General features: G+C 36.7%; 1 protein-coding gene across 1 annotated transcript; it reads left to right on the top strand.

The window, feature by feature from the left end:
- Window positions 1-29,008: 29,008 nt before the first annotated feature.
- ZPLD1 (zona pellucida like domain containing 1) lies at window positions 29,009-115,115 on the top strand (the record flags this gene model as incomplete). Its single annotated transcript, XM_082654711.1, has 11 exons — window positions 29,009-29,064; window positions 76,017-76,130; window positions 91,843-92,063; window positions 95,381-95,562; window positions 96,974-97,046; window positions 101,441-101,538; window positions 104,207-104,287; window positions 107,757-107,928; window positions 108,987-109,095; window positions 114,498-114,527; window positions 114,940-115,115. Exons 1-11 carry the CDS (start codon window positions 29,028-29,030, stop codon window positions 115,113-115,115), a joined length of 1,293 nt encoding a protein of 430 aa, XP_082510837.1. The 5' UTR covers window positions 29,009-29,027.
- Between the last annotated feature and the right edge of the window lie 29,064 nt (window positions 115,116-144,179).

Here is a 144,179-nt window from a genome sequence, read left to right as displayed (position 1 = left end):
CAAAACACAGAAATATAATAAAATTTAAATCAGAACTATCAAATTACAAGTAATAAAAAAGAGGGTAAAACAATTAGGCTAAAGAAATGCCTAATGTTATTTACTGTGATTAATTGTAGTACTTAGTTCTCAGATTCTTGAAGGATGAGGTAGCAAGATAAACACAGTAGGTTATATTATAGTCAATATTTGAGAAAAGAAAATAGAACTCACCAAGTTTTTCTGTACTAGTGTTTTTAATATTAAGTATCTTTACTCATTCTATATCTCAGATTTCATTAAAATTTTAATTAAAATTTAATTGCAAATTCAATAGAGAAGAGGGAGCCTCGTCAAAGAATGGATGGACATTTCTCTGCTATAGGTATCGTCATCTCTTTATTAACAAATAAAGGTAATCTTGCTAGAACACTCTTGTAAGATTTGAACTGAAGATTATTCTATTGTATAAATAGTGGAAAAAGAAAATCTGACTAAATGGAGGACTAGTGCGATAATGGCTGCTACATGTTTTCTTTCAGTTCTATGAATTCCGGGGGATGGATTGGTGTTTTCTTGCCTCAATTTCTTCTTTAGTCACTGAATACATGTAGACCTTTTCCAGAAGTCCCTGAAATTGTCCAGTTGTTTCCTCATTGATCCAATGCCAATGTTCTATCAATACTTCTTCTCCCCCACCATCTCACACGTATCTCTCTCCCCAAAGTCCATTGTTCTCATTGGTTAAGAAGTCTTCCTCATTTGAAAAAAGTGTGAAGACTTTTGATTTTTTAAAGCACTCATCACTTTATACTATTATTATTAAATTTTTATACTTTTAATATAAAGGAGAGGTGTAATGTTTCCAAATTCCTGGCAGATATTACTCTGGGATTTGCCAATGAGAAATTGGAATTCTTTGGAATTACACAAATCATAAATGATTCTTAAAATATTTCCAGCATTCTTCATGGTATTTATGGGTATGTAAGTAAATTATTACAAATATAAATAAAATAATAAATTTAGTAGCATTTTCAAAAAACTGTAGCCATAGTGCATATTCAAACACTCATAAACACCAGTGAAGAAAACTAGGTTATCTTGAAATAGCTTAATGCTCTTAATCCTAGTAAAGTTAATGTCACTCACTGTACAGGATTATGTGCCAAAGTAGCTAATGTAAGGACTTATTTTATTTCCTAAACTTGTTATTTCTTAGGACATTATTCATAGGATTTGTTTAAATTTGTTTAAATTATACTATGCATGTAAATTGATTATTTTATTTGCAAGCATGATTTACTGTTAGTAGAAACAAGGATATGAACACACACTTAGAACTTGGTCATAGGCACAAACAATATTGCCTATCAGATCAGGAAATTTCTCTCCTGCTCCTCTTCAGTTCCCAGAAATGTTGACCTCAACTTCTGAATCTCCTGTCATTGTTTCCTGCTACCACTCTCTCAATTAGATTTCTTTGAACCAAGTTGTCTCTTGGTTGATTGTTGTGTTTTAATTCTTACAAGAGAATTATTATACCTTTTCCCATTTTCTCCATTTCTCAACTGAGTTTTTTCATGATCCCAGAGAAACATATAAATTACTCTAGAAATGCTGGGAGGGGATTCCTTATGGAAACACTACAAAATAAACCCTCTTTTTAGGGTAGTGATTTTCAACCTTGGTGGCACTTTAAATTCACTTGGATGCTATTTTAGAAATACACGTGCCTGGGTGGTGGATCCCAGGAAGTTGATTTAATAAAGAATATTTTAAAAAATCCTATTGATTTTGTTGTGTAGCCTAATTTTAGAACTCTCCTCAAGGAACTACCCAATGAGTTACTCCTCATTCTATAATTTAAGGATACACTTATAAGTATTTTTCATTCTTTCATTGTAGGTAAATTCATTTTTATAATCTCTGAAATAGTTTGTAAAATTCTTGAAGAAAAATATACTTACTGTTGGAAACTTATTTTTGATCAGCAATTTCAGAACCTTGAAGGTTTATTATTACATTTTGGAAGTTGTAAGTATTTAATTGATCTTATTTTTTAGTTATTAAAGAAATACATAGGTTTATTTAAAAATAAAGTTATGCAGAATTACTTGTAATGGAAACAAGACTTACTTATTCCATCTCCCTCTCCAGAAGCATCCATTTTTAATTTTTCAGCTGTTTGTCCCAGTTGTCATCTTAGCATTTCTAAATAATATGATTATGCTGATATTTCTTAATAAATTATTTTTTTTGACATCTTCTATTTATTTTCTGCCATGATAGCAAAAATTTAATCATTTATTCTCCCCCAGTATTTCCTCCATCCTTCTGTTAAATTACATTATTATTTTTCAATCTTATGCTGGCTACTTTTCTAATTTTAATTTATGTATTTCTGTCATGTTTTCTTCCACATTACCTATGAGCTGTATCTCTTGACTCATCACTATAAGATGAGGATATTAGCACCCATGCCCTTCTCTTCAGCTCTCCCACATCTCCCAACTTGTCATTTTTACTTTTGCATCATCAAAGTTGATGAAAACATATTTCATTTTATAACATATATTTTCTGTTTGCCTACAGATTAGTTTTAAAATTTGATAGCTAATATACATTTTCATGTTATTCTGACTATATAAGAATAGTAAGTGGAAGCGCCAATCAGTATTTTGTACATCAAAATGCTCTGCTCCCATTTCTTCGTTGTTTTCTTTTGTATTTTGTCATCATAAAAAAAAAAAAATTAAGACCCCAAATCTTACCCTTGTCTTAGGGTTTGGCAGTCCCATTTGGAAAATGTTTATATTTGATATCCTTTCTCAGACACCACTACCCTCAATCAGTAGCTGCTCTAAAAATCTTGATTAAATCTTGACTCAAAACTGTAATCTTGGAACTTCCATCTAGGTTAAGAATTATTTTCTCTCATATTTTGAAGGCATTAGTATATCACTTTCTAGCATGTAGTATTGATGATAAGTCTTCTGCTGGTAATTGTCTTTTATTTGTAGGTAAATTTTAATCCCCGCTGAAGCATTTTGAATTTTCTCTTTTTCCAAAGAGAACTCCAAAATTTCACAGCAAAGTGTCTAGATGTGTCTATTTTTTGATTTAGTATGTTGAGCACTTACTCTGCTCTTTCAATCCTGAGATCATGTCCCTTAGTTCTGAGAAATTCTCACCCATTTTTCCTTTGATGTTTTTCTTGTCTCTGTCCTCTCTGGTCTGAGCATCTGAATTCTAGTTGATTAGATGTTGGACTTCTTGGATGATGCATTGATATACTCTTGATATCTTTTATATTTTCTCATTTTTCTGTCTTGATATCTTTTATATTTTCTCATTTTTCTGTCTTCTTTTACTAGTTTTTTGGTAATATTTAATTTTTTAAATCTTTCAATTATTTCTATTAAGTTTTAAAGCTATTATTATTTTTAATTTCAAGAGATATTTTTGGATTACCCCCTCAACAGTAATCTATCTGTCTGTCTACCTACCTACCTATTATCTTTATTTCTATATGTATTGATTTATTTTTGAGGATTTTATTTCCACTTTTTTAATATTCTTTTCTACTCCCTGAATTATGTCCATTTCCTCTAGAATAACATTTTTCTGTTTAACATGAGTTTCTCTATTTCATGTTGCAGGTTTGTCTCAAAGATCTCATTATGCTTTGCTGCCTAATCATATTAAAAATAAAACCATAAAACCACATCATAATTCAGTACACAGTTGGGGCCTTTGATAGGTTTATTTTAGAGCAGTTGGGCAGATATGTGACTGTTACAGCTGTTTGAAAATGTCAGAAATTAAGAGACATTTTTTCTGGGGCTCAGGAAATCCTTTAGAGAAGAGACTTGATATTTTTGTCCAAGCAGTAGATATCTGGGTGCCAGATGTAAATAAAGAGAGGTGGGAAAGGGCGTGAACTAAGGTGGTGGAGTAGAAGGACGTGCTCTCACTCCCTCTTGTGAGCACACCAGAATAGCAACTAGCTGTTGGACAATCTTCGAAAGGAAGACACTGGAACTCACCAAAAAAGATACCCCACAATCCAAAGACAAAGGAGAAGCCACAATGAGATTGTAGGAGGGACACAATCACAATAAAATCAAATCCCATAACTGCTGGGTGGGTGACTCACAGACTGGAGAACGCTTATACCACAGAAGTCCACCCAATGGAGTGAAGGTTGTGAGCCCCACATCAGGCTTCCCAACATGGGGGTCTGGCAACAGGAGGAGGAATTCCTAGAGAATCAGACTTTGAAGGCTAGTGGGATTTGATTGCAGGACCTTGACAGGACTGGGGGAAACAGAGACGCCACTCTTGGAGGGCACACACAAAGTAGTGTGCGCATCGGGACCCAGGGGAAGGAGCAGTGACCCCAGTGGAGACTGAACCAGACCTACCTGCTAGTGTTGGAGGGTCTCCTGCAGAGGCGGGGGTGGCTCTCTTTCACCGTGGGGACAAGGACACTGGCAGCAGAAGTTCTGGGAAGTACTCCTTGGCATGAACCCTCCCAGAGTCAGCCATTAGCCCCACCAAAGAGCCCAGGTAGGCTCCAGTGTTGGGTTGCCTCAGGCCAAACAACCAACATGAAGGGAACCCAGCCCCACCCATCAACAGTCAAGTGGATTAAAGTTTTACTGAACTCTGCCCACCAGAGCAACAGTCAGCTCTACCCACCACCAGTCCCTCCCATCAAGCCTCTTAGATAGCCTCATCCACCAGAGGGCAGACAGCAGAAGCAAGAAGAACTACAATCCTGCAGCCTGTGAAACAAAAACCATATTCACAGAAAGATAGAGAAGATGAAAAGGCAGAGGGCTATGTACCAGATGAAGGAACAAGATAAAACCCCAGAAAAACAACTAAATGTAGTGGAGATAGGCAACCTTCCAGAAAAAGAATTCAGAATAATGATAGTGAAAATGATCCAGGACCTCGGAAAAAGAATGGAAGCAAAGATCGAGAAGATGCAAGAAATGTTTAACAAAGACCTAGAAGAATTAAAGAACAAACAAACAGAGATGAACAATACAATAACTGAAATGAAAACTACACTGGAAGGATCAATAGCAGAATAACGGATTCCGAGGCAAAAGAACGGATAAGTGACCTGGAAGACACAATGGTGGAATTCACTGCCGCGGAACAGAATAAAGAAAAAAGAATGAAAAGAAATGAAGACAGCCTAAGAGACCTCTGGGACAACATTAAACGCAACAACATTCACATTATAGGGGTCCCAGAAGGAGACGAGAGAGAGAAAGGACCAGAGAAGATATTTTTTTTTCTTTTTTTTTTTTGGCGGTACGCGGGCCTCTCACTGCTGTGACGCCTCCTGCCATGGAGCACAGGCTCCTGATGCTCAGGCCCAGCGGCAATGACTCACGGGCCCAGCCACTCCGCTGGCATGTGGGATCCTCCTGGACCAGGGCATGAACCCACATCCCCTGCATCAGCAGGTGGACTCCCAACCACTGCGCCACCAGGGAAGCCCCAGAGAAAATATTTGAAGAGATTATAGTCAAAAACTTCCCTAACATGGGGAAGCAAATAGCCACCCAAGTCCAGGAAGCACAGCTAGTCCCATACAGGGTAAAGAGAAGGAGAAACACGCCGATTACTATTTGCCAATAGTAATCAAATTGGCAAAAATTAAAGACAAAGAAAAATTATTGAAAGCAGTAAGGGAAAAATGAAAAATAATATACAAGGGAACTCCCATAAGGTTAACAGCTGATTTCTCAGCAGAAACTCTACAAGCCAGAAGGGAGTGGCATGATACACTTAAAGTGATGAAAGGGAAGAAACTACAACCAAGATTACTCTACCTGGCAAGGATCTCATTCAGATTAGATGGAGAAATCAAAAGCTTTCCAGACAAGCAAAAGCTAAGAGAATTCAGAACCACCAAACCAGCTCTACAACAAATGCTAAAGGAACTTCTCTAAGTGGGAAACACAAGAGAAGAAAAGGACCTACAAAAACAAACCCAAAACAATTAATAAAATGGTCATAGGAACATACATATCAATAATTACATTAAACGTGAATGGATTAAATGCTCCAACCAAAAGACACAGGATTGCTGAATGGGTACAAAAACAAGACCCATATATATGCTGTCTACAAGAGACCCACTTCAGACTGAGGGACACATACAGACAGAAAGTGAGGGGATGGAAAAAGATATTCCATGCAAATGGAAATCAGAAGAAAGCTGGAGTAGCTATACTCATATCAGATACAATAGACTTTAAAATAAAGAATGTTACAAGAGACATGGAAGGACACTACATAATGATCAAGGGATCAATCCAAGAAGAAGATATAACAATTATAAATATGTATGCACCCAACTTAGGATCACCTCAATACCTAAGGCAACTGCTAACAGCTGTAAAAGAGGAAAACGACAGTAACACAATAATAGGTGGGGACTTTAACACCTCACTTACACCAATGGACAGTCATCCAGAATGAAAATAAATAAGGAAACAGAAGCTTTAAATGACACAATAGACTAGATAGAATTAATTGATATTTATAGGACATTCCATCCAAAAACAGCAGATTACACTTTCTTCTCAAGTGCACACAGAACATTCTCCAGGATAGATCACATCTTGGGTCACAAATGAAGCCTCAATAAATTTAAGAAAATTGAAATCATATGAAGCATCTTTTCGGACCACAATGCTCTGAGATTAGAAATGAATTACAGGGAAAAAAATGTAAAAAACACAAACACTTGGAGGATAAACAATACGTTACTAAATAACCAAGAGATCACTAAAGAAATCAAAGAGGAAATCAAAAAATACTTAGACACAAATGACAATGAAAACACGACGATCCAAAACCTATGAGATGCAGCAAAAGCAGTTCTAAGAGGGAAGTTTATAGCTATACAAGCCTACCTCAAGAAACAAGAAAAATCTCAAACAATCTAAACTTACACCTAAAGGAACTGGGGAAAGAAGAACAAACAAAATCCAAAGTTAGCAAAAGGAAAGAAATCATAAAGATCAGAGCAGAAATAAATAGAAACAAAGAAAACAATAGCAAAGATCAATAAAACTAAATGCTATTTCTTTGAGAAGATAAACAAAATAGATAAACCATTAGCCACTCATCAAGAAAAAGAGGGAGAGGACTCAAATCAGTAGAATTAGAAATGAAAAAGGAGAAGTTACAGCAGACACTGCAGAAATACAAAGCATCCTAAGAGACTACTACAAGCAACTCTATGCCAATAAAATGGACAACCTGGAAGAAATGGACAAATTCTTAGAAAGGTATAACCTTCCAAGACTGAACCAGGAAGAAATAGAAAATATGAAAAGACCAATCACAAGGAATGAAATTGGAACTGTGATTAAAAATCTTCCAACAGGGCTTCCCTGGTGGGGCAGTGGTTGAGAGTCTGCCTGCTGATGCAGGGGACACGGGTTCATACCCTGGTCTGGGAAGATCTCACGTGTCACAGAGCGGCTGGGCCTGTGAGCCATGGCCGATGAGCCTGCGTGTCCGGAGCCTGTGCTCCACAACGGAGAGGCCACAACAGTGACAGGCCCGCGTACTGCCAAAAAAAAAAAAAAAAGAAAACAACAACAAAAAAATACAAATAAAAATCTTCCAAAAAACAAAAACCCTGGACCAGATGGCTTCACAGGTGAATTCTATCAAACATTTAGAGAAGAGCTAACACTCATCCTTCTCAAACTCTTCCAAAAAACTGCAGAGGAAGGAACACTCTAAAATTCATTCTTTGAGGTCACCATCACCCTGATACCAAAACCAGACAAAGATAGTACAAAAAAAGAAAATTACAGACTAATATCACTGATGAATATAGATGCAAAAATCCTCAACAAAATACTAGCAAACAGAATCCAACAATACATTAAAAGGATCAAACACCATGATCAAGTGGGATTTATCCCAGGAATGCAAGGATTCTTCAATATATGCAAATCAATCAATGTGATACACCATATTAACAAATTGAAGAATAAAAACCATATGATCATCTCAATAGATGCAGAAAAAGCTTTTGACAAAATTCAACAACATTTTATGATAAAACTCTCCAGAAAGTGGGCATAGAGGGAACCTACCTCAACATAACAAAGGCCATGTATGAAAAACCCACAGCAAATATCATCCTCAATGGTAAAAAACTAAAGCATTTCCTCTAAGATCAGGAATGAGACAAGGATGTCCATGCTCACCACTATTATTCAACATTGTTTTGGAAGTCCTAGCGTTGGCAATCAGAGAAGTAAAAGAAATAAAAGGAATACAAATTGGAAAAGAAGAACTAAAACTGTCAGTATTTGCAGATGACACGATACTATACATAGAGAATCCTAAGAATGCCACCAGAAAACTACTGGAGCTAATCAATGAATTTGGTAAAGTTGCAGGATACAAAATTAATGCACAGAAGTGTCCTGTATTTCTATACACTAATGATGAAAAATCTGAAAGAGAAATTATGGAAACACTCCCATTTACCATTGCAACAAAAAGAATTAAAATACCTGAGAATAAACCTACCTAGGGAAACAAAAGACCTGTATGCAGAAAACTCTAAGACACTGATGAAAGAAATTAAAGATGATACCAACAGATGGAGAGATATAACATGTTTTTGGATTGGAAGAATCAACATTGTGAAAATGACTCTACTACCTAAAGCATTCTACAGATTCATGCAATCCCTATCAAATTACCAATGGCATTTTTTATAGAACTAGAACATATCATCTTAAAATTGTATGGAGACACAAAAGACCCCGAATAGCCAAAGCAGTCTTGAGGGAAAAAAACGGAGCTGGAGGAATCAGACTCCCTGACTTCAGACAATACTATAAAGCTACAGTAATCAAGACAATATGGTACTGGCACAAAAACAGAAACATAGATCAATGAAACAAGATAGAAAGCCCAGAGATAAACCCATGCACCTATGGTCAACTAATCTATGACAAAGGAGGCAATGATATACAATGGAGAAAAGACAGCCTCTTCAATAAGTGGTGCTGGGAAAACTGGACAGCTACATGTAAAATAATGAAATTAGAACACTCCCTAACACCATACACAAAAATAAACTCAAAATGGATTAGAGACCTAAATGTAAGACCGTACACTGTAAAACTCTTAGGGAAAACATAGGGGGAACACTCTTTGACATAAATCACAGCAAGATCTTTTTTGATCCACCTCCGAGAGTAATGGAAACAAAAATAAACAAATGGGACCTAATGAAACTTAAAAGCTTTTGCACATCAAAGGAAACCATAAACAAGACAAAAAGACAACCCTCAGAATGGAAGAAATATTTGCCAGTGAATCAGCAGACAAAGGATTAATGTCCAAAATATATAAACAGCTCATGCAGCTTAATATTAAAGAAACAAACAACCCAATCCAAAAATGGGCAGAAGACCTAAATAGACATTTCTCCAAAGAAGACATACAGATGTCCAAGAAGCACATGAAAAGCTGCTCAACGTCACTAATTATTAGAGAAATGCAAATCAAAACTATAATGAGGTATCACCTCACACCAGTTAGAATGGGCATCATCAGAAAATCTACAAACAACAAATGCTGGAGACGGTGTGTAGAAAAGGGAACCTTCTTGCACTGTTGGTGGGATTGAAAATTGATACAGCCACTATGGAGAACAGTATGGAGGTTCCTTAAATAACTAAAAATAGAATTACCATATGATCCAGCAATCCCACTACTGGGCATATACCCAGAGAAAACCATAATTCAAAAAGAGACATGTACCACAATGTCCATTGCAGCTCTATTTACAATAGACAGGACATGGAAGCAACCTAAGTGTCCATTGACAGATGAATGGATAAAGAATATGTGGCACATATATACAATGGAATATTACTCAGCCATAAAAAGGAACGAAATTGGTTCATTTGTTGAGACGTGGATGGATCTAGAGACTGTCATCCAGAGTGAAGTAAGTCAGAAAGAGAAAAACAAATATTGTATAATAACACATGTATATGGAACCTAGAAAAATGGTATAGATGAACTGGTTTGCAGGGCAGAAGTTGAGACACAGATGTAGAGAACAAACGTATGGACACCAAGCAGGGAAAGCGGCGGGGCGGTGGGGGTTGTGGTGTGATCAGTTGGGCAATTGGGATTGACATGTATACACTGATGCATATAAAACTGATGACTTATAAGAACCTGCTGTATAAAAAATAAATAAAATAGAATTCAAAAAAAACAAAAACAAAAAGCCACCCGTCAGAGACAACAAAATGTCCCGTGATACAGATAGTTCAGTAAATTATGTATTTGCATTACAAATGATGTTCTAGAACAGTATACAATTTCTTAAGAGATTATAGGATAGGAAAGATATTCAGGAGAAATAGTGAAGTAAAAAATTCATATTACTGGGGCTTCCTTGGTGGCGCAGTGGTTAAGAATCCGCCTGCCAATGCAGGGGACACAGTTCGAGCCCTGGTCCGGGAAGATCCCACATGCCGCAGTGCAACTAAGCCTGTGAGCCACAACTACTGAGCCCATGCGCCACAACTACTCAAGCCCACGTGCCTAGAGCCCGTGCTCCGCAACGAGAAGCCACCACAATGAGAAGCCCGCGCAGTGCAACGAAGAGTAGCCCCCGCTCGTCGCAACTAGCGAAAGCCCATGCACAGCAACGAAGACCCGATGCAGCCAAAAGTAAAGAAATAAATTTATTTTAAAAATTCATATTATTAAATAATATATATGATCCTATATTTGTGAAAAAGTATATACATACACATGTATGCATAGAGAAAAGGACTCAACTCTGATGTTCACAGTGCCTATCTTTGCATGGCAGGGAGGAGACTATAAATATCCCTTTTAAGGAAATAAACAATATTTTGCTTATCTATGTTCTTTAATTTTGTTTTGAATTGCAATTTTAAAACTATAATAAACTTTTTAAAGGAAAAAAAAGAGAGAGAGGTGGGAGCTTGACTTTTAATTAATGTTACTATTTTAAACCCCAAGATTTACCCTTGTCGTGGGGTTTGAAAATTCTAATGTCTACCCTCTGTTGTCTCTCTTTTCAAGCCTACTTCCCTAGGCAGTGACTTCTTTTTCCTACGTCATCATTTTTGTTTCACTTCCTTCCCTTTGTAATTCTTTCCTTGCGGACACAGGCTGCCCACCCAAATGCCTGTATGGATCAGGCAGGTAATTAAATAAATGAAGAAGACTGGTCCTTGAAAATGGACTTGATGTGCCCTGGAATGGAGATATTGCCACTATTCAGTTTCAGTAATTATGCTTTATTTCTTTACAATTAATTTAGTGAATTTTTCAGAGGCAAAAATGATATACACATATGGTTGGCCTGTCATCTTGACTCAGGGGTCCTCTTAGGTACTAAAATCGAAAAGAAATGTATTATTTCTTGTTAGGGGGGCTTTAGGTCCTATTACTTTCCATCAGAGTCCTCTAAACTACCTTAAATAAATATAGGTTCTAGGTTAAACCATGTCCTTGCCATGTACAACCAACCTCAAGCCACATCAAAACTCAAACATTGTATTTCCTATTAAAAAAATTTCAATGTAGGAGGCTCTGAATAATCTAAAAGACAGTAATTTTATTTTGATTTTATAGGACATGGCAGCATGCTTCATGTTTCTTTCTCATTTGGACCCTAGGTATAAATTTAGGGTTGAATATTGAGACATAACTCAGGGAGAGTGATTCTGCTTGGGTCTAGGTTAACGTGGTTCATTTATATAGCTTTCTGGTTCCATAACTTGATCCAAAGATAAGACTGAGTTTAATATGTAACCTGAGAATCAGATAGATGGCATATTCTTTGGTGGTGGTCATTTTTGATATCATTTCTCTTGCCAGGCCTTTAGATAATGCAACTGAAAGTTAATGATTGTATCCTCAGATGAGATCTTGAATGTCATGGTTTTCTGATGTTGATTGAAGAAAGAATTATTGAGAATTATTTGTATTATGTGATGATGGTAGGGTTAATAGCATATTGGACATTGAAAAATGTAAATGTAATTTGGACTTGAGGAAGGCCTCTGTAGGAATGCTTATAAACCAGGCCCAAAGTGATATATAATTTGTCACACCCTCCTTGTTATATTGGCAAGTTTATCAGTTCTCAGAGTTAATGCTGAAAGGTGGCAGGATATGCCAACCCAAAATATGACTGTAGGAGTTCAAGACATGCCACCCCCATGCTTTCCCTGAATTCCCCTTATTTGCTTAAAGACAAATGCTCTGAAAGGAACTCAATTGTCATCAATCCCATCCTGAGGTGGGGGTGAATTTCATCATTCAAGGAGGATTGACTCATCACAGAAGAGGAGACTAGAGGTTGACACCACACCCAAACTTTGTCACAAACCATTGTACCTCTAATCTGTTTTTCTAAGGGCCCATTCATCTTTCCTAAAAATCAATGACCCTTCAGAGGCTTACATCTCTCCTCCCCTCCCCATATTAAGATGGGTATTTAAGCCTAAATTCATAGCCACCTCTAGAAGTTATTTATTTTTACCCCCAAGGGTTCTTCTACGTATTCATGAGCTACACATGTTAATAAACTTGTTTTTCTCTTGTTAGAGGGGCCCCAGTGAGAACTTAGAAGGGTAGTAGAAAAATTATTTTTCTTCCCCTGAAATGCCGAGGCATGACTTGATGGAGGTGGTGAATTAGGTCCCAAAAGTCTCCATGAGACTTTCCCAAGCTACCCCAAATAAATATACAATCTATTTTAAAACCCTGTGTTTTCCCACAAAGATAATTTTAAGCTCTAGCAATAAACATACAATATAAGAACAGTGTGCTTTCTGTTCTAAGTAGCTTCAAAGTAGGTTCCCAGCTTCTACCCCCCCCCAACCTGATTTCTGCCTTAAGTCCCTCCTATTTAGGAAATTTGTTAGCACTAACATATTATCAATGGAAAAATTATAATAGCGTACAACCACAATTTATATGCATATGTGTACTCACAATCTGCTGAGAATAGGGCATATGTGTTTTAAAATCCATAAAAACATGTCTTGAGAGTTTCAATTGAGTTAAGTCTGGCTTGTTCAGATATTTAGAGTAAACAACAGGTTTTTAAGGTGTTTGGATTCCCCTGACAATTCACCATGATGTAGATGTCTCCATTAAGCCTGTCAGCTCCCCCTTGAGCAAGAGAAAATCAAGTCAAAGCTCAACAGACATGAAGAGCATGGTTTGCTGCTATGGGTCTTCACGATGGATATAGATTTCTAAACAGTCAATGAAGTCGTGGTGTTGTAAATTGATTGCTGAGATGGGCAGTGGTGTACCCCAGAGCTGTTGTTTTCCTTGCCACACACTGCTTTACTGGTCACTCATAGCCATGTGTTTAGATCAGTATCCCAATATGTAAGAGATTATTGGACTGCTGCAAAGTGAAACAATGTAAAGGTTGGTTTAAGCTGCTAAAATTGAAAAGCATCTCAAATAATAAACATGTAAGTCCAGTGATATCCTGGACTCCCAAGTAAAAATGTCAGAAAGGGACCCCTTGTCCTTTTTAAGTTGCAGATTAAGTAAATTTTTAGTCTCCTTGGGAAACTGTCCAGAAGGGGAAAGGATCCATTTAACACATGCTTCACTTTTGATATGCTGATCTCTCTTGACTTCCTTAACTCATTTCACACAAGCCAGAGAGCTGAACTTCCACGATTTTTGTTGTGTGCATGTGAAAGAAGCTTATGGCCTCTACTTTCCAAACTTAAATCCTGCAACTAACTACGTTAGACTTGCAGAAAGTTTTATGAAATACTTCAAAGTCTTCTCTAATCTTGACTATAAAGGTGTATTTAATTTACTTAACTCTGTCTAAGCCTGCTTCACACTAGAAGCAAGGAGAGGAAACTTAATATGCAGGTGCCAAAGAACAAGCATATCTTTTTGAAAAATTTGCTTGGGTACTGTGAGACTGTACATTCCAAAAAGGGCCACAACAGTGTCTCCTGTCCCACATTCCCTTCTTTGATGGTCCTCCTACCGGGAGATGGGTGTTTATGTTCCTTCCCCTTGACTCTGTTGTGACTACAACAGAGATGATGCAGTGAAGCTAGTTGTAAAAAGTGATACAGTTTTGCTTAGTTCCCTTGGGACACTCCGTCTTAGAACATAGTCATTGGGCTAGAGGTAATTCAAGCAACTCCATGGAGAAACCCACTGGAAAGGAATTAATAACCTGAAACTTCTCACCAGCCCTGAGTGAGCCATTGTGGAAGTTGATGCTCCAGTTCAGCTGAGCACCCCCAGCTCACTGTCGTGTGGTGTGGTGCAGTGGCTGTCCCTGCTGAGCTGGGTACAAATTGCAGATGTGTGAGCAACATAAATGATCGCCATTGTATTTTTGAATTTGGGAGTGTTGTTAGGCAGCAAAGCATCGCTGTAGCAGGGAATTATACTTAACCTTGTGGGGACCTAAATTTGTCAGTGTTCCTTTCCTCGGTAACAGGGGTTGGCAAACTTTGGTCTGCAGACTAAATCATGGCCCATAGCTAAGCATAGTTTCTACATTTTTAAAGTGTTATCGAAAAGAAAAATCCAAAACAAACAAGCAAACAAAAACACCAAGAATGGGTGACAGAGACTATATGTGGCCTGCAAAGACTAAAACATTTACTGTTTGACTCTTGACAGAAAAAGTTTGATGACCTCTGCTGTATAACAATCCACCTTCTTTCAGGTACTTAGTGTGAATTAGTACCACTGGTTTTGTGCTGGAAGAAAACTTGGCAACATTAGTAACTCTCAGAAACCTTTCTCTAAGGAGCCTGCCATAGCCTTCTTCCCACAGCGAAGTTAAACTTCAAAAGCAGTTGCACATTTTCTTGAGTGTCCTCGTGCAAATGTGTTGATTTTCCTATTAAGATACAATAGGCCATAGTTCAGGAAAATATATTTGGGGTGTGATACACCTCAGAATTGTAAATCATTGAGCAAGTTTTAGAAAACATTTGCTGGAAATCTGGAAATAGACATACTACGCTCTTCTCTCTCCTTTCAAACACATACATCTGTTACATCTATAACTTCTTATCTGAGGTTGAAATAATATGAATTTGAGGGGAAGGATATTTGTATTCATTTGTATTTGTATTATATATTATGATTGAATACTGGAACTAAAGGTTCCTAAGACCAAAATTGAACTAGAAAATGTGAACACATAATACCAAAAATTTTAGCATTTCTTCTTAGGTGACTGAATTGATAAATTAAGACACCATGGCAAAGTCAACTACCAGCCCAGACTTATACTAAGCAGCTGTGCTGTTCCATGGGCTCAAGGTGCTAGTGAAATCATAGGATCTGGCCAAACAATAATTTGCTCATAGTTGCTCTTACATTAGTCATTTTCATCACACCTCCAATTTTATATTCAATGACTGCTGATATCCAAACGTTTATCAATGTACTATGAAGAATAAGAGTATTTTAGTGTAATAGTATTTGGCTTTAGACAGGACAATAATGTAAGTTTGGGATTTTGAAATCTGCTTACCTTCTCCAGTGAATTGCGGCTAGTGGGTGGGGAGCTGTCTGGGAAAAAGTAGATGTGGCAGAAATCTTTCTTACCTGACACATAAGGAGGTGGATTCATACCCACACATCGTATTTGTTCTGTGGATTTTTTTTTTTTTTGATAAAATTACTTACTGTGTTTGAAAGCTATAGATTTGAGTTGGTAAAAATTTTAATTAGAAATATCTTTGCCATTTAAACTACCATCACTTTGCCATTTGCCAGTGAAATGTGTCAATACAAAATCATGAATATCAAAGAAATGATTTTCACAATTAGCATACTTTTAAGTACTGGCTCACTCTTTTCTTTACCAGGAGTCTCAGGGATTTTTAGACAGAACAACGTAATGCAGGTCTTATAAGACTGCAGTTAAGCCCTTGATAGGTTGGAAATTGCTGTGGAGCTTTAATTTTTGAAATATGTTTTCAACGAAAGATAAAATAGATGTGATGACATAAAGAAGCAAAACAAATAACAACCTTTCAAAAAGATTCAACGTAATTGTTACAAAGTGACAAACCTTTTAGAACCACTCTTATACATTTCAGCAAGAATTGTGTTGTTTTGCATTACAGTTTTTATAGAGCTTCTGTAATAGTGGTTCATAAAATGTGTGCAGAAATTATCTACGGAGGTTGGAGGTAGAAAAGACCTGCTAGAGCATCTATTTCATTTACAAGCCATCAATAACTAATGTAGGACACACAGTAATGCAACACTAAGGTTATACATTTAAACACAGAAGTCAGGAAATGCAAAAAATCAAGGATCTCATAATAACATCAAATACCCACAGTGCACAGAGAAAATGTTTTTGATTGCTAATTATACTGTTAAGTGTTATACCTTAAAATGAAGCACATGAAATATAAACAGGCTAATGTTCCCTTGAGATACTTAAGTTACATTTCCTGGCTTTTATGTTTAAATTGGAAACTTTAAAATTTCATTGACATAGATTTTTATTTTTCATTTCCTTCCTTTATTTTTGAAGAAGATAAAAAAAAAAGTTGTCCATTGATCACCAATGTCGTTAACAGTGCTGAGTTACGCTCAGCCTCCATAGAGCTTTCTGACCTGATTTTAAAATTAGACTGGTAAGATTAACCAAAATCATGGCCACAGTCCTCAGGATGTGGTCTTCCAGGTTTCTGAGCATGGGTCTGATGTTGTGGTTGGACCCTTTCATTTAAACATGGAGCTGCCTTCCCTAAATAAATAGACTCTGTGTCGTGTTTGTAGATTTCTAAATTTTTACAAAGTACAATTTGAAAGGAATATGGGGTATTTATATGTCCACATCTGATAAATATTGATTTGAGGAAGCCTTTTTAAGAGGATAGAGGCTCCCTTTCAAAACACTACTCTAAATAAGGATAATTAAAAGGAAGAGGATAGGTAAAGATCTATCCATGCAGAACACAGCAGTAGAAAAAATACCTGGGCTGTGAGATCGGAAATGGAATATAAACTTCAATTAGCGAATCGATCATGGTAAAGACATCGATGGGGTAAAGAAAAGAAGGACTTAGGAAGTAGGTGACAACCTTAATTTATTCTCTACTGTTTATGGTGTAAAGTCCAAATGCCTAACACCATAAACAAAGTCTCCCCAATTTACCTCCAGCTTACCTTTTGTGTTAGGCAGAGTCACGGACCCCCAAGATGTCCATGTCCTAATCTCCAGAACCCGTGGCTATGTTACTGTACATAGCAAAAGAAATTTTGCAGATGTGGTTAAGGATCTTGAGATGGGGGGATTATTCTGGAATATCTGATGTGGTTAAGGATCTTGAGATAGGGTGATTACTCTGGAATATCTGAGTGGGCCCAATGTAATCATGTGAGTCCTTACAAGGGACAGAGGGAGGCAGGAGAGTCAGAGAAGGAGACACACAGTAGAAGCAGAGGTTGGAGTTATGCAGTTGCTGGCTTTGAAGATGGAAAATGGCCATAGGCCCAGGAATGCAGGTGGCCTCTAGAGGCTGGAAAATCAAGGAATGGATTCTGAGTCTCCAGAAGGAGGGCAGCCCTGCTGATACATTGATTTTAGCCCCATAAGAACCATTTGGTCTTCTGACCTTCAAAATTATAAGACAATAAATTTGTGTTGTTTTTAAGCAACCAGTTCTGTGATAATTTGTTACAACAGCAATAAGGAAATTAATACACCTCTATATACTCATAACAATAACATCATATTACTTTGTCTCAAACATGCCATCTATTGTAAGACAAAACTAATTTCATAAGAGACTTGGAGGTGTGTACAAAACACAAACATTTGTTTTATGTGTTAATTGCTTATCTTAATCAATGCAATATAAAATATTATCTTTTTAAATATGACAATCAAGTTTGAGCCCAAGTTTTCCTTACTCAGAATCTAAAGATTCTTCTGATTTTTCTTTAGGCTATTAGAAATTGTATAGTTTGATTTTGACATGTTGCTTTTCATAACCCACACTCACAATTTCTTTAGAGATAGACATTGTCATTTTGAGGTGTTCTGTTTGCATTTGCTTCTTGTTAATTCATAGATCCTTTTTTTCTTTAATTGAATGATATGTTGTTGGAAGTTTAATAGCTTCTCTTGAAAACCTAGTAGGAACATTTTTCAGGCAGATGTTGGTGCCCCAGAGATAGTCCTCATGATGTATGAATCAGCCATGCTATACTTCACTGCCTTTAAAAGTCTTATGATTTATTCTCGAACACTGGCAATGTCTTCTGTCTCTAATTGCATTACCTGAATGTGACAGACAATCTTCTGCATACTCAAGCTGCCTCATAGTGTAATCTTTTTTGAAGACATTTAAGTGACAATTAGAGATACATATTTCAGTGAAAATTCAATTGCATGTAACACTACCAGTGCAAGAACTCAAATGAGTTAATGAACAAACACCTTTTAGGCAGGCTAGTTTCCTATACTCAGGACAAAACAATTGGGTTGCATCTTACTCCTCTGCTTTTCAGCTGAGAAGATTATTTTATATTGATTATTTGATACATCTTGATTTTTAAAGGCATCAAACAAAAAACTTGCCCTTTTGGGATCCAGGAAGTATGGTAATAATATGAATAGCTAACACAACACAGTCCAGATGAGGAAAATGAGGCTGGGATAAGATATATAACTTCCCCAAGATCACAGAGTTAGCAGGTAGCAGAGGTAGCACTTACATAGAGTGTGCTCTCTCTCTCTCTCTCTAAAGCCTAGGCTTTTAGCCACTGCACCCCTCACCCCCTCTCCTGTTCTCACAAGTTAGTTTATTACTAAACTTCTTGGTGATTCATCAACATGTGGTCTTCTTTCCAGCCTCTGTGTGGTTGGGTACATGGTCTCTAATTCTCCACCTGGCAACTTCTCTGAGCAGAGTGGTTAAGGAAATGTGTCCTAGGCTTAAGTGACTAGAGTTCTGCCCCCACCACTTACTAACTAGGCCTCAGCAGCCTCGTTCCTAAAACACAGATTACTTAGTTTATGTCTCATAGTTTTGCAGTGAGGATTAAGTGAAATAATACAGATAAAGTATTTAGCAACAATGCCAGGGACATAAGATATTATACTTAGAAGGATAAGAGGAAGAAAATAAGAATGATACATATGTTACTTTCTTTCCAACAACTTCTACCATTTCTCATAGCATAAAATTCTTATCCCCTTCAATTCAATGATAGTCAGGAAGCACATTTTGACCATTGGCTTTGTGCTAGTTTTACTATCATCAAAGGAATCAGTGGTGCTACAAGAAGTGTAAAGATGCTTGTAATGGGGAGAGCTTCCATGTGGTGTCAAAGAACAACAGAGTCAGACACTAGTTAAAGGTGGTAAAGGCAGAGTTTATTCCTTATTTTCACAATAGGGGAAAAGAGACTTCAGTGTGGGACTGAGCTCAATTCCTAATACAATAAGGACAAATGAGGATTTACAGCCAAAGAGCAGAGTGAGCAGGGTCAGTAGGGGGAAAATTACTAAGAGGAGACATCAAGGGTTGTGGGATTCTTGCTAAACCAATTTAATAAGATTCTTGCTGAAGACAAGGTGATCACATATCAAAATGAGAGATAAGAACATGATCAGATATGAAGAGTGATCAGATATCAAGGATACAGGAATGACTTATCAGAGTTCTTGCTAAAACTGGGTTTAGCAGGGACGGACATGGAAGGCCAAGTCAAGGCCATGTCAGGAAAAAGGCTCAGAGAAGCCTAACTAAATTTTGGTCAAGGAGAGAGTCTTTGTCAGGGGCAATCAATGGCCAGCTGTGAGGTAAGACCCTCTTTTCCTCTCAATATTCTCTTTCCTCTTCCTGCTTTAGTTAATGTAATATTTGTTGGCAGACTTTTATGGGGTAGACTTATATAAGGCCCTTTCTTTGCAAGTAGTGCTTGCAGAAGGAGGGTTGACAGGAGACTCTCCAATCAGTGTGACAATCAGAGTGTCATCTTGTCCTGATGCTCAAAAATAATTTAGGAACCTCCCTCAATTATAACTTGGAAGTGAGTAGGTGAGCTCTGATGAAGTATTTTAAGGATTAGAAGTCTCAAAATTTGAAGAGCAGGGATATTTGGTCTTTGTTATGTGGGCCCCTCTATTCTATACCAAAAGGTACGTTTCTAGGTCTGGGGCAACACAGTTGCAAGGAGCCCATGTGAGTTACTGCTCCTTATTGCTGGGTGAATCTAGAAGATGACATTATCTACTACGTATTCTGGATACTACATCACTCACAGTTGCCTGATCTGAATAGGCACTGGATCTCAATGAAATTATAACAGTTTTTTTTTTAACTGAAGAATCTTAAATGACTTTATGTTTTGTTTTTACAGGGTAGGCTGTCCCTTTCACTAAACAGCAAGGCTTTTAAATTCTCACATTTACTGATTACAACACTTCCTCTGAGGTATTTGTAAAAACCTTTACTTGTTCCAAAGATATGGTAAACTAAATGATAATATCTCTTTAGAAGCATCTTCTGCCTGGTTGACTTAATGTTGATGGATCACTTTTACCTTAGAAATAAATGTGTATGTGAATGCACACACACATGCTACATAGACACATATACATGTAGATCCAGCAGGAGCAAAGAGGAATAGTTTGGTGCCGTTTAAATAAAAGCTTTGATTTTAGAAGAAAATTGGAAATTAGAGACAAATCTCAAAGAAGGGAAAAATTTTATAAACGTGGGAGAAACCACTATTTTTGCTGTTCTCTGATCTTTGGTATATTATTTATCTAGTAGGTTGCAGCAAACTGTAATATTTGAAAAAGGTCAGATTCACGTACCATATTTGAATAATGTAGGCAGCAGGGGTCTAGAGAATTATCATACTTAGACGAGGAAGTGTGATTTTCCAGCCTGGACTCATTTCTGCCCCTGATTTGTTGTTTGACCTGAAGTGAGTCATTCTCTTCTTTGTCTGTCAATGGTGATAATGAGATCTCTTTTTTCTCTAATATAGATGTTGTGAAGAATGCAATAATCTGCTAACTGACCTTTCCCCTTTATATACTATCTCCTGAAACTACCTACATACTGCCTTCTGAAAACACTGCTTTGCACCCGATCCCCCTGTTCAAAAATCCCTATATCTTCTCCATGGTATGATATCCAAAGTCCTCCCCATTTTAATCCCAAGCAATTGCTGACCATCTTCAATGTGCTAGACATTGTACTGTGCACTTTTAATAATAACCCTTAGTCTTCAGACCACTGTGAGCATAGCTATTAATGCTCATACCCTTTTAAATATAAAGAAAATCTTCAACAGCACAAGTTTGAAGACTGGCCTGTCGGATTCTTGGTTTTTGCTCTTTCCACATGCATATTCATGCTGTTGCTACTTAGGTCTTACCTTTACACGCACACACACACACACACACACACATACACACACACACAATATTTTCTTTAGAACTTTATGTCCCACCCGCTTTCATAAAGGATGCAACGTGGGACAATAAAATTCAGGTGTATAACAACACCATTGCATTAGAAATAAAGAAAACAAGAACTATGTAAAGGAGGAGGAAACAGGCATTTTATCTCCGGAATGTATCCCCAAACCATTTACTTACTACGGTTGTACTGCCACCAATACAAGCTTCTTGCATGGCTGCAGCAGTGGCCACCTACCTTTAGATTCCTACTCCACTGTAGCCTATACCTTTCAAGTTCTATACAGAGGGTACAGTGACTATTTTAAAACATAAACCATGGCATCTGCTTAAAATATTCTACTGGTTCCCATTATATTTAGGATACAATGTCATGACCTCTCTACCATGATCTTCAGGGCTATATATGATCCATTTCACACTCAGATCTCAATCTTCAATTCTTTCCCTTCCTCATCCACTTTTCTTCAATCATTGATGACCTTCTTAGAACAGTACATCCTGCCCCAGGTTGTTTTGCTTTTGTTGTTACCCAACCGTCGTATGTTCTAACCCTAGCTCTTCATGTGAATAGTCCCTTCTCATCATTCAGATATTAGCTCCTAGTTTGCTAGTTCTAGGTCAGTATATGTAAACATACACCATCCTTTTTGTTAATGGCTGCATGGTATTTATCATACGGATGCAACTTGATTCAGTTAACCTTTCTTCTACCAGTAGGCATTCAGGTTCTGCCCAGTGTTTTCCAACTACAAAAAAGAAAATACCTCTGCAATATGAATGACTACATATGCATATCAACATACTCGAAGGAGATTATTTATAAAAATAATTGCATGAATTGGAATTACTAGATCAAAAATTATGGAATGATTATTTTGATAAATTTTGCCAGGACAGAGAGTTTGATTTTATTTAATTTTATTTTGTTCAGCTTTATTGAGGTAAAATTGACAAATAAAAACTGTGTGTATTTAAGGTGTACTACATGATGATTTGATATATGCATACAGTGTGAAATAATTATCTCAATCAAGTTAATTAACAAATCCATCACCTCACATATTTACTGTTTTTTTTGGTTTGAATGTGGAAGATCTATTCTGTTAGCAAATTTCAAGCATACAATATAGTATTATTAATACTATATTAATAGTCATCATAGTCATCACACTGTATATTAGATCCCCAGAACTTATTCATCTTATAAGTGAAGGTTTGTACCTTTGACTAACATCTCCCCATTTTTCCCACTCAGCCCTTGGTAACTACTGTTCTACTCAGAGAGTTTAATTTTAAAGCATAATTTAGTGAATTTTTAAAGACTAAGCTAAGGTACTCATAATGTGTAGCTTTATGAAGCTCTAACTTGATCCAAGGATAGAGCTTAGAAAGCCTTCAGGATTGGTTGGTTTAAATGATTTTCCTAGATGTGCACTTTCCTTAGCAGGTCTCTAGATATGAATTATTTCCTGAACACTGCCTCCTGTATTCCTTGTTACTAACTAAAGGATGAGCCAGAGCCTTAGTGGTACGGAATAAAAGCAAGAGTTGACCTCCTGCTATGCACACTGGAAAGCCTGAGCTGTATATTTGCCTGGATGGAGGGTCCCAAGCTTCTCTATGGGGATGAGCCAGGAGTCTCCATTTACTGAACACCCATCCTCTGCCTTCTGCATGTTCAGAAGGGCTAGCACTGAGGTTGCCTCCTCATGTTTCTTCTGACTACACTAAAAAAAAGCAGTCTTTCCTTTTTCTTCACTCCTTCCACACTTACTGGCTACACCATTTACTTGGTCCTAAAAATATACTATACCTTATAGTTTATTATTTATCCCTTTTATATGTCTTCCTTCTCTCACTTGGGTTATGTGGTGCTCAAGGGCAGCCTCTCTTATTTCCAAATCTCATTCAGCAACTCACTCATTCTAATACAAAAAGCAAGAATGATTATTTTACTGACTGTCCACACAGCTGAAAGGATCTGTGCCTCTCTGCACTCTTCAAACCAGTATCCCTTTGGCCTATGATCATCCAGCAGGAGGCTACTTACCCTTAGCAGGAGCTGATCTCAGGTGTGGAATATTTTCCTTCGATATGAATCTCATACCAGGATGAACCTTGACCTTGGCTTCATTAGCTGTTTTCTAACCAACTGAACCCATGACTAAACATTTTTAGGGCAAAATTTCCATTATGGCTCATTGTTAAGCTGACTGTAAGGGGAAAACAAGCTATATAGCCTTGGAGCAAAAAAACATCAAAAAGTTGCCAGTAAGAGAAAATTGGGGTTATATGGTACACTTCCTCAGTACACTTCCTCCGTAATGAGCGATGAAGTGATCCATTTATATATGATCCATATATATATATATATATATATATATATATATATATCTCAAAAGACTGCTGAAATTAAATTTCTAGATGCAGTCATTATTGATGTTTTCATATCCTGGCACAGTAGCATTTGACAAGCCTGCACAAATTTTTGCTTTTGCTGCTGCAAAGCTAACAGTTTCAACAGTGCATACACTGCTAGGAAGATTTTGTTCTGATTTTTTCTGGAAGCTTTGCATATTATGGACACTCAGTCCGTATGATTGACAGGTTGTTTCCACGAGATACCTTAAAAGGCTGCAGGTACTACTTTTGGCCTGTTCCTAGGAAGAGAGCATTGACTGTATCCAGTGCTCTTTGAAATGAGGGATTAGTTGTCTAGGTACCATGAGCCACAACATTACCAAAATTAGTTGATTTTGTGTAAATTTTAATTTATTAAGCTGGGCATTTGATATTGGTAATCATTGTCTTGTTACTCTTTGTTATGAAAAGATAGTCATTGTGTAGAAGGCTTAGCACAGTTGATGTAGCCCCTTGTTATGAGTGGTTAGAATTATTTGAGTTTTCATGCTGTTGCTACTCAGTATTTGACATGCAAGCTGTAGTAAAGGGGTGATTTAGACTCCACAAACCTTTTTGTCTCATTTTAGGTTTTGAAGTTTAGACCTTTTGAAACCACTTTTATCCAAAGTCAAACTTAAGAAACTAAGGTTATCTCTATAATAAATATATTGTTAGCAAAGGCAATTTTTTTCCTAGACATTGACTGCTTCACTTAGCAGCTCTTAAACCAATAGTCCTTTTTAGGATTAAAGACTATTACATGTAATTTTTTAAAACCTCAGTATATTGTGGCATTTCTTGGCCCACAATAACTCCATAAATGCTTTCAGATGAACTTAATTTTTAAAATCTTTACAAATGCTTTGCTTCTGCTTAAGTATTTTACTGCTTTTCTTTACTTCTGTCTTTGAGGTCCATTATAAAATTCTTTTAATTGTTTAAATATCTCTTCTACCATTTATTCATTCAATTCACATTTATTGAGCACTAACCCTTTCTTATGTAATATGAAAACATGCCTGCTGATAAAGCAGTTTCATCTTTGCTTGGGATGGTACCAACGTTTGAACATCAAGTAAACAGTTTTATAAAGACCAGTATTTGCATATTAATATGTCAAATACGATGCTGTGTAACGGTACAAAAACTGAGTATTCCTAATCAGGGGATGTTGGAGAGAGTAGAATAAATAAAGGCTATGTGAGTAGTCGGGGGACTTTGCTAAGTCTATATGTGGTATAAAGAAATACAACACTGCAGATTGAAAAAACTCTGACAATGCAGAATTGGTCATTTAGTATCCCTCACTTCCCGAGGCAATAGACTATTTGGTGATTATGAACAAGCTTCTTTAATGCCCATCTTTATTCAAGCAAAGACTCAGAATTTAAAAAATTGTCTCAAGCTATTTCCTTCAGGTTGGATTGTGTGAAGCTGTTGTCTTCATCCCGCATTGATAAATGTCAAACATGTGAGTGTATTTTAATCACGATCCTCATATTGCTAAAAGTTGTGGCTGTGAGTTGGTGATAAAATTGAGACAATTAACATTTTTAACCTTTTATTATGGGAAATTTCAAACACACACATAATAAATGGAATAGTGTAATGAGCCCCTCTGTGTCCATCACCCAGCTTAAAATATTATCAATATTCAGCCATTCTTGTTTTATCTTTGCTTCCACCGACTCACCAGCCCTACGCAATTATTATTTGTAGTATTTTTTTTTTTTTTGCCGTATGCGGATCTCTCACTGTTGTGGCCTCTCCCGTTGCGGAGCACAGGCTCCGGACGCGCAGGCTCAGCGGCCATGGCTCACGGGCCCAGCCGCTCTGCGGCATGTGGGATCTTCCCGGACTGGGGCACGAACCCGTGTCCCCTGCATCGACAGGCAGACTCTCAACCACTGCGCCACCAGGGAAGCCCTATTGGTAGTATTTGAAATTCTTTTTTGTGAGATATAATTTAAAGACATTGAAATGCACAAATCTTAGCTGTACAATTTTCACAAATAAGTACACCCTTGTAACTCCACTTATACCATGATCAGCAGTGGGATTTGTATTTGTTATTGTAGCTGCTATAAATTCTGTATGTATTCATATGCAAGAGAGGGAAATGGTCCTTCAGTCTTCTCCCTGATGCTCAGACCTGGCAGTGGGATCTTATACATGGGCTTAGAGGACATTAGATGAATGAGCTTTTGCTTCTAAGCTAAAAGCTTTTTAATATCTTTTACATTATAGGTTCTGACATATCCTCCCCTTGTGCCTCTTCAAGGTACAAGGAAGAGGAGATAGCTATCATGAACTGGAGGTGGGAGAAGCAGAAGAAGGATCTCCAAGTCCCATGTTAATCTTCAGGATTTTTCCTTTGTTTGGAAACTGACTGAAATTAAAGCCAAGTGATCTGTCTCAGGCTTTTACCTAAGTGAGAAAATATTTGCGTTTTCTTTGATCCTTTGTTTTTGATCCTTAGTAGCTTTACCCTACCCTTGGATTTTTCTAACCTCTTAATGAATCAGGAAATTGATAAAATTCTAATTTATCCTGGTATGTCTTAGCTGTGGTTGTTGAAGTGACATCAATGTGGTTGAGAGGCAGGTGAGACATAGAAGAATATCTGGGGCATATTAGAGGTGATAAGCAGTCGTGTGGCTTGAAAAAGTTCTACTCTGTCTGTCTTTCCTCCTTCTGACTTTGTTTGGCTCAACCAGTTCAAAATACAATCAATACTGATGAATAAGCCCTTAATTCTATACATTGGAGATGCATGCAATATTTTTTCTTCTGCTGGAATTGGAAATTACAAACCAACACAGAAATATTTTAAAAATGAAGTCAGAATTCTTCACTTGTTGCCAAAAGATAGTTGCTTATTCATAGCCAGTGGCTATTTGCAAGGCTGATCATTATAATTCTGCACAAAACTGCCTGTATTCCTGTGTCACTCTTGAATAATCAAACAGAGTTTCAATAAGGGTGCTCCCCATTTACAAGGTTAATTCCTCTAATAATGATGTCTACATTCTCACACACATTTCAGAGCTGAGAATTTATTGCATAGGACACAAATTCATTGGCTATGCAGTGTAAATAACCTTATTAAGAATGCAGTGAGAGGATATACATTACTGTTCCGTTCGGTAGGAAGGTTAAACACAACAAGAAATTGAGACATTTACCGCTAAGTAGTCCAACTGATTTATTTTACTGTGCCTTTTTCATTTTGAGCCTTTTGAAGCACAGGCTGCCTGAGTACTCTGCCCTCATGCAGGCCTTCAGTTAGAAATTCTAAATTCTAGAGGGTGTGGGAACTGTCCCGGAGAACAAAGCTAGAGACTTTGTGTTAACCAAAGTTAGAATTGAGATAATGTTTCAGGTAAGGGTGAGTTGATAGTAAACCTGCTTTTTGTGCTGCAGGGGTTTTTGTTAGGATTTGATATAACATGATGGAGAATTTCTCCCTGCCGCTATCAACAACACTCAGCTGATCTAGATCCAAGCAGTGACACAGCTCTAAGTAGAGACCAGAGCCAAGGCAGCGCACGATATACTAACCCTTCAGCTGTCTCCTATATAAGGTCTATATTTCCATTTCAACTAGAAATGCTGTGATAGAAGAAAGTTGTTCTCTACTTTTCTGCCTAGAGACAGCACCCAGTATAATAGTGTGCCAGTAGGAAGAACTCCTCCAGCCAAGTGGTCTTCTGAGACACGAGATCACATTTTATATAACAGAAGGTACCATGTCAAAGCTGTAATAGTCTCAGAGCCCTTCCCTCAAGGGCCACTTAGCTTTAGCCATATATACTTTTCTTAGTGCTTCAAACAACAAAATATTTTTAGGTATTTTTAGGAAGTTATCAGTGTCTTTCAAGCTAGTAACACTTGCTATAATAATTATTTACCTGAAAATGATAATGATTATAGATTACTATTTTCTGTATAACAAACATTGTAACTGGAGTTGACTTATGAGAAAAGCACTTAGTATTATGGTGATCCCCAAATAAGTATCATACTTATTTACCCTATAATCTGTATAAACTGTACATTTCTCTAAATAAATAGCTTACTGAGACCTACTCATTTGGCTTATTCTCTGGCTTGCAGGGAGAGGATGGAGTACATCTCTCTCTTTTACCCAGCTCCTCAAGATTTTTGGCTTCCCTGATCCTATTCACACTTGTCCAATGATCAAGATGGTCTCTCAGTTTTCATTGTTAGAAATCTCTTCCTCATGGAAGCAGAATTTTACTTTAGTTACTTAAATGTTTAAGTTAAATCAGATAGCCTTGTTGCCAACTCTCCGTTCAGTTGAAAGTTTGCCTATAATTTATAGTTGGCCCTCCTTATATGTGGTTTGGTTCCCCGTAACCAAGATCCCACAGATCCATTGTGTAGTATTTACTATCAAAAATAAATCTGTGTATAAGTGGACCTGAGCTGTTCAACCTATGTTGTTCAAGGGTCAACTGTAATATGATTCACCTTATATGGATTTTGTGGTGCTGAGTTCTGTTCTAAACTTTTACTTGTCTGCCCCATCAGTGTGACAGGACATCTGTTCCCAATTCTGAATACTTTTTTAAAAGCCTGAACTGTTGGTGAAATAAAATTTCTCTTTTTTTTGCCTTGTTCAGCTTCTTTAAAAGAGGCCTGGGCTGGGGGTGAGAAGGTGTGGGTTCCATTCCTGCCCTGGCACTAACTAGCCCGATGGTAACATTGGGTGCTTAGTCCCAGTGGGCCTCAGTTTTCTCTTTGTCAAATGAAGGGGTTGGGCTAATAATTTTTGATTCCTCCTAGCTCTAAGTTTCTCTACTCCACACGTTTTTTTTTAAATTATTTTAATCCTCATTAATTATACAATACTCATTAATGATGATCAACTGTCCCATTACGTTAAAAATACTAGAACTGAGTCCTAGAAATGTAAGCCTGTGAAGGGATCTGACAAAAATGCCTGGGTTTCTTAACATCATGGCTTGCTTTTATAATAAACATGATCGGGGTGCAGCCGTGGAGTTGTACACCATGAATCTCCCTGCAAGAAAGAACTTGTAGTTAGACCACCACCTCCAGCAGCAGGACCTCAGGAATGCTCTCAGTGTTTGATATGAGGTCAGTCTTCCCAGGTGATCCTCTGTACACTACATGAGAGTACTCTCCAAAGGGCCGTCTTTGCTCTGGAGCTCCCCATCAGGTTACCAAAGACGTTTTCAGGTTTGTAGCACTCTGAGGCTTTCTGTGCCCATTTCTGCTCTCTCCCTCCTTCCCTTTCCTTAGTGTCAGATCTTTGTTGTTCCTGAAAGCTTTTCCTGCTCACTTCTGCTGCTTCCGCTTTTGTTTTTCACAGGCACTGCCCACCCCTTACCCCTCAAGCCCAGTGGACCTCTTGCTCTCCTCACTTCATCTCAGCACCTCCTCCCAGAGGACCTGAACTGACAGATCAGGGATCCATGCCACATTAGAGGTAAAAACAGATATACTGAAAGATACATTTTCAGGTTTATTTAAAAAAGGCCTTTTTGGTTTTGTTTGTTATTTTGTTTTCTATTGATTTACAGTATTGTGTTAGTTTCAGGGGTGCAGCAAAGTGATTTGTATATATATATATATTTAGATTCTTTTCCATTATAGGTTATTATAAGATATTGAATATAGTTCCCTGTGCTATACAGTAGGTCCTCGTTGTTTATCTGTTATATATATAGTAGTGTATACCTGTTAATCCTATACTCCTAATTTATACACATCCCCCACATTTCCCCTTTGGTAACTAAAAGTTTGTTTTCCATGTCTGTGAATCTGTTTCTGTTTTATCAATAAATTAATTTGTATTATTTTTTAGATTCCACATATAAGTGATATCATATAATACTTGTCTTTCTCTGTCTGACTTACTTCACTTAGTACGTATTCTCTGGTTCCATCCATGTTACTGCAAATGGCATTATTTCATTCTTTTTATGGCTACATAATATTCCATTATATATATGTACCACATCTTCTTTATCAGTCATTTGTTGATGGACATTTAGGTTGCTTCCATGTCTTGGCTATTGTAAATAGTGCTGTAATGAACATTGGGGTGCATGTATCTTTTCAAATTAGAGTTCATCTTTTCTGGATATATGCCCAAAAGTGGGATTGCTGGATCATATGGTAGCTCTATTTTTAGTGAAAAGGGTCTTTGGTTACATTTCTTCTTTCCTTTCTATTTTCTTTCATGGAATTAAATACTTTTGAAACTGGTTAGGACTTAGAGAATGTAATTTCAACTTTTTGACTTTTGACAGATAAAGAATGAGAGAGATATGAAGTGAGTTGTCCATGAAGTGAGTTGTCCAAGGTCATAGCTGGACTAATTAATAAAATGACATTTTAGACCCTGTTTCATTGAAGAGGTATCAAGACAGATGAAGTGTCTCTAACCCCTCAGACCCGGCCTCTTACACTTATAGTTTATTGTAACTCATGCAGTTGTTCGAATGCACATCCCAGCTTGACCAATGACTGACAGTGTGGTCCTCCTTGGTGGTGTCTTTCATAGTCAGAAATAAGGGCCTTACATGGGGGAGAAGATAATTTGAGTCATGAGGCTATTTTTTCTAAGCTGCTTTTCAGCCTGGATGTGACTTAAGTCATAGAGGTCTCTGAAACCCCACATTCCTGCACTGTTAGTGACCAGAAAAGAAGATTGACATTTGAATGGGGTTTCAGAGGAGTTGTGGAAATTTGCGACATAGTAATTGGGAAGATAAATTTCTGTAGCAAGAGCAATATGAACTCATGAGGGTAAGTGGGTACAGAGCAATGGCAAACAGAAAAGCTCAGGGTTCTCTGCCAAGACCACATCAGCACAGAGTCCTGAAAGCAGCCAGGCTGGGCTGTAGATGGTAGAAATAGATGAGGCAGATTAAGTCAGAGCCAGGGCCTGGACAGGGAGATGGTGTAACTACATCTGCCTTAGGAGGAGCCAGGTGTATGAGCCTGTGACTAGGGCAGTTACAGAAGGCCCAATGCTTAGGATTTAACACAATGTGGTCATCATAAAATTATTAACAATTTTGCTTTAAATTTGTATTTTATAGTCAAAATCATCCCAGTGGGATGATGGAGCATGCACGGGGATCTTGGAGCCTCTACTCACACATGGTCTTGCCTCCTGTCAGCTCCCTATGTCCCCACCTCCCCTGGTTGGGTGTCTAGTAACCCACTCCCTTACTTCTACCCGGTGACTTCTGCTGCCCTCTGTTCCCTGTGGGGACTTAGGGATGGATGTGGAGAGGACACTTGTGAGGGTCTATACTTGTCCTGCTGGTATCCTCACTCCCAAGGGAGCAGAATGTTGAAAGCAAATGGAAATCACCATGACAGGGTGAGAGACTGCAGAACAGAAAAAGCTTTTTTTCCTTTCTTTTGAATAAGGAGTCCACATTTTTGCTTTGCACTGAGCCTGCAAATTATGTATCGAACCCTTGCCTCAGGCTTTCAAAAACATCTTTCATTATAAGGGTTACAAATTAATAACAGCATCACCCTTTCCATATTGCTTTATATACTGTATAGTATATAAAGTATATAGTATAATTATAAAGTATAACTATACACATAATATAGTGATATTTAGGGTATCACTATTTTTCCAAGTCTTATTTCTCAGTTTTGTAGATTCAGGAACTTGATTTTATTTTTCTCTGTAGGTAGAAACCTCTGGAAGACTGATCCATGTCTACCGAACTATAAGAGCCCTATAAATTAATCTGTTTTGAATTGCTAAGTGGTTGGAAATAGTGATATTGGGGTATCAGTGAATTTTCTTGTCAGAAGATATATTTATTTGGGAAATCTGATGGTATAAAAAACTCAGACAAAAATTATTTAGATGGAAGAGGAGCTTCAAGATGGTGGAAGAGTAAGACATGGAGATCACCTTCCTCCCCACAAATACATCAGAAATACATCTACATGTGGAACAACTCCTACAGAACACCTACGGAACACTGGCAGAAGACCTCAGACCTCCCGAAAGGCTCATGGTGCTCCAGCAAGGTGTCAGGGCTGTGCCTCTGAGGTGGGAGAGCCAAGTTCAGGACACTGGTCCAACAGAGACCTCCCAGCTCCACGTAATATCATACGGCAAAAATCTCCCAGAGATCTCCATCTCAGTGCCAAGACCCAGCTTCACTCAACGACCAGCAAGCTACAGTGCTGGACACCCTATGCCAAACAACTAGCAAGACAGGAACACAACACCACCCATTAGCAGAGAGGCTGCCTAAAATCATAATAAGGTCACAGACACCCCAAAACACACCACCAGAGGTGGACCTGCCCACCAGAAAGACAAGATCCAGCCTCATCCACCAAAACACAGGCACTAGTCCCCTCCACCAGGAAGCCTACACAACCCACTGAACCAAACTTAGCCACTGGGGGTAGACACCAAAAACAGCGGGAACTACAAATCTAAAGCCTGCAAAAAGGAGACCCCAAACACAGTAAGTTAAGCAAGATGAGAAGACAAAGAAACACACAGAAGATGAAGGAGGAAAGTAAAAACCCACCAGACCTAACAAATGAAGAGGAAGTAGGCAGTCTACGTGAAAAAGAATTCAGAATAATGATAGTAAAGATGATCCAAAATCTTGGAAATAGAATGGAGAAAATATAAGAAACGTTTAACAAGGACCTAGAAGAACTAAAGAGCAAACAAACAATGATGAACAACACAATAAATGAAATTAAAAATTCTCTAGAAGGGATCAATAACAGAATAACTGAGGCAGAAGAACGGATAAGTGACCTGGAAGATAAAACAGTAGAAATAACTACTGCAGAGTAGAATAAAGAGAAAAGAATGAAAAGAATTGAGGAGAGTCTCAGAGACCTCTGGGACAATATTAAACAAACCAACATTCGAATTATAGGGGTCCCAGAAGAAGAAGAGAAAAAGACAGGGACTGAGAAAATATTTGAAGAGATTATAGTTGAAAACTTCCCTAATATGGGAAAGGAAGTAGTTAATCAAGTCCAGGAAGCACAGAGAGTCCCATACAGGATAAATTCAAGGAGAAACACGCCAAGACACATATTAATCAAACTATCAGAAATTAAATACAAAGAAAATATATTAAAAGCAGCAAGGGAAAAACAACAAATAACATACAAGGGAATCTCCATAAGGTTAACAGCTGATCTTTCACCAGAAACTCTGCAAGCTAGAAGGGAGTGACAGGACATATTTAAAGTAAGGAAAGGGAAAAAACTACAAGCAAGATTACTCTGTCCAGCAAGGATCTCATTCAGATTCGATGGAGAAATTAAAAACTTTACGGCCAAGCAAAAGCTAAGAGAATTCAGCACAACCAAACCACCTTTACAACAAATGCTAAAGGAACTTCTCTAGGCAGGAAACACAAGATAAGGAAAAAACCTACAATAACAAACCCAAAACAATTAAGAAAACAGTAATAGGAACATTCATATTGATAATTACCTTAAATGTAAATGGATTAAATGCTCCAACCAAAAGACATAGACTGGCTGAATGGATACAAAAACAAGACCCGTATATATGCTGTCTCCAAGAGACCCACTTCAGACCTAGGGACACATACAGACGGAAAGTGAGGGGATGGAAAAAGATATTCCAAGAAAATGGAAATCAAAAGAAAGATGCAGTAGCATTTCTCATATCAGACAAAATAGACTTTAAAATAAGGACTATTAAAAGAGACAAAGAAGGACACTACATAATGATCAAGGGATCGATCCAAGAAGAAGATATAACAATTGTAAATATTTATGCACGCAACATAGGAGCATCCCAGTACATAAGGCAAATACTAACAGCCATAAAAGGGGAAATTGACAGTAACACAATCATAGTAGGGGACTTTAACACCCCACTTTCACCAGTGGCCGGATCATCCAAAATGAAAATAAATAAGGAAACACAAGGTTTAAATGATACATTAAACAAGACGGACTTAATTGATATTTATAGGACATTCCACCCCAAAACGACAGAATACAGTTTCTTCTCACGTGCTCATCGAACATTCTCCAAGATAGATCATATCATGGGTCACAAATCAAGCCTTGGTAAATTTAAGAAAATTGAAATTGTATCAGGTATCTTTGCTGACCACAGCGCTATGAAACTAGATATCAATTACAGGAAAAAAATCTGTAAAAAATACAAACACATGAAGAATAAACAATACACTACTTAATAACCAAGAGATCACTGAAGAAATCAAAGATGAAATCAAAAAATACCTAGAAACAAATGACAATGAGAACACAATGAGCCAAAACCTATGGGATGCAGAAAAAGCAGTTCTAAGAGGGAAGTTTATAAAAATAAAATAAAATCCTACCTTAAGAAACAAGAAATATCTCAAATAAACAATCTAACCTTACACCTAAAGCAATTAGAGAAAGAAGAACAAAAAAAACCCCAAATTTCACAGAAAGAAAGAAATCATAAAGATATCAGAAATAAATGAAAAACAAATGAAGGAAACAATAGCAAAGATCAGTAAAACTAAAAGCTGGTTCTTTGAGAAGATAAACATAATTGATAAAACATTAGCCAGACACATCAAGGAAAAAAAGGGAGAAGACTCAAATCAACAGAATTAGAAATGAAAAACAGGAGGAGGAACAAAGATGGCGGAAGAGAAGGATGTGTTCTCACTGCCTCTTGCAAGAACACCAGAATCACAACTAGCTGCTAGACAATCATCGAAAGGAAGACACTGGAACTCACCAAAAAAGATACCCCACATCCAAAGACAAAGGAGAAGCCACAATGAGATGGTAGGAGGGGCACAATCACAATAAAATCAAATCCCATAACTGCTGGATGGGTGACTCACAGACTGGAGAACGCTTATACCACAGAAGTCCACCCAATGGAGTGAAGGTTGTGAGCCCCACATCAGGCTTCCCAACATGGGGGTCCAGCAATGGGAGGAGGAATTCCTAGAGAATCAGTCTTTGAAGGCTAGTGAGATTTGATTGCAGGACTTTGACAGGACTGGGGGAAGCAGAGACTCCACTCTTGGAGGGCACACACAAAGTATTGTGTGCATCAGGACCCAGGGGAAGGAGCAGTGACCCCAGGGGAGACTGAACCAGACCTACCTACTAGTGTTGGAGGGTCTCCTGCAAGGCGGGGGGTGGCTCTCTTTCACTGTGGGGACAAGGACACTGGCAGCAGAAGTTCTGAGAAGTACTCCTTGGCATGAACCCTCCCAGAATCAGCCATTAGCCCCACCAAAGAGCCCAGGTAGGCTCCAGTGTTGGGTTGCCTCAGGCCAAACAACCAACATGGAGTGAACCCAGCCCCACCCATCACAGTCAAGTGAGTTAAAGTTTTACTGAGTTCTGCCCACCAGAGCAACAGTCAGCTCCACCCACCACCAGTCCCTCCCATCAAACCTCCTAGATAGCCTCATCCACCAGAGGGCAGACAGCAGAAGCAAGAAGAACTACAATCCTGCAGCCTGTGGAACAAAAACCACATTCACAGAAAGATAGACAAGATGAAAAGGCAGAGGGCTATATACCAGATGAACAAGATAAAACCCCAGAAAAACAACTAAATGAAGTGTAGATAGGCAACCTTCCAGAAAAAGAATTCAGAATAATGATAGTGAAGATGATCCAGGACCTCGGAAAAAGAATGGAGGCAAAGATCGAGAAGATGCAAGAAATGTTTAACAAAGACCCAAAAGAATTAAAGAACAAACAAACAAGAGATGAACAATACAATAACTGAAATGAAAACTGCACTAGAAGGAATCAATAGCAGAATAACGGATTCTGAGGCAGAAGAACGGATAAGTGACCTGGAAGACAGAATGGTGGAATTCACTGCCGCAGAACAGAATAAAGAAAAAAGAATGAAAAGAAATGAAAACAGTCTAAGTAACCTCTGGGACAATATTAAATGCAACAACATTCGCATTATAGGGGTCCCAGAAGGAGACGAGAGAGAGAAAGGACCAGAGGAAATATTTGAAGAGGTTATAGTCAAAAACTTCCCTAACATGGGAAAGGATATAGCCACCCAAGTCCAGGAAGCGCAGCAAGTCCCATACAGGATAAACCCAAGGAGAAACACGGCAAGACACATAGTAATCAAACTAGCAAAAATTAAAGACAAAGAAAAATTATTGAAAGCAGCAAGGGAAAAACCACAAATAACATACAAGGGAACTCCGATAAGGTGAACAGCTGATTTCTCAGCAGAAACTCTACAAGCCAGAAGGTAGTGGCATGATACACTTAAAGTGATAAAAGGGAAGAACCTACAACCAAGATTACTCTACCTGGCAAGGATCTCATTCAGATTCGATGGAGAAATCAAAAGCTTTACAGACAAGCAAAAGCTAAGAGAATTCAGCACCAGCAAACCAGCTCTACAACAAATGCTAAAGGAACTACTACTCTAAGTGGGAAACACAAGGGAAGAAAAGGACCTATAAAAACAAATCCAAAACAATTAAGAAAATGATCATAGGAACATACATATCAATAATTACCTTAAACATGAATGGATTAAAGGCTCCAACCAAAAGACACAGGATTGGGCTTCCCTGGTGGCGCAGTGATAGAGGGTCCGCCTGCTGGTGCAGGGGACACGGGTTCGTGCCCTGGTCTGGGGGGGATCCTGCATGCTGCGGAGCGGCTGGGCCCGTGGGCCATGGCCGCTGGGCCTGCGCGTCCGGAGCCTGTGCTCCACAGGGGGAGAGGCCGCGGCGGTGGGAGGCCCGCGTACCGCAAAAAAAAAAAAAAAAAAAAAAAAGACACAAGATTGCTGAATGGATACAAAAACAAGACCCGTATATATGCTGTGTACAAGAGACCCACTTCAGACCTAGGTACACATACAGACTGAAAGTCAGGGGATGGAAAAAGATATTCCATGCAAATGGAAATCAAAAGAAAGCTGGAGTAGCTATACTCATATCAGATAAAATAGATTTTAAAATAAGGAATGTTACAAGAGACAAGGAAGGACACTACATAATGATCAAGGGATCAATCTACGAAGAAGATATAACAATTATAAATATGTATGCACCCAACTTAGGATCACCTCAATACCTAAGGCGACTGCTAACAGCTGTAAAAGAGGAAATTGACAGTAACACAATAATAGTGGGGGATTTTAACACCTCACTTACACCAATGGACAGATCATCCCGAAGGAAAATAAATAAGGAAACAGAAGCTTTAAATGACACAATAGACCAGATAGATTTAATTGATATTTATAGGACATTCCATCCAAAAACAGCAGATTACACTTTCTTCTCAAGTGCGCACGGACATTCTCCAGGATAGATCATATCTTGGGTCAGAAATCAAGCCTCAGTAAATTTAAGAAAATTGAAATCATATGAAGCATCTTTTCAGACCACAGCACTATGAGATTAGAAATGAATTACAGGGAAAAAAACGTAAAAAACACAAACACTTGGAGGAATTACAATATGTTACTAAATAACCAAGACATCACTGAAGAAATCTAAGATGAAATCAAAAAATACCAAGAGCCAAATGACAATGAAAACACAATGATCCAAAACCTATGAGATGCAGCAAAAGCAGTTCTAAGAGGGAAGTTTATAGGTATACAAGCCTACCTCAAGGAACAAGAAAAATCGCAAGTAAACAGTCTAGCATTACACCTAAAGCAACTAGAGAAAGTAGAACAAACAAAACCGAAAGTTAGCAGAAAAGAAGAAATCATAAAGATCAGAGCAGAAATAAATGAAATAGAAACAAAGAAAACAATTGCAAAAATCAATAAAACTAAAAGCTATTTCTTTGAGAAGGTAAGCAAAATGGATAAACCATTAGCCAGACTCATCAAGAAAAAGAGGGAGAGGACTCAAATCAATAAAATTAGAAATGAAAAAGGAGAAGTTACAACAGACACCACAGGAATACAAAGCAACCTAAGAGACTAGTACAAGCAACTCTATGCCAATAAAATGGACAACCTGGAAGAAATGGACAAATTCTTAGAAAGGTATAACCTTCCAAGACTGAACCAGGAAGAAACAGAAAATATGAACAGATCAATCACAAGTAATGAAATTGAAACTTGATTAAAAATCTTCCAACAAACAAAAACCATGGACCAGATGGCTTCACAGGTGAATTCTATCAAACATTTAGAGAAGAGCTAACACCCATCCTTCTCAAACTCTTCCAAAAAATTTCAGAGGAAGTAACACTCCCAAATTCATTCTATGAGGTCATCATCACCCTGATACCAAAACCAGACAAAGATACTACAAAAAAAGAAAATTACAGACCAATATCACTGATGAACATAGATGCAAAAATCCTCAACAAAATACTAGCAAACAGAATCCAACAACACATTAAAAGGACGATACACCATGATTAAGTGGGATTTATCCCAGGGATGCAAGGATTCTTCAATATACGCAAATCAATCAATGTGATACACCATATTAACAAATTGAAGAATAAAAACCATATGATCATCTCAATAGTTGCAGAAAAACTTTTGACAAAATTCAACACTGATTTATGATAACTCTTCAGAAAGTGGGCATAGAGGGAACCAACCTCCACATAATCAAGGCCATATACCACAAACCCACAGAAAACATGATTCTCAATGGTGAAAAACTGAGAGCATTTCCTCTAAGATCAGAAACGAGACAAGGATGTCCATGCTCACCACTATTATTCAACATAGTTTTGGAAGTCCTAGCCATGGCAATCAGAGAAGAAAAAGAAATAAAAGGAATCCAAATTGGAAAAGAAGAATTAAAACTGTCACTGTTTGCAGATGATACTATACATAGAGAATCCTAAAAATGCTACCAGAAAACTACTAGAGCTAATCAATGAATTTGGTAAAGTTGCAGGATACAAAATTAATGTACAGAAATCTCTTGCATTCCTATACACTAATGATGAAAAATGTGAAAGAGAAATTAAGGAAACACTCCCATTTACCATTGCAACAAAAAGAATAAAATACCTGGGAATAAACCTACTTAGGGAAACAAAAGACCTGTATGCAGAAAACTATAAGACACTGATGAAAGAAATTTAAAGATGATACCAACAGATATACCATGTTCTTGGATTGGAAGAATCAACATTGTGAAAACGACTATAGTACCCTAAGCAATCTAAAGATTCAATGCAATCCCTATCAAATTACCAATGGCATTTTTTACAGAACTAGAACAAATCATCTTCAAATTTGTATGGAGACACAAAAGACCCCGAATAGCCAAAGCAGTCTTGAGGGAAAAAAACGGAGCTGGAGGAATCAGACTCCCTGACTTCAGATTATACTACAAAGCTACAGTAATCAAGACAATATGGTACTGGCACAAAAACAGAAACATAGATCAATGGAACAAGATAGAACGCCCAGAGATAAACCCGTGCACCTATGGTCAACTAATCTATGACTAGGACGCAAAGATATACAATGGAGAAAAGACAGTCTGTTCAGTAAGTGGTGCTGGGAAAACTGGACAGCTACGTGTAAAAGAATGAAATTAGAGCACTCCCTAACACCATACACAAAAATAAACTCAAAATGGATTTGAGACCTAAATGTAAGACCAGACAGTATAAAGCTCTTAGAGGAAAACATAGGCAGAACCCTCTATGACATAAATCCACAGCAAGATCCTTTTGGACCCAACTTATAGAGAAATGGAAATAAAAACAAAAATAAACAAATAGGACCTAATGAAACTTCAAAACCTTTTCAAAGCAAAGGAAACCATTACCAAGATGAAAAGACAACCCTCAGATTTGGAGAAAATATTTGCATATGAAGCAACTGACAAAGGATTAATCTCCAAAATTTACAAGCAGCTCATGCAGCTCAACATCAAAAAACAAACAACCCAATCCAGAAATGGGCAGAAGACCGAAACAGACATTTCTCCAAAGAAGATATACAGATTGCCAACAAACATATGAAAGAATGCTCAACATTGTTAGTTATTAGAGAAATGTAAATCAAAACTACAATGTGATATCATCTCACGCCGGTCAGAATGGCCATCATCAAAAAATCTAGAAACAATAAATGCTGGAGAGGGTGTGGAGAAAAGGGAACCCTCATACACTGTTGGTGGGAATGTAAATTGATACAGCCACTATGGAGAACAGTATGGAGGTTCCTTAAGAAACAAAAAATAGAACTACCATATGACCCAGCAATCCCACTACTGGGCATATACCCTGAGAAAACCATAATTCAAAAAGAGTCATGTACCACAATGTTCATTGCAGCTCTATTTACAATAGCAGGACATGGAAGCAACCTAAGTATCCATCGACAGATGAATGGATAAAGAAGTTGTGGCACACATATACAAAGGAATATTACTTAGCCTTTAAAAGAAACAAAATTGAGTTATTTGTAGTGAGGCAGATGGACCTAGAGTCCGTCATACAGAGTGAAGTAAGTCAGAAAGAGAAAAACAAATACTGTATGCTAACACATATGTATGGAATCTAAAAAAAAAAAAAAAAAGGTCCTGAAGAACCTAGGGGCAAAACGGGAATAAAGATGCAGACCTCCTAGAGAATGGACTTGAGGACACGGAGAGGGGGAAGGGTAAACTAGGAGAAAGTGGGAGAGTGGTAGTGTATATATGGGCATATATTCACTATGAAATGTAAAATAGGTAGCTACTGTTAAACAGTCACTTAGCACAGGGAGATCAGCTTGGTGCTTTGTGACCAGCTAGAAGGGTGGGATAGGGAGGGTGGGAGGGAGGGAGATGCAAGAGGGAAGAGATATGGGGATATATGCATATGTATAACTGATTCATTTTGTTATAAAGCAGAAACTAACACACCATTGTAAAGCAATAGTAATCCAATAAAAATGGTAAAAAAAATTATTTAGATGATCTTTGGAAACAGTGTTAATAGATTGGCATGCACCCTGCTTTACTATAGCAATATACCTACTGAGAAGGCTAGAGGCTCATGCCTGCCAATCAGAATGCCCTGTTCTATGGAGTATGCTAGAGACACAACTACACAGCATTTAATTTTTAACTCTTGTTTACCCAGATTTTACCCTTCTCAAAGCATTGGGTGTTGCAAACTTACAGTTTATCTTCTATCAGTTTATCATTACAGTTTATCTTCTATTAATTTATCCTCCCAATAGGATTTGAGTCTGTACACCCTTATTCACAGTAGCAACACATTTGTATATAATTATTTAGATTGGCTACCTCTCTAAAGAGTTGATCAAATGTGGTGTTTATGGTAAGCTTAGATTTCAGAAGTTTACATTACACTTACTTTCTCCTCAAATTCTAGGTAATTTCAACTGACTTGTTATGGTAAAATTTTAAAAATACCTACTACATTCAGCAGTTCTTAAAGAAGAAATTATTTTTACTATAACCCATAGTTTAAAATGTTAAGAGAATACCTAATTAATTCTAGCCATTCTTGAATCCACCAGTATAATTCAGAGCCCATTTTTTTCTTTGAGTGAAATCTTCAAGAATTACATTTGTCAAATATTTGTGCTGTCAATATGTTTGTTTTGTTTATGCAATGAGATGATCAGCTTGAACAAATTGTACAAGTGTTATCAGAAGTAAGAGCTCAGTATCAGTTCCATCAAAATGAAAATAATTGTTTTCTGAAGATCTCTTTCAATATTCAAGTGGATAATGCTTAGTAAGTCTACCCTGCAGGTTCTGCCAAATGTATTTTGGGAGTAACTCATCTGGAAATGCCATTAAGGTGGAGTCCTCCTCAAATTTAAATTGTTGTCAGCACTCGTGTGATAGAGATTGAGAGTTACTAAAGTACACTCTTTTAAATTTTCCAGTTAACTTATGATGCAGAACTCTGAGGAATTAATTCTGTTTTAGTTCAGAGCCTTGGGAAGGGCTAAAGCTGCTTTTTGAGAGAAGGCTGGGTTTTCATCTCAACTGCTGTGCAGCTGGGCAAGAATACAGATAACTTATTCAATATTTATATAAAATATAAATTATTCAATATTTATATAAACATAAATCTCATTAACTACACAGCCAGTAGTTAAGTCGTAAGGAAATCAGTTCGTTAAAAAAAAAAACCCAAAATGTCTTCACTTCAGACATTTATAGAAACCTCAGTTTTCAAAAGATGTTACATATACTATGCTTTAGCAGGTCATCCGAGATAAACAATTATTTTTCTAAAATTTTTAATCTCCCCTCTGCTGTAACCCAAATCAGTAGAAAGCTACACAATCCAGTACTCCAAAAGGTTGTCATTTCAGTGATATTTTTTTCATTTCATTGACTGATTCATTTATTCATTCCATTAATACTTGTTGATCTCCTACTAGGAGCTCTTTCAGGCATGAGTTGTAAACCTAACAAAGACTCTGAACTTGTGCACCATCTTGAGTGATGTGGATACCCAGTACTGGATGACAGGAACTATAAAAGAATAAAGGAGAGATTAGGTTTTTTGTACTATATTTATTAATATTACCCTGAATGCCACCATGAGGTTTCTGGAGCAGAGAAGATTTATCACTACTTATTTATAGTAAATAATAATGTGTTGTTTCCCTTGTGCTACAACGTCCTCCCTCCAGGGCAGAGCAGTAAGAGCCAGATGTTACTCTACACATACTGGGTCTGAATTGTAGGTGAGTAAGCCCTCCTCTTCCCCCAAAAGAAAATGAATCTGGACATTGATATAGGAGAGAGGGGCAGCTGTTTTCCTTCCTCTTTTGAGAGAGCTTCCTTGGAAAAGTAATGGAGAGAATACTGAGTCCTCACTTTTTGAAATGTCTCCATGGTCCTGGGTCTCAACTCCCCTTGAAATGTAAACACATACCTCTGGGAAGTAAATCTCTCTGGAGTTCTTATTATTTATTCCATCATAAATTACCTTCTAAGGGTTGCATTTTAGCTCAGGTTCGAAGTTTCAGTAAAATTTTCTCAGAAAGCCCTACTGTGCAGAAACAAAAATATTTTCTCAACAGCCCCACAAGAAGGCTATGGGATAGAGCGTTTGATGAGTTCCTTTAGATTGAGTTGTCAGCTGTGACCTCTCTGAGGAAGTGATCTGAGCTGAGATCTAAAAGGCAAGAAGGAGTCGGCTGTGTGAACATCTGTGGAAATGAAACATCTGGCATAAAGATCTTAAGGTGAGAATGAGCTTGGAATGTTTCATTAACCAAAAGAAAGCCACTGTGGTTGGAATATAATGAAGAGAATGAACAGATATATATTCAGAGCAGTAGAGAGTAGCCAGATCATACTAGGCTTCATAGAATGTGTAAAGGATTTGGATTTAATTATAAATATAATAGGAAGCTATGGGAGCGTTTTTGAGCAAGGAGGATGCAGGGAAAACCATGAGGAAGATACTACAATAGTCTAAGTGAAAACAAGAAGAGTTTTGGATTATTTGTTAGTAGTAGATATAGAGAGGTGGGAATTGTACTTATTCAGTCATTTATTACTTCCCCATTTATCAAATGTATTGGGTGCCTACTATGTGCTATGTAGACATGTGTAAAGTTCAAGGGACATCATTGATTGAAAGATTGACATGATTTCTGTCTTCCTGAAATTTATGATGCAGAGAGAGGCAGAAAATACTGTGTTTGGGATTGTAGGAGATGACATGGAAACAAGGAGGAGCATCTAAACCAGAGTGGGGCAAGGACACATAAAGGAAGTCTGAGTGTTAAGGTTGTGTTCAGCTGTGTCACAGAAAGTCAGTTGATGTGCTTATTTTATTCTTCTATTTTGCTTTATTTTTCATGTAACATTGAGTCTGGAGGCAGACAGTAATCCAGGGTTGTTGTTATGGTGACATGACAGCATAACAACAACCTTAGTGTTGTTGTTATGCTGTCACCCTTAGTGCAAGGCCGTTCTCCTCATATTTACAAAAAATGCTATGGCCCTTCTAGATATCACTTTTCAATCTAGGAAGAGAGACAGGGAAAAGATAAAGGGCAAAAGATACATTGACTAGGTTTGCTCAGTCTGTTAGGGAGACAACGCTCTGAAAAGCCCAACCCTTAACTGTCACGCATACCTCTTTGTCCAGAAGTAGTCACATGCCCATCTGCAGATTCATGGGAGCGTGGAAAGCTAAGTATTTTTAAATAGAAACATTACCCACTAAATTAATTTGTATTCATTTAGAAAGGAAGGTGTAATGAATTGATATTTGAGGGCAATTAAAAATGTCAGGCACAGGGATGATTTCTATGACTTGAAAGAAAGAAAAATTCTAAGAAGACCATTGAGACACTTACAGAAAAGAAAAAATTCCTGTCATTTAACCTTTTCTTTTCAATGCTAATTTTTTAAAAGAGCCGTGATAAGAAGCAGTATAAAAAAGAATGTCTGTGTTCTTCATTTTCTGTGAAGTTTCTATTGAAGATAGTATTCATATTTTAGTTAATGCTCCTTTATAGACTCTTGAACTAAATCCCTCTTTCGCTGTTTGACTCTTGTCCTTTACCGTTTTTTATAATAGCATGATTATAAAGCAGATATTATTTATATCCACATCTCTTACTTATAATATCCCTTAAATCAATTTAGAAATAGGTAGAAACCACTTACTTCAGCCATGACTGAAAAAAAAAAATAAACAAATGCAATAATATAGTGAGCTTGGGAAAAATGCATTTGATCCTTAAGAGATTTTCTTAACTAAATATCTAGTACAATGGACTTTGGAGTTAGTCTCCAGTAAACAGAATACATGGCTTTTGACAAAAAGAGACCCACATATATCACTGGCCAGAATATTACCCTTGTAATATAGAAATTATACAAAATAAAATTAATTTAAAAACATTGTAAATTATCAAAAGTATTAATTTGATCCCTTAATTTCAGACTATATGGAGTATTTGTTTCCTGACCCTTCTGAATCTTTATAGCTTGCATTTCTTAAAACTGAAGGAAGGCATACCTCCCTGACAAGCAGGAAAATTACTTAGGATGAGTATCAGTAAATAACCCTTGCCCATGGGATTTCCATGTATTGATGAAGTAGTGATTATAAACTGACTCTACCAAAGTTGTTTATTCCAGCAATGCCACTTCTTGATTTCAAGGTGAGAGCTCAACTGTGGGTCCAGATAGACAAATAAACAAAATTAATTTTCACAAATAACCTTCCATGATCATGTGATTCAAATGTGGATATTTGGTGGTCTCATGCCTCAGAGAACACAGGAGATGTTGGACAATGCTTAGGACAAAAATCACTACCAAGATGGCACTAGGCAAGGTTTATACAAGCCTAACACCATTGATTGGACATTGTACAAATTATTCTTGGGAACTCATTACATCTGTATAAAACTCATTTTCCAGATTACTGCTTATATTCTTAAAGGCAATCATTTTAGTGTTTAATTTCATGTTTGATAATTTGGAGAGTTCCCCATTTACTGTGCATTTTGTTTCCTTTTTCATCTTGATTGTACATTGATTTGATTGAACATTAGTATGTGGAACCATTCCTGCAATCTGGCTTTTGGCATTTATAGACTGGACATTTATCATTGCCTTACCACTATGAAGACATGTTATATTCAGATAATGAATAGATATTTGCTCAGAGAGGAGTTGAGAATCAGTATTGGGCAAATACAGGCATTTCTTTACTTTGTCTTTATGTTACCATACAGATTATTATTAAAATTACAATCATTTTCATCTCACATTCTTCAGTTAAACCTGAAACTCAGAATATTACAGAAGAATTCTTTTCAAAAAATAAAGAGGTGATCAAAAATGTATATGTGCCTTTAATGCAATAGATTGCTAAGTACTCCAATATTTCATCTGCACACTCACAAAATATTACCTCACTCACTCAGTTTCTAAAGCCTGTTAGGCTCCTGATGGTACAAATGGAGTGAACTTTCAGCAACCTAACACTGGGCTTCAGAAATGGTGAAATCAGGAAGCCACTTAGAGTTTAATCTCCTGTCTATTAAGAATTCTTTTGGAGAAACATAAGAGTCGCGGTTTGGCACCTACAAGTGCATAGGAAACCTGTTGAGTGGAAACTGGCCCAGGTACCTAAGTCCTGAATGGATTCCTTGTTCATGAAAGGCTTGCTACACATGCTTATGTTCTGAAAGAGCGTGGGGGGGGTGTGGGAAGAGTGGTCAGATGGGAATACCAATAGATTTCTGTGACATTTCAAAACGTAATAACGTTCACCTTCCAAAATATTTATTTGGCAAAAAGAAAATTATTTGACCTAATCATTGTTTATATAAAGGTTAACACATGTTTTAGGAAATAATTTTTAAAGGACACCAGATCCTAAGAAAGAACTGTGTTTGCGAACACTCTTTCAGTGTCCTTAATACACCCATCTATTTTCTTGTGAGAAAGGAACACACTGGGTTCAGATAACACAAGGTGGTTGCAAAAGTTTGTTTTACATAGACTATTTAACTATAGGATGAAAAAATGGGAGCTGGAGGCAAATTGGATTCTACTTCTCCAAAGCTGAGAGAATAGAAAAGAAAGCCTTTGCCCAGCAGAATTAGCAGATGGTCTAAATCTCCTTGGGGTACATGGGCTCAATTTAATATTGATTTAAGATTTCTCATTCAAAGGGTTTAGCCTCTCCTGAGAATTTAATAAGCTAGGTAAGAATAAACTGTGTCATTCAATTTGAGCATTATAATTTGTCTAGTATGATTCAAAAGGGTTATTAAGGTAGCTTTTTACGCTTGGGAAAAACAATAGCAACAAGGTGTTCAGCAGTCACATTAGCTATGGCTGGTGTAGACCACTTCCTTAGAAAGTCAGATCTTAGATTCATCTGACTTCAAAAACTAGCCTTGATGAAGCAAGCATGATTCTATCGCATGATTCTATCCTCTGTATTTGAGATAAATCTGAGCAGACAGTGAATACATGGGAGCCCAGAGGCAAACCTCCAAAAGAATCATTCAGCCAAGAATAATGAGTTGACTATAATAAGATAAAGTTTATTGTGAATAAATATAAATTCCTTCATTTCGAGTGCAGACAAATAAAAACTTTTGAGAAAAAATCTGTAAATATATAAGATAGGGGAGATGGAATTTAGCAGCAACATGTATAAAATTAGCCTACTGTATTAGGGCTCTCCAAAGAAAAGAACCAACGGTATAATATATTCTTTCTCTCTCTCTCCCTCTGTCTCTAAATATATATATATTTTACATATATATTTACTGTTGGCTGTATGGAGAGGGCTTAGAAGGTAAAACATTTAAAAGGTTTCTTTAAAATGATGATGGAGAAAAATTGATTAATATTTTTCCATTTATGAAGCTCAGGGAGTGAATACTTTTCCATATACATTGTAATTTCATCCATAATTGATATGTTTCTGTAGGTCAAAACCATAGATTAGAAAAACTAGAAACTGTTAATTTTGTTCTTTATTTCTTATCCTCTGTTTTGTTAGGATAAAGCCACAAAATACCTTCCTGAATGTATCAAAAAAGTAACTATGATGTTATGACTTTGAAATGATTATAATAAAACTAACATCAAGACGGTACCTTTGGACGTACCATTTTTCCCCTTCACGATATGGTACTTTTTATATGATAAAAATATATACGTGAAACTGTGATGTTGGGCCTCATGGACATTCAGTATTATGTATAAATGGACATAGGAAATTCACTCTGTGACTCAGGAAAATGCCACTACTGGCTAATTGAGCAGTACTGTCTAAAAGAACAAGATTTTAACAGGAAACTGTCTCATTTTTTTCTAGTAAGAAAATACCATTGACTATTACGACTTCTAGACAACGTGGCAAACTAGTAGCTCAAAGATTTAATCCAGTCCAAATATGTGCAAATGATTTTAAAACATGAGACAGCACATAAAATGTGGGTAGTTTCAAATGATCTACTCTTTCCTTGAAAAATTGGAATGTCTGGCAATGTTGAGTAATGTATTCCTGCATGGCAAAAGTCTCCTGAAAGAGTGTAGCCATTGCTTCGTGCCCTGGAATTGGATACAGTTCCAGCTTCTCACCCAATGTGCCCATGTGCCCCTTCACCAGGTAGTTTGCATCACTCATTTACATTACCTTCCAGCCCTTGTAGTCCTTGAAGTTTGTTTACTGTCTTAGAAAAGAGGTGATGCTCAATTTAACTAAAGAGTTCAGAACAAACTCCCACCATCCTCGAATGTGTGTTGAAACGATTGCAGTAGCCTACGTTTCTAGCTTAGAAATTTCTTAGAATCCTTGGTTTTAAAAAGAATGGGCCCATTTTATTATGACAATAGTGATATGATTAGAACAATTTTTCCTACCATTATCTAGTTTGTGGCTTTCAACATAGATTTGCTGGAAATACAAACCACAGTTTCAGTGCTTTTATTGGCAAATTGGGCTGTATTGGTGAACTGATACAGTAATTGCAGTTTTATAGCCACCAGCACTCCAATTTACAATTATTTTAAATTTAATGCTTTTGATTAGGCATTTCCAGAAATGAGTGTGCCTAAGTAATCTAAGAAACAAGGAAATGCCTTATATATCTAGGATGATTTAAAAGTTTTCTTAAAGTTATTCAATACCAGATACCTAATAAAGCTAGTTCCTGGAATTGATCATCTATAAATAAATAACTACCAAGAAACTGTAGTACTATAAATACTGTAATAACCATGAATTCTTCATTGAAAACATCTAGAATATGTTAGTACATTGTATATAAGAAGAATCTCTAAAAATACCTGAAAAAACAAACAGAGGTTTAAGTATCCTGAGACATATGAGCAACAATATACCAGTATTTCCACTGATGGTCTTAAAGTAATAAATTCAACATTCCTCTAATAACATTTTCCCCTTTTGTGGTACAATAATACATTCAATACAATAAAATTTTAGTGTAGCCTGTAGCTGCTTGCTAACTTATCAACCAACAATTTATGCTGATCAAGAAGCAAGGCTAATTTATTTGGCTTTTAGACTCTTGAGATTAGAAATATTTGGTTAAATTACTTGTTGAATTGGGAAATCGATTGCACTTATGCGTAAAGCTTGTTTGGGTCCTCTTTCAAGTATGGCTGAATCTGTATGTATAATTGGTCTACAGTGCTGCATGGCCTGAAATCCCATTAGGACATAGAGCCAATTTCTTTGTGTATAAGAATACATGGGGGGACTTCCCTGGTGGCACAGTGGTTGAGAGTCTGCCTGCCGATGCAGGGGACACGGGTTCGAGCCCCGGTCTGGGAAGATCCCACATGCCACGGAGCGGCTGGGCCCATGAGCCATGGCCGCTGAGCCTGCGCGTCTGGAGCCTGTGCTCCGCAACGGGAGAGGCCACAGCAGTGAGAGGCCCGCGTACCGCAAAAAAAAAAAAAGAATACACGGGCTACAACTGGTTTTGTTAGTGCCTGAAAAAACTATAACACTTCTACAATGTAGGTCTGCAGTAGGAAACCTGTTAGGGTGCATCTATGAGATGCCTACATGCCAACTGAAAATGAAAAGTAAAGTAAATTTGTTGGGGAGAATCTCTGATGTCAAAAACTATTTTCTGGGGACTTTCCTCGTGGGCCAGTGGTAAAGAATCCTCCTTACAATGCAGGGGAAGCAGCTTTGATCCCTGGTCAGGGAGCTAAAATCCCACATGCCATGGGACAACTAGGCCCACGCGCCACAACTGCTGAGCTCACGCGCCTCAACTAGAGAGACCCTGTGCTGCAAACTACAGAGCCTACACGCTTTGGAGCCCACGTGCCACAGCTAGAGAGAAGCCCACGCACTACAATGAGGAGCCCGCATGCCTCAACAAAGATCCTGAATGCTGCAACTAAGACCCAATGAAGCCATAAATAAATAAATAAATAAAATAAATAATAATTAAATCTTAAAAAAAGATAGTTTCTGGCTGCTGGATTAACTGATTATATCAAAGTTTAAAAATCGACATATATATATATATATATATATATATATATTTATGAGATCCTTTATATATTGAGCTCAGGTCCATCTTAAAAAGAACTCTGAAAATGAGACTAAACATTTGGGTGATACAAACTTTATCAAGCACAGAGGTTTAGAGCTACAAAATTCTTATATTTATTTTATAATACCATTCTTTATTGTGAAGCTAAAACTTTGCTTTAATAGAAAATTATGCTAAAACTAGTCTTATTTGCCTTTTCCTTTAACTTTGAAAAAAACATATTTATATCCCCACTTTCAAATACATTTTCTGTAATTTGTCACTGTTTTTCTTCATTCATTCATTTATTCAAAATATATTATCGAGTGCCTCTTATGGGCCAGGCTTTCTCCTGAGTACTAGGGAAGCATTAGGGAACAAGAAGAACCTACAGTGGGGATTACATTCAGGTATGTGTCTGGAGGGAGAAGACATAAATAAGTTAAGTTATGTAGTATGTTAGAAAATAAGTGCTATAAAACTGGATAAGATGGAATCATTCAGGACGCAGTTGTACATAGTGAAGTGAAGAGGGCAAAGACTGAGCCCTGGAAGCAGTTCCGTCACTGAGAGATAACTGTGAGACTACAGTGGAAATCAACCTTTATCCCTTCCCCAATACACAGAGTGCTGGCGAATGTCAACTTCATCATTCTAGGTTTGACTCTAATAATAAAAAGTCAAAAATCTCACCTTCATGTCCCACACCAGAAAGATACTTTTATTAAATGACAGAAAAACCTAACTCTCCTGTAAGCAAGGTCCTAAAATACCGACTTATTAACTATGCTCTATTATTGCTCCATGTGACAAGGAGGGCTTTTTACTTTCATTTTCTAGCTGGAGGAATTCAGTCATTGAGGTTTTAGTTATATGATTTTTAAAGGAAGTTGGGAGTGAGCCATCTAGTTTGAGAAAACAGAAGTCAGGGTGCCTTCCTAGTCTAAATTCAGTCTTTTTTAGGTACTAAAGGGCACTGGTCACTTTTTCTGATTATGAAACATCCTTTTCTGGACAGGATGACTGTCAGATTTCCACTTCTGATGCTATCAGATACTGATGAATATTTTATGGGGCTAAATTATTCTCTGATACAAGCATATGTTGCATATACAACTAATCACTATTCAACCAATTCACACAGCCTATAAGACAAGAAATCCTCTTAATAAAGGGGCTCAGAGTTTTCAAATAGCTGATACAATTTTCCCTTGGAAGTTTGTGGAATTGCTGTTCACTACATTTTTAAAGCAAAGTAGTAACTAATACTGTCAGCTGCTTTATCTCAACTATTTTATGTTTTCCTTGCGAAAGCCTCTAATGGAATTTCTCTCTTTTTAGCTAACCAACTTGTAGGGTATGTGTGTAATGGTATTCAATATTTATGAAATGTTCATTTTCTCATAGGATAGAAACTGCTAATTTTTTTATGTAAATGACAGAATTTATTAATTGCTACTTGAAGCTGTTGCATTTTTATTTAACTTTTAAAATGGTGGAGAACATGGCAGAGATGTGTTCAAAGTAAAACCTGAAACATCGCTTGAAAACATCTCACTCAAAAACTTCATTATGGAGTAAAACAGCCTCTGGAGAATGATGCTGCAGTTCTGTCAGCATAATTAAGAAGGCCTAAAAAGAAGTTTCCTAGAATTGTTTTTATGTTTTTAATCAAGAAAATACAAAGAGTTTTATATTGATGGTATTCAAAAAGTTGGTAGGTTCATGTATCTCATATTTACTCAGGAGGAGAATGGTATTATAACTATGCTTGTTTATGGAATTGACACTTCCCTGAAAAACATGAACCTGAATTTGTCTGGTGTAGAAAGCACCAAACTCCCTTTCAATACTAAACAGGAGATAAAATGCAATGTGAATAGCCTCTGTCTATTATTTTTTAGTAGTTATATTAGCTTTAAATTCACTTACCATTTAGGGAAAGAGTTTGGTTCAGGGGATTTACCAGAAATCTTAAAAGGCTGAACTCTTGGATTTTAATCTCAGTTCACAGTAGCCATAGGCAACTTGCCTCTATCACAGAAGCAATTGAGAACTTAAATGTTGTTAAAGTACCCTAAGCCAATTGAATAAAATGAAATTTTATAAAGGTATCAGCTAGTGGTATTACTGATAAAATAATGTCCTTTTTCAGGTAGCAATTATTATTAAACAGCTGATGAAGTAACATAAATCTATACAATGGGCTCCAAGCTTCCCCACAGTCATCCCTAAGCACAGTAGTGCATGAAGTGCATGAAGCAAAGCTTTACTGTGGTCAGAGTATCTCAAAAACCTTTCCCTGTGGCACCCAAATCCCAGCTTCCCACTTTTCTTCTCAATGAGAAATGATAATAGCTTTGGGGGTGGAATGCTTAGATGACATCCAAACCCATTCCAAGGCTCCAAAGCCTGGTGGAAGTCTCTAAACAAAAGCAGAGATTGTGAAGCAGGTTCAGTGTCTAGCTCATTCTTCACAATTGGGTCCTGTTAGGTTTTTCGCATTGATGGCTTCTTAGTCATTATTATCCCAATCAAACTAGTTTTCACGATGATATTCCATATCCCATTTTCATCGCTACATGAAATGTAGTATTGAAAAGACCAGGCATCTTTCATGAAGCACAACAGGACATTGATAACCATGCAGATTAATTCCCAATCCAATCTCAGGCCTTGTTTCTTACTTTATGATTTTTTTCTAGACCAGCAGGCTGACGATGGCTCGCTTCACACATACCACTCAAGACTTCTGTACAGTGTAAAATAGAAGATCAAAAGCAGGTAGGAAAAAAAAAAAAGAGTAAGGGAATGAAATGAAAATTGAAAGAGATGTAGTTGGAAGGAAACAAAAGTCTATAAAAGATGAGCTCAAGTTTCATGTTGGTGATGATTAATCTTGCAAAAACTTCTGGGACCTGTGGAAGCATTTGCTTGTCTAAAATCCAGCTTTTTTTTTTAGACTTCTCATAATGAGCAACTCACCTCCCATTTGAAGGATCAAATCTTTTCTGAAAAAGTGTGGTAAGGCCAACATTCAGTCACATGCGGCAGAGCCGGGCACATGGAGGACAGCTGACTCCACAGAACCAGGGACTTGGGTAAGTGCCCAGCACTGAAGCCACCTAATGTGACTACAAATGCTCCCTTTTTAGTAAGCATGGAAAATTCATTTTAATTTAATAACGTGTTTGCGACATAAGGCAGCCTCCAGTAAAACTTTTCTGGTGGTACGGTTCCAGTGATGGGTAACGGTTGGGCTGGCAATTAAATGTAGCAAAAGAAAGTGAAAAACATCTTCCCATATTTGGAAACAGAAAGGTGGAAACAAAATTTTATTTTGTGAATTGTAGTCCCATCTGAAATATTTTGATTAGATTTGGAGAAAGAACTGACTCTTTTGGCGGTTTCTTCAATTCTAAGCATAGAGCTTGAGGTCAAATGTTGTACAGGCTTGCCACAGCATTGTATTCCAGACTCCAGTCCCATCCACGGTCTGTCACCAGTCAGCTTTAGCCCACAAATATTCCATTAATGGAAGCAAACAGGCATTTATATTTGAGATTTCTTATCAGGGTTCTACCATACCAGAAAAGCTGGCTGAATATGGCATCATCTCTAATTACAGAGATTATATGATAATTAAAGATAATTATGATCTATTTTTCTTTTAAATGAAAATTATTTTAATGATGAGCCTAGTATTGTTTGAATTGACATGGAATCTCACACAACTTGGGAGAAGTCATCCATGACTTAGAGGAAACGTTGTGATTTCCATTTCTTGGGTGATCTCTAAGGCTCCTTCTTTCCAAGATTGCCTTTGGTAAAACCAGTTGTTTGTGGTGTTAAGAAAAAGACCTCACTTCTTAGGTTCATGTGTTGGAGATAATAATCTTTTTGGTTCTCAGGAGTGTGACATTATTTATTTTGCTGCTCTAAATTGGCTTCTTATAATTTGTTTTAGGGGCCAAAGAAAAACAATTCTAAACTGTCAGTTTAAATAAATTTGGTAGTAACAACAAAGGAGTTGAATTCAGTTAAAAACCTAATATTTCTTTTAATACATAATAGAAAATATCTCTTTATTATTTTATTTTTCAGTTACTAGCTTTCTTCTGAGGCACATATTAGAACTACTATTTGAACCATTGCTCCTACTTATTTTTAAATGTCCCTAAATGAATTTTGATTTTTCTTCACTGATTATTATAATGCTTAGCAAAATATAAAAACCTAGAAATATGCTCTATGTCCATTCATTTTAGAGATTTTCAGAAATATCCTCAAAATAAAATATAGTTATTGTTATTAATAGTCACATAATATACTATCGAAATCATGCAAAATATTAAATCTACATTCCTTTCAAGACTTTTAAAGCTTTTTTCCCCTCTTTAAAAGAAGGCCTATAGTAATGTGCAGAGGCAATAAAAAGTTGAATTTTTCTGCTAGGAAATCTTATTTTAAAGGTAACGTTTGAACCATGAGCAGATGCTCAGAATATTATCTATTTAGTTAAGGCATCAAACAGAATTACTGACAATTCATGTTTTTGTAGCTTTTTCAAAAGCTTGAATAGTATTAAGTTCACTAGTAGAGAATGATAATCTTTTGTATCATTTTAACACCTATTAGCAATGTTTGCTTGTAAGGAATTCAATTTTTTGGTTCGTTTACCAAATTCGTGGGCTTTTTTTTTTTTCCTGTATTTAAGATGGAATGTAAACTGGGTTAAGACTATAAATTAAACTTGATCTGGTTTTCTGTGTTTTGTCTTCATTACAAAATGGTATAGCTAGGAGCCAGGCATAACAGCTTTACTAAGATATGATAAAGTAGACATTAGGCTGAGTTTTACAGATTCAGAGTCATTGATGATTGTTATTAGATGTCTAATTTGATTTCAACTGGGGAATTATAGGAATTCCAAACTCTCAAGACTTTAATGGTGAGGTGAAGAAAGGAACACCTCAAAAAAGTAAATGATCAATTCAACTAGTTCAATAGTACTTTTCCAAATATTTTAAGAGTATCATAGTATTTTATTGCTAATAACCAATGGCCTTTACCAAGGTTTATAGAAAAATATATTATTGAGAAAATGATATTGGCTGAAAGAAATCCCCTCAGAAATGGACTGTGTCCTATTCACCAGATTTACATGTGTGTGTGTGTGTGATAGTCATATACTAATTGTTTAAAGCAGGGTCTGCAAACTTCTCTGTAAAGGGCAGATAGTAAATATTTCAGTTTTTTTGGATCTCTGTAATGACTACTCCTATTTGCCATTGTAGCTCAAAAGTGACCTTAGAAAAATACGTGCACAAGTGAGTGTGGCTATGTTTCAATAGCATTTCATTTGTAGACACTGGAATTTTTTTGGTTTATTTTTTGGTTTTTAGTTTTGGTTTTGGTTTTCTTTGGCCACGCCTCACAGTGGCTTGCAAGATCTTAGTTCCCTGACCAGGGTTTGAACCTGTACCCCCTGCAGTGGAAACACAGAGTCCTAACCACTGGACCACCAGGGAATTCCTGACACTGGAATTTTAAAATTTTATATAATTTTGGCTTTTCATGAAATGTTATTCTTCTTTTGACTTTTTGCAACCATTAAAAAAATGTGAAAACTGCTTTTGCTCATGATCCATACAAAAATAGGTGATAGGTAGAATTCAGCCTGTAGACCATAGTTTACTGAGCCCTGGTTTAAAGTATTAGTTTTCTAGAACTTGCAGTGGGTTATATGTACTAGTATCTCAAAAAATATAAAAAGCAGAATTATATACTTGGATATTTACGGATTTTTTTAAAGTGACCAAAAATCATTTAGAATATAGAGAGCCAAACTTTGAAGAAGAAAAAAAGCAGTTGCTAAGCCTCAAGAACAATGACGTTAAAGATAGATTAATATGACGTTTTGTTATTTCTGTTGCTGTGAGCGTGAAAAATTCAGATGCTGAATACACAAGATATTTTTAGTTGGTTAAAAGGAACTGAGACCAAATGAAAACGTCAGTGGCTTTATTTGCAAAGTTAAGATTCTCTATAAAATAAGGTTGACTTTAAACTTTCAATAACATTATAGTCATTTAATATGAAATGACTATATATACATATATGATGTATGAAATTACATCATTAGAGAAAATAAGAAAAATAAGAAAATAAGAAAATAAGAATGAAGACCACTTATTGTCAAATTGTTAGAATTTAAAATACAGTATTTGTTCAAATATGCTTATCTGATAAATAGCCAGAGTTCATATAACCACACTGTCTCTTTCTGAACACACCATCATTAATGAAAATCTTTTGTACATTACATGAATTGTACTTTCAAATTAAATAATTTATCTCTAGGTAAGATATATTATGGAATTGGAAAGAATTCATGGCTAACTTTTCTTTCTATTTTAAATGTAATTAATAATAATTTGGATATAAGAAGTTAAAATAATTGATAGCTTTTAAAATAATCTTTTAGAGATTTTAAATCATTATCCATAGAATATATACATTTGAAAAACTTATGTGTATTTGTGTATTATGCATATTTGGGCTCACATATTTGAATTCTGGCACAGCAATTCTATTTAGGAACTTCTTTAGAATAAGTATTTAAAATTAAAGTAATGTATTTCTGGCTTCTAAAATTCCTTGCTTTATCAATTCTATCATAGAAATGTGTTCCATCAATGTTACTGGAGTGAAAGTAGACTTAGGAAGGGACTATTTTTAACTTTGATGGGGTTTAGTTTGTAAAAATTTTAAAAATTGAAAATATTATTTACAGGGCATAAAAATACTCCCTGAACGTTTTTTAAAAAGTGAAGTAATTAATTAAAGCTATTCAGAGAACGTAAAAATACTAGCTGAGCATTTTTTAAAAAACAGAATCACTTAACCAACTATATTCAAGCAATTTTTACTCCGAGAGTTTTATATACCTAGATATAATTTCAAGTCAAGTTCTAGACCCCAAATCTCATTTTTGTTTGTATTAAAACCACATAAAAATCAATACAAATGATTTCTAGTGATGGGTGGATGGATTTGAGGATTTTAAGTGATGTTTTGATGATATTGAAAATTTTAATTTCAATAGTGATGTAATCCTTAAAAAAAAAACAAAGCATTATCATGATCAGGATAGATGTCTATATGCTTGATCTTCTACATTTTGATAGTGTGTTAGTATCCCTTTTGTAACAAGATAGTCATTCCTTTAACAAAAATATCTTGAGAATCTACAGTGGACCTGGCACTATGCTAAGTCCTAAATACAAAGGTGAAAATAACATTCTTGCTTTCATGAAACTTACAGGTTATTAGGGGAGAACAAAGATGCACATCTTAGTCAACTGGGGTGGTTTTGACTGCAGGAGACATTTGGCAGTATCTGGAGATAGGAAGTGGTCATGACTTGAGGCAGAGTTCTTCTGGCACATAGTGGGTAGAAGCCAAGGATGCTATTAAACATCTTACAATGCTGTTAAAATATCCTACAGCAGGGCTTCCCTGGTGGCGCAGTGGTTGAGAGTCTGCCTGCTAATGCAGGGAACACAGATTTGTGCCCCGGTCCGGGAAGATGCCACGTGCCGTGGAGCGGCTGGGCCCGTGAGCCATGGCTGCTGAGCCTGCGTGTCCGGAGCCTGTGCTCCACAATGGGAGAGGCCACAAGAGTGGGAGGCCCGTGTAGCGCAAAAAAAAAAAAAAAAAAAAATCCTACAGCAAAGAATTTATCCAGTCTAAAATGTCAGTAGTGCTGACTTTGATAAACCTTGATCTAAGTGTAAAACATTTTTAGGACTGTTATTATAGAATGATGCACAGACTCTGGTGGTAACACAGAAGAGTCAGTGGTCAATTTAATATCTCAACAAACAAGAACAGTTGTCTTGATAGAGGAATATTTTCAAAGAAGAGCTGTGCTTGAGCTGATTCTTGAAAGGCTGAATGGAGAGATGTTCCTGTAGGGAGAGGGTGGAGTTGGAAAGAAGAGCTTTCCAGACAAAGTCAGTAAAGTGAGCAAAGGCATGGATGTGTAAAATAACTTCTTATCTTTGGGAACTATACAAAGTATAGTGTGTAGGTTGGGGGTGGGAGTTTGGGTGGGTAAGTAGGAATCTCATCTTGGGAGCTTTTTCTTACTATGTCATGTAGAGTTGGGTTTTCTCCTGGAAGGTGTTAGAAATGATGAAAGATTTTGAGCAGGGACATAAGATGAAGCAGTCTATTTGTAGGATCCATCAGCCATGGTGTGAAGTGTCATGATTATTTAAGGGAAAGTAAAATCCTACTTCATTTGACCAGAGAAGAGACACAAGAGGATATAGTCTTTCAGTAGGAAAGAAAATTCCTTACTTCTTTTCCTATAAATGTTTTGCTTCTGATTCAATATTTTTCACTTTATTTGTCAGAACTATATCAAAGCAACAAAAACTTAGCCTTAACTAATTTTCTGTAGTTTTATAAATGTATTATGTTGCTGATTGGCTGACTCTGTGGACAGAAGCTGCCATGTTGTAGATTCAGGTAGCATTGTCCTTCCTTGGAGGTTCTATTTTCAGACTCTTGTTGTGTAGCCATGGTGAAGAAAAAAAAAATCTGCTTACCAATGAAAAAAAGACAACCATAAATGGAATCTCAGCTGTAGCAAAACCTTATTCTTCTGTCTCAGTGGTTCTCAACCCTGGATACTTACTCATTAGAATCACTGGAGGGAGAGATTTGTGTTTCTGTATTTCTTGAAACTCCTCACATTAACTCAGACAACTCTGCCATGGATACAAAATATTAACCCCACATTTTTTTATTTGGCTTTGAAATGACTTCTTTTTTAGATTTTTTTCAATTTAAACACACCTTCTTATTTCCATTAAAAGTTAAAATGATCTTTTAATTTTTTTAGCATACACCTACTTTCAAAGAGTAGCTTTCTGACAGTTTAACAGAGCAAGAGGGAAATAGTCTATGATTTCTTATATAAAATCCACAAACTGTATGAATCTCACTCATGTAGCAGAGAGATAACTAGAGATTTGAACATGAAGTTTTGAACAGTGATATTTATATTGATACTTTTAAATGGTCTTATTTTGTGCTGCTCATCTCTACGATCAATTGGTTCACGTGGCTAGTGAGTGTGGTGCAATGAAGCAGGTCTAGGAGTTTGATCTTCCTATGGCCCACTCCCTGTTCTTTAGCCATAGATTATATCATTATTAACCTTTTGCTTGCTTCTTTCATGGGGCCAGTCAAAACTTGTTTGTGGGTAGGGACATTTAGCCCATATGTACCATGTTTCTACCTTATTCTAAACTGGTGGGTTTCAAACTTTTGACTATAACTCACAGTCAGATATTTTACATTGTGATCTAGTAGACACACATCCATCCATACATGTATAGCACATAAACATTTTACAAAAATAATCTATTCCATTACATCCTATACTATCCCATACTATTCTATTTCATGAGAAATGTTATTCTTGACCCACTAAACTGATATACTAGCACAATAGTTATTTAAAAAGGTTTTTCTAATCTAAACCCATGATTTTCAGCACAGCCTGTGGGTTATAGCGTCCTCCTAAGGGGGTCAGTAAAACCCTCAAGGGGTGTGCAGATAGCTTGAAAACAAAACTGTTCTTTGTTCCATTGCTTTAATTTGTGTTTAGTGAAGACAGTTAATTTGTATAGATTTTCAAATATTGCATGTAGGAGAAAATGAGATTATTTAACTTTTTGAAAGATCTAATCCCTACTTTTCTTCAAATCCCATTTATATGTTATCTTTTTCATGGAGTCATCCAATGAATGGAACAAACTAAACACCCATTGAAATTCACTTAGCAGTTAAGTATGTATTGCTGGGTGACACCTTTTGTGTAATTCTTTGGGTCAGAGACATTTATGTTATGATGAGCTCCGGTTTTCATACTGTTCTTGATAGACTATTTACCAAAGTAGTCTGAAGAGGTGGGATCTCCGTGACTCTGAGGATTTATGTTTAAATTTGCCAAAGCTTCTGCTGTACTAGTTATAATGAAACACTGTCTGCAGTCTCATCCACAATAATACATTCTTTTGCTCACCTCCTTCCTTCTGCTCACCTCCTTCCCCTCACTTACTTCTGTCTGAGATCCACTGTAAGGGCAGTTTACCTTGCCTACTGTGGCCCACAGCCATCTAGAGCTTGCCTGATGGTTCAGATCCCAGAGACCATTTTGGTTTATGAGAGAGAGCTGAAAAATTGTGTTTAAAATTATGTCTTATATTCCTAACCCTGGATATAACCAGGACTATAACTTTGTTAGAATTATGTTCATCTCATCTAAAACACAAAAGCTCATAAGCTATCTTCTTAAGAAGTGATAACTCTGCTCCCCTTCATAACTCTCATTCTCCAATATCTTGACCTCATTGACTTCCATCCTATAAATGTTAGGCTGATTTCTGCCTCTTTCCCCTAACTCTACTAGATAAAGGATGAAACGTCCTTTTTTCAAAGGTTCTGTAACCCAGTTTTAGTTAGTCACTTAGATCATGTAATGTAGGTCTTTATTTTACAGATAACCAGAAAATCAAAGAGAAGCAAAATGAGTTACTCAAGTTATCACAGAATAAGTTACCACTAGGTCCCGTGATTTTGAGTTTTTATTATGATAAATTACAAATATACAAGATGTTGAAATAATAACATAATCTTTAATATTTTTTCTATATTTCCTACACACACACACAAACTTTTTTTTCAATGAGTTATTTTTAAAACAGAAATACTGTTGCTCCTTGAAAGTCAGGATTAATGCTTAATTCTGTCCTCTTAACTACTGATTTTCAGAGTAAGGATTTGATATAATGATCACTTCCAGTGATCTATGAATAACCTTTTAAATTCATAAAATAGAAACAATTAATGTGGTGCTTATTGAAATGTTTAAATAGAAAGATTTAAATTTTAGGTTCTCCCTGACTTCAACATCAATTCTTGAGTAATGCTTTTGTGTGTGTATCTCATTTCATTATGTCCCGAAGTGTTGTGCTTTGTGGACACAATTTTGTTGTAGCAAATAGCTGAGCTAGAGATATTAGAAATTATTACTTCGGAAGCTTCTTTTAGTTACCTCCTTTTATATTATCTATTACAAGCATGCACTACCTAGGAAAAACATTTAACCACTTGGTATCAATTCCCACATCTAAAAAACAAAGGCAGCTCTCTGTTCACTTCAGTGTATTCCTCAGAGTGTTGTCGTGAAGGTTAATATTACATCCCCCCAAATAGTTCAACATGACAAAAAAAATTATGAACAATAATGAGAACAGGGTTGAAAATGTATTTCAGGCAGAACAAAGTGCTGTTATAAATTACTAGCAGCCTATTTTATTTCGTGATTATTGCTTCCTAAAGGCTTTTGAGACCTTTGAGAAATAAATAAATATAGATGCAAGAAGAAATAAATAAAAATATAAAACCAATAACAACTTATTTATATTTTTTCATGTAATTTTAATTTTACCATTTTTGTCTGTGGAAGGACAGAGCTGCTCTAAAAGTGAAAGGGCTATTGCCATCTTGTTTTTAACACTATTGAGATTAGGCTGTGAGACCTCTTACAGGTTTTATTTCTTATAGAAATGACGAGAGATAGATATGAGGGTGTTCTAGATGAAACATTTGCCACCTAATTGATTGTCATAGACAGAGTTAAAGAAGCAGTAGAAGATCTCTAAATCTTCCTGATATAGTAAAATCTAAATTTTGATAAGGGAGGTGATTTTAGAAAGAAGTCTCTGGGGAATTTATCACTATATTCTGCTACAGTTGTTAAAACATCATGCATTCACTGGCTCTTTATATCTGGAAGTCATCTCAGTCATTTCTAGCCAAACATTTCATTTCACACATGAGGTAACTGAGGGTAAGGCACATTATGTGACTTCCCCAAGACCACAGACAATTAGTGATGAAATGGGAACCAGAGCCCAAGCCTGTGATTATATTTATTCAAAGATATGTTAGTGTGTATTGCATAAATGTCACATTATATGAATTAATGGGCAACATGAAAACAAAAATATCTCAGTAAGCCTCTAGAAGGAAGTTGTTGGGAGGCCCAGCCTATAATTTATGATGATACAACAGTGTTTTTTCCTAAGAAATCTTTCATTATCCCAAGGTCATAAACATATTCTCCATAAATTAACCTCTAGAAGTTTTAATGTTGATAATGTAATTATGAAGCTGAAGTGTTTGCATTTTGATTAAAAACTTTTGGAGGGCAGAAACACATATTCAGAAATGCATATTCTGTGCACTTAGTGAAGTTACATCAAACTGGCATTTATCATCAACAAATTCAACTATATAATCTTGGGCAAAAAAGAGAAACACAATTAATTTAAATAGCATGTTCAGTCTTCCTGTTATTCCAGTCAATGAATTTATTTATGACTTTATGTAAGCGTGAGATAGACAACATCTAACTGATATCCTACAGTTGATCTTAGTTCCCCTGTAACTCTGAGTGTAAGCATCTCAAAGTGTGGTATATGATTTTAGCATTTAAAGGTGTGATTCTATCTCAGCTTTTATTATGGCTTCTGAAGCAAAACAACCATTTACTCTGTGTTTAGTGAGAGATTTTCCTGATGTTCTGTTTTGAGTAATTGAAAAATATCTTCTGAATTTTTTAAGGATCAACATTAAATTAAAACTGTAAATGACCAAGCCTAACAATTCTTGAAGGTTTTAAGCTCAAATTCTGACTATTTATCTGTAAGTCTAAGCAGACTTTGATAGTCATTTTTTAACAGGTTTTTGAGAAATATTTGCTTTTATATGCAAGTAGTTAATTGACGTACAGAATAGGAAATTGAATATAATAAATTTTTATAAAAGGCAATTTAATATGTTTGAAGGAGTTTAATTATCTGCTATAATAATCCATCTATAAATTATTTAACTAGCCCTTAAAAATCGATTTTAAAATTTGTTCAATCTTACATTTTCTTAACTATCTCAATAATATATATAATCATGTCAATTTTACCTTAAAAGTCTAAATTGTTTACTCAGTTACACATCTCAAATCAAAATAAAAGGACAAAACTGTTAGTTAAGTAGGTCAAATTCTCTCACACATTTGAATTACTAAGAATACCAACATGCATAGATTCTGTAACATGAAAAATGATTCTCTAGTTTTTGATTATCTTTAACACGTCTGTGCCTACATAATCCTGGGGTTAATAGTTGCTGATAGATGGAAAGCACTTATCTTCTAAGCTAACTGCAATTGCTTATTAGCCAGAGGTTTTGACTGGGACAATGGGTAGATTCTTATTAGTAATCATCATGCAACATAACCTTATTTACAGCCTATACAAGGACTTGATAAATTAGAGAAGAATTGTTATAGCCCACATGACTTTTCCAGACCATATAATCCACATTTCTAATGTTCTTTAGATTCATGTTACATGTTAACTCAGTTTTTTTCTCTGTAATCGCAGTCATGCAGCTCTTAATATTTGATTAAATTTTGTATTTATGGACTCAAGATATTTGAATGAATTTCATCTAGCTTTAAATATTTCTGATCTTGACAGAATCTTGCATTTTCTCACATTCTTTTGGTCTGGTGGGACCATAGAATTCTTACCAACGTAAAGTGCTCAGATTTTCTGTATTACAAGAGACTAAAGGGCTGTCACACCTTAAATGCAAAGAATAAACCTTTGCATTTATTTGTATTAACTTTTTGGTCTCTTTTTTTGGATCCCAGATTAAGGAATAAAAACAGGTATAAAATATACTTTTGGTGAATTGGGGAAAATTGAATATTGAATTGATATTGGATGCTATTATGAGTTAATTGTAATTTTCTTAAGTTTGGTAATGGTATTGTGGTTATGTAGAGATGATCCATTTTTTCTTATGAGATGTGTGCTGAAATATTAAGGGCCAAAATGTCTGAAACTTAATACCAAATGATTGAACAATCACCATCACGACAACAACAGATAGATGGATGGATGGAGAAAGAAAGTAAAACAAAACTATGAGAAAATAATATCTACATGGACCCTTCACATCTCAAGACTGTGTTTGAGTCCTTGATGGCCTCAGCATCTGAGAATGTAACCTTGATAATATAGGTCTCATCTCCAAAGATACTAATCTATTCAATTGTGAGAAGAAAACCTGGCTGTGAACAGCTCATGGATAATGTATATCTCTGTACAAGGTTTTGTATTTAAAATTAGTTTGCACCTTGGGTACATTCAAATGAAGATTTGTTCTTTCTCTTTAAGTGAACTCAAATTATGCAAGAGACTGATTTTTGTCCATGGCAGGGAACACTTAATCTTGCCATTTCTAGATAACTCTGGTTTAAAATTTAGTTGCTTTGGTGTTAACTATTCAGTCATAGTCAATATTCTCTTCATCCCCCTTCTCCTAACTCCTCATGTTCCATGTATGGAAAGGGATGGTAGGGAGATAGTATACTGCAGGTTTAAGAGCACAGATTCTGTAGCCAGATAATCTGGGTTCAGATGCCATCTCTACCATCTCCTAGGTGAGTGGCCTAAAGTAAGCTATCTAACTATCCTGTGCTTCAATTTCTTCACCTGTAAAATGGGGACAATTATAATACTTATAAGTTTGCAGTGAGAATTTAAAGGTAATATTGGTAAATAATGTTTAATAACTATTAAATAATAGTTACCAATAGTAATTACATAAACAAATAAATGATAAAAAATGATAAAGAATCTGATGAACAAATTCTTGCCTAGGTGGCTCCTTAAAGTTATGGGAGAAGCTACAGAGTGAAAAATCAGCAGGTGTAGGATCCAGCATTACTAACTACTCGTAGGATTTTAGGCAATCTAAGATCTCTTTGGGTTTTAGTAAATGCAGATGTTGGAGAAATGATCTCTAAGGAATTTTCCAGTTCTAATGCTTTGTGACGTTACAGGAGAGATGTAAGTTCTAAATAAATGGATACATATCAAAGTCCTTTGAATAGTATAAAATATTCGATAAATGAATGTTACAAAAATCATCCCATGAAGTACACTCACAATATGCTTTCAGGAACAGGATCCTGGGAGGAGAATGACCAGAAGCATTGCTGCTTGCTGGCATCATTTACCCTTTGGCCTCTGGCATTCAACCTGCTAGCCATGCACATTGATTATTTTACCCATTTCCGCCTTCCACACATGGGGGATTAATCTCAATGCTAAGATCTCCTGTGGCCTTAGAGCTCTATCTCCATAGAGATAGAAGAGGAGCTTCTTGACAAATCACCTGCAGCCATGGAGATTGTAGAGCCATAGTCAGATTGATTTGCTTTTTCAAGACAAAATTAGAAATTCAAATATTATGTTACAGGCACTGTGTCTCCTGTGCCACAGTACACCTCACCTCTTTCCTTGCTATCTGCCTCTGTCTTGCTGGTTATTTCCGTCATAATGGAGCAAGGCTGACAATGTGGGCATGGTACCAGCTCCTATTGTCGTCTGATGCTCCAATGGGCTTTGGATATATGCACATGTTGAGGGAACATTTAAATAATGTTGGTGTGCTGCACAGTCATAGAAACAGCATTTCCACATCAGCTCCTTTGATCTCCTAAAAACCAGCTATCATAATACAAGCAGATGTTTGAATGGGTAGAAATAAATCCAGGTGGCTCCAGCCTACCCCATGGGGCCTCATACGACTCCATTGGCTCATTCAGGTTTGCCATTCTCCTGATCTTAGTGGGCACAGTTATCACATTTCAAGTAGGCCTGAGTTCCAACCACAAAATTAATACAAACAAACAAAAAAACCCTTTCTACTAGAATGGTAAGGGGTCAGTGTTAGAGTTGGGGAAAAAAAAAAGCAAGGAGAATCAGTTTCTTCAACTGAAAAAATCAAGAAGAGCAGTCTATGTCATGGATTATTAGCAGCTCTGGAGCAAAAGATGTGCTTGACTTTAGTTTAAACCTGGTGCCAGTGTCAAAATACAGATGGCAGCAAATTGTAAATACTTAGCAGGTTACCAAATCTGTTTGAAGCAACTTGGAAGTGGAAATAATTCAGGAGGGAGCCAGAATCAGACAAGTCTCCACAAAGGAGACATATTCCTGGAGAAAAAGAGCATTTGAGCAGAGGAGAATGCATATGAGAAAAAGAAAACAGACAAAAGCATGACATGTTCTGGAAGTTGTGATAAGAGCATATGCTAGACCACATATTGTGTGAGGTGGGGGTGGATAAGGAAGGGGTAAAGTAAACCAATAGGGAATGTTTGGAGTCAGATTGAGGAATTGATGAGGAACTTAAATAAAGATGCCAGTAAAGTTGCAAATAACAGGAGTGAAGCCTTTGGTATCTATGTGAAGGGTAGGATCAGTAGAGTTGCAAGTAACTATTAAAGCTCTAGTTACTGAGTGAAACATAGGACTAAAAATACAGGAGAAAAATGTGATTGGGTGAAAAGTTAAGGTTTGTGTGTACTGCATCAGTTACGCACATAGGACTTCTATATGGAATACTTAAGATGGAAATACAGGTCTGAATGTGAGGAGAGAGAGAAGAGCTGAAAATCTGATGACAAGAGAAGTATAGGGACTGGAACTTTAAATTTGTATGAACTTGGGAAGTTTCAAGGAGGAGCGTGATCAGTGTGGTAGGAAATGAGCAATCATAAATGAAGGAGATTGGGTTGTTTGTTTTTTTGATAGTGAGCTGCATGAGCTGCCTGTATATTTTGGAGATTAATCCTTTGTCAGTTGCTTCATTTACAAATATGTTCTCCCATTCTGAGGGTTGTCTTTTCGTCTTCCGTACAAAAATGGGCAGAAGACCTAAATAGACGTTTCTCCAAAGAAGATATACAGATTGCCAACAAACACGTGACAGAATGCTCAGCATCACTAATCATTAGAGAAATGCAAATCAAAACTACAATGAGGTATCACCTCACACCAGTCAGAATGGCCATCATCAAAAAATCTACAAACAATAAATGCTGGAGAGGGTGTGGAGAAAAGGGAACCCTCTTGTACTGTTGGTGGGAATGTAAGTTGATACAGCCACTATAGAGAACAGTAGGGAGGTTTCTTAATAAAACTAAAAATTGAACTACCATACGACCCAGCAATCCCATTACTGGGCATATATCCTGAGAAAACCATAATTCAAAAAGAGTCATGTACCACAATGTTCATTGCAGTTCTGTTTACAGTAGCCAGGACATGGAAGCAACCTAAGTGTCCATCGACAGATGAATGGATAAAGAAGATGTGGCACATATATACAATGGAATATTACTCAGCCATAAAAAGAAACGAAATTGAGTTATTTGTAGTGAGGTGGATGGACCTAGAGTCTGTCATACAGAGTGAAGTAAGTCAGAAAGAGAAAACCAGATACCGTATGCTAACACATATATATAGAATCTAAAAAAAAAAAAAAAATGTTTCTGAAGAACCTAGGGTTGGGACAGGAATAAAGACACAGACATAGAGAATGGACTTGAGGACACGGGGAGGGGGAATGGTAAGCTGGGACGAAGTGAGAGAGTGGTATGGACTTATATACACTACCTATATGCCTGTAGGCCACAGGGGCGAATCAGTCTATTAAGATGTTGGAGTAACTAAAGAAAAAAAAAGGAAAAATTATTAAAAAGTAGTAATTATTCTATACATTAGCTACTTAAAAAAATACTTATTGCCCTGGCATTGGTGAGGGTATTTTGTCCATTTATCATCATGTGGTCCTAATTGGCCTTAGTAGGGAATTCTCATCTGTTTGGTCTTTAGGTAGCATCACTGCCCTTGCTGTGTCCACCATGGCTGTCATATCTCACACCTTCTCTGTGGACTTTAGTACAAACTCTAGGCTTCCAAACTCTTCAGTCTTCCAACTCTGGCTCTTAAAGTCCAGATGTTTGAGAACCAAAATCTTCTTGGTCTCTATAGTCAAAAACCATGGATCTTTATGCAATTTTCTCTACTTTGAGTTAAAATAAGGCTGTTTGGAAGTCAGAATTAGGCAATATTTTTCTTTTAATATAGATTCTATTCTCATCTTCCTAAAAGGATCAAGAGCTGTGGGACAACAGAAGTGATCAGGAGGAAACTCATTCAAAATACTGTTATATTACTCAGGAATCCCACATAGAGATGGGCAATTTAGGGAATTTTCAGGGTAATTTTGACTATATAAGCTAGCTATAGATCCTAACTGCGCAATAGAATGCTATCCCTCTGAATGTGTTAGAAACATCCTCCTGTCAATACGTATTATATTTTCCTGAGGCACTCTTTATTTTCTTTCATAGCACTTACCAAATATATAGTTAAGTATATTTTAATGTATGCCATTATTAATGACCTTTCTTCTCTCTAGTTTTTAAACTCTGTGGGGGTAAGGACTATGCTTGTTTTGCTCATCACTGGATTGATTCCGAGTGCCCTGAGTCTAATACTTAGAAATTGCTCATAAAAATTTGTGGAATGAATAAATAAATGAATGGATTAACCAAGGAATATCAAATAGTGGAGTACTAATAGAAAGGGGCTCTTGTGTTCTTAGGTAAGAGTTGACCAAAGTATGAAGTTATCTTTATTGTTATTGGTACCCATGCAAAAACCTTTGATTTTTTGGAGTTGGGTTGATATCCAGCCAGAATATATCAGCATGGTGTCTCTTTTGATTGGCTGATTCCTGTGCTATGCCAGCTCATATGTATTTTGTACGTCATCTCTATTGAGAAATATTTTCATTCTGAAATGATCACACTAATAGTCAATTGTTTAATTAATTAGAGGGAAATGGGCATTTAAGATAAATAAATTATCACTTTATTATTAATTTGTTATCACTGTACTTCATGAAAGGATGAAGGAAGTCAATATATCTTCAAAGATACTTCAGAAGTATAAAATGTACACATATCTTGAAAATGAACGTGGTAAATTATTTTAAAAAGCTTTTAGAGTGACTTAGTTCAATCTGTCAGTACCCCAAAAACTAAGGTGCTAGAATAAATATTCTAAACTAAACACTGTAGATCATTTAAATGCTGTAGATTACTTGAGAAAACCCTCAACAGAAAGACAGGTGAGAAATGTGGGGAAAGGGAAATAAATGAGCACTCACTTTGTGTCAGAAAAAACTGGAGTAGGTTTTACTCTTAGAAACAACCTATAGCATTCATATTTCCTCATAGTATACATCAATATCTTTAGAGTCATAAAATTTCTGAATGTTTTCTTGATGACTAAACCTGTTTCCTTCTCTGTCTGAGGCATTATTCTGAAAGTACACGGTGTGTTTTATTCTTTGTTTAGCAAGACAAGGACATTCTATGTTAAAGAATGTGTATGTACATAATAATGGATATTTCTGATGAAAGTTTTATATTTTCATTTTCGTTTTAGTGTATATTTGCCTCTAATGTCCCAGTGCAAACACAGAAATAAAGAACATAGAGCTTCAGTCCAGACACCCGATCAAAAAACAGATTTCTTCATTAAATAGTCATTGTCTCCAGCATGGTAAAACTGGTCATTTTGGAGGGTGAGCTAATACGTCCTTTTTCTAGAGGCAAGACCATGTAACACCGTGACACTTGACTGAGCAAGACAGCTGCCTACCTGTACGACTTCAGTGCCTTTTTGCCCCAGATCTTACCTGGGTCCTATTAGTTCCTTTGAAGGCTGAAGTAGGGCTTTATTCTTTTAACTTAAATTCTGATCACTATTAAAATACGTACATTTCTTCTCCTCCCCTTCCCTGGGAACTCTTCAAACTATTTGCAGTCATTTAAAGCTTAATGAACTGTTTCTGAACTCTTCTGAGAAGCAGGCTTGGGTGGGTCATACAGAAGCACCAGGAAAGAGGTTAAGCCCCCTGTAGGGGACAGCAAGTCTGTGCAGAGTAGCAGGTCAGTAAATGCACAGGAGGGCTGAGAATGAGAGGATTAGGGTGATCACTGATGCCGAAGAGCCCGTTCCATATTTTTGCGAATCTGTATGATTAAACAATTTGCTTTAGTTTACTAAAAAAATGCATGTCTTAGATTGACAATTAAATATTTGAAGAAATGATTTTTGGTTTGAATTTTCTATTTTTCTTCCCAACTAGAAGAGTATCATAGACAGTAGCCCATATGAAGGTAATAAAATTAAAGAAATATGAAATTTTGATGAATTGTTTCTGCAAAAGTTATTTCTCGAAAGTAGGTAAAAGCACTTTTGAACAGATTCACTTTTTCTCATGTCACAGGGGTGCTGTTTAATAAATTACTTTTCTTGGGTGCTAAGAGCCAACTTTATTCATCTGAAAGGTTAATGCGTCTGTTCAAAGTGTCCAAGTTATTCCCAGAGAATAATTTATGCACTGAAAATCTGTTTTATTTGGGAAATGCCTAAAGAGAAAAAAAAAAAGTGCAGTACAAATTAAACACAGGTAGATGTGGTAGTTCATAAATGAAGTTGTTTTTCTTCCCCCGAGCTTTATTTATATGGACTGATTTATATCCCTGACCATTTAAAATTTCAAAACTCCCTCTCCTCCGCCCCAGAATTTCCTATCATTCCTTTTACTTTTTCTCCATAGCACTAATTGTAAATATACTCTGTATTCCACTTATAGATTTCATTTTCTTCTGACTTCCTTCACTAGAATGTAAGTTCTATGCAAATAATTCTTTCTGATTGCATTACCTCAGCTCCCCTGGACACTACCAGGCACGTGTCAGCATTCAATAATATTTGATAAATGAATGTAGGAATAAATCAATATTGATTAAATTTACCAAGTAATCACCAAATTTCCATTTGAGGTACTGTTGTAAGGGTCATTTTCTGGAAGGCAATGCCATATAATAGTTGAGGGTAGTTTCTGGAGTCATTGTGCGTTGAATCTTTTTTTAAAATTTTTATTGGAGTATAGTTGCTTTACAATGTTGTGTTAGTTTCTGCTGTACTGCAAAGTGAATCAGCTATATGTATACTTATATCCCCTCTTTTTTGGATTTCCTTCCCATTTAGGTCACCACAAAGCATTGAGTAGAGTTCCCTGTGCTATACAGTAGGTTCTCATTAGTTATTTATTTTATACATAGTATTGTATATATGTCAATTCCACTCTCCCAATTCACCCGCCTTTCCCCCCTTGGTGTCCATACACTTGTTCTCTATGGCTGTGTCTCTACTTCTGCTTTGCAAATAGGTTCATCTGTAGCATTTTTCTAGATTCCACATATATGTATTAATATACAGTATTTGTTTTTCTCTTTCTGACTTAATGCTGTATGACAGTCTCTAGATCCATCCATGTCTCTGCAAATGGCACAATTTTGTTCCTTCTGATGGCTGAGTAATATTCCATTGTATGTATGTACCACATCTTCTTTATCCATTCCTCTGTTGATGGACATTTAGGTTGCTTCCATGACCTGGCTATTGTACATGGTGCTGCAATGAACACTGGGGTGCATGTATCTCTTTGAATTATGGTTTTCTCTGGGTATATGCCCAGGAGTGGGATTTCTGGATCATATGATGTGTACATTGAATCTTGATTCTCATACTGGTCATCTGTTTAACCTTGGGCAAATTCCCTAACATTTCTGTGCCTCAGTTTTTTCATCTCAGAATAAGGAGAATAATTTACCTGTATCATGGTTAGAAAATATGCTTAGAAAATATGGTTAGAAAAGTGCTTAAAAAAACATTCTGGTGCATAATCAGCCCTTAACAGTCACTGGCAGTATCATTAAATCAATTTGTGAAAATAATAATATTTTTATGCACTCTGAATAAGTGAAATAAAGTCATGACAAGTATGTAGATATTAAAAATATTTTGCCTCAGTCATCTGAAGCACTTAGCTCAAAGCATATTTTAAGAATTCATTATTAATATAATTTACTTTCTGAAAATTAACAAGACATTAATTTGATTTATTTGACAAACTCCAATTAAGTCGAACAGAGTATTACAATAATTCCAAAGATCAAGCTTAGTTTTGAATTCTTCTCTGTCATTTACTAGGTCTGTGACCCTGGGCAAGTCAATTAAAAACCTTGACTTCAGTTTCCACATTAGTAACATGGGTGAAAATTAAATCTATGTTAGTAGTTGAATATTAAATGTAGCACAGAATCTGGCACTTAACAGATCTTAATAAAAGGAGGGTCAAAAAAAGATTATTAAATGTATAAAACCTAGAGAACAGTGTGACAGAACTATCTCAATTTATATAAAACTGAGTGAGAATTAAAAGTGAAATTATGTTTTTCTGACTCCAAGTTCAATCTTAAGCAAATAAATTAGAAATTCATATTTTAGAAGAAGTTATTTTAAAATGAGAACTAAGTATGAGAAATATTGACATTTGATAGCAAGTCACTCAGCATATGACTTCCTTTGTATCACTAAGTATAAAACACAGAGCCTCAATACCAGTTTAAGAGATGCAAGTGTCTCTTTAAAATCAACACTTCTGAATTCCTTAAAATTCAATGTTATACGTACAATCCTCTCCCTCCCCTATCGCAATCAATTTAAATTTATGGAGGTACTGAGTTAAGAAATATGTACAAAAGCCTTGTGATACATGTCTTCAAGGTCATTGTTATCTAAGAATGTGTTACTAATGTTTTGTAATATTGACCACGTCAGACAGTTTTGTACAACACTGTTAAGCACCGAAGTAGGGTCATTGGATGCTGCACTTAGTGATGGTGGAGAAGATGGGAAATGCTTCTGCTCAGGTTCTCTAATCAGAGTTTGCTGGAGCCACAATGGGACAGCAAGCATTTCAGGTCATCCCAGGGTAAACCAGACACTGGGTTCTACCTTGTGACATGAAGCTCAACTAAGATTTTTAAGCCAGATCAAGACTGGAGTACACATGTCTAGAATTGCACATGCCCAGGAGCTGGGGAGTCTGAGCAAACAAGACATTATGCTTTAATGAGTGTAAAGAATCTCAACACAGTCTCCAAACCCCAAGCACTCCCATTTCAGAAAAAAATTCTAGAAACTGTGGCAAGTAACATCTCCAAGCTTGCTACTAATGTGAGTTGATAGTCAAGTTTTCTATGTACAGAGCAAATGATGGAGATAGGATTGAGGATGGGGAGTGTACAAGAAAATAGTTCATTAACTCCCAAAGTCTTGAAAATGCCATGAGCACTGCCAATGTTATAGGGATCAGAATGTGGATACTGCCTATACAAAAGTTGTGGTGTCCTTCAAAATTCCCCTGCTTAATGTACCATAATATTAAAACACAGACCAATACAAATACCATTATAAATATAATAATGTGATGCAACTAATCAGGGCTGTTACTGGCCCATGGGACACCTTTGTATTGTGCAGTCTAGCTCCAGAGCATGTGGCTTAGTCAAAGGAGCACAGACCCTGTCACCATCCCTCTCCATGGGATTGAGAGTGCCTTATGTCCAGACTGTGCTATGTTCTTTACGTGTTTGTAGTTTATAAAGTCTTATGATCATCATCTTGGTTTTCAAATGCTAAATCTAGAGAACGCCTGAGGGGGAATTTGAATCTGTATCTGCTGATATCAAAATCAGTGGATTTTCTGTTAAAGCAAGCTGCCTTCTACCTCTACCTTCTTCTTGTCAAAAAATATTTATTAAGAGTTTTAATCTCTATGACAGAGCTCTAAGTCTTATTCAAAGTGTAGAGATATGTCTTTTGGACAACCTCAGATCTGATCTAATGTTGTAAAGCAAAGACTTTACTACTGCTATTAGTGGTCCATTTCAAGTAGCACGTGTTTCTTAACCATTTTTGCTAAACATAGATGTGTCCAGTTTAGTCTGTAGTAATAATTCTCACTGTTTCCACAATCAGGACCTCCTTTCCCTTTTTAAAAAATAATTTTCTTCCTCACAATGCCCATATTATTCAATACATCTATTAAACAAATTGCATTCACTATGTAAGAATTTGTTTATTTTTATATGAAAAGATCTAATAAAGGGTACACGATTTTAAAAGCTAAAGAAAACAACTGATGATAAATGGCAACCAAAATAACATGAAATTTATTTAATAACAGATGATATTTAGGTAGCTTGTGCAGCAAGCTCTTATCAGAAAGTTCTGGAGTTGAATTCTAGTCCCTCCACTTATTTTCCATGTCACTTTAGCATCCTGAGACTTATTTTTCCTTTTCTATACATGGAGTGGTGATTCCAGCATCATCCAGTGTTTGTAAGGATTTGAATGAGAGACTATAGGTAAATGATCTGGCAACACACTGCCTTCTTTGTATACAGCATCCACTCAATAAGCATTATTTTTCTCCTGTGAGACAATATAAAAGCTAGAAAGCCTTTTTGAATAATAAAAATAACTCACTCTTGAAAATTCCTGACTCTGAATCCGTAGGGACGGGAGACTTCTTTAGATTGAGAGACAACAGTGTGAGTCTAGAGTCTCCAGTGCCTTCTAGGAGTTAATGGGACCCATCATGAGAAGGAAGCGGCGGGGCATTGCATTGCTGTGTGTGTGATGGGATGTACCATTCAGACACAAGCTGCTGTCTTTCCTAAAAGTCTTCCAAAGACTCCAAAAGAGCAAGGCTGTCTTCGTCTATTTGGAGTGTCCTGAGGAGCTAGACATTGAAGTCATAGGCATGGCCAAGAGACCCCAGGGTCTGGGTCAGCCATTTGTGTGAGTCTTCTGTTTCTGGAGTGTCCTAGCGGATCAGAGCTAACCAGACATGTGGCTGTTCTTCCTAAAGTGACTAGGTTTTTGCCTCAGTGGTATGTTATAGTGCGTAAGGAAGGAAGCTCCTGTTTAATTAATAGTTTTTGTGTCTATTTTGGGGAGTAAACTCATGCTTTCCTTTCCCACATCCTCACCAAAGTGACTTTGTTCACCATAAACATGTTCTACTAAAATGACAATTCAAAAGCAAGATGTATTTCCTTCCTTTTGCTAAAGACTTGATTGATCATCTAAGGGCAGATCTTTAAGGACAGCTAAAACATCTTTTTTTCCCCCAAGCCCAAAGCTTTAAAAATGCAATAAATTATTTGAATAAGCCATATGCAGTTTTATTTTCTTTTTGTTTTTTATACATAGACCAAAACCACCAACCCAAAAGATTTTTTTCCAGTGCACAAACTATGCTCTGAGAATAAGTTGGGCACTTCTGGAAGATATTTTAACTTTATCAGGACAATAAAAGGCCATAAAGGAAAAAAAATTAAATACCAGACTGACTGGAGTTTAAGTATTAAAGTCAATTTATATTTATTTGTTCAACACACACTGACAATTTCCATTACACTCTCCTAAGAATTCAAGGTTTTCATACTTCTGTATCAATTATCAACCACCAGTGAGCAGCCATTGGAGAAACCAGGATGTCATTCTACACGTAGTATTTTTCTGTTCTCCCTTTTGCTTTATTCCTGTGTTTCCTAGGAAAATGATATACAAACCATTGATTTTGAGAAGTAGTAGTATCCTGGAATTCCTTTGTTGAGAGGAAATTTTTCTTGACATTATTTGGTCATTGAGAGAATTGAGAATTCTCTGAAAATCAACTCTTGAATGTTAAATCCCTCTGACTATGGATATTGGTACTTTAAAGGGTAGCATTGCCTCCAAATCAGTCAGTCTGCCTAGCTATGCTGTTCTAATCTGCTAAATACTTGGTTTGAGTTCTTCCTATTTATAATAAAAATCTTTCTTTTGCAAATGTTATGATTTATATCTTAGTTCTTCTACTACAAAAGCCTAGCTTTGTCACGCTTGCAAACTGGAGTCAAAGAATAAAAATAATTTTGAAATATTGTAGCCAAAATCTCTGCCTCATTGTTGATAATTATTTCTGATAATCCTTAGGTCTTTAATGAGCTTTGCCTGCATGGATGTAGACAGCCTGCCTATCCAACAGTGAGTTGAGATCAGCCTCAGTCTTCCCAGCAAGTGAGAGTGAAGGCTGGTGATGTCCACATGAAAAGTAACTCTTTTCTAGGTTTTGCAATGGAACGGATATGGTTGCTCTTGCTTCTAACAATTAGAGTGCTTCCAGGGTCTGCTCAGTTCAATGGCTACAATTGTGACACCAACCTCCACAGTAGATTTCCTGGTAAGTCTGAACCCAATCTTTTCTCTAATTGTATCTGGAAAGAGCGATTATGTTTGAATAGTAAATCATTTAAATACATATGGAAAATGAGGGGGATATCTGTCTATATTAAGTGGATGTTAACAAATGGCAAATGACAAAAGACATTTTTCTGAAGTTGTAACATAACCACATTAACATACAAAGTGTTCATTGTAGTTTATATTATTATAATCACTGCTCACAGATGTGAAAATATTGGCTAATGGTTGTTAAAATTGGGAGAGGCTAATGTCATTCAAAATTTGTCTAATTGAGGGATGTTTTTCTCATAAATTACTTCAGACTTTAAAAATTGCCCTTATATGCTGATAAATTTATTTAGGAAGAATACTCAGAAAATGACTGTGAAATATTATGCAATACTCAAAAAAATACTATTTCAATGAAATGTTGGTCACCACCAAAGTACGCACGCCAGCTTCAGAATGCATTTCATAGCAACCCATCAATATTATGACAGACATGAGATTTTGACCATATCGATGGACGTGTCCCACAGGTTCCTAAAATCTGCACTTTTTAGAGGTAATTTAAGGTTTCACTTAAGTAGTCATCTTTTTATATCAGCTAAAGTTATAGAACCACAGTTCAATAGTTACAAAATAAGAACTAGATGATCTGAAACTACTTTTCTACTTATGTATTGCAAACTGAAATACCTTCTGCAATGTTTTACATGCTCCTGTGTTTGGAGCATGCCAGAGTAACAACGCACCTGCATAGAGCAATCAGTAGGTAGTTAGGTAGTTGATGTGAAGTTTCTAATTTATTTGAGGAGAGGTAATCTGGCTTGCTCCTGAATAAAGACAAGAGTATGTAGGAATGGCTTCATGAGCCCAGACCTAGTATGAAAGTACTTGACAGGTTTAGTAAAATAAGGAGGTCAGGATGGGGAATGTCCAAAGACAAGTTTACGAAGATAAGTTAAGGCATGGTTCTTAATGATTTTGAATACCACAAATGATAGGATTTTTCTTTTTTTACTATGGAAAATTGCAAACATATGCAAAAGTAGAGATTAGTAAAAAAGCACTCATAGTAATCATACAGCTTCATCAGTTGTCAACATTTATAAATTTTGTTTATCTCTCCATCTCACTACCTCCATCTCTGAAATATTTAAAAATAAATTCATTATTCATGTTTCATTATATATATAAGTGAAAAGAACTTTAAAAAGTCATTACACTTGTATATCTAATAAACTTAACAATAATTACTCAATATCATCTTATACTCAGCCAATTTGCCTCTAAATCCACATGGTGCACTTGTTGACGTGTTTCTTAAGTCTGTCTTAATTTATAGAAGTCCCTTGCTTTTCTAAAATGCCATTTATCTCTTTAAATAATTTGGTGATTTGTTTCTTGGAATTCCAACACTCTGGATCTGGTTGACTGTAACTCTTATGTGTCATTTAACATGCTTCTCTTTTCCTGTATAACCTGTCAACTAATGAGAGCTAGAGGTTTGAATAAATTCAGGTTCAGTTGTTTTGGCAAGGATACTTTTTGTATTATTTGTGTAATAAAAGTGTTTTGTCTTCATTTTGTAAGCAATGAAGAGCCATTGCATCTTTTTAAACATACCTTTTTAAGAATTTGATGTGGTCACATTTTGTTTCAGAAAGCAGACGTTGGGGAAGGTATGAAGGACAGAATCAAGTTAGAAGAGACTAGAGGCAGAGAGAAATGTCACAAAGGCAGTGACAATGGAAGCAGTAGAAGGAGACAGTTATTAAGAGATGCAGTATTTTGTGGTGGACTCCCCAGAACTTGAGAACTGATTTGACTTGGGAAGTGAGAGAAAGAGAAGGCTAGAGGCTGTTTTGAACTTAGATAACTGGATGTCGATACTGTTAACTGAAGCCAAAAGTATAGGGCATTTGCATGTTTTAGAAAGGAAGTTTGGGTTCGAAAATAATGACTTTGAAGTGCTCTTAGAGAGTAGAGTGGCAGCGTCTACTCAGAAGTAGGAAATATGGACCTGGGTCCGAGGAGAGAGGTTGAAACCAAGAATAGCTGTGTGAGAGTTGAATCCCTGTGCAGTGAGTGAGCAATGAATGAGGGGTAGGAAAAGGAAAGTTGTGGAAATAGACTACTATTTAAATAACCTGGTGGTGAAAGAAAGGGAGGAGTAAACTGAGCCAGCAGTTTAAATGAGAAAGGAGATTTTTGGATTAGAGGACTAGAGACACCTGAGTCTACATGAGCAAAGGGAAAGTATTCAGAGACTAGGAATACTAACAAAGAAATAATTGATGTAATGAGGAAAGAAAATATGGAAGAGATCAAAGGTACAGGTGGAGGAGTTACCTTGGAAAAGTGGCAGCTGTTTGTTTGATTTAGGAGAGAAGAGAAATAAAAGAGGCAGAGAAGTTGAGAGATGCTAATTATGTTCATCTTCGTGGTTGAAGTGGAAGGCAGAGGCCCTCAGAGAGTGAGGGGCAGAGGCCTGGCTGGGACCTGGGAAGGGTAGTCAAGTCTTACTCTGTTATGGATAAAAGAGAAGGCCAGAATGTGAGAAGATTGCTTGGCAGAGAGGAACTAGCTGATGATGTATTATACTTGTAAAGGTAAATAAAACCTGTAAATAAGCCAAGGAGTGACTAGGACAGCAAAAGGAAGTATTTTTCATATGGTAAAATTTAAAAATTATGTTAAAACTTCCATTTACAGTGGTGCCCACTGACCATCAGCGTCAAAATCACCTGAGATAGTCGTTCAGTGTGGACTTCACTGCTTTCCCCCAGATATGTAGTATCAGAATCTCTGAATATGGTGCTGGGAATTTGTATTTTAAATCCTGCAGATGACTCTCATATGCATTATGATTGAGAACAGCTGACGGTATTCTATTACTTTCTTGAATCCATTATTCCAGTTAAAAGCATAGTCATGTTTGGGGAAATATAACTAAAAACAAAATCTTCTCCCAACCCAAAAATTCTTTCCACAAAGATAGTAGAAATGAGAACACATTTATCATTGAATAAGCATTAAACCAGAATGTGATGCTCAACACAGGCAATTCATTAAAAGTTTGCAAAGACAGAAAGGAATCTCACTCTTTTACATAGTCAAGCAGAGGCAACCCATTGCATACATGTTTTCAAAATAAATAATAATTAGTTCTCAAGTAAGAGGACTTGACAGCACCATTTGTCATGTATAGTTCGTCCTGAATTTATCTGGTAGTTGAGGTGACCATCTGTGTTAGTGTAGTAGCTTTCTCCAGAGGGAAGATAAAATTCTCATATCTTTATGAAAGGAGGTACTTTTGTGATTTGGAGCAAGGCTCCCACGGAAGTGAGGCTCCCACCGTCCCCAGACTGTGAGATAAGGATACTATTTTCCTTGATGTTTACATTTCTAAGAGATGGTTCCCAAGTCCTTGAGAAAGACGTCCCTGCATCATAAAGCTGACAAAAGTCCTATCTAATTTTCAAAAGGATTTATATACATTTCAAGGAGAAGAGAAAGTACTTACAAGTTTTCTGATATAAATGGTCTCTTTATTTTCAACAGGGAGAATTAAACCTCTTATTTTTAATTTGTATTTGTCCTTACGCATGTTAGCACTTTTAGTACTTTTGGGCTTAGACAAAAAATATCCAAACTTTCCAAATTTATACACACACACACACATTGTTGCAATTTAAAATTTATATTAAAAAAACCCCTAAAATTCAGATAAATCAAAAGTTCCATGAGAGGCTTTAAGTTTATATGGGTAGTCTTTTCAAGTAAGCCCATTTTTGCAGGTTGTGTGCAAAAGACCAGAGTGAGCAAATAAAGCCTGAAGGTTAATTGCTCACTCCCCTCTTGACCTGTGGCTTCTCTTCCACATCAGGATCACCCTTGATGTCATTAGGAGCTCCACAAGCTGCTCAGATACTAAGCAATGGGCTAGAATGAGAATGAGTCTGGCAAAGGAGAGGAGCTATCTAAATGCAAAGTAATGTTCATAATGATGAGAGTAATCATCTCACCCTATCTGACCTTTGCTGTTTCATGACATTAGAACTATTTTCTTTAATTTCCATGCCATTTTTCCTTAAGCCAAGGGAACCACCATGGCCTAATTCATTTTAAATTTAAAGGAATACCATTTAATTTTAAAGGTAGTTAACTCTTGCCTATCTAAGCTAGTAGCAGGGAATAGACTCATGCCCAACTGACATTATAATTATGCTGTTCCAAGAATAAAATGCAATCCATAGTTGACTTTTAGAGTACCAAAGAATTATTTGGTCAAAGTGAAACATACAGATAAATGCATTTGGCCTCTGCAACTAATGGATACCTTCTGGAACCAGCCCCTCTTTTAGAAGACGGTATATGTAAGGGTCGGCCTAAACTTTCAAGCCTCTAAAGAAGTCTTTAATGATAAAGGCACAATCAAGGAGAGATTAGGTTAATGACACCAGAAACTTTGTGGCCTGACATTGTTTTATGGTGAACTAACCAGTCATGGGAAACTGAACGTAAGTCAATGTTTTATGACTTGTCATTTTGTATTCTATTTGAAATAGTGCTAAGAAGGAATAAATTCCATGTATAGAATGCTAGGCACATTATGTAATTCTCTCTTTTATTTCTTACAATAAACCTACAAAACTTTTTAATTTTTACTTTATGATATGGAGATTGAGGATTAGAATTTTTCTAATACTGCAAAGCTAGCAATTGTCAGAGATATAACACTAGAGCTCTTTCCATCAAACCATGATGCCTTAAAGTGAATCTTGAATACTAAGTTTAAAAAATGATTTATACCAAAAACCAAATAATCCAATTACAAGTGGGCAAATGAATAGACATTTTTCCAAAGAAGACATACAGATGGACAGTAGGCATATGAAAATGTGCTCACTAATCCTCAAGGAAATACAAATTAAAACCACAATGAGATATCACCTTACACCTGTCAGAATAGCTATCATCAAAAAGACAACAGATAAATGCTGGTGAGAATGTGGGAAAAGGGAACCCTTGTGCACTGCTGGTAGAAATGTAAATTGGTGCAGCAATTATGGAAAACAGTTTAAAGATTTCTCAAAAAATAAAAATGAACTACCGTATGATCCAGCAATTCCATTTCTGGGTATATATCTAAAGGAAACAAAATCATTATGTCAAGGAGACATCTGTACCCTATGTTCACTGCAGCATTATTTACAGTAGCTGAGACATGGAAACAACCAAAGTGTTTATCAACAGATGAATGGATAAAGTTGTGAGATACACACACACACACACACACACACACACACACACACACAAACACACACACACAATGGAATACTATTCAACTATAAAAAAGAAGGAAATCCTGCCATTTGTGACAACGTGGATGGACTGCAAATGTTATTATGCTAAGTGAAATGTCATACAGAGAAAGGCAAATACTATACGATCTCATTTATATGTGGAATCTAAAAAACAAAAGCAAAACTCATAGAAAATGAGAAGAGATTTGTGCTTACCAGATGGCAGGGGTGGGGGCATGGGAGAATGGATCAAAGTGGTCAAAAGGTACAAACTTCACACTATAAGATAAATAAATACTGGGGATGTAATGTACAACATGATGATTATAGTTAACACTGATGTATGCTATATTTAAAATATATTAAAAGTTGCTAAGAGTAAATCCTCAAAGTTCTCATGACAAGGAAAAAAGCATTTTTTTCCTTTTTTTTGTATCTATATGAATGATGGATATTAATTAAACTTATTTGGTAATCATTTCACACTAAGTGTAAGTCAAGTCATTATGCTGTCACCTTAAACTTATATAATGCCGTATGTCAATTGTATCTCAATAAAACTAAAATTTTAAAATTATGTGTAAATGGAGAATCACAATGGAAACTGCTACATTAAAGAATTTGAAAAATCATATGGTAGGAAAATTTGTTTAGCTTTTTCAGGACCAGCTTGACTAAGGAAATTTTTTCTCTGATAATATTTATTAACATTTCAATGAATACCAGTGTTCCCCAGGAAATAAAATAGAGAATCACCTATTTCAGTGATAGACTTCATGGGCAGGTCAAGTAAAATGAGCTGCCTGATTTTGTGTTAGGCTTTGCTTAACCATTGCACTGTTCTGTGCCCAAAGACAAAGTAAGAGTGGATTATGGAATAATTATCCCAGGGAATACGTTCTGTCTCTGTAGGTAAGAAAGGCCAATTCTGCTGCCTTCCTACATAGTAGCAGTGTTTTGGTCTCCAAGCTGTGAAGAGGATACCTGCTTTCGCTTTGCAGCTGTGACTGCAATTACTACACCAGATGAGGCAGAAGAACTGATCGAGACAGCGATTGCAGATCACATCCTGATTATCACATTCAGTGATAAAGTGCAGTGGAGAGAAGAGGAATTAGTCAGCAAGTTCAGTGACTGAACAATTCAGAGTTCTGAATTGTTCTTCTTTATTTTAATAACAAAGTTCCTTATTGCATGGATTCTTCATTTCCTCTACTTGTATAAGTAAAACCTATATGCTTTTTTCTGCTTGAAAAAGATGACCAAACTCTTCTAGTTCTAGCAGGTGTGAATAGAAGCCTGCAAAGTTTATCGAGGACTGCGTATGCATTTCTTTCAGCCCTGCAGACAACAGCTTGCATTTGCTAATGAGAAACAGAAGGGGAAAACTGAGGTGGTGAGGAACCTGTTCAATACAGAGGGGAAACCTGAATTCCTAATCCACTTTAAATTCTTCATCAGCTGCTGGTATTTTGGGTAGATGAAATATCAATACCCCTTTTAAACTTCTTGCTCAATATTGTATAAAAACTTGAGGAGAATTAACTTGAAAAATTGTGTTAAAACAACAAATATAACATCTGTTTTCTAAGCAATTTTAAGTTTATGTAGTGCCAAATATTGCTACTCTCATTTTATAGAGATAGAAGTAAAAATGATATATAAATTACTTGTATAATCTGCTAAGATTATATAGTCTTGGAATATCTCTTGGAGTCCAGGAAATAAATTAGAGTTGACCTTCCATATCCATGGGTTCCACATCTGTGGATTCAACCAACCTCAATGAAAATATTCAGAAAAAAAATTCCAGAAAGTTCCAAAAAGCACAACTTGAATTTGCTGCATGCCAGCAAACATTTATATAGCATTTACATTGTATTTACAGCTATTTACATAACATTTACATCATATTAGGTATTATAAGTAATCTAAAGATGATTTAAAATATATAGGAAGATGTGCATAGGTTATATGCAAATACTGCATATGCCATTTTATGTAAGGGATTTCAGCATCCATGGATTTCTTTTAAATTTTGGTATCCAAGGGTGGTCCTGGAATCAATCCCCCATGGATACTGAGGGATGAGTGTCCTTTATTTCCAGGTGAGATTTCTGTGGTACTACAAAGCAGCGCAGTCTTCAGCATACAGGAAAGACTCCTCCTATTATACTGAATAGGTTTTGGTTCATACAATCAGTTTTAAACCAATGCTACCTTTAAGTATGTATAAACCAGCCCATGGATCCAGGTGCAATCATATTCATGGGAATACCTGCATCTGAGCTGCACAGAGCCATCAGTTGCTCACAATAGACTCACGCAGCCTCACTCTTCTCTTTCAATTGTTTCGAGGAGTGCCCAGGGCCTAGTTGCCATTTGAGGTAACTGTCCTGCTCCTCTGGTTATTAAACTGCTATGGTTTGTAGCATGGGGTAGAGGTGGGGAAGGAGAAGACTGACCCTCTTCCCAATTTTATTTCACACATGGCCACCTGAGCACTAAAGTAGACTCATTTGGGTTCAGTCTCACAAAGCCTTTCACAACCCTCTTTCATTGTAATTCAAACCAGTTAGTTCCTCAAAAAGGAAGGGACTCAGACACACACCCATGCCCTTTACAATTTGTTTCTCTCTCTTCCCTGTCCCTTTTTCATCCAAACCTCTCCCTCTTGTACGCCTATAAATCATACAGTTTGGTGGGAGTGCTTAATCCCACCTGATAGAACCCACCTAAGGATTACTTCCTGCCCAATCAAAATGTATAGTTATGACTAAGTAACTCAGTTGGTTAAGAGACTTGTGTAGGGGAGGAAAGATAATTTTCCCTCTACCCTTCTAGGTTCTTAGCTGAAGCCCCCTATAATAAAAGACAGATTAATAGAAAAAAACAAATAGAAGTTTAATAACATGTAAACCTCCTATATTCATGGGTGATACCCAGGAAAACGGAGTAACTCCCTGAAATGGCCCAAGCCACTACCTTAAATACCATCTCAAGCTAAAGACAAAAGAGATGGTGGTGGTGGGGAAGCCAGTTATGGGAGGTCATCAGGTAAATCACAGTAAACAGGAGTATGGTTGTTATGCAGATTTAGGTCTGTAGCCTCCTTTGTAAGAGTTTCTGGAGGTTTAGTTCCCCTCTTCCTTCCTGGTACAGAGAAGGAGATGCACTTACAAATGGAGATTTCCCTTATAAATGTAAATGTCTCTTTCAGAAGAGTAACTTCCATTTGTTTTCAGGGATTCTCCTATGTCTGCCATTTCTGTTTTCTTTTTTTTAAAAAATATTTATTTATTTATTTTGTTGCACTGGGTCTTAGTTGTGGCATGTGGGCTGCTTAATTGTGACATGCAAACTCTTAGTTGCAGAATGCATGTGGGATCTATTTCCCTGACTAGGGATTGAACCTGGGCCCCCTGCACTGGGAGTGCAGCCTTAACCTCTGCGCCACCAGGGAAATCTCTGCTCTTTCTTAAAAATAATCAATTTAAGGTAACCCTTATGCCAAAGAGGCATATTTTGGGGTGGCATATTCTGCTCCCCTTCACTTGCAACATTGGCATCACCTGGGAGCTTGTGAGAAATCTAAAGACACGCCCCATCCCAGATCTACTGAATCAGAATCTGCATTTTAATAAGATTCTGTATAATGCATATTCATATGAAGTGCTGATTGGAGTGTGGTACTCATGATGTCTTGCCAGCTTTATGTTGTTACATACCAGAGTGTTTATGCCAACCCCAACTGGCTGTCACGCACTTGCTTGCTGTTAATGACAGTAGGGATTAGCAAATCCATTGCTGTTAAGGGGAAATGATTTAAAAAATTTATTATTAATAATAAAGCAAGATAATTAATTGCCAGACTAATGCACTTAAAAAAGCTAAATACCTAAACAAATAGCAAAAATCTATTAATTTCATATTATTTAGTGTGTTGAATTAGAAAATATCTGACATAGAGAATTTTGATGTTCCTCTAAAAGTCTGAAAACAGGAATCATCTCAGGCAGTTGGCAGATTACAGATAGGAAATATGAGTTCTGGATGAACAGTCAAGATGAACCTATATCATTGAGCACATATTTTCTTTGTGAATCTTGAAAGTTGATATTAAAAAGTTAGGGGCTTACTAACTTTTTAGGAAGTGGTTGCCGCGGTGGTTGGGAGTCCGCCTGCTGATGCAGGGGACGCGGGTTCGTGCCCCGGTCCGGGAGGATCCCACGTGCCCGCGCGTGAGCCGTGGCCGCTGGGCCTGTGTGTCCGGAGCCTGTGCTCTGCAATGGGAGAGGCCACGGCAGTGAGAGGCCCGCGTACCGAAAAAAAAAAAAAAAAAAGTTAGAAATCATACATGCTGTTTGTGAAAGAGTTTAATTAAACATTTTAATAAACACTTGCTGAATGTTTGTTAGGCACGCTGGGAAAACCCAGAGCTTTCAATGAGTTCATAATCTAGTGGGAAAGCAAATATCCACTCCCAGGTATAATGTAGGTGATATTGTAGACTCATAGTTAACGTGATGTGGGGTAGAGCGGAAGAGAATGACTATATATCATTGGAAAAATGAAGTCTTACAAAAGGAAGCCTTAGAAATTGTTTTGCTTTTCTCAGCCCATTTCTATTACCTGAGTGCTCTCAATGGGTATTCCATCTATTATTATTGTTTATAATTGATGTACTGAGTATTGGTGATTATCAAATTTATACTTCTTACTCTTTTCTATCCTCTAAATATTAGACTCTTATTTCCAACTACCTGCTGTATATTTCTGCTTGAATGTCCCATATGTACCTCAGCCTCTCAAAAACTGAGCTCATCATCTTTTTCCTTCCTGTATTCCTTATCTCAGGGAATAATCCACCCAGTCACTAATGCTAGAAACTTGACCATAAGTTTGACATCCCCTTCTCTTCATGCCATCATCTAATCAATTTCTTATAAAATTTAGCCAGTTGGAACTGTTTCATTTCTTCTCAACAGTCCCTTCCAAACAGCTGTGCCCTACCAAGACATGGTTGTATATAACGTGGTATTCAAACCTCTATCATGTCATTATCAACTGCATTGCAATTGTCTGGTTTTTTCTCTGTGTCCTTTACCCAACCATGAGTTCCTTGAAGTGAAGGAGTCCTGTTAATGTCTTTATCCTCAGAGTTTAGCACAGAGACTAACGTACTGTATATAAACAAATGCTTTTTTTGGATACTTTGTTAACATGAAGTGGCATGTAGTTTAGATCTTGAAAATAAATAGGACCAAATAGCCTCTAGCTTGTGTAAAACTGATGGCACTGATTTTGTGTGTTCAACTCCTGTGCACCCCACCCTTTTTTTTACAATCTACACTGACACCCAGAATTGCTTTTCATACAGATTTTTACATTTTCAGGTCAATAGTGAAGGAACATTTTGAGCCACTGCACTGCAGTGCTGAGTTCAGTTCAATTCTGGAGTGTTTGTGTTGCAGAATATATGTGTGCAAATTATTTGAATACTTGCATTGATCTGTGCCCTTATTAATCCAGGTAATAATTAGAACATGTTAAATATTCTGACACTACTGAAAGAAAATATAGGTCTCAAACTTAATAGTATTGAGATGAGATAAAAATCATTCCATGTATCAAAAATTAGAAATCATTAGCCTCATCTGGATGCAATTGGATGTAAGCTAGTTGAGTATGGAATTGTTGAGAAAAAGAAAATAGATATATTTGTTAAATATGTGAATCATATGCTGAGAATATATTGTCATTAATTATGTCTAAAGAGAAAAGTATATTAGGTGTTCTAGGAATGGAACTTTCTTGGAGATAAATAGGTAGAGTGATGTTTTTATTCACATATACAGAATTGGATCCATTTCCTTTTTACTCCATTTATATGGTAACCATATTCTATGAACCCCATATCAGGCTATGTTTTTGTACATGGTGAGATAGATGGTGACAGGATATTTAGTGTGACAGGATATTTAAATTTGCATAATTTTAGAAAATCTGAGACAAACTCATTGCCTGATTGGTAGGTAAGAGGAGTGCAGAACATCTCTTTATTTTTATCTGAATTCAGTTGAATACTGCATTTTTAAATTTTCTATGAATAACTTAGCTTGGTTAAATATCAGGGGAAAAATCACCCTTTTGGCAGCATACCGGCACATAAACTCTGTATGCAAGCCTACCATTTTAGACATACTTAGTATCTTTAGACAGAAAACACTAGAAACCAAACATCTAAAGATGTTTATTCCTTGATTATTTTTTGTCATTAGCTTGTATTCATTGGATTGTTTAATACTGCAGTGTTGTTCAAAGGGATATTACAATTCAGGCCAGGGATTGGACAATAAAAAGGCTAAAAAAAATTAGTTGTTGAGAGCAACTGTTATTCAGTAACTGAAAAAAATTTCTCTACTTTTTGCAGAAATTGCTCTTTGGCAACTTAAAGTAGCATTTTTGTTTCCCTCAAAGCCTCACAAATGGAAAAGTTGTGCTGAATAGATGTCTTTAGTATCTACAACCAGGGAAAAATGTGTTCCTTGGAAGGGACAGTGAAAAGTCTTTAGAAAGCTAGTTTAGGATGGATTTGAACAGATCCTTTCTTACACTGTAAAGTCTTTAGTTTGTTATCATTTCTCCAAGTGGGATCAGCTTGTAGCAAATTCAGTTCCACTGCAGGGGTTACAAGTCTCCAGTTATAAAGCAGAAAACGGAAGAGAGCACTATGTCTGGACAAAGCAATCACTGCCATTGTTAAGCTAGCATAGGCATCAATTAATTCTCAAACAAAGGTGAGGAAGCTAAAATCTTCAGTTGGTTTAAGTTAAGGGAGTGATACCTCTTTTGTAACATATTTAATGATATGTATTAACTTCCATACATTTAGGGTATGCCAAGTAATGCAATGATACTCATTCTCTATTTCCCAAAGCATAAAGAGTTCTTAGTGCACGGTCTAGTAGTTGAGAATTTGATTTCACATTTAAGTAGATATTTTGCTACCTTACAGAGACCATTTTGTATGTGAAGGTTTCCTGTGATCTTGCCTATGTGCTTGCTACTTGGCCTCATTGCCTACCATTTCCTCCTTGCTTTTTAAATTCAAATGAACTGTCCAGCTCCTAACCAGCCTAAGCATATTTATTTCACACTTCTGTCATCATTCATGCTGTCCCCTTTGTGCTGTAAGTTTCCCACTCCTTTTTGTAGCTAACTCCTACCTATACTTCAAAACTCAGTTCAATGCCATCTTCTCCAGGAAGCTGTTCCTAATCAACTGGTCTGGGTAAGATTCTCTTTCAATGCCACCCCATGGTTCTCTGTCCAATCTTTCTTAAATGTGGGCCACATCTACCTCCTCTTATGGACTGTGATCTACCTAAGAAAAAGGACCACTACTTTGTACATCCTTAGTGCAGTCTATTGCCCCATACTTTATGTGATTAATTAATTAATTACTCACTGGAGTACATCAATGAATATCATAGCTTCCTGCTTTCTGGAACTTTCAATTTGTTGAGAAGACAATTATACAAATACATATATGATTCCAAGTCAATACGACAACATAAGACAGAGTAGCATAATTTAGATTTGGGATCAGGAAAGTCTTTGGGAAAAAGACAATGAAATTCAAGACCTGAGGGATGAGTAGGAGTTCCTCAGACAAAGATTGGGAATAGGAGAAGCATCCTACGGAGGGGAAAAAACTGATTGAAGGTCATGTGTAACCTATATTAGGCTTTTTAAAATACAGTATTTTATTGAGGAATAACATAAAATAAAATGCAGCAATTTTAAGGGTGTGGCTTGAAATTTTAACATATGTATACACTCATGTTATCACCACTCAGATTGATAGAGAACAATTTTATCACCCTCCAAATTTTCCTTGTTTCCCCTATTCTAGACAGTTTTCCTTCAGAGGTAACCACTATTCTGGCCTCTATGATTCAGTGTGATACATTTAAAGAACTGAACAGAGTTCAGTGAAACAGATGTAGGGAGTAAGGAGGATAGTAGAGAGGAGATGAGAATGCAGAGGTAGGCAGGTGGTGGATCACAGAGAGTCTTGAGGACCTGATTCAAGATTTGGACTTTTGGCCTGAGTGAAATGAATAGCTGTTGAAGATCTTTGCAAAGAGGTAACATGATTGGATTCACGTTTTAACAGCTGTACTAATCAGAGGGCATTAAGAGTTGAAATAAAGGAACCAGTTAGGAGGTGAATGTAATATTCTAGGGAAAATATAATTATGGCATAGACCAAGGAATAGCATAAAGATGGAGAAAAATCACCAGATTTAAGATGTAATTTGAAGTTTGAATGTTTGAAACATTCAAACGTTTGTTAAAATGAACTCATTATTTTAATAAGAGCATCATTTAAAAATTATAGTTGCATTTGAACAGCTAATGTTGTTGAAAGCTAATAGAGATATTCTCCCAATTTTAAGTCATATTTATTATTTTCTGTGTTGGCAAAGTATGCTTCATCTGTGGGTTATCATTTTATTTTCCACCTACAAGGGGAATATTGCTTGGGGTTTTCTGTACCAAGCAGCCTAATATTTGCCTTTTGGCCATGAAAAAGATTTTCCATCTTTCTATCTTTTGCTATGAAAAAAATTTTTCTTTTTTGTATTGAGTTTAAAATCATAATCAAATATAGGAATTTCCACTTTGATTGATTCATATCCTCAAAATATGACTCACTTTACCAACAAAAAGCCAGTATGCAGAATAAACACTCCAAAGAAATATGCTGTTGAACACTTTTACCCATAGATTAGAACTGATATATTTAAGCAAATTAACTTTATGCCAAAAAGTCATGAATGACATTTACATATTACTTAGATCATTTACCAAAAAAATATTTTATTATGCTTGTTTTTCCTTTTTTGAACAATCAAGGTGATTTCTCCAAACAGCCTAATCCATTTTTATTTGTTTGTTTTCACACTTTGAAAACCAGATGTATGTTTCAGATTCTTTATCTCAGTGGTAAAAAATAAGAGTGGTAAAAAGTAGTAAGCTTACTGTATTAATTTCCTAAGTCTGCTGTAACAATGTGGCATAAACAGAGTGACTTCAAACAACAGAAATTTATTTTCTCGCAATTCCGGAGGCTGGAAGTTAAAAATCAAGGTATCAGTAGGACTAAACTCCATCTGAGACTCTGGACAGAATCCTTCTTGGCCTCTTCCCAGCTTCTGGTGGTTTGCTGGCAGTCTTTGCTATTCCTTGGCTTGTAGGTGTGTCACCCCAATTCTCTGTCTTCACATGGCATTCTTCCTGTGTCTCTGTCTCTTCACATGATACTTCTTTTAGAAGAACACCAGTAATATTGGAGTAGAGACCCACCCTACTCCAGTATGACCTCATCTAAACTAATTACCACATTCTGAGGTACTGGGGGTTAAGATTCAATGTATCTTTTTTTTTTTCTGGAGGGAGGGAAACAATTCAATCTGTAACAGTTACCAAAACCAATAAAACTGAAAGCTTCTGACACTGGGGACTTGCCTAGCAACAGCCAAATTCTCCATTTTCTACATATATTTTCCTCATTACATGCAGAAAAATAACTAAATAGAGACATGAAAATCTTGTGTGTGGAGTGTGTGTGTGTGTGTGTGTTTGTGTGTGTGTGCCTGCTCACCTCTATAGACCTGGAATGGATCCCATCACTGATAACTCATGGAATCATGGAAAACTGCAAATTGTGTATTTACATTTTCATGCCTAGTTAATTGCTTTTATTCAGGCATAGTTATTGGCAAATTTTTCTTAGGGTAGACTGCATGTCTGACTGTAATATCAACAGATAAGTTTTCATTCTCTTCCTCTCTAGCATAATTTAATAAAATAAAATGGAATCTGGATAGATGGCTTTTGTTTATACATCCTGGATAAGATGGGTTACAAAACACCAAAGTGCTCAACAATTTGGCTTAGGATGGATTTTAACTGCTTCTTCCTTACACTTGAGAAAATGCATCATTTGTAGTGAGGCTCACTGCTCTAGACAGGTGATCTAAATAATTCAGTTCCTCTCTTCTGAATTTCCTCCGTGGCCTGATTTTTTCCACTCAATTCTCCAATCATTTTACACTACCCAATAAACATTTAATGCACATCCACTGTGTACCGGGCACAAGGAAACAGAGATACACTATAATCTCTACACTCAAAGATCTCTCCTGAAATAACTAAATCAAAGACTATTTTTCCTAATACTTTCACGTTGGATTATGGTGTATTCAAGTATAGGAATGAGTTAAACAGACCATGGGGATGAAAATACCTCAGGGGATGGTAAAGTTATTCTTGGACCCCATGCTGTGCTTTCGTGATTTGTTTGTTTTTTTATATTTTTTATTTCAGCTGAAAGAGACATCAATGTCTACTGTGGGGTCCAGGCCATTACAATGAAGATTAATTTTTGCACAGTACTTTTCTCCGGTTATTCTGAAACAGACCTGGCACTGAACGGAAGGCATGGGGATTCCCACTGCAGGGGGTTCATCAATAACAACACCTTTCCTGCAGTGGTCATTTTCATCATCAATCTCAGCACCTTGGAGGGCTGTGGAAACAATTTAGTGGTAAGATTAGTGTGAAATTGTGTGCTAGGTTTGGGGATCATAACTAAAAAATCTCCCAATTTCATGAAATAATCAGAAGCCCAATCTGTCTTTCGAGAAAAAATTCCAATAAAACTGAACAAATAGCTTTCCTTTGCCTGTTTGAGGCTTCTGCTCCCAATCATACAATTTTATTTTCCAATAGTGGTTCTGTTTATTGTAGCTGGTGGTTGAGGGGGCTGAGATTAACTGTGCTACTCTAACCAACATTATTTTGTGTGAGTGATGCTGAGGAATATGTCTCTACAGTTATTATCTAATTATCTAATTATCTAATGATAATTAGCTATGTTCCTCATGCGTTTCATGGAAGTATCTTTTATATTCCAGTGAGTTTGGCGATGGATCACTTGGCCTATTGCTTCTTAGTGACCTCATTCAGGAAGAAAGATGAAATATAGAATGAGAAACTTAGAATCTTCTAGGTTATCATGTTTACCACTGAATGATCCACACCACTGTTTTGTAAAAGAGGGCTGTTAGCATTTCCAGTGTGAAATTCTTCATCCTGTGGGACTGTCCTTTGAATTTCAAAATGTTATCATACACAGTCTTACCCATGAAATCCCAGGAGCACGCTCTCTCCAGTCATTGTGAAAATCAAAACACCATTTCAAATATTTCCACCTTGAGTGAGAACCACTAGTCTACACTATTCATTTATTTATGCATGCATTGAACACCAAAAATAGAATTGAAAGAGGCATTCACTCTCCTGGGAATTAAAATTAATTGAAGTAAAAATATTGTGATTTGGGGGGTGTTACACTAAAATTCATTTAGCACTATTTTTTCTTTTGCTTGTTTAAATATAGTCTTATTGGTTAATCCTAGCAAAGACAAAAAGAAGATTCAATGAGCGTGACCACTTAGCCCAGTGAAGAAGGAGAGATCAGTTTTTCCTCTTGATAAATTATTGTTTGGGATTAAGGGGAAAAGCTTGATTATTCTAAGGGCAGGGCTTTTAAGACGTGGTGGGAGATAGGAGACAGGAAAAAGAGATTTCTTTGAATCTCCTTTATCTTTTCCCGGAGGGCAGTTAGAATATTGTGCCCATGACCATTTCCAAGTCTACAGCTTGAGTATTGTTGACTCTTTTTATTGAAAACGTTTATTCATCTCTCTGGGTTGTGTGCAGAGAGGTTATGAAGTGGGCCTAAGGGAGAGTGAGGGAGAGGGATTCAGGTTGATTATTACACATCCAAGGTTCCGTGTGGAGGGAGGGGGCCCCTGTGGAGAGCAGCAGCCCTGCCCCTCCTCCCACGGTCGCCCAAGGCCTCTCCTTCAAGGAGCTCTCTACTCTTGACTTCAGTCTTACCCTGCTGCTGGGAAAACAATTTGGGAGAAATGCCAGACAAAGCCTGTGTGTGTGTGTGTGCGCGCGCGTGTGTGTGTGTGTGTGTGTGTGTGTACGTGTTCGTGTGTGTACCTTCATTTTTTTTTTAGAGCTGAATTACTCTGGTATAAAAATTGAGATATATATCATGTGTATATATATAAATATATGTATATAATTTTTTTTTGCAGACAGAATTTGCACGTTTAGCTAGCCAGTCAGGCAAGCGATGTGTAGAGAGGAAGAATCACTTAGTTTTTTATTTTTGTCTTAGATGTCACCACCTTTGGAGTTTGCTCCAAGGATAGTCCTGTATGGGAAAAATTAAGTAGACTACTAAATCATCTGGATTAGAATCAAAATGTTTTCATTCATAATGATTTTGGTTCTCTTCATGAGTCAGCTAGATAATTGCTTCAGCTTTGCCCATGTGCTCCTAGGTTCATGTATAAAGGGTATTCTATTGTTGAAAATTAAATGTTACCGGTCTCCATAATATCTGCTAAAAATATTAATTGAGCATCATATTGTATTTGACATGGTGGGAGAAGCTCGATTGTATTATGAAGGTCAAGAACATTATTGATTATTCCTGAAATGCTGGTTCTTAAATTTTAGTGGGATTGGAGAAATGAAAGCTAATCAGTCCCAGGAAAATATACACATGGACAATATTTTTATATAAATTCTAGGAGTTCATGATCCCTCCGCAACCCAGCTAAGAACTATTGTCCTGGAAGGGGATGAGAATCTCCATGTACCACAGAGGAAGACCCTGAGAAGATCGACCCTAAGAAAATTTGTGACCTTAATTCATTTGTTCAGAATTTATCTTGAGGACCCCAAGATGCTGGTGTCACTGAGCTATGCTGAAGGGACAAAGGCAAACAAGACCAGGAGGGTCTCCTGCCCACAAAGAGCTCTGATTATGGATGGGGGTGTGCTGAGTCAGACTGCTCATGCACTGTGACTGCATGAATAGAAGCTGTGGGGTGTATCAGGAGAAGTTTCCAGGGAAGATGACATCCAGGGGAGGAATGGGATATGTCATGGTGAGGAGGGGAGAGTGGAGGCAGGAGGAGTATGCCCAAAGGCCAGAGCAACAAGGGCCTTGGGGCTGGGACATTATTAACCAAGAGTGGGAGCCTGAAGATGTGAAGCTAACATGGAAAACAAGATCAGATTAACAGGGGTCTTTTAGGCCATGCCACGGAATTTGGACTTTACCCATGAGTGTTTTCAAATTACTTGCTGTAGCACAACGAGTGACATATAGTCTCTCTACTTTCTTATTTATGAAATATGAGTATAGTGTCTTTGGTTATATGAAGTTTTATTTAGTTAAAAGACACATATGAGTCAGACAGAGAAAGACAAATATCATATGATATCGCTTATATGTGGAATCTAAAAAAATGCTACAAATGAGCTTATTTACAAAATAGAGTCACAGATGTAGAAAACAAACTTATGGTTACCAGGGGAGAACGGGGGAGATAAATTGGGAGATTGGGGTTGACATATACACACTGCTATATATGAAATAGATAACTAATAAAAACCTACTGTATAGCACAGGGAACTCTACTCAATACTCTGTAATGACCTACATGGGAATAGAATCTAAAAAAGAGTGGATATATGTATATGTATAACTGATTCACTTTGCTGTACACCTGAAACTAACACAACATTGTAAATCAGCTCTACTCCAATAAAAACTAATTAAAAAAGAATAAAATCACCCTCTTTATGAGAGGAAGAAGAAAAAGACATATGATCACTTATAAGTAGCATTATATGTGTATAATTTCAAAACCATGCCATGTTATAGTTGCAACAGACCCTAGAAATGATTTGTCTAATGTTTTATTTTGCATATGAAATGCCTAGATTTACATGTAACTATTTAATAACTGAGCTTGATCTACCATTCTAACAGGTATCCACAATTCCTGGAGTCAGTGCTTATGGAAATGCAACTTCAGTACAAATAGGAAATATTTCAGGATATATTGATACTCCAGACCCACCAACAATCATCAGTTACCTACCTGGACTTCTTTACAAATTTAGTTGTAGTTATCCATTGGAATACCTGGTTAATAATACCCAGCTTGCTTCGTAAGTCGCATTTTATTCTTGCTTTCTCATATTGTCTTTTGGTTTGAGTCATTTTTACCCTTGAGGGACTTATAAAGATGGTAGGATTTGTTGAGAATAGCTAAACTCAATGTCATGGAAACCATATAAGGTCTTATCTATCTACTTACCTACCTATCTACCTCTCTATCCATCTGTAAGTGTTATTGTTATGATGCATATCAACAGCTCAGTTTTAATCCCCCCCCCCAATTAAAATTGGCTCAAACTAATCAGATGTCTGCCTGGGGTTCTCCTAGCTCCCCTTAGAACTGCCCAAGAACCCAAGAACCCTGGGTGCTTATGCACCAGAAGGGCCTGTCCTGTTGCCAGTGTGTGGAACATTCGGTCACTGCATTTTTGGGTCCTGTTTAGCTTCATTCTCTGCCGTATCTCTCACTGGTGGACTCTGCTGCCCAGAATCTGAGGTCTCCATGCCTCCTGCTGAGGTGTCACCTGCACAGTTGCTGATGCTTCCCAGGAAAGGTGGTGTCACCCAGAACCAAAGAGCTTCAGACATGGACTGCGGTCATTGCCTTTTGTTTATAGTCATGTATTCATTCATTACTCCCAAAGCACATACTCCAAGACAGTTATACATCCACGTTACAATATAACCATATGGATTTGTGAAATATTTTTGACAAGATGGGGTGATTGAATAAGAACTTACCCTCTCCAGTTCTAGGGTTTTCTATCACAAAAGTAGTTATTGTTTAATCTCAGTCACAGGGAATGTGGAGGCCACATTTTGCTTCAGGTAAAATATATTCATAGATGATTTAATGGCACAATGATGACAAACAACTTGGTCAAAAGCAAGATTTTGATGTGGAAAACAAGAAAAGAAAGGCCTTGAGTCAAAAGGATACAGGTGCAGAGGGAAGGAGGTCATAGTCTTTCACTCTGCTCCCCTCAACTTTCCCACTGAATACATTCCTGAACTTCAATGCACATGGAAACATATTCATTTATTCAATAAATATTATACACGTACTACGTGCCATGCAATGTTCCAGCAGTAAACAAAGTAAAACAAAGTCCCTGATCTCATGAAACTTCTATTGAAGTGGAATTGATGAAAATGTATTTGCATCAGATTCAATTTTCTTTGGAATGAGGTTTTTCTGCAAAAGTTTCATGTAAGTAATAAAAAATGTAAAAAGGGTTCCTTTATAAATAAAAAGATCATAAAGAACAGTTTGTCTTTACTTAGTCCCTCTTGCTGTTTGATTATTTATCTGTTCAGTAATTTAAACAGTATGCACACTACAGACCTAGTTAAAAGTATGTCAGGATTACTCAAGAGTTTTTTGCCTTAAATCTAACATTAAGGTATAACTGAAACTTTTAAAATCTCATTAATGCCTTCCTTTTCCTCAATCTGTTTTAGGTCCTCAGCTGCTATTTCTGTGAGGGAGAACAATGGTACATTTGTCAGCACTTTGAACCTGCTCCTTTATAACGTAAGTTGATGGGCGAAGGATGTTATCTTCTCTTTCACTGTTCTGAGGAGCCATTTATGAGAATGGCTTTTATATAAAAATCTACCAAAAGCCACATTAACCTTGTTATACTTTGGTAACATTTATTCATCTTTACCACCATTTTCATATATCTTAGTGATAAAAGTATACTAAAAACTCCATTATTTTCTAGAAGTTGGTGTATGATTTAAACTTTATTTTATAAATGTGATTCTGCATAGTTATTCCAAGTGTCTATCTACATTTATACATATATATTTATTTATGTGTGTATGTGTGTGTGTGTAGCCATAGTCAGGGTCAAGATTTTGGAAATAATATATTTGTGATAAAAAGATAGGAAAAGTCCAAATGATACTTGACTTGAAGGCACGATGCTTGGTGATGAATGTGTTAATATTTTCAATGTGGGTTTTGGCTGTTGTCAGTTCTGTCACATCTGAAATAATTTGGGTTGACTGCACAGTATTGTATAAACTTTTGTCATTTAAATATCGACAGTGGCAGCAAAAATGTGAAAAATACATGAATTTCTATTTATAACTCTAACATTAATCTCACAATGGTATTTTCATGTTGATTAAAAATTTTTACTCATACATGTTAAATGCCTGATTTAAATATCAATTTTCAATCTATCAACCAACATTTTTGTAAATTATGAATCTGATTTTTACATTATTATTCATGTCATCATGGCACTGAGTTATAATTCATGCAACTGATTTAAAAGTCATTGCATTATACTTTGAATATAATGTGCTATAAATATTGTAGTAGGACATTTTCCAAAGGCATTTAAAAAAATCATGTTTATAAGTCTGTAGTCTGACACCACAGAGTTCTAAACAACAAATTAAAATGTGTTGGAATGGAGATTGCCTTTCTGTCATTTCTGAACTTTCTTCTGCAAGGAGAAGCTGCCAAGATACTTGGTTTTACGATACTCAGCAAATATGGGCCAGTATTCATTCCAGTATGGCCAGATATTTATTATTGTTGTGAGCAATACTTTTAAATTGGAACCTTTCTGTTAATTTATACATGTAAGGTCCCTCAGGTGGAATTGCGATGAATGGTTTGGATCCAATCTTATTTGTTATAATTGAGTGAAACAAAGATGGGAATTCCTGATCCTAAAAAAGTGAAAAACATACATGACATTTAAGGATACCACTGTTTTCTGTGAAATTAAACTATTCTCTCAGCAGAAAAGCAGAAAATCAAAATTTAGAAGTGTGGATTTGAGGAGAGCTTTGCTATTAAGCTCTTTCCTTTATCATTAGAGATAGTATTGTAGTCCTGTTGCTAACTAGACCTAATCCTTCAAAGAGTTTCTAAAATCTTAATGCCAAATAAAAGTCTGTAATTTGATGATAACCTTAAGATTTTAATTCTATGGTACAAAGGTAATTGATATCAGAATATAAATGAAATACATAGTGCCAAAATCCTGGTTTTTTTTTTTTTTTTTTTTTTTGCGGTACGTGGGCCTCTCACTGTTGTGGCCTCTCCCGTTGCAGAGCACAGGCTCCGGACGCGCAGGCTCAGTGGCCATGGCTCATGGACCCAGCTGCTCCGCGGCATGTGGGATCCTCCCGGACTAGGGCACAAACCCGTGACCCCTGCATCGGCAGGCGGACTCTCAACCACTGTGCCACCAGGGAAGCCCAATCCTTCTCATTTTTAACCAATTTGCAATGAAAGTATTACTAATGGTTGAATTAATACATTAAAATTTAAAAGTTATTTACTAACCAGTTATTTAATAAAATTCAACCACTTCCCTACAAATCAGTGTTTTAAAAATTAACAGACTTAATTTTTTTAGAGCAGTTTTAGATTTACAGAAAAGTTGACCTAAAATGTACAGAGAGAGGTTCCCTGGTGGCACAGTGGTTGAGAGTCTACCTGCCAATGCAGGGAACACGGGTTTGGGCCCTGGTCTGGGAGGATCCCACATGCCGCGGAGCAACTGGGCCCGTGAGCCACAATTACCGAGCCTGCGCGTCTGGAGCTTGTGCTGCGCAACAAGACAGGCCACGACAATGAGAGCCCCGCGCACTGCGATGAAGAGTGGCCCCTGCTTGCCACAACTAGAGAAAACCCTCGCACAGAAATGAAGACCCAACACAGCCAAAAAAAAAAAGTACAGAGAGTTCCTATAGACCTCCAGTGCCTGCATACAACTTCCTCTGTTATCTGCACCTTGTATTATGGGTCATAGGGCATATTTGTTACAATTGATGAAACAATACTGACATATTATTAAGTAAGGTCCATAGTTTACATTTAGGTTAATACTTCACATTATATATTCTATGGGTTTTGACAAATGTATATGACATGCATCCATTATTACTGTATCATACAGGAGAGCTTCACTGCCCCAAACTAGTTTCTTAACATGGCACCATTGTAGTATTTTGCCATCTTACAGGACATTAAAAAGCTAGTAATTTATACTGAAAAAAATTTTGTATACTTTGACGAATTGATCCCAAACCATATTTATTATTTGTTTGGAACACTAACATTTAGCTACCCAAATGTAATTTTATTGCAGCATTTCAAACTAAGTATTATTTTACAACCATTAGGGGCCATATTTTCCTGTTTTACCTGCAAAGTTTGTGATTTCTAACCCTTAGGAATGATGAAAATTATATTACATACCTACTGCTCTTATTCTATAGTTAGTTACTTGGGTAGGAAAAAGTGCAGTTGTTTATTTCTGTGTGTTCTGGGATTCAGTGAATGTACTTAGGAAAATTTTACTTATAATAAATAATGACATTTATTGACTGTGTGATTTTAATATATGGAGTTTACTTCAAGTTGAACTATGACCTTATTTTTACATGGTATAAATAGATCAGTTTTCTCCTCTGTGGAAACTGAAAGTGAAGATGACCTTGTGAATTTGAATTGTACCTAATTAATAATGTCTTCTGAGCAGGTAAAGAAACAGAGTAAATCTAAAACTGGGTTATGGTAATTATGAATTATTTTTAAAGTTGAGGAAAAAATGTAAAATAAATATAATTGATTTTAGGGACAATATTGTACTAACAGGAGTAAAGGCAACTAAACAAAATAAAATCAAAAGATTACCTTTTAGAAGAATAAATTTGATGTCATGATTAAACCACAGCTGAGTCATATCACTTGCAAATGACTTTGTAGTATAATACTTGTAAAAAAAAGTAAGCATTCTTCTGGGCAATATTGATGCAAATACAAGATGAAAGAGCTGTATAGTTAATGAAATGTGGATAACTTGGAGAAGTTGGAAAAGGGAGCCAGAAAGATAATGAAATAAAAATACTACCTATCAGAAATGGTTAGAGGAGCTATTATCATTTATCACAGAAATATAGAAAATAAGTACAGCATATAATCCCTCATTTATCAGGCTTTATTTGAGAATGAAATATTCCACATGAATGCAACTTTTTCAAAAGTGAAGCATCCAAATTATTATTGTTTTAATTTTAAAAATTCAATGAAATAGCATTATCTTCAGAGTTACTGAATTTGGGGGAAACAATTTGCCTCCATGCTAAATGATTTGACAGCTTAGATTTTGAGAAGTTTTTTCTTTATTCCACATTTTTTTTCTGTTTTTCTTTACTATCAAATTAAAGCTGTCACTTCTCAATTTCTAATTTGCTGCTTTCATCTACTGTAGATTGGGAAGTGATATAAATAAACTCTCCAGAATTGGTCTAAACTAAGGGTAAAAGGTAGAAATGAAGTCCTAAGCCACCCTTCTATAAGTCCTTACCATGTAATCTAGTACAGGAATTCCAGGCCAAGCATTTTGGCAACTCAGAGACCATACTGGTCTCTTTTTAGGTTTTTTTATTAACTTTTGGTAATTTCAAATTGCCAGGTAAGTGACTTTGGGTAAACGAGACACATTATTTAAAGTGTAAAGACTTACATCTCCAATGGCAAAGGGCTTAAACTGAAGCAGATATAATTTAAATAAACTGAATATTAGCCACTAATATAATTTAAATAACTGGAATATGAATTTAAGTAAACTGAATATTGATAGCTGAATATTAGACAAACTAAATACTAACCTCTGACTAGTAACCATTGCTTATAATTTAAATACACTGAACATTAATCATCATAAATGGTAAACTATGGACACAAAAAGATTTATGCATGAATTTGTTACTTGGATATGGTTTAAGAACAGTTCTGCCAAAAACTAGAGGATTAACTAGGTCCTTTTTGGAGTTGGTTCTGTAAATTGATGTTGATTTGCCCCCTTTTCTTTTATAGGACATTATTGTCTTAAGTAAATGTGCTGTTGGGAAGGCAATGATGGATTAATTGCTTATTTTTTTCATCATTAGGATTCAACCTACAGTCAGCAGTTAATTATCCCGAGTATAGGATTACCTTTGAAAACCAAAGTATTTGCAGCTGTACAAGCCACTAATCTGGACGGCAGGTATTTTCAAACCCTTATCTTTTGTTGGTTAAAACATTTTGGCTGCCTAAAGCCTCATGAATCATAAAGTTAGCTCATTCACTTTAAAAAAAATATTGCCATTGCCATTCCATTTAGAAATGCTAAACAATGGCTCTTAAAGAAGTAGTTAGGGGGGACTTCCCTGGTGGTGCAGTGGTTGGGAATCCGCCTGCCAGTGCAGGGGACACAGGTTCGAGCCCTAATCCGGGAAGATCCCATGTGCCACGGAGCAACTAAGCCCGTGCGCCACAACTACAGAGCCTGTGCTCTAGAGCCCGTGAGCCACAACTACTGAAGCCCACACGCCTAGAGCCCGTGCTCTGCAACAAGAGAAGCCACCACAGTGAGAAGCCCGCGCACAGCAAGGAAGAGTAGCCCCCGCTCGCCGCAAATAGAGAAAGCCCGTGCACAGCAATGAAGACCCAACGCAGCTAAAATAAATAAATTAATTAAAAGAAAAACAATGTAGTTAGGGGCATAGGCCTGAGGCCACTCCCCTAGGGATTTTAATACGTCTCCTGCCCTAACCAGGTACAGACATTTCACTCTCGCCATCCATGGCTACGCATTTTTGCCAAACATAGCAAGGTTTATGCCATTGCCTCTGACCAGACTCTCTCTCCACCACCACCCTCTTGCCTCACACACACCCTTCCATTTTATTTCTGCCAGCTCAAATCCTACCCAGTGTTCCTGGCCCTGATCTAGTGCCATCTCTGTCTGATATCTATCCTTATCACTCCAAACAAGAGAGCAGTCAGAATGGGGTGAGATTAATCAAGGGAAAAGACACGTATTTAAAGGAAAAGAAGAATAACAGTGGAACCACTGTTCTCCCAGTTTCCAAAATGGGAAACTCGACCCTATATTAAGGTGACATAACCTCACCTTAAATGTCCAAAAAACTTCTCAGGAATCCACCCCATCTTATTCTTCAGTTTTCCTTCCCAAGTACCTCGCCTATTATGTCTATTATTCTTCCACCCATGCAGCCACCCTCTAGTCCAGCTGTCAGCATCTCAAACCACCTCCTGCACTCTCTAGCACATTCACCCCAAAACATCCCAGCCAGACTGGGGATTGTGACCTTCCTTCATCCTGCTGCTCCTCCCTCAAAAATGTCAGCACCTAAGGCTCCTGTCCAGATTTTCCAGTGTCTCCGTGCTGCTCGCATCTCAGCCCTCCCACCTGACGCTCCGCATGAACCCAGGACCTTCCTAGTCCCTTCTGGTCTTTCACACCTTTGTTCACATTACTCTTCCCACCTGAATGCCCACCCACCCACAATCGCCACACCTTCTGAAGCCATAGACCTCAGATTCTCCAAGAGAGGGATGATTTCAAATATTCTGCCTCCTGTCAAACTGTATATCAAATCATGTATTCCAATTTTTTGTTTAGAAGGTAATGCCTATATTTTTTGGTTTGCCTATATGTAAAAATACATATATTTTACATATTTGCCTAAATTAAAAAAAAAAGAAATGCTAATAAGTAGAAATAACATATTACAAGGGTGCTTCCCTGGTGGAGCAGTGGTTAAGAATCCGCCTGCCGGGGCAGGGGTCACGGGTTCGAGCCTTGGTCCAGGAAGATCCCACATGCCGTGAAGCAAATGGGCCCGTGCTCCACAACTACTGATCCTGAGCTGTGGAGCCCGTGTGCCACAACTACTGAAGCCCGTGTACCACAACTACTGAAGCCCGTGCGCCTAGATCCCGTGCTCCTCAGCAAGAGAAGCCACCACAATAAGAAGCCCACACACTGCAACAAAGAGGAGCCCCCAATCCCCGGAACTAAAGAAAGCCCGTGTGCAGCAATGAAGACCCAACGCAGCCAAAAATAAATAAATAAATACATAAATTTATCTAAAAAAACCCCAAATTACAAGGATTAAAGGGTGACACCCACTTTATGTCATTAATTGGAAAATAGCGATTCTTCCCATAAAGAAGGAGGGGTAGTGACTGGACGAGGGCATGGGGAGAGCTTTTGGGATACCAGAATGTTCTATGTTTTTCATCTGAAAGATGATTAATCAGATGCAGTCATTTTGTGAACACTTATGATTCATGTATTTTCTATGTGTGTTACTATTCAATAAAAGTTTATTAAAAAACAAAAGAACTCTCCCCATAAGAATCTGGGCCAAAATTATATAAAACAATCTTCAGAAACATCTCTGCAAAATAACAAAATCAATCAAGTTTCATTTGACACTTAGAGGATTCAGAATGATCAAAATTGAAAGGAAATTCAAAAGTAAAGATGCATTTCTGCCCTAATAAAAAAATTGTAGCATGTAAATAGTTTATTTTGGGTTTCTCATATATTATTATTTAAACATTGCATCCTGAAGAGATTAGTACACTCTAGAAATCTGGTTCTACTTTACCTTCTCCCTTTTTGTCTTCTTGGCATTTTTATTCTTGGTTGTATGTGATTCTTGATGTGTGACAGCAATTTGTTGCAGACTTTTAAATACTTTGAGTTTAGGAGAAAATTTTAACAAACAAGAAGTCTCTGCAAATAATATAAAACTATGTTCCCTGGGATAAGATGTTTGTCAATATCTACTTCTCTTGGATTAGTAACTAATATCCAAAAGGAGATTCTGACTCTAGATTATTCTTACCTCTTCCTGCAGATGGAATGTCTTAATGGATTATTGCTACACGACCCCATCAGGGAACCCAAATGATGATATTCGATATGATCTCTTCCTTAGGTAAGTGTCTAAGTCTTGTATTGATAGCAATAACCCTACTATAGATAATTAAAAGAGAAAAGCTAAGTCAGATAAACAAATTATAGGGTACTTTTATAGCTTTTAAATTTAAAATTTTACATTTTGAACTTTTAGTCCTTATATAGTTGGAACTATAAAAGTGGAGAACAATTTTCAACATGAAATGCTGATAAGGCTGTTGTTGAATGACAGTTACAAGTAAGTTTACTCCATCAAAGATGTTTTATTAATGTTTAGGTCATGTGGGAATATTTCACTGTCTTAGGAAAAGCATGGCTAGGGTACTATTGACAACATGAGAAAGGCGGTGAGAGGGTACTATTTTTCCAAAACTAGACTGTCTCATGGTATGTCAAAAGGAGAATAAAATTAAAGTAATGGGCTAGATAATTTAGACCCCAAACTGCTTTTCTTAATTTATCAGTATTTAATATGAAAGTGTAATACAGCCTACCACTCCTTTTTTATCAGAGCCAATAACTTCAACTTCATTCCCCAATAGACAGTGATAGAGTGAATGTAATCTACATTTGGGGAAAGGGAACATTGATCATAAAAACATTCAATCATCTCAGTTCCTTTTCAGCATTTTTATCTGACAGGGGAACAGACTTGAAAGCCAAGCAATGGCTTCTCATCATGCTTATAAAATGCAGTTGGCTCTGATCACTGCCACTTATTGACACATGATGGGAGTAATATGATGGGAAACCAGAAGAATAAGTTTTACTGGCTAATCAACGTTAAGATGATACTCAGAGGGTATGATCAAACTGACACTCATATTCTATTGCTGGAAGTGTTAATTTGGTTAACATTTTTGGGAAAAAATATCAGTATGTATCAAAAAACAAAAGATTTCATATCCTTTGATTCTACTTTTGTGAAATGGGAAGCATATTCTAAAATATTTATGACTTTCTTGTCTATCAGTGCTATTTAAAATAGTAAAACATGAGAATCGACTGCATGTTCAGCAGTAGGGGAATGGGTAGGTGAATTATGGAGAACCAGTAAGTTGAAAGCTCACACAGACATAATAATCATATAAAATTATTTATAAAATTGAAAAAAATAGTTGGTTCTATTTTATCTCTTCCCCTTCTGTCTTCTTGATATTTCTATCTTTAGAAATATGTGGTTCTTTAAAATTTAAATGTATTAAAATATGAAATGAAAGAATTAGCATACACGATTGTACAGTTGACTTCATTTATGTAATACATGATAGAAAAGACTATAAGGAAATACATCAAAAGGTTCACCTTTGTTATTTATGCACAGTGAGATTGTGGATCATTTTGTTTTGACATTTTTCTTATTTTCCAAAATTTCTATAATGATTACGTATTGATAATCTAGAATAAGATCATCAGACTTCTGGTATGACTATGGCTTCAGCTTAATTCTTTCAGTTTTCTTCTTGGAAACTATAGAGACTGAAATGGATAACTAAAAAAAGTCCCCTAAGTGCCATTTTCAGTGAGATAAGGAGGAAAAGAAAACCTAGAAATTCCAAAATATGTGTTAGTGTTGATAAAAGCAGTTAAGATCAAGACAAAACAGAGCAGGAAAAGGCTGGCAGGAAGCAGAGTGGGAAGAAGTGGCAGGAGAAGCAAGGAAGAAAAGTGATTGCTGAGGGGTCCCACTGCCATAGATCCCAGAAAAGTCAGGAGAAATGCATACCCACAAGAACAGAGAATCACAAGCTAACTGAATCAAGAAAAAAGGGATAAACAAAAAATCCATAAAATGCCAAAGAAAGGGGGAAATCAACATCGAAATGAGGAGGGTATGGCTCTACCAGATATTACAGTTAATAGAAGCTCTAAAGTTATTAAAGGGGTATGATATTATGTGAGGCTAGACACATAGACAAAAATTTAGAATAGTAAGTTGAAAAATAGATCCAAAACATGGGAATTTACTATATGACAGAGCTTGGTAACATGCAAATCAGTGGGATTGACAGAGATTTTTAAAAATAGTGCTGGATAGTAGATAATCTTAAGGAAAAAAATAGCATAGGATCTGTACTTCGCTCACCATGATAAACTTTAAATAGATTAATTTAAATGTAAAAACTACAGCTTTAAAAGTGATGGAAGAAAGCATGCAGAATATCTTTAGAAATTTGGAGTAAGGAAAATCCTGTTTAGCCCACATACTAGAAGCCATAAAATAAAATATTTTAAATTATGTAAAAATAAAATTTCTGTGTGCAAACACACACACATACACACACCCACACCCACCCACCCACCCACCCACCCACACACACACACACACACACACACACACACACACACACACACACTGGGAGGAATGTACAAAGCCAAACAACAAAGTTAAGACAATTTACAACTTATGTAACAAAGAAGGAACCACTCTTCCTAAAAACCAAGAATTTATAGGAATCTTAAGGAAAAGGCCAACAGTACAATAAAAATTTGAGCAAAGAACATAAACAATTTTCAGATAAAGAAACACAAATGGCTCTAATATATATGAAAAATGCACACATCCATTCACACTAAGAAAAAAGGTGAATTGATATTATATGGTGATAGTTTATTGTTCCTACCAAACAGGGAATAATCCAGAATTTCATACATATAGTTTGTTGATGTAGCTCTGAGGGAAATAAGTATTTTTTATACATTACTGGGGCAGTACAAAATGCAATAATATTTATAGAGGGCGATGTGGCAAAATCTGCTGAATGATCCTACAGATATATAGATAACCCAGCACATGTTCAAAATGATGTGTTAAGACTATTCATTATTACTTTGTAAAAATGCAAAAGATTCAAAAATAATGCAAGAGTACGTAAATAGGACACAGGTTAAATAAACTCTGACATGTGCATGATGAAATAGTGTACAACTGTGGAAAAAGATGAAGGAGGCTCTCTAAATATTGATATGGAAAGATCTCTAAGATTCATTGTTAAATTTAAAAAAGGCAAGGTACAAAATAATATAGAGAGTGTGCTATCATTTGTTTAAGAAGGGGGGAACATTGAGAATATATTGCTTCTGCTTCTATTTGCATATGCCCTGTGAGGCTGCAGTAACATGTGAGGTCACCACGGGCAGATTTGTGTGTGGACATGGGAGAGCATGGACAAGGGCAGAGATGTGGGGAGAGACTTTTTACTATATATATTTTATAGTGTTTGGATTTTTGAACCATATGAAAGTATAATTCCTCTAAAATTTGATAATAATATTATAATCAGAAACTGGGCTGCTTAAATATTGTGATCTAGGTCACTTACATATCTGTTGAGTTAGTTTATTCTCCTATTAAGTATCGATAACATGGCATAATTTTGTTAGCTCTTAATGTAATAGGGTACTCTTAATACTGCAGAAATTAATTTACAAGTCACGGTAGGTTGGTACTTTCCAATAATATCGTTTTCACATTCTCTAACGTGTAGCTGTGACAAAGATCCTCAAACCACCGTCATTGAAAACGGCAGGAGCCAGCAGGGCCGCTTTTCCTTTGAAGTGTTCCGATTCGTGAAACACAAGAATCAGAAAATGTCCACTGTCTTCCTGCACTGTGTTACCAAGCTCTGCAGAGCTGATGACTGCCCCTTCCTTATGCCAGTATGTTTTTAGCAACTTTATTCTGAACTGTTGAATTGATCTAAGCTGAAGTTATCAAGTGTTAGGAACTAATTTCTACATAGAAAGTAGATATGCATCAGGTCAAATAGTTTGAAGTATAATTTTTTCATTCATCCAGGAAAGATCTATTGAATGCTGCCTTGTGCCAAGCATTATGCTGGTAATACAGAGATGCATGAATGAGTTCTGAATTCAGTTAGCTTATCCTTTAGGATCATGAGATAATCATGGCATAAAATATGACAAAATGTTATGGTGCAAAGGTAGGCATATATATGGGCTGTAGTAAAAGGCATTATTCATCATTGTGAGAGAGATGAAACAGGAGAGGCTGGGAGGCTCAGTGGAAGAGATATGACTTTGAAGACAGATGAACCCCAAAGAGGCAAAATCAAGAGTGTAAGAGACATTCCATGCCAAAGGATGGTCAAAGTCACAGACACATGAAACAGAGTAACTAGGGAACTTCCAGTCCTTCAGTAGGGCTATGGAGTAGAATAGAATATCTAGACAGTAGGCCCCCTAGTGTTACAGCAATATTAACCTGAGAAAAATGCAGTCATGTTTTTTGATTTGAGATAGCTTTAATGTGTTTATATGTCTGCTCTAATTCATGCATTTCTTCACAATCATTAGTTGCTTTAGTCCTAAGTAGCTGTATCAGTTGGGGTTAAATGGAGATTCCACATTTCCTTGGCTCTGTGCTGACCAGCATTTCAGGGAAAGATTTATTAAAGCCTTGAGAGAAATAAAAGTAGAAAAGTTTGATAAACACAGCTCTTTTTCAGGGGAGCCATTGAGCTATGTAAATTAATGAGGCAATGCACGATTACAATGGGAGGAAATAAGAAATGCAGCCCAGGCCAGGATAAGAAATACTGTAGCAGTTATATGCAAAGTAATTAAATAAATGCACAGAAGTAAATGAATAAAATTAAACATGTGGTATCTCTTCTAAGAGAATCTGCTTTCCAAATGGCCATAAAGAAACAATTTTGTGCTGGTGTGGAATTTCATTTGTTTTCTTAACTCCTTAGGTTTGCGACCACAGAGAAAGGCGAGATGCGGGGAGGAGGACCACCTGGAGCCCCCAGAGCACTTCTGGAAATGCTGTCCTTTCTGCAGGGCCCATCATTACTCGGAGTGGTAAGAGTGCTCCTCCTTTTGTGTGTAGTAATAGACGGTTCCAAAATGGCTTGTTCCTTGGCTTCTAAGGAGAACTCAAAGTGATTCTTAAAGAGCACTAATTAACTGTGAGACAAGATAAACTGCTAGACAACTTTAATTTCATGGTAGTTTCCTGTTTATTCAACTTACTAAGGGAAATATTCTTTACCACATTTCCCTTCACACACACACACACACACACACACACACACACACACACACACACAAGTATATGGTGCTGGACATGTTTCATTTGCCCATCCGGATCCACCCTGCCCTTCCCAGCCTCTCTCTGACCTTGAATACTGGTCTCTGTGAACTGCATCCCCTAGCTGCCTTGCCAAGTAGTTTCTGGTTGGACTTGGCCAATAGGTGGCACTGTCAGAGGTTGGGTGTGAAGTCCACACAGCTCCCACCAGACAACTCTCTCCATTCAACTACTCTCAAGAGTTCTGGAAACTCTCCCTTTAACCTATAGCCTAGGTAACTTGACTTTCTCTTGTCAATTCCCTCCATCTTTATAAATAGTCCTATTAGATCTCCTTAAATTGCTAGTTTGAATACCATTTGCTCCCTCCCAGGATCCTGAATTGTAGTAGTATGTAAATACACCCACCAGTGCACTCATTTGTGCTCATGACTCTAATGGACACAATTGTTTATACAATACATTTTCATGTATACAAATATTTGTACATGCATGTCCGTACACATACATATACACATACACACACACTCTCCAAAGGGATACTGCTTTACAAGCGTGAACCTGGAGATATCCAGAATCAGTTGGATAAAACAGACATGCATTGTAAACAACACACACTGAAGTCTGAAAAACTGGTTCTAGTTCCAGCTTTTGTCCTAATAAACTGTGGAACTTGGGATTTTCCTCCACTTCTCTGGGCAAACATTTCTTTCTTTATTTTTAAAATAAAGGGTTTGAAAAAGTAGCCTTTCAGATTCTTTCTAACTCTACGGTTCTAAATTTGTCTAAAAAGGGAAAGCAGAATTCTGATTTGGACTATATGCTAATAATTTTTCTCTATTTTATAATAGCCGTAGGCTATTATTATGTTTCAATTAGATTATCTTTACCTTTTCTCCCACACCTCCTGTCCCACAATGACAAGAAAGTTTTGTCTGAAAGAGGTGATTAAGCAAAAGTCATTTTGACCTAAAAAATACAGACAATTGCTTTAATTATTCACTCCTTTGTGTTTGTGTACACATATTAGAACTTTTTAAAAAAGCCTAAGAGGCCCTTTAAATAATACAGAAATTTATTAAATATAAAATTTCAAACTTAGTCTGTACTCCCTGAGGGTTTGGTATGTTTTGAATGGTTTGAAAATGACTACTTTGTGGTTTGTCAGAGGCCCAATCCTTATCTCTATCTAGCTGTTGGAAATAGCTCATAGAATTACACTGCATGGAAACTCAGCTCTTGCTGCCAATAATTAGGAATGCTTTGGGGTAGGCACAATAAAAAATATTCTTATTTCTATGGAGCGTATCTGGAGTCAGTTTGCCATAAGAAAAGAACCTTGAAAGTGACATTTCTCTGTCCACGTTGAGTAGATGACTTTTCCTCCTTTTTAACTTCTTTGCTTCCTTCTTACCTGGATGAAATCAAATTTAAATATTACAAATTTTAAATAATTTACTAGTGTAATATAATTTTAAAACAGATCAAAATTATTAAGATCTCCAAATCCCAGTAAAGATTACCAAGGAGCAGTTTCTAATCCTACTGTAGCTTACCAGCTATCCAGGTTTATAGGTTTCTTTCACATCACATCTAGTCATCCGAAATATATATGTTAAAACCTCAAAGAGCTAATGCCTTTGATAACAATACCTCTGATGTCATGCCTGGATTTCTTCCTTTCCAATTTCGACTTGTTGTCCACCTCAAAGATGACATTTATTTCCCAATGCACTAAGGTTCTCTCCTAGTCACCTTGGTCTCTCCACCAGTAAAGCCCCCAAAGGATAATGGTTAACCTTCCTTCATTTCTCTCACTCTCTGTGGATTTTTGTTTTGTAACTTTGATAAATAGCAGTAGAATGGTCCCTATTTTTGGATATCATGGTGGCCTCACTGCCTAGAGGACCATGTATTACAATGATTTCATAATACTACTATAATATCCTTAAAAATTTTAAATTTTAAATTCCATACAAATACAACTCAGAAATCAAGATATAGTCATTCACAGGCAAATTCTATGTAAATTTAATGTCCAGCTTAATGACCAGGGCTACCTTCTTCTCTTAGTTTTACTTTATTTTTTACCTTAATTCAGCTAGAATTTATCTCTGCAGATCCTATGGCTGATTTTCACAGACAAGTCCAGTTTCAGGGTTGATTTGCTCTCTTCAAAGCTCTCTGATACTTGGAATTTTTGCTCTGTTTACTCACTGAACCACGCCTTCCCCTAGACATCTGGCTTGGATCAAGTTTAATAAGTTGTTAAACCTCAGAACTTCGGTCTTGTTTTGTTTTACTTTAATGAAGTCAAACCCGTTGTGGTTATTTTTACCCAACATTGTTAATCCTTTTTTTAGTTGACTTAGGAAAATATTCATATCCTCAGAATTCAAAATCCTCAAAATTCATGAAATGTTCTTATTTTAAGCTATGAAATGCTAAAACTATTCGGTAGGGAAATGCTTATCATGGGGTACAATCCTGGAAATTTAAAGGTATAATCACTAGAAAATAGTAGTACCTAATTTTTTTTTTTTTTTTACAAAAATTCATATGGAGAAGTTCAAGCCAAACTCTTGTCCAACTAGTGTCATTGGGTTTCATTGAATAATTCATTCTAGCATATTTATTTAGCCCCTACAGGGACAGCCACTCTGCTAGGAACTGGGAATAAAATAGAGAACAGGCCACAGTCTTTGCCCTTGGGGAATCTTAGAATTCAACTGTAGAGATAGACTATTAAAGAACATGACCCAGTGGAGAGTAAAAAGTTTTGAGATTCTCAACCTGAAATATGTGGTTCATTTTACCACATAGGTAAATTGAAGACTTAAAAAAATAGTTTGTGCTTAGAAAGCAAAAATATTCATTCTGCATATATCTTTGCACTTATGTTCACCTTTTCCATTTATTTCAGCTACTTATCTGAGAGAAAAGCAGAGAATGACAATTTATCTTCCACTTCTGGCTTTTAAACAGCTGTGGTATTGCTACTGTCACTTTCCTCCTGTGGGTCCTCAGCTAGCTATATGTTTTTTGAAGAGCTCACCAAGTTTAGAATTCCAATCTGTTCGAATTCCATAAGGTTTCTTTTAGTGTACATGTGTATAAGACCAAGTCGGTGTGAGAGAAAAACAGAAGTGTGTGGTGACGAAAAGCTCCTGAAAAATCACTACCTCCTTTTCTAGACAGTTCTTTGATTTTCTTTTAATTGCAATGATCCTAACTGCAGGATACCAGAAACAGAAGATAACAGATAAATTTATTCTGTTTATTCAGTATCGAGTACAATTCCAAACAATATTCAAATATTACACACTCTGATTTCAGCCATCTACCAAAGGTAGGATGCTTTCAGTTTTTCAGAGTCCTGGAGCCTGCAGCTGATGTGGCTCATTTGGCATCTTTGTCCCCACACAGAGATTTTGTCCACAGCCAAGTCCTTGTAGATGACAGCTGGGATGTTGTTCTTACAATAGTGCTTTGGTAATGTAAGAGAGGAGTGGATATTCTGACTTCTTTTGTTAACCTGAAATTGCAGAAAATAGTGGGGGCGTACAATCATAGAACTTTTGCTTAATTGGGATACATAGGAGGAAACTTTCTATTCTTTAATAGAAACCTTTTTTTTAAGAGCAAATAAATGTAATTCCTAAGCAAAGAATAACTTTTAAAAAGGAATTTTATAGCATTATATATTCTCTTCCATGTTCCAGTGAGGCAGCTTGTTTTGGGAAAGGGGCACACAGATCTTTTGGTTGAATTAGTCACAGTGCATACATCCCGTCTATTTCCATGAGAAGCTATTGTCCTTGTAGGATCATATTGGTTGGAGGTTAGGATTTTCCTAAGGATGTCTTATAATGAAAATTTGTATTTTTTTTTTCTTTTTGTCCTATATCAATGCACTGCACCATTCTAAAGAATCCTATGAATGAGTGCTCTATTTATTTTGGACATTATACTTCAGGATCAAACAGCAGAACCATCATTTCTGCCAAGACCCATATGTCTGAAAAGAAATGGCATCAGATGTTTTATAAATATCTCACCAGGTTCTCCCATCAATTATTTCAAATACTAATCCTGGAGTTTTATAGTTTGAGATATTTATCTCTTTTACTAAAAATATTTCCACACTTGCTAGTTTATATTATTTTAGAAAAGGGACTCTGAAACTGAGCTTTTATTTAAGCCTGTGTTTACTTTATCATGGAGGCTGTGACAGATGGAAGTTTCTTCATCTGTAAAATGGGAGTAGCAATAATATCTAAACCATATGGCAATTATGAGAATTAAATGTGATAACATATGAGACAGCACTTTGTAAACTGTATGAAATTACTCACATATTAATTGTAATAGTATTTATACTCCAGAATCAAACAGCCAACTGCACACATTTTATGGTTCAAATAACAAACACTCACAGGAACATATACACCCATGTATTTAAACACAAATATCCACTCATTGTGTATGCTCAAGGGTTAATTGCTATGTGATTACAAAATGGGTAACAAAAACTGGGAAACCAAGTGAATGTGTTCATTGCATCTATTATGTTTGTCAGGGAAAAGTGAAAAATCAATGGCTTCAGTCTTTTACTTAACAGATGCAAATAAAACTGCAACTCAAGTTCAGGAGTGATTTTTCTTTTCATTTAGTTATTAAGTACGAATTTATTTTCTTGGAACTTGATGTTTTTTGCAGATTATAATGGGCAAATTGGCATCACTTAAAATAGAGTGGCACTAAATAATGAATGTTTCTCTATAACAGAATAATAAGTGGCAGGTTATAGGGCTCTAAAAAATGTAATAGCTGTTAACAATTACTGCCCCCACTAACCTGACTGGAGAGATAATGATGAAGCAAAGTCAGCAGGAAAGAATACAGCACAGTATGTTTTACGACTTTATTTGTATGCCCAGGGCAGTAGCAGGGTGTGGGCTTGGAGGAATAGATAGATGATGAAATCTTGGACACTGGAACAGGAAATGAGAAAGCAGACGGTTTAGCGGGACTTTCGTTATTGCCTTTCCGAGGGAGCTTGTGGGTGAAGGTGAGGGGATATATAGGTAAAAAGTAATTATAGAATTATAACAGACATAGATAAATATTTGGAGGCACAATATTGCTTTTCTTTTTCTTTTCTTCCCCCCAGATGAGACTCCAACCAACAATTCACAGCTTGGTAAGATAATTAACATATATTGAAAATTAAAGTATAATTTTTTTAAATGTTAAGTATTTTTTGGTGATCAGTTACAAAACTGTAATCAGCTAAAAATAATGAGCTCTGGTTTAACAAGCTTGTTATATTTTAAATAACAGTTCACTGAGGATTTCTGAACTCATATGCAACCTGTTGGTCAATTTTTAGAGCATTTTATAGATGACTTTTTTTGGCTGCCTGGGGGATACCAGGCCTCTAAACCATACAATCCTTTGGGTATTGAATTGAATTATAGTCAACTAAATTGTAGCATAATTGTCTCATGCCATTATTCTATAAGATACTGATGACAGATGCTTTGCAGGTTTAAATTGGGATAAGGTGAGTTAAATCTGATACTGGACCTTCCCATTGTGTTTATTACTTGCAGGTTCTCCAAACGAACCTCATTTCCAGCTGAACGCCATCACCAGTGCACTGATATCAGGAATGGTCATTCTGGGAGTCATGAGCTTTTCCCTCCTCCTGTGCTTACTGGCCCTTCTACACAGGAAGGCACCCACCAGTTTGGTATTGAACGGCATACGAAACCCAGTCTTTGACTGACTGTCACAGTCCCCTGCTCTCGGGAGAAGGCTTCACTGGCTCTACAGTGACTGCAGTCAGTGTTCTATCTGAATTGAATGCCAGCCAGCATTTGATATTTGTAGGTTTGATAGACTTCAGTGTAGCTTGTTAGCATGACAATAGTGAGAGAATTTTGATAATATTGCTCTTGTCACTTACGTTTGTGGTCAGGCCTGTTTGTATGGCACCCGTGGGTATACTGAAAATAAGCAAACAACATTCAGGACTTAGATCTTACAGGATCCGTCATTATTTCATTTCATTTCAACTTTCTTTTGATTATTGGTTTTATAGATAAAAGGTGACCATAGGAAAAAAAATAAATTTGTTGCAATTTTATCCCCTAAGCATTAAAATCCACTGTGATGGCAATTAGATTTGCATATGTGGTCCTGAAATGAAAGTTGCTTTTTGTTTTATTCCAGATAATTGCAGCTTGGGGATAGGTTTTAATTGGACCGGCCAATTTGGACACCTGAGATTTAATTTCTCATTCTATGACCTCCTATGTTTTTGGCTGATTTCCGTGTCTGAAAACATTCATTTGAAAAACAAAAATACAACTCTTGGGTATTGTATCCTAACCTGGAGGGAGCATCCATTTGTGTAGCAAACACTAAAATTAGTCGTTAACCTCTAAAGGATACTGACACTAGGTCGTTATTCATTTGATAGAAGAATCTGTGATCCGTTTTCTCCTGGTTCAAGTGAGAACATCAACACGTGTTCCCTCTGCTCCCAAGTAAACCACTCAGCTGCTACTGCAGCTGTTCTTCCAGACTGCAAAGATTATTCTTAATTCAGGAACCATTACATGGGAAAACAAACAGTAGTTGTGGGAGAGGACATCGTCCCCACACACAAGCATAGCGTTCCTATGTGGGTTTTTAAAAACCTAAGTTCCATTTTTTTCCCCTAGAACAAAGAGGAAACAGGTTAAATGTTTTTGCAGAATTTTGTTGGAGACTCCATGAAAAAAATGTCACTTTTCTTACAAATTTCTGATGTAGACAAAACATGTAGTCTGGAGGAGGCCTACTTTTGCAGGTGTCTCCTTTAAGGCATCATGATTGCCATGGAAGAAACAGTATTTTCCTCTAATAGTAAACTGCAAGAAGCATTTTATTTTTTATCAGTTTTGCAAAAAATTTTAAAAAGCCAAGTTTTAAGCTTATATTCTTACCAAAAAATCAAGCTGCCCTTTGTTCAATCTATCTACACAATGGAACAAATAAAACAATTCAATGACAAACACCAGTACCTAGCATGTGCAGCTACTAGAAGTGCTGTTTATAACTGTAGAAATTGCTGTGGAGACTAATTGTTATTCAACATTTGTGACCTATTATTCAGGACTTAATTTTAGTATACTACATGCAAATCACTATGCAAGCTTAGATTTGTTTCAAATGAAGTGTCTATGCTCTGATGTTAATAATTAAATCAATCATCAAATCAAAAAAATACCTTTTCTCCAATTTGCCTGAATAGTTCAGAAGAAAGTATTTATATTACTCTAATTAGCTATATAATTGCCTCAACTTTCTCTTTCAAGGTATAGACACAGTCAGAGGGAAATAGGTTTTGAAAAGTCTCCTGATAACTTCTTCAATATAACAGAGTCACAAACACTTAAAAAGCCAATCTCCTCTTCCTCATGTTACTTCAAAATAACTTTGAAGTGACCATTCTGAACTTTATCAGTGTTAGCAATTTATTTACAGATTTAAAGGGGGAAATCTTACAGAAAAAAATATGGACCATGCTACTTATGTGACCCTCCATGTACACGGATAGTATTGAAATATTCTGGTAAATCTATTTCAGATACTTTAAGTGAATTGCCGTTGATCCAAGGATTAAATCCTGTGAATAGTACATTATATCATTGAAACTGGTTTGTCAGTTTGATTTTTGTGCTTTGGGGATAGTTACTGTTTCAGCTATTAACCCGTTAAATTCTATACACCATTTTCTAAAACTGAATAATGCACATATCAGTTTACAAGTAACTTAAATCTCATATTATTTTTTGCCACCTTTATAACATAAGTGGGATGTCCAAAGCTATAATGAGACAAACCAGGTTTGCTTTAAATAGCTTTGTTCTTATAAACCTGCAGTTATATGTAGTATTTAGTTATACTGAATATTCCAGTTACTATAGCGTGAAAACCTTACAAAATATGTGCAAATATTCCTTCAGTTTTAATACCTCAAACTGTTTTTTGCATTTCAGGGGTAAGGTCTGATGACATGTAAAAGATGATTGTTCAATAAAATAATTGTAAGTGGTATCTTTAAAACTGATTTTTTTTAAATTTATTTTGTTTTTAAGATATATCTCCATCCTACTCTCACCATTCTATCCCACTTTCACAAACATTAAGAAAGGTTAAACTTAAAATAAGCTGCCTAATGCAGGGAAGGGCAGTAGCTCTAGGCTAGATGAAGCCTGCCCTCTCCACACTGAACTTCCGCAGCCCTGTGTTGGGAGCATATTCATGAGACCAGCTGAGGGTAAAGAAGTACTTTACCTTGTGTCTGAGCTCTGACTAAAACTGAGCCTACGATTTTTAAAACTTTGAGGGGAAAGTAAAAACTGGAAAGACAGGAGCTCAGCTTCTGCCCAGAGTTGCATAGTCTCTCATGACAGTTCCGTCAGGGTCTGGCTGCCACCCCTTGTTTTGGAATATGACAAAGAGTTGAGGAGAAATCCTTTTCCTCACTCAGGGAGAATCCAGTCTTACAGAACTGAGTACTAGTCTGGGTCCTCAAGTATTGGCACTTAGCTTTGGGAGCATCACAGACATGATGGTCCATGAAGGGGCATTGTTAGCTGTGGAAAATGTAAGGCAGTGAACTTCTAGAAGTGAGAAAAGAGCAGGAGAAGAAGTATATGGGAGACATTTGTGAACACACACAAGGTGTAGTTTGAAGGATTCTCAGAGCACTTGGCAGGAGAGAACTGTAACAGGATGGAGAGCCTTCTGTCAAGATGATAGAGGCTATTAGGCTAGCACACATTTGCTTTCATTTTATATTTATAAGGAAAACAGGAAGCTGACCATAGATCAATTGCTTTTGAAAATGAAGTTCCTCAATTATTTACGAGTGGGGAGACATTTAATACAAAACAATCCAAATTTGTAATTTAGAAAAGTATATACTTGGGTAGTAAACAAAATAAGTACCAGGACTGGCTGGTGTATTAGGGTTCCCCAGAGAAAAAGAACTAATAGGATGTATGCATATAAAGAGATTTATTTTAAGGAATTAGCTATCATTATTATGGAGGCTGACAAATCCCAAGATCTGCAGTGGGCAAGCTGGAGACACAGGAGAGCTGGTGATGTGTTTCCAGACTGAAAGCCAGCAGGCGCAAGCCCCAGTAGAGCTCTTATTTCAGTTCTAGTCCAAAGGAAGGACTAAACCAGTGTCCCAGTTGGAAAGGCAGTCAGGCAGGAGGAATTACTTGTAGTCATGGGAGAGTTAGACTTTTTGTTCTATTCTGATTTTCAACTGAATAAATAGGGTCCACTCACATTAGAGAGGGCAACCTGCTTTACTCATGTATTCAAATGTTAGGTCTCATCCAGAAACATCCTACAGACACACCCAGAATAATGTCTGACCAAATGTGTGGGCAACCTGTGGCCCAGTCAGGTTGACACGAAATGAACCATCACAGCTGGTAAACTTGCAAACACACCATTATTATGTGTCACACTACTAAAATATAAAACGTCCTAATGAACCCAGCCATATTAAGGGAATGAATAAATAAAAATATTACAAAATTTGATAATCTCCTCTTGAAATTACTTTGAAATATTTAATGTCTGGAGGTAAGGGCTTGTGAGCAGAGGGTCCTCTTTCATATTAGCTAAAAATATGGATCAAACAGAGAAAAGACAGGGCTATGAGTGGGTGGGAAGTGATGCGCTTGGAAATTATGCTGAATTATCTCTCCTTAACATGAGAAACAGGGCAGAAGGAGGCCTGGCATCAAAGTACTGATTGGACCTACATCCTGCAGGGTTGGGATTGAGGGGGCGGGTGGCCAAGGAGTGGAGTGAGTGATGTCATCAGCAATGACAACAGGCCAGAAGCAGTGAAAAGCATAAAACAGCAAAGCAGAGATAATAGGGGGCAAATGCAACAAGGAAAGTGTTGAACCCTGGGAGGAGAGGCAGCTTCTCAGAGGGCATGAGTTCATTGGTAGAAGACAAAAACAAATCTCTGGTAGCTGTTACCCATGTTTCTCATGATGGTGACTTGTCTCCTCCAGAGACTCAAAGGAAGTGGAAACTGGATAAATATAAGTTATACTTTCATGTTTGTGAGAATATCTTGCCTGATCTTTACAAATTTGAATAATACAGGAGAACTAAAATTGCCTTGATTAATACCACTTTTTGCTGAGATAGCAAGGAGAGAATTGGTTTGGGTACTAGACACAATATTTGGAAATCTCTGTTCAATAAACTTCATTTAAAAAATGCTTTGTATTCTTGGCGAAGTGAAATTGAGAACTCAGATTGTTATCTGCATAGTTCAAACCTCCAATTCCCTTTTACCTCAAGTATCTGGATATTTTTTGTTTTACTTAAATTGCCAACATAATTATCTCAATTTTCCCTTTCATTTTCTATGTTGAAAAGAGAAGTTACATCATTATATGGAGGTTTAGTCAAAGGGAACTTGGATCAAATGTTGAGGTTAGTTTTCATCAGGAGCATAGCTGTGTTAGCAATGCCCAAAGCACAATCTATTACTGAATAATCCTGCTCATTTGGCTAATCAACTAACACTGGAAGATCCTGGGAGAGTTTGGGTTTGACAATTTCACGCAACTCTGACTCAAAGTTATACAGGTCGTGAAGCCATTTCTCCCTTTGCGTGTAGTTTTCTAACTTTAGAAATTATTTACCACTTGGGAATTGGAACTGATTTTATTTTAAAAGCTATTGTTTTGCTAACATATATTTTGTTGTTCATAAAATGAGATGGCAGAATGCCCACTGAGAGAGAATTGAACCCAGTGATTTCTCTTAAATTCTATAAAGATAAATCACAATTAGTTTTTGCATCACCCTCACTCTCAAAACGCAATATGGAACACAGGTGATTCATTATCTCATTAAAAGATTTATCAAAACTTTAATGCTTTCTTTCCAGTTTGTCAATGGATCCATAATGAGAATTTCTCTTATTTCACACTTCACCATCCCTGGTCTGTAGCCCTTGTCTTGTGGTCCAAAATGGAGAAAGGTCCAAAAATAGAGGCAAAGGACATACACACATCGTCAATAGTTTAAGGAAATTTCCTGGAAGCTGCCACAGGAAACTTTCTCTCATTATTTAACTTGCCAGACTTAGCCACTACCAGCACAGGTGTCTCAGAAATGTACTGTGGGTGTCCATGTGCCCAGCTATCATCAGAGGATCTGACTTAAACCTATGTTACTCAAGTCATGTCATCATTTACTCACAGCTTTAAAACATGAGATACATTGATTTATGTACAAGGATGTTTATCACTATTATTTTTAATAAAAAATATTAGATGCCACTTAAATGTTTCCAAATACAGAATTCTTAGATGTATTATGGTCCTTTGCTGTGCTATAATGATATGTAAACACTAAAATCAGTTATAAAAAGACTTTACCCAAATGGAAAATGCTTATGCTATAACATGAAAAGAAAAAGCAGAATACAGAACTGTATATATAATATGAGCTCACACAGAAAAAAGACACGAAGGAAACTGATAGAAAAGTTTACTATGGTCAGTTAGGAAAAATAATTGGTTTTGATATTAATCTTCTTATACTACTAATCTCTAGAATGTTTTTTTTCTTTTCCTTTTTTTTTTTTTTTTGAGAAAGTATCCAGATAATTTAAATGAGAAAGTAATTTTAGTGGTCTGGTAATTTGGAAGTTGAGGAAAGTGTTTTGTCTGTATTATTGACATAATTGCATCAATTCTCAACTTTACTTCATCTACTGAAAAAAAAATTCTTTGCACTTAATCTAATGAGCATGTAGGAAGAAAACAAAAATCTAAACCTTTCTGAGAGACAGTGGAATGCAACTGCTTTATTTATTCCAAAGCAATTCTAACATTTTATTCAACATGCAAATGGTGTGCAATGCACTTAAGATTATACAATGGCAGACACTAAGCAGATTTGGGGAATTCTGGATTCTATTGACAGAAATGAATGAGCTATCTGACTCACTGTTTTTCATTTGTGCATTTGTTTTTCCCATATCACTAGCATTCGTTATGGTCACACAGCCAGGCTCACATTCAAACCGAGTTTATGCTCTGGGAAATGCTGAAAAGCATTATCATCTTCAGTATTGTCATCAGTGAAAATTATGTTCGTCCATGCTCTCTGGAGTTGATGGCTGGGGTGTTTGAAAACAACATCCAGGCATTTTCCCTCTCACCCTGAGTAAAAAAAAATACATACCAGTGTTATTTTTTTTTTATTTTACTAATAATCTGTTTTTCCTTTGCCTTTTAGAGTTGACAAAAGCTGCACGTAATGAATGCTATTTGTACATAACAAGTACAATGTCACTGCCTGGCATATGAAACAGATACAGAAATTCTCCAGATTAGCCCCCTTAGTTGAACACTACTCATATTTTGAAGTAAACAAATAACCATTTCCTGTGCATTTTCGCCTCACCCCATCACCACATCAGAACAGTGATAATTGCTTTGGAGACTTTTGGTATTCCCTCCATGCCCTACTCAGTATCCCTTGGAAAGGGTGGCCAGGACTCCACTGTAAATACAGCTATAAGGTCCGAATTCCTGCAGGTTTGAGGAGAAAGGTTGTAGCAGCTTTCCCGCGCTAATTTATGAACTCTTTTGAGTTAAATTTTTTCCTCAAAAAGGGATCTTTCCTCAAAATGGCAACCAGGGTAAGTAACTTTGTACATACCCAGAGGGTTTGAAATAATGCCTTGAAGACTGTGTGGTTTTTCCTAAATTGTCAGCTGTAGAGTTCAAAAGGATCACATTTTGCCTCAGTTTAAAACCAACACTTTTCTTTCTTTAAATGGGATTAAGAGAATCACGGAGCCCTGGGGGCGTGGGGTGGGGCCGTCCTGGCGCGGGTCATGCTGGGTCCAGCGCCCGGGTTGCTGGGAAGGGGGCGGAGCACGGCTGCTCTGGAGCGTCTAGAGGGAGAAGTAGCCGCTGCGGTGGCTGCGTTCCTCGCAAGACCGGCATGTTCACGGACGCCAAGGAGTCAAGCACCGTGTTCGAGCTGAAGCGCATCGTCGAGGACATTCTCAGGCGGCCGCTGGACTAGCAGCGAGCGGCTGTACAAGGACGACAAGCTTCCGGACGACGGTAAGACATTGGGCGAGTGTGGCTTCACCAGCCAGACATCGGGGCCTCAGGCCCCAGCTACTGTGGGACTAGCCTTCTGAGCAGATGAAGCATTTGAGGCCCTACGCGTCGAGCCCTTCTCCAACCCACCCGAGCTGCCGCATGTGATGAAGCCGCAGAACTCAGGAAGCAGCCCCAATGAACAAGATGTGCAGTGAGAGACTCTCTCCCCACTGCCCCTCCCCCCCTTAAAAGATATTTGGGTGTCCAAAAAAGAAAAAAAAGAGAGGTGATTCTCTTAATCCCATCTGAAGAAAGAAAAATGTGTTATCTTTCGCTCTTCAGTTTAAATGACTTCCCCCAATATCTGAACTCTGTGCTAACTCTAAATGGAAGCCAAGAAGCAAAGAATAATGTGCTGTTTTAAATGTAAATGGAAGATAAGATGTTGAGGCTAAATTTTAAAACCACACCAAGATATATGCATTCTCCTCTCACATTTAAATAATGCTCACATTAAATAATTGTTCCAAAGGAACTGTCAAATGAAACAGTTACAGCTTTCCCTAACTGAGCTCTGACAACTAGAAGTCTAAGGCTCACAGTGAAGTTATGAAAATAATTTTTTAAAAAACTCATTTGTAAAACATGAGCAAAACCTTATTTCTATCTGATATTGGCAGAAAAATGAACAAGTTCTACAGTATTGATTAGGTGACGCTTTCTAGATTATATTGATTATGCAGGGCTAGCCCTGGGAATCTAAACCATGTAGGACGAAATTGAGTTTTGAGGACCTGTGCATAAATTGCAAAGGTATAGGCATTATTGTTTTTAACTTTTATCTTAGATATCATCTTTATTTGTGCTTTCTATGCTCTGGGAAAATGTGGAACTGACTATGAAATGCAGAAGCTCTGCAAATCAGTACATAGAGCTTCCTGGGGGCCTTGAAGTCAAGGAATTGAGCACATTGTTTGTAAAACAGATTGCTCATTCCTGAGAGCTGATATATTATGGCCGCCATTGGTTTGGAGTAAGGAGAAATAAATTGGAAACTTACAATAACTCTAGAACCCTAGTCCTGGATGTATGATCCCCTGACCCTCACCATCAGTCTTACCCAGTAACTTGTTAGAAATGCAATTTCTCAGAACCCAGTCCAGATCTACTCAATCAGAAACTCTGGGGGTGGCGCCCCCTATTTTCTGTTTAGCAAGCCCTCCAGTTGATTCTGCTGCATGCTAAAGTTTGAGAACCACTGCTCTGGAATAAGACTGAAGGCAATTCCAGAAAGCTGAAAAGAGATCACCACAGATATATGGAAGTATCTGTATATCCCCAAACAGAAAGAAGGAGCCATACTACCTAGTGTCTAGAGCTGGAAATACACCTCTATTATGAAATCCTCTATTATGTATAGCACTTTGACCCAAATGGTTACACTTATCCATCATTTATGATCACCAGGGATGATTCAGCTGACCTGGCTGGGCAGTGGTGTACTTTCTCCCTCATTTCTCCTTGTTTACTATCTATGTTTAGTATTTTATATGCTTAGTGAAGGGATGAACGTTCCATATCGAGAAAGATGGTTCTTTGGTCAAAGACATGAACGTCCCTGAATTCCTCTGTACCATATTCCTTAAGGACAGAGAATGCTCCAGGACATGGAAGATTTCTGTGGTCTAGATTGTGTAGATTTGGTCTCTAGAAATATTCTATATAGAAAAAAACCCTGTGCTTTGGAATCAAAAAGACTTGATTTGAATCAGTTGTCACTTGTCAGCTGTATGACCTTGAGGAAGTCATTTAGCTTCTTTGAACTTCAGCTTCCTTATCTATGAAGTGAAGATTCTCATACAAACTTTTCGGGTTAATTTGAGGACTAGGGATAATCTATGGAAAGGCCTGGCACTTGGTAGATATTAGAGCTTCCACTTATCCTCATTTCCTCACTGTTGCACCTGTTCTTGGCCGTTACTGTGATTTCTGACTTAATTTTGTTTCTACATAGTGTGGTGGGAGGTTAAGAGCATGGACTGTGGGTCAGCATACCTGGGTTTGAATCCCAGCTCTGAAATATATTTTGTGTTTTCCTCGTGTGTTCAATGTGAAAAATACTACTACTTACCTTCACAAGTTGTTCTAAGGAATAAATGAGTATAAGGTACTTCTCAAATGACTGACAGAGAGTAAGCATGCCATTAATGTTAGCTATTACTGTTAACCTCATTCCTCAGCCCTGTTGTAACTTCACTTTTCTTCCTTATCCTACTTGTGCCCTAAAAATAGTACTTTAGTGGAAAAAAATCATCTATTCACCCATTCATTCAGAAAATATGTTTGAAGATCTACTATGTGAAAGGACTTGAGCACGGGTAGATCTCTGCCTCAGGTTTTTGAAGACAGATTTCATTTACCACTTCTACTCCAAGTTAGTTTCCTAATCTGTAAAACAGGGATAATAATAATTCTTTCTGTATCCATGTTAGAGTGTTGTAAATAAAATGAGATAGTAAATGAGATTCCAAAAAGTGAAATGAGAAGCCTCAAAACCTTACACATATAATCAAACCATAAACACCTCCTCAAATAGCATAGAGTTAAGGTAGAGGAGTACGACTACTGCTCCTCCTTTCCAAACACATCCCCCAGCTTCCTATATGTATTTTCTTTAGCAGCCTTCATGCTCTTAGTACGATGAGATGAGTGAGAAGAACAAACTATTTAACAAGTATGAAATAAGTAAGTAGAAGGACCAAGTTCATAAGGTTTTCCTCTTTTTCAAAAACTTAAAGCTCTAGACACTACTGTAAATGTGTTGTATATTACCAAATTTATTTGGGAAAGAATGTTTATCTACCACCAAGATTACACTCTGAAAACAAGAACTCGATTTTTGAGCACTGAATGACATTAGAGGTTCAGGCTGCTGAACTGCAGGTTACTACAGATCCATTTTGGAGCCAAGGAACCTGGCAGTAATAGGGACCCCTTCTCCATCAGGGTCATGATGATAGGGTCTTAAGTTTGTCTTGCTACTTCTCAGACTCATTGCCTCTGGATCTCTGGGAACTCACTGTACATCTGTGTGTCCATCAGGCTGCACTCTTTCCTGTTATTTGTCACCTCTCATGACTGGACTTCAGTTCTAATCCCTGACTTGTTCTTCACTTTGCTGACAGCCTGCACAGCGCTTTTCTCTGCCTCTACTCCTATCAGTTGCTACCAGGTCCTGTCCTGCTATAAACTAGAATTATGAGCTGCAGTGCTCCTGACCAAAGGTGTCACCAGTATTGGAAGATTCCTCTTTGGGGTCTCTTCTCCCCATGGAATTTTACACCAGCCCAGATCACGTCTAAGTCTGACCCAGGTTTGATTTTTAATTTTAGTTGGTTGACCTCCTTCAGGGGAGCCAGTGCATGTGGATTCTTAACCATGCTTCCTTCTCTTACGCTATAGTCTGCTGAGCAGTCTCAGAATCTTACAGCCGGGATCATGTGGCTCAAGACGGGGAATCTATTGAGGAGAAAAAGAGTCATTTCAAACTTCCCTAGACAGCAATTTAAGTGACCCAGTCCATTCAAATCATAAAATTTCTAAGAAGGCAAGCAAAAATATTGTTAATTAAATGTTTAAACTTTATTATAACTAGCATATTAATTTTAAGTAGTTTTGATTTATAGTATAGCACAATTTTATTTATGTACAGCATGTAGCCTTTATAGAGTAGAGTGCCGTCTTGTATAATCAGTGTGTATAGGATATTTATGCTTATTTTATTGGACTCTGAGCAGAATTTTAGTATTAAATATATGGAAGAATTTTATGCTTTTTTTAAAATGATATCATTGGCCTAAGCTAGCCTTACTTTTATGCCAAGTCTCTTTCCAAGAACACAGCTCTCAATTTCAACATTATTTTTCTATGGGAAAAATACATAAATACACTGTCTTTCATGAACGTTTGCTTGTCTGTAATTTCAGTAAACCTAATGCACAGAGACCTAGGTTTTCTTCTTTCTGTTGGAACTTTTTTTCCTTTGGTATAATGATTTCCTTTCAAGTCATGTGATTATGCTATGTGGTGGTTGAGCCTTTTACTATGAGAGAAGCATTCATTTCCTTGAGTCACAAAATTCTCAGGAAACTAAGGTTCTTAAAAATGCATGTAAGTGTGTGGGGGTAGGAGTGGGGGGGCTGTACATATAAATGTAATACAACCAATAAAAGAATCCTTAATTAGAAAACAATTTCAATTTAAAAGAAGTCTATTGAAATAGAAAATAAAAGTTGATTTAACCCATATCTGTCTTTTATTGTTAGTACTTATTCTCTCAGTGTATTTTACTTCACAGCCTTGTTCAGAGATCTAGATTTTATATGGCCAGTGAGGCCTGAAAACCCTCTCCCTGGTCATCTGGAACAAGATGGAATCTGACAGATGCAGCTGCAGTGCATAATATCCTCAACAACACTGGACATCTGGTGGTCAATAACAAAGTAAGTTGTACCCAGGGTCTCAGGTAATATGCAAAGCAGTAAAAATTGGTTTTATGTTAGAAAGAATGTTGAACAAGAAGCTGGGAGACTGACATTCACTTTGGCAAATCATAATCTCTCTAAACTTCCATTAGATTCCGTATTGTTGTGCTTTATTAATTTCCTATAAGAAATGTAACTGGCATTTTTTCTGCTTCATGCATCAAACTAATATATTATTAACATTTTAATAAAAATAGTATAATTACATGTGGAAACATATGCATTGCAACTTTAAGTTGTCTGTGCTTGGAGAGAGTAACTGTTAAGCCTAACCGTGAAGACTTAGGTTAAGCCAGCAATAAATATAATTTGATATTTTAAAACTCCCATCTTCAAACTTTATGGAATAAAATATACATGCTAGAATAATAAGATCTCATAAACAGAAAATACCTAATCATCTTTTGTTTGTAATTGAAAGCTTTTAATTTTATGCCAGTTGTCGTCATTGTATACTGTAAGATGCAAATCCTCACAACCATCTTCTTCTACTATTGAAAAGTCATATAAATTTAGAAACTATTTCATTTCATCCATGCTATGTTCATTTCAATCCGGAGTAAGCAAACATTTCACATGCACACAGTGAATCTCTTATAGTCCCATTTTAAGGTTGTCAAGTATTCTGATTTCAATCCTATTTGATCAATTTAAATTGCAATTTAAATGGTTAGATTCTACCATTAGATTTTAATTACCTTCAGTGCTATCAGAGTGAGTTCCAACCCTTTGTGGCAGATTCATTTCCTGCTCAACCAAAATGACAATACTCTTTAAATAGGCTTTTCCCTGCTGCTAGTGCTTGCTTTCTGTGGAAAGAAAGCGTTTTAACGCATACTGTTGTTTATTTCCTCTCTTACTCCAGGACAAATTTATGTATAAAATAAGTAACACAACATACAAAGGAAAGACAAGATGAGAAACATGATAATATTTACTTTGTGAAAAAAGATGCTCATCATTTCTTTAATATATGTAACTGAGTGGATTTGTCATTTTAACTAGGAACTGTAAACGCTCATAATAATATGACTCTCCACCTTTAAACCTTCCTTTGCCTAGGTCATTTCAAATACAGCCTCTCTCTAGAGAATGTAATTGTGTAATTAGATGAAATACATAGAGAAGAATAAATCCTCACTGGCCTGTGATTTCAAGCACAGCATAGAATAAAATCATAGAGAATCCATCTGAAGTGTACACATATACATTTATATAAAAATCACATTGTAAAAGATGTAGCAGTAGAAAGTTTCATTCTTATTCTTGATGCTATCACCAGGTACTTCTGGACAAGTCATTAATTGCTTCATGCCATCAAGGTCCACATAGTGGATTAAAGCAGTAACCTTCTAAGTTGTCCCACTGGCCAGAAAGATTTAGGTTAGGCTCCAGAAGAAACCCCCACAATAGTTTATACAGGAGTGCTGAAAGTCGGGCATGTTGGAAATTACTTTGTGACTGTGTATAATAACTTTGGGAATACAGATACTGTCATATGTGAATAGGTGGTTAAAGGAAAATGGTTTTCTTTCCTTGACACTTGAGGATTTTCCATGTGACAATGTCCAGGAGTGAAGGTGACTTTATTATGATGCTACAGCATTTGGCAGAAAGCTTCCCATTTTTTGTACACCCTTTTAATTAAAATCTAGTGTGGCAAGAGATTGCCAGTTTCTTTAAATGGGATCTGTTGCCATTATAATCAATTCTGACAAGGCTCCCAGCTCATTTTTAAAAGAAAGTACTGTTTATTCTTGAATCAAATAATGAATAGCCTAAAAAAAGTCAAATTAAGTTCTTTATAAGATCTGCATATCTTACATAGGACATGCGGATATAAACAAAGAGTTTGCTTCTATGCCTGTCACTGACCAGTATTATGGAAGTTACTACAAGCTAAAGTGGTTGACAGCTTTGGATTCAGACAAATCTTGGCTCTGCCACTTGCCAGCTATGTGATGGACAAACTTCTTAATATTCCCTAAACCTCAGCTTTCTCATATGTGAAATGGGGTGACCACGTATAGCTGTGAGAATTGAATGAGATCATCTAATATAAATTTTTAGCACAAGATCCAAGACTTAGGATGTCCTCAATACGTTGTTGGTGGTGATGGTGGTGAATAACTCTCAACTCAGACCGAAGTCCTTTGATAGTTTTCCCATTGTCCGTATTCGGGCTGTAGTCAGATCTTTCAGTTCAACCTCTATCTCGTATCTGTGCTTTATTTTTAGTCCTACTTTTCTGCCCTATATCAGGCTGTATTCAAACGAGAATGTATGCGAGAGTGAAAGAACTTTGTAAATTCTAACACACTAAAGAATTATTGGTTATTTTTAATATTTTACTGAAACTTACCAGAACTATAGTGATTTATTAACTGGTATAATAATTCACTACACATACTAATCCATTCTTAACAGTACTGCTGTAGGTACATTTTAAGGCATTTCTTTTTAGATCACTCCATTCCTCAAATACTTTCTATACCCATAGGCGGTGATGGACGACAGTCTACCAAAGTGGGTCATTGTCTCTCTTTATAACCTTGTCTTCAGACATTTCCCCTAAAATGCTACTAATACTCTGCTCTCCAGCACTTCAGAAGATGTCCTCCTCTAAATTTGTTCTAACATTGCCTTATGTGAATAGTTAACTTTTATTAAGTTATTTTTAAAGATTTACATTTATTGAGGTATAATTGAGATATAACATTATATTCATTGATGAATACTTAGGTTGTTTCCATATCTTGGCTATTGTAAATAATGCTTCAGTGAACATGGGGGTGCATATATCTTTTTGAGTTAGTGTTTTCATTTTCTTTCAATAAATACCCAGAAGTGGAATAGCTGGATCATATGGTAATTACATTTAAAATTTTTTAAGGAACCTCCATGCTGTTTTCCATAGTGGCTGCACCAATTTACATTCCATTATATACATACTAGTTAATTCTTTAATTGGATAAATATTGGTTAAAAAATGTTTGCATGCTTTCTCTCTGTACTGAATGGTCTGTTACTCTTTTGAGTACTTAAATTCCTATCCTCCGAGGCTCTACTTAAAATTTGTTTTTTTTTTTTTATTTAGCTTTCTTGGATCTCCCAGGTGGGAATCAACCTCTCCCTAACCTGTTCTCCATTTTCTAGACTGTATTCATTTTCACCCTTTTATCTTAGTTTGCCATTTACAACTTAGTCTGAGAAGTCTGGAGGGCAAGGACTGGGTTGCTCTTTTCCCTCAACACTCCACAATGCATTGTGGAGCATCTTTGACAAGGAAGGTGCTAAATCAGGAGAAAAAGTATTGTCTTTTTCTCTATAGATGTATTTGCTAATACTAAGTTGTAGTAAAGGAATAGAGGAACAAAAGATAGAGCAGCAGCCGAATTTAAAAAAAATCCCCCAGCCCCCCCAGCAGGGAGAGAGATTGGCTTTGATGTTTCCTTCTCTTTTTCCATGTACTCCTCTTAGGCTGTACATTCTTTTGATATTTATTTTAACTGGAATTCGCTAGGATAAAAATGGTGGGTAAAGGTCATGGATGAAAGATGGAGGGAGAACAAAGTTTCTCCCAAAACCAAAGTTCCACTGTGGACTGAATCTTTGTTCTGAAGTGTTTTACTAAGACCTTTGACCATCCTCACCATCATATAGCAACAACAAAAAGCACCTCTATAACTCTGAATTTTTTTTGCCATTTGATGATGACTTGTATTAGCCTGACCTGGTCAGTTTGGTATTCAGAGTAAGGTGAAAATTCATCACAGAACAACACAGCATTTTATCAATGGCCATTCTCCTCATTTTGTGCATCCTATCTCTACCCCAATATTTTGTGGTTCTCTTTAGCCCCAAATTGCGTTTTTGTGTGAGACGTTTGTGAGAAGATTGAAAAATGCAGTTAGAAAATACTTTATTGGCCTCCAACACCACCAACGTGCAGGATCATCAGTGTTTACCACATCTACCAATTAGGCAACATTGAGAGGATCGCTTCAGGCTTCTCAAATCTTCTTTGATCCTTCATGTAAATCACTGTGAACTCTGCAGAAGATGTAATGGGAAGGGTCATTTGGGGACCACAGTATTGATAGCTGTGGGCAAGATGCTGTTATAAGTTTTCATTGTACCTTTCATAGAGTAATTATCTGGATAAATAGCATTGTTCCTTTAAGGATTTTAAAATCCAGCCAGAGCCATTCATCTTTCTAAATACATGAATGAAATTGGTCATCAGCTACAGTTGCATCTCACCTTATGGACAATAAAAACTAGTCATCTTTTATTGTGAGGAATGTATGATCTTAATCACCCCTGTTTTAAATCCCAGCTTAAATATAAGACTAGATGGACTGAAGGAAAAAGAAAATACATTCATCCTCAAATTAGCAATTATGCTGGGCAAAACAAATAAGTTTGTTGTTGGCAGACTGCCTGACTGACAAACTAAATCACAGTGGAGAAGGCATTGCCTTTTTTTCCCATTTGTCAAAATGTTGTTCTGAGTTCCGTGGTTCCTGAAATGGCCCTATGATGATGACTTTCATTCTCCTGATATCACAAGAGTCTTGCTTTGCATCAGATTGGGGACAGAGATGTACTGAGTGCTTTTGTTTCTGTGACCAACTCCTCTCCTTTCATTTAAAGGTGCATTAAACACAGTTTACAGGGATATTCACATCACACAGGTTTTCCTTTTAAAGTTTTCCACTTGATAAAACAGAGCAACCATATCATAGCTACATTGCTATTTGTACTGAATCCACTGTTTCAGAAAGATACTGCCTGCAAAATTGCTGCTAGCTATAAAATGAATGAAATTTATCAATCCTGCACTACAAGGTACATGCCAGATGTAGCCATGCTTTTCTGGAAACTGCCCACCAACAGGAGCTACATGAGAAGTTGGCCCTGAGCTCTTTCAGCCTCATAAACAGGACTCTAATTAGAATGCTGATAAATGCTTCAGCAACTAGCATACAGAGTAAGCATTCTGCGGTTTAATTTATACAGTTCTTCTAACATTCTCTGGTAGGGAATGATAAACCATACTGCTGATACCAGGCTTTCATGAAAGCAATAATAACATTAGCCAAACTCCACTTACAAAATAATCTCATTAAACCTCAATCGTGAATATCCCTGAAAATGCTGAACAGGAATAGCATGGTTAAATGCAATTTATAGATACTCATCTCATATAAACTTTTAGTTTTCAGTTTTAGATTACTTAACCTCATACCTTTACTAAAATGCTTTCTATAACCTGAAATATAGACTGATGTGGGCTTTACCGTCACTCCCTTCTGCCTGTTGTTGCTGAGTTACACCAGGCTTTTGCATATTCAGGAATAAGCCCATTTTGGACCAGATACAACAGGTTGATTTTATTTATTTATTTGCATTATATATATATATTATTGAAGTATAGTTGATGTACAATATTATATGTTACAGGTGTACAATATAGTGAGTCAGTTTTTAAAGGTTATACTCCATTCATAGTTGGTATAAAATATTGGCTAAATCCCCTGTGTTGTACAATATATCCTTGTAGCTTATTTTATACCTAATAGTTTGTACCTCTTAATAGCCTACCCCCTCTTAACTGCCCTTCCCCTGTTCCCTCTCCCCTCTGGTAACCACTAGTTTGTTCTCTATATCTGTGAGTCTGCTTCTTTTGAGTTGTATTCACTAGTTTGCTATATTTTTTTAGATTCCACATATAAGTGATACCATACAGTATTTGTCTTTCTCTGACCTATTTCATTTATTGAAACTTACTTGTGTTATGCTCTTTCAGGTTGCAAGGAGCAGAAAGATATGAAGTTTTCTTTTCATGATACGAGTTTTTGGTCTGGATTCACATAGAGGAGTCAAGGAAGTGTTGAACAGCCTCAGAAGATACATAATCAGGCCTCATGGAGAACTGGAACTCAGTAAGAATTCAAGCTGCTCTAGTGGTCCAACAATAATTCTAGTAATGAATTATGCCCATCCCAGTTTTATACTTTCTGCAGTTCTTTCTCTACTTCTGTTACTGCTATCAGTTGGCATCAGGGTACCTTCTTCCATTTACTGACGGTTCCTCCTGTCTCATGGCTCCTGTTTATTGCAAACTCTCCATGTGTCTTTCCTTCTGTGCTACTATACCTTCTGTGTCTCTCTTATTTTTATTCAAGTTTCTCAGGAGAAGGGATCTAATCAGGACAGATAATTATGGTTCAGCATGGAGTACGTACAATGAATAGATGTTTAACTCTAGGACACATCACAGGCTGTGTAAGTCATTGTAAGGTTGAGTGCCTTTGGTTTAGGGGTCCTTCAACTATAACAAAGATGTTGGGGTGACATGGTCCAAAGCATGGTGACGTATATGCATTGGAATTGAGCACCTTTGGTTATGGAGAAGACACTTGAGCTCTTTTTTAGCTTTTGAAAAAACTTAGGTAATTAATAAAGAAATTGTCAACCAAATTGTTCACCAAAAATACAGCATATAATTGTTAAATTTAGAACTTCGTTTGCATGAGATTGAGAAAAGCTTCAAAGAAAAAAAAAAGCTAATTTGGCTGTCCTGCCACTCTACAGGAAGTCAGGTATAAGTACCCTAGAATTTTATAACTTAATAATTATAAGGGAATATAAGATGGTCTTACCCAAACCTCTTATTTTGCAGTTGAAGAATAGGCTAAGTGAATGGTCCAAGATCACACAGCTGATTAGTGTCTAGCTGCTGCATTATGAGGGACAGAAAACATTTCTCCTCTAGATTCTGTTTTAGAACACTGTGAGCAACACTTCTGCATGCTTGCAGGAGAATCCTATTAGTTTCGAGTGATTACTTCACCACTTAAAACCCTTAAACAAGGGCCACAGAATTCATTTGAGTTACTGACAGATTGCTGAAATAGCTATTTTTCTCCAGATTAAAAATGCTTAAATTCATATATTCCTCCATGTTGTTTATACACACTAAAGAAACTTTAAATTATAATGCCATTTTACATTTTTCAAAGGATGTGATCTTACTGTGAATCACAGCATCAATACAATTTATAATTACTCTTTCTTTTTGGTTTATTTCACGGGACATATTGAAGCTTTGCAAAGATACATGCAAGGCCTTAGGCCAGGAATCAGTAGCATTGGAGGATTTCACATACTCTGATTACCCTTTGTTATAGACATTGTTATTTATGTGCTCCCAATTACCATTCTGTAATTTTACCTTCCATGGAAACTATATCACATTAAGCCGGCCTTTTAAAGCACAAGAAATTAAATCAAGCTGAGAAATCCTGGGGTATAAATTATGTTCATTTAGGCACTTTCAGGTGCCCAGCTTAAATGATAGATGTCTTCTTCTCTCAGGTTCACGCTTTTCTCATCCCTATGACAGGCAGCTCGGCTTTCTATTAAATTCCTGGTCCTTGAGAAAACAAAGCCAGCCTTTCTGCTTCGTTTGGAGGGTGCAGTCCTAGACTGAAAATAAAATCATTTTCCATATCACTAACACCCCAAGCTGAGCAGAGTATGGCTTTGAGGGTAGAAAAGCAAAAGTGGAATCTCATTGTGAAGGAAAGAAAACAAATACACCTGTTGGAAAATAAAACAAAAACTCTCACCCATCAAATGACCATTTTAGCCAGCAACAGAGTTTAAAGTGCTTCATAGAGCCATCCTAAGCTGGCAATAGTGAATTACTGGATTCAAATATATTGTTGGTACACAGTCTCAGAACAATCCTCAGGTCTCAGCTTTGCTCCACTTATGCTCATAGTTTCAATAAGTTATGGCCAACAACCACCTAATATGTTTTGACTGTCAAACTTTTATGCAGTTGGTAATGGTCCTTCTAGAATGGTTTCTGTAGCCAGTGAAGCTTTCACCCATAAACCATAGACTCAGGAAGGAAACAGGGAGTGACCAAGGCATTTTGTGTTTGCATTTGTGTTCATTTGTATACAGACCCATAATTCCTAATGGTGCATCCTTTCATTCTCTAAATGTCACTCTTAAATAATAAGGTAATGGTTCTGAATAACACCAAGGATTTAAAAATAAAACTCTTGTCCTTGTTAAATCTTGGGCTATGATTATATCAACTGTAGCCAGTTAAGACAAAGACATGGGGTTGGTAAGTCCCAAACCTAGGGACTCCTCCTACTTAACCTTATAATAAAAAAGATTGTAATATTCAGCAGGTGTAGCACAGTTCATCAGTGGGTAATTCAGTAAAGCTGTTCTTATTAGGGAAGTTAAGGATGTGATCATTGTTAGTGGACCCCAACTATGGGAAATCTGGAACCAGGATTTATGAACAAGAATCCAGCCTCAGGAAGATGGAGCGTAACTGGCAGAGGAGTGGATTGGGGTAGTGGTTGCAATAATAATAACACCAGCAGCAATGATAGCAGGCATAGTTAAAGCTCTTACTATATACCAGGTGCTTTGCTAAACACTATTCTGTGAACTAGCTCATTTATTTATTACAGTAATTCTGTAGGTATTGTTATTTTCCTTCTAAAAGTAAGGAAACTGATATCTAGAGAAGGAACTTGACCAAAGTCCCACTGCTTATTTGTGTTTTTATCTACCGTTTCAGATAGGTTCTATTTGCCTCTTGGATCCTTCTCCACCTTGATCTTTACCCTAAGAGACTGACAGGAGGAGAATAGAGGGAAGTTGGAGAGAAGTAGGGAGGAAAGTGAGGTCAAAGTATTTTTCCCCCAGGTCCCTCCCTATAGGGTCATGTCAGGCTGCTTGTGTCGCTTGTCACCAAGCATCTGATATTAGAGCACGTGGGGACACAGTGTCTAGCAATGTGAGATGCCCAGTTTTCATACTCTAGAAAGGGTTCAAAGAGAGCTGAACAACAAGGGGTGCAGAAACCTATAATGTGGGGCAGGAACTTAGATCTCCTTTGCCTATGATCACAGACCTGGGTGGACTGGATCTGCCTGCAGGGTGAGTCAACTAGCTTCATCTGTGATGTCAGGAGAGCACCACCTACTCAGGCAAGGCTCAGGAGCAGTTAGGCTTCTCTTGACATTGTGTGAGTTTGACTTTCTACCTGCTGGGAAACATTTTTTTATCTTATTAGTTGTTCTTTTATCCAATTGTTGTTATGACATCATGATACAGTGGGGCTTCCCTTAGGAACTTTGAAGTGAGGAAAATCTAATTGCCCTCCCTGCTCACAGAGTAAAATTTTAATGTCAGTTGAGCTGAGAAATGCACAAAACTGCCAAAGAGGCAAACTAGCTCCTAGGTCTGCAAGACTTGATAGTAACTCATTGAAGTATATTAATACCAATTGAAAACAATGAATCTATGGCAAGAGGGCACTAACAGCCTCCAGGACAAAGAAAAAGGAGAGTTAGGAAGGTAAATGGAGACTAGATCCATGTTGGCACAGTCTGGTAAGTGGAAAAAAGATCTTTGGCCAATGATTTTGACTATTCCTTCTGTCAAGACTTTCCTTATAGGAGATGGTGGCTTTATATGAACATACAAGTTTTCAGTTGTATTCTCGTTCAGGAACCTTTTGATTATAATTGGACTTCTAATATGTTTTGTCTTTAGGGAAATAATGTGCCAGCTAGAATTGAGAAACTGAATCAAGTAGATTTCATACTAAAATGAATCACTTATCACTCTGGTTTTATTTATCAGTTTTGTGAGTTCAGTTAATGTATGTCTGCATCTGAGAGATCACTGTATGCATGCTGACAAACAAGGCTTCACTTTCTTCAAGATGAAGGGCCAGGGGATGCCATGGGAAAATTATTAAGCTAATCTCTTCCCACAAAGCATTTTGGGAGGAGAACAACTTGGTTTACCACAGGGGACCCCTCTCCCTCTATGGTAATCTGGGCTTTGATTATTTATTTATTTTTAAAGGTGTTGCGTATCCCTAAAGGCACTTTGCTTTGTACTGGCAACATAGTGGTGTTCAAGACACAGTCCTGGCCATCAGAGACCTTAGGGTCTAGTGAGATCACAAGCATGCAAGGCCTCTTCTGTCCTAACTTCTGCCTGACTGAGACTGCGAACACTAAGGACAATTTAGATGTATAAGATGCTCTGGGACCCTGTGTGGGTAAGTTGTGAAGACAGGAGGAACATCTCTTGGTTCATAAAAATACTTGGTTGCCAAGCTTCTGATATGGTAGGAGTATATACAGTTTTGTAGGATCCAGGATTTACCCCTGCCTTCTCCCTTAGATTTGAATGTTCAGAACTTGCCAGGTATCCTGGACCACCCTCACCTGGCACTGGGACTCAGTTCCCACCTAGTTCCTTGCCACAGGTGAGCATGCCTGCCTTCTCCTCTCCTCAGGACAGAGTAGATCCACAGATATTCTTTTTCCTGGAGGGGAGGGCAGATAATATTCTAAACATCCTATCAACTATTATGACTGTTGATATATAAACATTAAAAAATAATTCTTGGGCTTCCCTGGTGGCGCAGTGGTTGAGAGTCCGCCTGCCGATGCAGGGGACAAGGGTTTGTGCCCCTATCCGGGAAGATCCCACATGCCGCGGAGCGGCTGGGCCCATGAGCCATGGCCGCTGAGCCTGCGTGTCCGGAGCCTGTGCTCCGCAACGGGAGAGGCCACAACAGTGAGAGGCTCGCGTACCAAAAAAAAAAAAAAATTCTTTCCCTTGGTTAATGACTCCATTCGTTAATTCATCCATTTGTTCAATCTATGTCCTTTGAACAAGTGCTATATGCAAGGCTCACCAGTTCTTTCATTTTACTGCTTCATTCTAGAAAAAGAGATAAGCCACATCTTATTATTGTATGTAAGATATTTATACAGATTTCTTGTGGGAACGTTGGAACATTAGGAGCTTTGTCTGGTAGGTGGTATTGAGATAGATCTTGAAGTGTAAAATATGCTTTTACAGGCAGAGATAGCAAAGACTCAGGACAAGGCAACTGTAGTCATGGGGAAGAGGAAAGAATGCTGTTTTTGAAATCCAGTTGACCTAGCCCAGCTCTGCCAATTGTCATATCTGTGACCCTAGAAAAGTCAATTTATCTCTTTCAAGCTTCCATTTTTTTCTCATGAGCAAAATGGTATAAAAATACCCACCTTCACACAGTTGTGAGGATTATGTGTAATGATATATGTTAAAGTTTTCTGTAAACTTTAAGTGCTATGTAATGGTGGGATTTTGTTCACACACAGTTCATGGAAGAAAAACTCAAAGGAGTCACGTGATGTGTTCTAGGAATTGCAGGTGTTTTGGCCATGAATTCTGTTTAGGTATTTAGGCTCCTTCTCATTTGAGTGACCCTAGAAAAGGGTTACCTTTTTTTTTTTTCCCAGTTACTCAGCTGGAAAATGGGAATGCTAATTTCCACTCACCAGTGTTATAGAGACACTGTGATTACTAAAATTAGATTATATTATAAAATGCAATGAGCATTGGGAACTGAAGAGCTAATGTAAATGAGTACATGTTTCAGCAAAGAAATATCATGCTAAAGAGATTTCTTTTAATGTGATACTGTTCTCCTTTACTAGGAAAATAGGATTTGTGACAAAGCTCTTGAAATGATGGCAGACTTAGTAAATGCATTAAAATTTGATCTATAGTGGGTGACTGTCTCCTTTTAAAAATTGTCAGCTTGGTTTTAAAAAATTGCAATATTCCAGTACTTGATTTTGGTTAATTACCACCAGAGCCATTTGGGGGTTTGGGCACGAATTTCATTTTAATAAACAACATCGGCCTAATTTGGGAATGACTTGTATTTCAAAACTGAATTCCTAATGTAAGTGTCTGAAAGAAGCCTCTATAAAACCCAACATGGGGGCACTGTAAAGATGGTGGAGGAGTAAGACATGGAGATCACCTTCCTCCCCACAAATACATCAAAAATACATCTACATGTGGAACAACTCCTACAGAACACCTACTAAATGCTGGCAGAAGACCTCAGACTTCCCAAAAGGCAAGAGGGTAGAAGGGAGACGCAAGAGGGAGGGGATATGGGGATATATATATACATATAGCTGATTCACTTTGTTACACAGCAGAAACTAACACAACATTGTAAAGTAATTATACTCCAATAAAGATGTTAAAAAATAACCAAAACACATACACAGGAGTTATGTCTTTGTTATGCAAACACAGTCTAAAATTGCAATAAAGATATAAACATAAGAATTTTGGAACAAACTTTTGTAAATGATTGCATAATTCCTAATGTTTCATCCCTTTGTTTTCCAAATGCTGCCTTTATACTCTGCTTAATCATTTCTCTGACAGTTGGGGGTGTTGTATGTCATCTATGGAAGAAGTATTTTTTTCAGTATTGCCATTATGAGTAACATCTCACTATATAAAAAATGCTATGAGCAATGCTAATTTGAATGGCTTCTGAGCCAACATCAACATTGCTGACACCATGGCATCATGTACATGAAACCTAATCACTCCAGTAATTGGATGCCTCAGTAAATCTGAGAACATTAACAGACAGTTGCATTAATGTAGCACTGCCTTGTGCTGCAGTGTATTGACACAGAAACATGCTGGTTTAAGAGCAGAAGGGTTCAAACATAAATAGATAGAATGCATTTATAATGCATTTATAGTTTGTAATATGGCTGTCTGTCCATCATAAACTCTGCTAATATGTTGACACTCTTTTTCTGTATTACCTCTCAAAGATTTTGTACATACTATTTCAAAATTGGATGTGTCCATTTGAAAGACATGATTTGCCTTTTTTGTGACATGAGACATACATGCTTACTTTGGAAAACATCAATTCAGTTTCAAATTTATAAAAGAAATTGGCTAGGTGGTAATTATTTCCTTACTAGATTGATTATTTTCACAGAAAAGGAAATGCCTGTAGGACTCAAAATTCCCTTATGGATGTGTATAAAATAGAACTTATGCATGAGTGTTGAGAAACATAAAATCATTTACACCGGTAACCTTCCAATCTGCCTGATGTCAGTAAATGGTATGCAATATACCCACAAAGAATTCCTGCATATCTACAATAATTCATCATTCTTTGCTCAAGCTGTCAGTGAAAAGACACACATGTACTAGTATAGAAATAGAAAATTACAATGAAACAAAAAATGACTAAGTCACAACTGTGGTGCTGGCAAAGAGTTTGCTAGTAAGTAGTATTCTGGTCCTTGAATCAAAAGGGCAACTCAGATGAGTGCATGTTGCTCTAAAGTAGTCAACGTTTCTTAAAGAATTTAATGGGATGTATTTTTGGGGACAGAATTATCTTTTAATGGATTTTTCTGCTGTGTTTTGTAAATATTGCAGATAGTAGTAAGTCAATATTATTTTGATGGTAAAACATTTGTAGTTGAGGACCTGTCTGTTTTGGGGATTACCAGAATGTTGCTTTTATCATTGAAGGTTTAGTCATGAGTAAGTCTTGGAACCAACTCTTGAAATGAAATTAACATGAGCTTTGTTGCCTTATTTCCCCAAACCACATAATAAAATGCTTTGTTTAGGACTGTTCTTCTGACCAGAATGTGCATTCTGTGAGCAGAGCTTTCTGAAAGGGGTCCCTGCGGGCTCAGTGTGGGTTACCTGGGCAATAAGGCAGCAGGGACACCAGAGCCTATTTCCCCTCTCCTGGTGGAAGGGACTGCATCTAAACTCAGCTTCCCATGGACTCTTGACAGCATCCTACAGGCCATGAGGCTTCCAGGAGTTGGGTAGCCAGCTTTCTCAGACAGTCCCTCTAAACAGCTGATATCCAAATTCTAACTCCTGGTACCAAATAGCTGTCTGTTCCTGCTCTGACAAGGCTACTTTCTCATTCTTAACCTATAAGAAGGTGATCCTTGCTGCCCTCCCCGACCCCAACGCCAAAAGCAGCAATTCCACATTGTAACACAGGATAGATTAAGCAATGTACCCCAATACTGGGTACAACAAAGAGCAGCCTTGAAGGAATTCTCTGGACGTGACATGATGCATGTGGCCTAGTCCCTGGGTGGTGCTATTTACAAAACCTTTTGAAGCATCAGGATCCATGGATTCCCAGAGCTCTCAATTGTGCTATAAAAGATAAAACAACCATCATGTTATATTGGTTGCTGATTAAGCAATTTTGATAATTAAATTCTGGGAGAAAAAATGTACTTTATAATAAGCAACCTATAATTAATAATGTTCTATTCCAGGTGGTAATAGGGAACTCTCAAATTGAGAGGGCTTTCTCAAATGCCCAGCAAGCCCAATGCAGTCAAAACCAGGCACAATTCCAGTTTTACTAGATGGAAGAATCAGAGACAGATTAGAGGAGAGAAGAAGACATTTATAAAGACTGGCAACTGAGGGGATTGGCTCACCAGTACAGAAGAACCCTTCAGCATCTCAGTGTGGTGGTTTCTATCATCATGGCAAGGACAGATTTCAGATTCTGGCAGTTTGTCACTTTATTTTTTAAATTTATTTATTTATTTATTTTTGGCTGCATAGGGTCATTGTTGCTGCGCGCAGGCCTTCTCTAGTTGCGGTGAGCGGGGGCTACTCTTCGTCGTGGTGCATGGGCTTCTCATTGTGGTGGCTTCTCTTGTTGTGGAGCACAGGCTCTAGGCGCGTGGGCTTCAGTAGTTGTGGCACGTGGGCTCAGTAGTTGTGGCTCGTGGGCTCTAGAGCACAGGCTCTGTAGTCGTGGCGCATGGGCTTGGTTGCTCTGCGGCATGTGGGATCTTCCTGGACCAGGGCTTGAACCCATGTTCTCTGCACTGGCAGGCAGATTCTTAAACAATGCGCCACCAGGGAAGTCCTAGTTTGTCATTTTAAAAAGCAAGCTCTGGGGTAGAATTTTTTTCTGAAATACATATGTGATTTCCACTGGCATTCTCTTACAATGTGTTCCCTCTAGTTAGGAAATTCATATGAAGTAATGGCCAGTGTAATCCAGTAGAAAGGTACAAACTACTGTGTGATGTACACATTACTCTGCCAATGCATATTTGTGTTATTTGAATCTTGGAGTTTAGTGACTCCAGTAGTTGAGTCCTTTTCTTTGAAGGTCTTTACTGCCACCCTTAGCGCTTGAATAGTTAGTTACATTAATGATGACTCATCTCCCTTATGTGATGATGGTAATGGCAGAGCAAGCCAGGAGACACAATTCAAAAATGTCTCAATTTCAACAGTATGCAAAAAATTTTGTATACAATGGATTCCATATATTCCTATGTATTGTACTTCGTTTTCTCCCTACTCCATGATAGTCTCCCCATTTCTAAAAAAAAAAAAAAAAAAAAAGTAAAATAATGGGAACAGTGAATACTAAATTCAATTTGATCCCTATAAAATTAGTTAAAGGGGAGAATAAAAATGAAGATGTTCAAGGCTTTTGCTTACATATTTGGTGAAATAATATAAATAAATACAGCAGGGAATTCCTGCCTGATCCAGTGGGCACGAATTACATTGGAGGATTTAGAATTGTCTCTTGGAATTGCTTTGTAGACAGTTAGCATAGTTCAGACTAAAGCATCTACCTTTATCTCTCATGGGCAGTAAATGCTAAATGGTCTAAAGTCCAAATTGGCTTTTTTCACAATTCAGATGCACTGAAATATTTAATTACCAAAGCTTAATTTTGTGTTGGCAGGAGAAAGAAGAGGAAGATGAAGCTCTTCAGAACAAAACTCCATCTGTCAGCAATAACAGCCTTTGTATTTAAAAAGCAGTCAGTAATAACATAACTTTCCTTCTTTACACTATTTTTGTATTTTAGTTATTTGGGAAGAAGAACATTTAAAAAATTGACACACTATCAAAGTCTGATGCAATGAAAATTAAACTGAATGGACTTGAGGAGGAGATAAAGGGAAATGTAATATGTCAATGTAGGGCCTCCCAACCTTGCCCATATCCTATGTGTCAAATAGAAATGAATGGATTTTGGTGATATTTAGCTTTGTAGTAATAATGACTGGAAATGTTAACATCACTAACTTACTACTGCATAAACCACATTTGGAAAAAACATCTCTTTGAGACAGTATTACTTTGGCTGTTATTCAAATGAGCAGGAACAAATGAGGCATTTATACAGTTTTTTTTTTTTCTTACTCAGTTCAAGCTAAGTCTCATTAAGAAATGATTCTACCAAAATGAGCTTGTGCAATTAAAAATAACTTAGATTAGAGATAATGTATTTGACAAAAGTATATGTTCTATATATAGATGGACTTATTTATCATATAAGACAAATCAATTTTCTGTTAAGGGGCCTTCACTCATAACTGAGGCAGGTTAGATCTAATGAATGGGTACATTATTTTTTTTTTCTTCCAGGAAGTTCAGTTATCAAACAATGAATTAGATTAGTGAAACCTAAATCCATTTGATTAAAATGAAAAGAATTTCTCCCTCTTTTTATGTTGCTCATCCCATATATGTATTTTTAAAAATATAACTGCAGTTTGGCTGCTAATTATCTACAAGTCAGTTGGAAAAACTTTAATATGCTACTTTAAATCAGATCTAGGGAAAGAGTGACCCAGTGAATTGAATCAAGTACAGGAAGGCTGGCAATTGCAAAACTAATCTCAGTCTTGCCCAATTATCTGTGACCTCTTGGCAGTTATTTTAGTCCTTATGGCAGAATCTGTCAGTCTGTAAGAGGGGTTCTTCTACCTCCCATCTCCAGCTGCTGCTGCTTGGAAAATAATGAATATAATTTTCCTAATAGTGTATTAATTTTATTAAATTATGTTGGCACCTTTGTTGAAATAAATTGATTTATATGTGTAGGTCTATTATTGGACACTGTATTTTTTTGATCTGTACGCTTACCTTCATGCTAAAACCACTCCCTGATTACTGTAGCTTTGTCAACTAAGTCCAATAAGTCATTCAACTTTGTTCTTTTTCAAAATTGTTTATTTCTATTCTAAGTCTCTGTGTTCTATATTAATTTTAGAATAAACTTGTCAATGTCTGCCAAAGGAGCCTATTAGGATTATATTTGGGATTGTGTTGAATCTATAGTTCAAGTAAAAGGAATGACCGCAAATATTTCATATTTTGATGATATTGTTTTTCATATTTTAAATTCCAAATGTTAATTGCTGATCTATAGAATAAAATTGT

This window comes from Grampus griseus (genome assembly GCF_964374135.1).
Source record: "Grampus griseus genome assembly, chromosome: 5".
NCBI lineage: Eukaryota > Metazoa > Chordata > Mammalia > Artiodactyla > Delphinidae > Grampus > Grampus griseus.
The sequence above is the reverse complement of the archived record's forward strand: the minus strand, read 5'-3'. Positions and strand labels throughout refer to the sequence as shown.